Raw genomic sequence first — 144,179 nt, forward strand, 5'->3', positions numbered from 1 at the left:
ACAAAATTCGAGTCGAGACACAGCTCTTCCAATAGAAAAATATATATTTTTCGAATCGAGACATCACTTTTACAGCACATTTTCGAGTCGAGACAGTCTCAAATCTTGTCTCGTGCGCATCCCTACCATTCAATCCTGACCAAACTTGGCACGAAAGTAAACCTTAACTTGCTTAGTAAGCATTGAAATATGTTCCTGTGGCTATCTTTAGTTCGTGCGTTGGGGGGCACTAAATTTTAACAAGGGTGCAGAGTTATATCCTGTACCCTCTTGAATATGCGTTCTACATTTATCATCCAATCTATATTATAAAATTGAAATTGACTGTTTATGACTTCTAATCTCTTGAAACGCCCGACCGATCTCGATGAAATTTTTGATGTAGATGCGGTTCTAGCCTAGAAGTGTTTTTAGCTATTCACTTTGACGGTAGAACTTAGGGAAGGGGGAGGCAGAGAGAGATAGAAAACATAAATAAAACTTAACTCTTGAACCACAAAACCGATTTCGATCAAATTTTCAACATAGACGAGATTCGGAACTGGGATGGATTTTACCATTTCACTTTGACGGAACAATGTAGGGTTGAGGGAGGAGGGGAAGATATATAAAATCAATATAAATAAAAATAAAAGTGACTAGGTTTGTGACTTAATAACTCTTGAACCATTTAATCGATCTCAATTAAATTTTCAACATAGATGAGCCTTGGGATTGCAAAGGCTTTTATAGTTTCACCTTGACGGTAGAACCTAGGGGAGGGGAAGGGACGGGAGATATACATGAAAATAAATAAAACTTAATAACTCTTGAACTACACAATTGATCTCGATCAAATTTTCAATATAGATGGTGTTTGAACCTGGGACAATTTTGTCATTTTACTTTGATGGAACAACATAGGGAGGGGGAGAGGGATATACGTAACAAAATGAAAATAAAGTGACTGTTTTTGTGACTTCATCATTCTTGAAACACACCCGACTGATCTGAATGAAATTTACAACATGGATGAGGGTCACATCTGGAGTGGCTTTAATCATATCATTTTGACAGCAAAACTCAGGAGAGGGGGAGGGGAGGGGGAGATACATAAAAATAAATAAAATCTAATCACTCTTGAACCACCCGACTGATCTCGATCAAATTTTCAACATAGATGAGATACAGGACTGGAAAGTTTTTGTACTTTCCCTTTGACGGAGAACCTCGGGGAAAGGAAGGGAGATATATGTAAAAATAAGTACAACCTAATAACTCTTCAATAACCCGACTGAACTCGATCAAAGTTTCAGCATAGGTGAGCTTCGGGCTTGTAAAGATTTTTGTTATTTTACTTTGACGGTGCAATTTACGAAGGGGGAGCCCGGAGGTATATATAAAAAATAAAAATGAAAGTAACTGTCTTTCTGAGTTCATCACTCTTTAACCACCCGACCGATCTCGATGAAATTTTATTCGTAGATAAGGTTCAGATCTAAGATGATTTTGATACTTTGACAGTGCAATTTAGGGGAGGAAAGAGGGAGAGGAACATTTATAAATGATCGAAAAAGGACCGATATTAGTGTCGAATCTATAGTTTTCGGGGTCTCTGAGATGAACAGTGATCTTTGCGATGCAGCCACTAAAAACGAAAACAGCATATTTCACGGGTACCAAACAAATGGAATACGGAGTTGTGCATTTAAACTTTCATTTTAACCAAGCAAAGCGGGTAATCGATGCTGGTATTGCCTAGACTTCACATTAAGTCATATCATACCTTTACTTGTTTAGTACTTACGTGAAACAATACACTGTGTAGTTATTTGGTTCTCAAGTTTAGGGTAATCAAATTTGTGGCTTAGACATAGAATATAATAACTTGTGCTATCTACAGAAAGATCTTCACACACTTAATACATATATAAAATATTTTCCCATGCAGATTCGCGTATTAATGACAACGAAACATAAAATTTGAACTTTTTCAAATGGTTTAAAGAAACGTTCAGTGATTGCTACGAAAAAAAAAAAAAACTTTTGAAAATACATTCAATAAGCCTTTTAGATGTTAATTTGATACTAAATATTAACCTGTCAAACGTAATATAAACGGAGTGTTTAGTTATAAAAAGAGCTTTAACAAAGACAATAAAGAGAATCACACGAAACTTACATCTATGGGATATAGGTAATCCTTGTTAAAGTAACCGTTACACCTTAAATATTAATAAATTGACTCCATTAACGAACTTGGCCGACATAATCGCTCTACCATGTCTATTGGAAGAAAACAGAATTGAAACATTCGCCTTCATTTAAAACTTTCCATGCGGAGTAACAGACCGTTTAAATCACTGTTCTGAGTGGACTATATGGAAGCTAAAAGTGTGTCATTAGCAAGCCAGAAAAGTGGGTGTTATTTTGTCCGAGTTTACGGACATTGAATACCCAGCGTTGGTATAACCGAGCTCCCCACCACCAACCGCTGGAGCCACTGGGGCCGCTAGCTTCACACTGCCAGGCTTGTTGCTATCGTCCATTGCCGCTCTATGAGACTCCATCTCCTCAACTGCCTGTTGCCGCAGAAAAGTGTCAGTGCTTTCCTTTCACACAATAGAACACGGACGCCAAGCTGCGCACAGTAACACTTAAAAAAAAAGAAAAGAAATTCAGGTTACAAATTGAACGTCCCTCATATAAGTTAAACAATGGGAAATCCAGTGCACCCGAGTAGGATTTGACTGTCATAAAAGTTAGGAGATGAATATCTGTGACCAATTTAGCTGTTTTGTTTTTGTAAAAAAATAAAAAAAAAACTAAGGTTCTGGACTGCGTATTATTCTTTTCGTCTCTTCCTCTCTTTGGTATGCTTTCGGGGCGAGAAAACTAGTTATTTCCAATATCAATGATAGTGTGCGATTTGTCTATTTTGAGTAGTAACTCCAAATCAGCGTAACCTCGTAGTGTACAAATGAAAACATGAATGCAATTGATTGACTGAGTTCAATATGACTTCAATTCTTTATGTATGTTTTGTGTGTGTGTCTTCAAGTGCCTTAGCAGAATACACAATTTGTCGTGGAACAATACATCATATATGAGCAAGACTAATCTTTCTATTTGAACTAGTACTGGAACACCTTAGACTCCATCTTGGTCCCCGGAGTGATCGACTAGGTGACTCTTGTTGATTTGCAGTGATGAACCTAACGACGGTTGTGTTCTTTGTCCCTTCTTCTGGATGGTGGCTTGATTCAATTAAGTTTAGTCGTTGGTCTCTGATTACAATTGTGAACGTCGACTAATTAACATTTTGCCTCTGTCTCTGAATCAACTTTCAAGAGAATAAAAACTGAGTCTTGAACTGACTGAGTGGTAACCAACAGTCCCAAGACTAAGAATCAGAATGATCGCGATGAGACACTGGGAGAAAACCATTAGCAAAGACCAACATAAAAAGACCACGAATTCTCCCAGTCATAATATTTTTTTTCATCTTGTTCTTGAATTGGGTTCTTTCTTCATTGTTTTAACATCAGATATTTGTCGCCTCATGGCTTGCTCAATATATGTGCCTAATATGAAATTATAACAACTAGTGATTTTACTAAGCATTTCTCGAAAACACACCTGAAATTACAATTTCAGTGTTTTCTAGCAGTTCCGCGTTACAACATGTTTACGCCTTGGCATTTACATTCTCTTAGAGTATAATACCTTCGTGTGGTTTTTTCCTTTAAATTTTCTTCCTTGTTCCTGGTGCATTGTTCTAATTGACATTTGAACATTGAACTTTTACAATTTAGAATATTTTTACAAATACAGAAAAATCAAGGTGATGCTTCATTCCAATTTTCGGTTTCGTGACGGCATTAAGGATTCAGAGCTTAATAAAAAGTTACATATAGATACATTTAAAATCAGCTACCAGCATAAGCAATCTTTAGTATGACATATAAAGTATATTTTTCATGTATACTACTGGATAAAATGCAATTAATATGTACAATGTTCTTACTTTTTCTCTAGTTTCCTTTCTTTTATCATACTAGTGTGTGAAATACAAAAATTCTTCAGTACATTATTTCGTTTTCAGATAAATAATAAATAATAATTAATAAATTATTATTTCCATTCGTTTCTGAAAATGCTATACGAAATTTACAAATTACTATGCAAATTTACATTATATATAACATTTGTATAACTGGAACTGTGTGGTAGTCAAATATTTCAATCCAATGTCAAATATTTTCTACTATATTGTTGGTTTTACAAAATTAAATTTCTTCCTTCCTCTTTTTTTTTTTAAAAAATTTTTGAATGGTTATGACAGTTCAATTATCGGCTCATTTAGAGGTATGTTCACGTATACATACATGAGGCACTAGCTGGTTTAGAGGGGGAGGGAAGCTTAAGGGTAAAAGGGGAGGAACCAAAAATATTTGTGTATCTGAATGCATGTGTCACTTGCAAAACGAAAATAAGCGGACAGATTCAATTTTCCTGAGGCCAGAATATCCATGAGTAGATTTTATTAATTTGACAAACCTCAATCGTGGTTTGCAGTCATATTAACTTCTTTCCCCGCAAGTGACGCCCACACCCCACCTCTCACCGTCATATGCATATATATATTGAGTGAAATGTCTGAAATTGAACTAGTAGGGTTATCTCTGATTTGTTCATGTGAGTGTTCATTTAGGTACGTATGGAAATATTCCATAGTGTGCGTTTCCAGCACCGAGACTATACAAGACGTGGACTTACAGTTTAAGGTGGAATTCGAACCACTTATTTGTGTGTAAATATCAAGACACTCTTACTGAGAATCGAATCCAGAACCCGTGCACTGTACTTGAAATTAAGACAAACTATAATCAGGTTTAAAGAGATTATTTTTTGCTACAATGGTAATGTATACGAATAAGAGAAATAATAAGGTGTATGTAGTTCGGCCTACCCATTGGGAAATAGAGGATCGGCGTGGCTCAGTGCTAGAAGGTTCACCTCCGGTGCGTGAGATCCCTGGCAAAGGCGCCGAATTCTCTTTAACTTTTGGGGAGCCCATTCATAAAAAATACATTTTCATAAAAATACATGGAAGCCCACATGAGCGTTGGGGGTCCGGGCCTCCTAGAATCTGAGCCCTTGGTCCCTGGATTGAACCCAGCTCGGGCCAAGTAGACTTTGTAGTGGACAAACACCATGCGCGTGGTGTTTATCGGGGATCTCTCGTTTCTTCCCACTTTCTTCATTCCACCATTTCATTTATTTCTCATTATCACAATCTCCTTTAGAGTAGCTGGCATATACGTGGGACGTAAAACTGAAAGATTTCCTAGGATCTTTGTTTCCTAGTCGTCACAGAACAAGCGTGAATAATAAAATCGGATCGATTATGATAGAAATATGCGCTGGGTGCATAAAGTGCTGTTGAAACATGTTTAGGAAAAATACCCTTTAAGTTAACCAAAAAGAAGATTGGGGGAATATATAAGGTTGAAACTTTGCGAAGGTAGTAATAATAAACCAGATAAAAATATTTGTCGGTTAGTATAGGTTCACTAGCATACAGAATATTGATTTTCGGGAAAAAAATCCTCAGTACCTCGTAGAATTATTTGACTAAATATTACAGAAATCATTCATGAATACGAGACACTAAAAATTTATGTTATCACATAAACTATTACCCCCTACTTTTATCAGGCTGAGTAAGTCACTTGTTTTTTTCTGTTTTTTTTTTCATTCAGCCTAAAAAACGTCACTGAACGGCATTTCTAAGCACCTTGATAAGATTTTATGCAAGCTTGTGTAATGGTGCTACTCAAGTGACTTGATTCCATACGAGCGTATAAGCTTATCTCCTTTTGTAAAAAGCTATTTGACTATCTCTTCGCATTGTCTTCCAAAGGATCTCAACCGTTTATGTAGGCTATATAAACCTGGTAAGTGGAAAATCGTATTAAAACAGCACGTGAGTTTCTCTTTCTATATCCTACCCACCCTTATTTCATTGTAATACAGCGTTTATGGTCTGTTTCGTCAGATGCTGGCAATAGTCGTTTTAACTGGCCTACGTTGTGAAAAGACTAAACAGATGTAATAAGCGCGGGGTGAGGAGAACATGAATTCATTTACGGTGACTTAGCTTTTATTAGGGTGATTAAGGGAAATAAGTATCCTATGACAAAACATAGATTACAATAGGGAGTAAAAAAAATATCTTTGTGCGTACGTAGACAGTGTAGAAAGAAACGTTCTCTTTAATACTCATGTTGTGATGTGTTTCCAATGATTTTGAAACACACATTTCTCTCCTTTGTGCATAAAAAGTTTCATTTTGGATTGCATATGGATAATGAAGAGCCATTAGTATAGCTCTGCGGTCACAGGGAAAGTTTCGAAAAGATATCAAAGCACCCATTAAAAATGCATATGTTTTCATATCTACGAGTCAAATATCGTTGTATTATTTTGAGCATTTCCATATTTTTCAAGTCTATGAAATGTTTGTCAGACTAACAGACGAGTTAATATACCGAATGTTCAGAAAGTGACTATGCAGTGCCATGTTGTGGTGTGCTACGTGATGATTGATATGATTGCAACTAGTAACACAACACTTTCCATTGTTTAACATATTTGAACATATTTGACCAGGTGTTGGTACTTGTTCATAGGTACGGTTTGATTGAAGACCAACGTCTTGTGTGATATTGTGATCCAGGTCATCATGCTGATGATTAAACAAAGAGCGTTTCATGTGGAGCATATGTTCCGACAAGTTTACCTCAGCAGTAGAAGCTGCATTTGCAGCAAAGTTCCCAGGAGTGAAGATGCCTAACCGCAATGCTGTAAGGAACCTCATCACCAAGTTTCGAAATACCGGAAGCGTTCATAATGCTCCAAAATCAGGTAGGTCATCCACAGCCACATCCGCAGAGAAGGTGGCGGAAGTGCAAGACGTGATGCCGCAAAGTCCAAAGAAATCGGTTAGACGACTAGCTCAGCAGACCCACGTGTCCGTGGGTTCCGCTCACAAGATTCTCCGGAAGTCACTGTCCATGTATCCCTACAACATTTCGGTCGTGCATGAACTGAGAGACACCGATCGCCCAGCGCGTGTGAACTTTTGCAAGTGGTTCCTGTCCTTTCTGCAGGACAATGGTGAGGGGATTCTTGACAAAACGTTTTTCACGGATGAGGCATGGTTTCACCTCTCCGTTTACGTGAATAGCCAGAATAGTCGTGTGTGGAGTACGGAGAATCCGCATAAATTTCATGTGTCCCCACTGCATGATCAAAAGGATGGTGTTTGGTGCGCCGTGACTCGTAAATGCATCATTGGGCCCATAAATACAGAACGGTACATCATTTGCATTCTGGAGCCCTTCCTAGGTGAACTGAATTTGACGAAATTGGGAATGCCTGGTTCCAACAGGCACTGCACATATCGCCCACAAGGCGATGAACTTTTTACAGGACATCTTCGGTGACTGCATCATCTCTCGAGAACTCTGGCCTCCTCGTTCACCCGACTTGTGTCCACCGGATTACTCTCTATGAGGTAAGTTGAAGGGAAAGGCCTATGAAGGTAATCCGCACACCATAAAAGAACTACAAGTTGAACTGACACGTCACATTTGGGGCATCACTCCCGATGTTCTGCACAACGTCCTCAAGAACATGCAGAAACATGTGCAACTGTGGCTTCAAATGCAAGGGGATCACTTCCCACATCTCTTATAACTTCCATGACATTAAAGTTTAGCTTCGAGTAAATTTCAGTTGGTTAAAGTGGTTTATGGAAAACAAAATACGGCAAGTTATGAACTGCATAGTTACTTTCTGAACACTCTGCATATATACAGGGTGCTAATGAACTATACAAACAAACTTTAAGAAGTGATTCCTCACATAAAAATAAGAGAAAAAGTTCATACGGACTATGGCGAAAAGTGCATAGTTTCAGAGCTAGGGCTGTCCAAAATTGCAAAAAGTCAAATTTCAAGAGGCCCTATTGGAGAGACTGTGGATGGTGGTCCTTATCAGCGTATAGGAAGTCACGCATATACAATCCAAAAATGCATATTTCATTTATGTTCAATAGGTGTACAGATTATTCCCTGCAGGGTGAAATTCCCATACATGCTATCAACCGAATTTTGAGGTATGCTCTGACTTTATGATTGGTCCAAAGTAGGCAAACTATAAGCCTTGATAGCAGTGAACATGGAATCCTTTGGTGCGATGTCGGAAGTGTTAAGGATCGTCAGCAGCACTATCTCTCGTACTCGGGATAATGCATGGTACGATGTTTTCTTTCACGCCTATAAGTGAAGAAAACGTGAAACACACCGTGACGAAATACATATCATCACACGTTATTCCGAACACAAAAAACATGGAGTTGCCTGCTCGTAACATTTCCGCCTTCCCTCCGAAGCATTGGATGTTCATTGTTGTCAAGGTTTACCTCTTGCCTACTTTGGGCCCTTCTTGAAATCAGGGTATATCTGAAAACTCTATTGAAAAGATATCTGAGAATTACACCCTGTAAGGAATACCCTCTACATCTATTGATAATAGGTAAAATACTCACTTTTGGATTGTGTATGCGTTGCTCCCTTTACGCTGATAAGAACCACCATTCGAAACAGGGCCTTTTGAAAATTTTGGATAGCCCTAGCTCTTAAACTATGAACTTTTCGCCATAGGTCATAGGTCCATATGAACTTTTTCTCCTATTTTGATGTGAGGAATCACCTCTTACAGTTTGTTGGTATAGTTCATTAACACCCTATATATATATTAGTGTTGAATAGCTCCTATAAGCAAGGACTAAACGGTCAAAAACTGTATATGTCTTGCATACTTTACTAAATTTGGTGCGCATCTTTCATTCGAACGATATAAGTACGTATGCAATAAAGGGGAATTATTTCCCTATCGAAAATTGGTTATAGTGTATATCTTTAAGTTCTTAATCAGTTTAAAGCTTCAAAAAGTATTTTGTTCCTTATAAGGATAGAATTATTATGCATTGCTAAAGTTCCCATAAGAGTAATCATTATTCGTCAGTTTCCGTATTAGTTTCTAGATGGTTGCGACACACCCTTACAAATACTTTAGCGCTACGTTAGAGAGAACTTGGCTATTGCTTCTGTATTTCATCAAGAGTTTTTGGTGTTGTGCAGTAAACGAACTTCTCAACAGGAAACACGGATTGATCTGTTAACTATAAGTTTACTGAAAATATTGGACAAATCTTCGCACTAAGTAAGCATCACTTCCCCATACTCCAACATATGATTTTAGTCTATCACCAATAATCCCAGACAGAAGTATTGTTTCCATGGACGAAAATTCAACTCTTTTTCCAAAACGGTTCGGATTGTATATCAGGTTAATCCACTTTATCGAGATGCCTATATTCGCGATTTCTGATAACTTCACTTGAAAATCTCCTGAACTACTTGCACATTTCTTTCCTACCTGGACTTTCAGATGAGACCACGTCTGCCAATATCTGCTACAAAAGATTTGTCCATTAGCTTCAAAATACAGTTCCTTATGGTCTTTATACCCTATGGTCTTTATACATATGGTGAGTTAACTCTATGAAGTTCTTTCGCACATCACCACCATCTCAGTACTTGCACTACGGACTGCCATACTTAATACCAGCTAAGCACGATTAAGCAAGGTTAAACGTTAAAACCACGCTCTGCTACTGATACTTTGAATCACATAACTGAGTTATCAAGTAACAAATTCCATTGTTGTAAGAAACCAAATGGTTCTTATTTCATAAAATTTCATTTAGGATTTAAACAGTTATAAACAATTTTCAATTGGAAGTTAATTCACGCTCATTCTTACTATATAAGAATATATTTTGTTCTAAACTAAAACTAAGCACACACAATTATATCATTAAATTTTAAACAGAATCAACTCACAATTAAAGAAAATTGTCTTTTAAACTTGTTCTATAGTAGCATAAATATGAATGGAAAAGGAAGAAACGCTTAGTTCGAGTGTGGATGGTTTCTAATTTGATCTCAAATCATGGAAGTTTATGGTGGACAGCTTCGTGTCCATGGATTTTGTCGGGATTCTCCTGTTACAGTAGTTCTTCTCAACATTCATTAACTTTTCTTTAATTATTCAGTTGCTATTTTTATCCTTCACCTTCAACCTGCAACACATAACCGTGGGATCTTACAATAAAGAGCTCTTTTTCTATCCGTTTCTTTCGCTATATTATAGCGTGATTCAGACCGGAACCTCTCCAGTTATAACTTACGATTTGTTTGCATGTAGCAGAACTTCAATTGGTATTATTGACTTAGCAGAAATATTTGTGTGTTATTTCACTTCGCTTCATAGGTTCTTGCACTTACGCCAAAGACAGAACTCGGTGAACAATACACTCGTTGGCAGTAGTACATCTTACGCTCCTCGACATTGCATTAACGAATCACAATATAACTGACGCGCATTCTACTGTACAATAAAAGATCTCAAAGGAACTCGTATTTAGTCAACATGTCAATTGCTGATCTTAGATGAATAGTCATTCCGTCTGGCTGTGAAAATCTGAGATAGAAATGTCTGTAAACGCAAGTATCTTTGTGACATTGATTTGTCACTTTGCAAAAGATAAATGACAAAGGCTGGGGAAATTAGCATCACGAACATTACAGATATAGAGCAGTTTCAAACCAGAGAAATGTTGAAAGGTTCAATAGCAAAGGAATAAAACTGTAGTTTCATCTATTTAATAGAAAAGTCGTACTTTACCGTCGAATAATAAGTATTGCTATTTTGCAGAATAATTTGCTGTTAAATTCCTGACTTGTTTTATAAAACGAAACTGTTTTTACCAAGCTTAAATACGGTTCTTTAGTAGTCTACATTTCGACAAATACCACAAGAGGTGCCGCGGTGGCTCAGTGGTAGAGTGGGCAACTAGTTCGATTTCACCTCACTCCAAGCACCGTGTAGATGTCTTTTTTATGGGTTCTCCCATTTCCTCACATTCTCCCATTAAGCTTTTAATTTAAAATAATTAAAGATGTGTTTCCGAGTTATTAGACACTTCAATTAAAAGAGAAGAAAATAGTCTTTAAGAAAAATGGCGGGGTATTACTTCTTAAAATACGCTCTGAATATCTCAAATTCCTAAAAATTTGGGATATGAGAAGTGCTAGGCCGTAGGTCGAAGAAACGCGAGGGTCTGGAAACCAGCTAGCCAAAGGCTAGTTATTAATAAAATTCCATATGTTAAAGACTGGCGAACATATAATATAGGATTTGTGGTGTAAGCTCCCATAAGGAAGTTTTTTCTTTTCTTTTCTTTTCTTTTCTTTTTTCTGAAAATTCGACTTGGAACGGGGAAAGTGGGATAACAATTATTTTCCTAAAATGTCAATACCTTGGAATCTCTGAATGTTAAAGACAGAAAATTTGATATATTGATTTCTCATTTAAAATAATTAGACCGTATTTCAGTAATTTTTGATATTTGATCTAGGAGGAAAGGAAAGGAGATGAGAAGGAAAAAGGGTGAGAATTACGAGGTGTGATTGGAAAGTTTTAAGACAGTTGGCAACACTACTCAGGAGGAGTAAATATAATCGCCCGTTAGCATAGAAGCGGTGGCCTGGTGTTTCCTTGAAACATGTTGAAACATGCACCGCAACCAGTTGACTGCGGGCGTGTGTGTGTGTCTTGGCAGATTTTTAAGTGCGCAACATGGATGAAAAATTGGAACAACGCGTTTGTGTGAAATTTTGTTTTAAAACTGGGAAATCTGCTTCGGAGACTTACGAACAATTACAAACAGCTTTTGGAGACAAATGTCTGAGCCGGTCAAACGTGTTTATCTGGTTTGACAGATTCAAAGATGGCCGCAAGTCAGTAGAGAATGACACCCGGTCTGGCCGGCCTTCAACATCATTGCAAAAAGTCGAGATTTGGTGCGCTCGAACCGTAGACTTACAAATACGGAGATGACTGAAGACCTGAGTTTAAGTTTCTATGCGGTTCAATCAATTTTAACGGATAATTTGAACATGCGTCGAGTGTCCGCAAAATCCATTCCAAAAGTGTTGTCACACGAGCAGAAACAACACAGACTTGAAGTGTCCCAAGAACTGTTTAATCGAACCGAAATGGACTCAGATTTCTCGAATAGGGTAATAACAGGTAATGAATCATGGGTCTATGGGTATGACCCAGAAACAAAGGCCCAATCTTCTCAGTGCAATAGCCCAGATTCACCAAGACCAAAGAAAGCGCGACAAAGTCGGTCGAATGTGAAGAAAATGTAGTTTTTTTTCGTTTATAAGGGTATCGTGCATCATGAATTTGCTCCTAGGGGGAAGACAGTCAACCAGGAATACTACAAAAGTGTCCTACACCGTTTGCGCGAAAATGTGCGGCGGAAAAGGCCTGCCATCTGAAAAAAAAAACAATTGGGTTCTCCACCACGACAATGTACCAGCGTATTGTGCATTCTCTATCCAGGAATTTTTGGCCAAATCCAACATTCCTGTGCATCCGCAAACCCATGTATTCCACAGATTTGGCCCCGACCTGCTTCTACCTCCTTCCTAAATTAAAATTGCCATTGAAAGGGAAGAGATTTGATTCAATTGAAGATATTCAAGCACATACGGAGAGAGTGCTTCACACCATCATGGAAAATAATTTTCAGGAATGCTTCCAGAAGTGGAAACACCGTTGAAATCGGTGTGTTCATTCAGCAGGGGACTACTTTAAAGGAGATCCATCACAAAAGCCTGTAAGCACTGCCATTTTTAAATTACAAGCCCAATCTTAAAACTTTCTAATCACACCTCGTACAACTATTATAATAAGATGTTTATATCTTGAAAACTTTTAAGGCTAGAGACATGAAATTCGGTATTTGAAATTCTCATTTAAAATAATTAGACGCGTGTTTCACAGTTTTTTATATTTGCCCTAGAAAAAAGAAAAAAGACAGGAAGAGGGAAAAGGTGAAGTTACAATATTGTTATAATTGGATGGCGATATCCCGAAGTTTGTCAAGGTAAAAGACATGCAATTTGGTAATTTTATTTTCCATTTAAAATAATTAAACACGAGTTTCAACGTTTTATATTTCCTCTCCAAGGGAAGAAGAAAGGCGGGAAATATGGTGAAGGCGGGGAATATGGTCTTCAAGGGAAAATGGGTTGACATTGCAATTGTTAAAATAACATGGTCATATCTCGAAATCCCTGAAGAGCAGACATATCTTAATTCAAAATGTTTCCGCACTTTTGGATGTTTCTCTTAGAAAGGAAAAACACGGCCAGTCTTGGAATTGTTAAATTAAGTTTCCCAAAGCTAGTGGATAATACTTTGTCTTCTTAAACCCCTTGTAGGCATGCAGCCTGCAGATCGGCTATACAAAATTGGTTGCATAACATTGTGTAAATAATTTGATGCCTCTTCTTCCCCGTTGGGATATAAATAAGGAAACTAAATACGTAGTTTAATCTTTTCTTTCAATTTACCTAGATAAGTATACAAAGCACAGGTTTTATGTTGATTTATGAAGGAACAAGCAAACATCCAGCATTATATATTTGGTCTAGGAATTAATTCGTGCGGTTGGTACGCACACATTGAAGCTGTAGTACAAACACAAAATACATAAATACCTTAAGAAAAATATTGTCCATCGCTAGCCACCACTTTCGCCCATCTGTCAGGCAATGTACGGATTCCGTGGCGAAAGAAGTCCTCATCCCTGGAAGCGATCCAGTCAGAGACCCATGTTTCGATATCTTCTGAAGAAGTAAACCGCTGTCCAATCAAATCGTTGCTCATGCAATCGAACAAGTAGTAGTCCGAAGGAGCAACGTCTGGTGAATACGGCGGGTGGGGTAAAACTTCCCATCCGACATTTTCTAAATAGGTTTTGACCGGTTTTGCGACATGTGGGCGAGCGTTATCATGTTGAACAATAAGTTTATCATGTCTGTTCTCCCATTCTGGTCGTGTTCTGGCCAGAGCTTGCTTCAAACGCATTAATTGTCGTCGATAACGTTCTCCATTCATAGTTTCACCCGGTTGCAGCAGCTCATAGTACACCACACCTTTCATATCCCACCATATGCACAGCATAACCTTTGCACAGTGAATATCTCGTTTTGGTTGTGATGGACCTGGTTCACCTGGTTTCACCCAGGCCTTTTTTCGTTTAGGGTTCTCGTAATGAATCCACTTCTCCTCACCCGTGATATCGATGCAGAAACCCCTTTCTGCGCTGTCGTTGAAGCAGCAATTCGCAAATGGTTTTTCGTCTTTCAACGTCTCTGTCTTTCAATTCATGTGGAACCCAATGTGACATCTTTTGAATCATTCCCATGGCTTTCAAGCGTTTGGAGACTGTTGTTTGATCAACGCCTAATGCTGCTGCAAGTTGTTCCTGCGTTTGACATGAATCCTGCTCGAGCAATGCTGTCAATTCTTCGTCTTGAAATTTTTTTGGCTGTCCAGCTCGCTCTTGGTCTGCCAAGCCGAAATCACCACTTCTAAACCGTGCAAACCACTTCTGACACGTTCGCTCAGCTAGAGCATGGTCACCATACACTTCCACCAAAATACGATGACTTTCAGTCGCATTTTTCTGCATGTTAAAGTAATGTAGCAGGACACCCCGCAAAAACACTTTATCAGGCACAAATTGCGCCATGTTCACTTAACTACAAACTGGTGTTGTTGACGCTTTAATCCACTGCCCTATACTACGAACGATACGCGATGACAGGGGTTTGCAACACATGTGTGGATACACGGAACTGTGGGACGCTCCGATCGTTGCGCCATCTCTTGTCCACCCGCACGAATTAATTCCTAGACCAAATACAAGATACTTTAATAGTTACGTAAATAGTGAAGCAAGAAGTAAGTATGTGCAAGGGGTAAATTATACATCGATTCTTAATACAGTATAAGTAATCTAATCTAGTCCTAATAAATCGTGTTAATATTGACTTCAGAAAAATCGAACTTTATTTGGTATAGATGAAAATTTCATGGTAGTTAATCTGTAGCGTACCAGACGATTTCTGTGACACAGATGTGCCGTAAAATATTTTTTGATATATATATATATATATAGCTTGTGTAATATGCCATTACAGTCTAATGAGATTATGTTCTTAATAGGAGGGTGCCCGAAATTTTTTGCACCGACTGTACTTGATGTTTAACAAAAAAGTTTCTGGCTGTTCATATAATTCGTAATTTTATTTGTTATTCTATTTCAAATTAACATGGAAAACTGTAAAAAATTCATTAGGAATTATAGTTTTGGGAATCAATACCTTTATTTATATTTTAGATTAGTTATAAGTCTTGTATATGGATGTGTAAATGGATTATTACAATTCTTACGGTGCCAGTGCTATCTGAAAATATAGATCCACTATTGGACGGAACTTTCAGACCAAATAACCAATCTAAAATTCGACAGAATTTTCAGGACCACCCTTCACCTCTCTTTTAGACACCTAGGTCCTTCTAAAATCTAGTTTAATCCAGATTTTACCAAATTTTATTCGTTTCAAAGCCCCACCGCCAAAATGCTTAGTTTTGATTGGCTGATAAACCCACGCTATGATATTAGGGCGCAATTATTCCATTCCCTGCAAGAATTTCACTGAAGACGCCGGACTAAGATCTTCCCAGCAAAAAACGTCAAAAAGGAGTTAGAAAAGCTACAAATAAAGGTAATATTGGGACTTTATTAATGTCTAAAAATCACTGGAAGTCTTGGGAGCCACAAACTATTAAATTTCAGAGTAAAAACTGGACTAAAAAGCAAAAATAGGAAGCATAAGTTAGCAACGCCATGTTGAGCAGATATAGTCAATAGTGGACAGGTTTGTGAAGTGCATCAGTTCGCGAGTTATTCTTAGGGATCCACAAATAGTTTCGGAAAGTGGTGTTTTCCCCTTAAAATACTTTATCCTTAAAATTATTCCTTTTCTAGTTACGTAAGACCTGTCCCTCTACCGTTTGTGTTCGTGTATATAGTGGATGTGATTTCTTTTGTATTTATTCATTCGTAACATGGCGGTATTTAATTTCTTTGTAGTTAAGATAGGTAGAATAATGCACGTGTAAATTTACAGTAAGGGCTCCTATCTGACTCCCAAATTGGGAGTACGGCTTCCAGCGGGATGAGTTGAATATTTAGTTTGTTTCCGGGTTCCTGCCCCTTCAGGGCAGGGGTCCTATTGTTAGTTAATACTTCGATATGTCCCCTCAGGGCATTGATTAAACAGGTTGAGTAAAGAATGTGATTTAGTAAATATAAGGGCCAGTTGGCCCTGTTCATTTCTTTCCTTTCGTTACCTTTCATAGAGCCGATTTAACATGGTAAAATATGAATGTTTTCTGTATATATTTATTAGTATAACATGTATTAATGTAGTGTGTAGTATGAATGTGGCATGTATGTGTTCGTGATGTAGAAACATGTTCTAGTAGTAGTAATTGTGGTAGTTAAGTGATGAAAGAGTGTGTGAGATAATTAAATATGGACAGTGTAGTATTTACTATGCGATAAATTCTTTATTATTCCGTCATTAAGTGAACGTAATATAGTATAATAATTCCGTGTACAAGGTCACATTCAGTTGTTCAAGGGTTGATTATATCGTCGCTAGCCCTAGTGTCAAAAGTCAGTACTAACCGCCATTCTTCTGTCGAGGTACTTAGTGATTTAGTTTTCATGAAATTGACCTTTCTTTCCGAAATAAAACCTAGAAGGTATAATTCACAGCCCATATGAATGTACAGTTAGGTCAAGTGACCCAAAATTAATATATTCTGAAAATTTCAACATTCTGCCTAGTCTAGAAATCGAAATATTTAAATAAATAAACAATACGTAAATTTTTAACAGAAGTCGGGCGATATGATGCTAGTTCTTCGCTTTGAAATTATATTAGATGTTCATTTTTCTTCGTGGCTGCAGAAGTTCATTGTTGCTGCAGAATTTTATAAACATTAAACATTATCGCAGATAATTCTATTTTCAGTGAATATACGTAGGATTTTTTTTCGTTCTTAATAAAGCTACCAGGTATTCCAGGTATTACATAGTATTGTGTGTGTGTGAAAGAGTCTTGAGTTCGAGTGAGGTTGTCGTGCGGTGATCGGAATGGGAAATGTTTGTAGTGACTATAGATTTTAAAGTGTTATGATGAAATGTGTATATAGGCTGGGCGTAGATAGAGGAAACAGGGTGTTTGTAATTTATAGCGTCGTAGTAAATGAAAAAGATGATATGAATATTATATGAATATTAATAAGTATATGAATATTGTAGTAAATGAATATAGAAGATAGGACACCCATATAGTTAAATATATATAGTAGCCCAGTGAATACTTCGCCGCGTGTTGATATATAGATATTGAATAGATACGTGTAACTACAAACATCTCAGGTTCTGACCCCTGCACCATAGCATCACGCGGACCGGAGGGCGAGATATAGTCGGACTATGGTAATACTTTGTAGTTTAATGGGTTATAGTAATAATCAACCATAGTAATACCATCTGATAGAATGGGTAGCATCATATAATCGTTGACTAGACATATTGAATAATAAATTATGAAAAGACAATAGTAGTTATACAACAGGGCTGTAGTGAATCATATCTTCTGGTCGGTTTTAAAAATAGAATGTACCACTCCGTGAGATTTTTTTTTCTTCACGTTACCTACTCAGGCTAGCTTACAATGTTCATGGAGGCGACGGTTCGGACAGGGGTACAGAAGCAAAACAATTAATTATTGAAATTTATTATCCCGTACCCGGGCATCGACCTCTCCCCCCTTGAATATTTTCGTTTTCTTTTCTTAGTTTCCAAACTAGATAGTGATGGAAATTAATCGATGCCTCAGAATTTAGCGCATTCTGCGAAGGGGAGCTATCGGTGAGGTTTGGCCATAGAAATCACCGATCCAAAATTCAGTTTATTTAATTTTTTTTTATTTTCGCAAATCATTAGTTAGGGATATCTTAGCTAATACTTCTATTCTAGTTTCATTACTGTCCTCGAACCTTCTTAGTTTTTCTAAGGGGTCGAATATTTTTTTTTACTTAGAGATTTCAAAATTGGGGACGCAGTTACCTGGTCCCTTTCCCCCCTCTCCTTTTATCCTGCTGGTTTGGGCCGGATACGGGGCTCGGATTTCAATCTTACAACCAAGCTCTTGTGGGATTGGGATCTGATGGACACAGAAATTGCATCCTTGGCAGCAGGGCGCCCCCTTGAGTCTACGTATTTGAGTAGACCACCCTTTTGGCATGTTAAGAATATTTTGGCTATGGATTTGTTGAGAGCGAAATTCGACTTCTATCTTTGTAGCGTTAGTTATTTCTCACTTAAGTCTTTGGCGCCCCTATTCTTCGTCTTCCTTCTTCTCTATCTCTCTCTCTGTCTTCATTTCTTCAAGTTTTTTTTTAATTTCAACCTTCCCCCCCCAAGATTTTGAACTTGTTACTTACGATTTATTTAACGTACAATTCTGATCTGAAATTACCAGCTGAGACGTTGCAAGACACGATTCATGGATAAAGTAGATAGTGATTGGGTCCTCCATCACATTTTGACCTATCGCTGAAATGAACAAAGACTTAGTATTTGACGACACTTCGATTACGTTCTTTCACCGTCGTTCCTCTTAAGTTTGTTTTTGTAATCCGTTGGTCACTTTCTTTTCTGTTTTGGTTTTCGATTACTTTGTAGTTAACCTGGGCCCAGAAATTGTACTTTGGTTTATCTAGTTATATCTTTAGAAATGCTCTGTGTTACGTGCCTGCCTTCCAAAGTTTTTTTTTCCTTCATGATTTAAACACGAATTGATTATATAAAGTGAAAAATTTATAGATGCGCGGTATCAAATAAAAATCAATTTTCTTTTTCATATGTAATGTCGGAAGTCATTTGTTTTTGGACAATGTTTGCAACCTTGTAAAAATTTTATTGTTGGGGGTGATTAATTTAAATGTGTGCGCATTTATAATAAATATATATATATATAGAGAGAGAAATGAATACGTCGAGATGTATATGTACTTAGTATACGAATATGATTTTATAGTAAAAGTATGATATTAAATGTATTATGAATATATGTAAGAGCGCTCGTGTCTGTCCCCCTAAACGTGTGTTGGTTGCTATAGTTTACCAGTAAGTTCTCCGACGAATGTAAGAATGTAGATTTTGTTAAGAATACCTTAAGTAATGCACTTAAGTAATTTTCCTTTTCTTTTGAATAAATGTAAATGGTACCTTATGTAATTATGTAATGGCATGTATTGGAAAGTAACGGCAGGTCTAAACGTAACTCACATCATAACGCATATTATCCCTGAACTACCAACATAAAAACCACTGTGGAAAGTGTACCTTGAATCCTTCTCACCTGCATATGTATCCTGTGACTTGACCAGTTTTTTTTTATCCTCAATTTGAACCTTTATACTCCGTACACCTGCGGGAGATCGTTTTTAAAAAATCCGAATTATATACACATATATACGAAAGTGATCCTGAAGAAAGGTCTCATGACATGTCCCTGTGTTAAATAAATAACTTAAAACTATTCAAATAATAAGTTTGGAAATGGATCGTCTAAGAGGAGAAACATCCTCTAGTGAAAGTTATTTTCTCAAAATCCCTAGATGGATAAAGCGTCGTAATGTGCGATTGCAGACATAAACTGTTACGAGTTATAAACCAAATATAGTCGATAAATGGTTTTTGTAAACCGATAGTTAGATATATATATATAGATATATAAATGACCACAAACTAAGTCAAATGGAGCGAAATGTTTTGGACACTATGAGTAGTGCGTGATCTGTGATTTGAACGCTCAAAATCATTAATATTTTATTACCCGATGTGAGGTAGAGACTCATATGAGTTCTGATACACCAAAAAGTTTTTTTTCTTTTCTTTCCTCTTTGTCAATTTTTTTTTCAAGTGAAATAAGTGTCTTTTTTGCGTATGTCGCAAATCATAATTTGTTTTAGCATGCCTAAGATATGATACATGTAAATAATTTTTTTTCCTCTTTCTATTTGTCAAGATGATTGGATATATAAAAAATTTACTAAAATATAACACTATGTACTCTATTAATATATAACCAAGAACTTGTGCTTTTAAGATTTTCGTTGTAATTAATTTTTTCTTCTTTCCACTATGAATGTAATAAACTATTTGTATCTTTGTAGTTAGTTGGTTTCCTTTAAACATATACACACTGTCCTGAGTGAGTGAGCGTGTGAATGCCTGATAGATTTAATTTAAGTAATTTGTGTGATATCATTTGTCATATTAACATCTGTAATATATGTGTCATGTTTTGACATATGTGTTAAGGTAAATAACCTAGGTCATGAAGGACCGTCAACAACGGTTTAAATCGGCTCGAGGAGTGAAGCAAAAATAGCAGGATGAGCCTAAATACGACATCTTTCTTCCAGGAAGTTGAGACTCTTATTGATACGATACATAAATTTATATTGAGTTTATAAGTTTGATTTTTTTTTCTTGGCTAATTCATATGTGTGGTCGATCCTAGAGAACAAAGTTCAGATGCTGGATGGTTATCAATCACAGGTTGAAATAATATTACAAAGAATTAAATTTCACTTTTCTCATTTCCAGGTCTAGGTCTGGGCAACCTCATGATCGTGGTGCCTGGAGCTAGGTCTGGGTGGTATGAGGGAACATGTGTCTATTCCGAAGCATTCCGAAATTGATTAGTCGTTAATAACATTTAGAATGATTCATCTTTCGAGGACTTTCTCGACTTCTTACTATATTTCCGGAATTATCCAGTAATCTGTTTCTCATTAAAATACCCTATTTCTTTTCTTTCTTCTTTTCCTACCTCCTTCTTTTACCCTTCTACTTTCTTCTCTTTCTTTTCTATTTCTAAATGAAAGAAAACGGAGTCATGATTGAGAGTAGTCGCTATTGGCACGGTCAATAAGTTGTTTAGATGAGTTTTCTTCGGGAGTCCGATATGGAATAATCAACAATAACAAGAAAGTTTATTGGAATTTACTTTATTGGAAAATAATCAAGATTTCAATTAGTAGGTGTTGTTTGGTAATCGTCCTCGTTAAAGAGAATTAATTTTAGCGACTCTTTCTACATCCACTGCTTCTTCTTCGTTTACTTGGTTTTCTTTCACTTGTAAAATGATTGTTCTAGTGTAACTAATTTGGCTCATGTTATATATGTACGGCCCCCGATTGTATTCCTGCTGGCTTACAGAATGTTCGGTGTTGACGTAGCATCGCGAGTCAATTAAAGACTTTTTTTTTTTGAAACGGAAAGTTACTAACTCCGGTCTAGACGAACATGGACCGAACACCACACAACTGAGAATCGTTTGTCTTTCTGGAGTGCAAAATCTGTCAGTATAGTTTACTTACTCAATGTGATTTCTCAACAAGTTACACCGTAGAAATATTATTAGTGGTGCCTAAAATTAAATATAGGAACCGATTCCATAGATAAGTGTAATTTGATTACCCATACTCTTTTATAAACTGTAATGTCAGCGAAATTACCTTCTTAAGATTGAGTTTATTGGTGTTGCCAAAGATTATGGAATAGTTTATCTTAAAGCAATGTTTTCAATACCTTTTACAACTAAAAATATTAATTTGGAAAATATTACTTATACTTGGAAAGTATGTTGTTTTTGGTAGTACGTGAGGGAGAGTAGTAATGTTTATGCTCTAGGTCAGAAAGTAATCAAATGGGAAGGTTGACCATAATTTACCTTCTGTGATTTTCAAAGAAGTCAAAGTGTGTGTGTGTGTGTGTGCAGTTAGTTTTGACGATCACACAGTGTTAGATGTATAAGGAGCCAGTGTCACGCAGTGAGGAAATTCGAGGTATTAATTCCCCTTCTCTTGTGCTAAATATGCTAAAATAAACATGTGCCATAGTAATATACATATACAAACAGCTGAAATTATGTGAACTTGTGAGCTTGAAACCTGCTGGGCTAGAATGAGGTAAGTTAAAGTATATTTAGAAATGTTAAATACATACACTTGCTATTGCTTCAGTATTTACATTAGCATTAAATTATATATATATATAATGTAGAATGTTTGCTTGCCCCTTTGACAAACTTTGTACTTCCACTGGCTGGTGTTACGTGTATCCAAAGAAATTACGACTTACACAATTCGTGGCAAGGAATCACCAGCAAACAGGAATAGTGGACGGAAATATAGCTTGGGTAAGGGCGAATCCCGCATAAAACGCAGGCAAAAATGGGTACATTGGAAACAACTACTGAAGCCTTGTTGCCTAGCAGACTTTGCAAAAATTGCATAGCATTACGCATGTCAAAACTTGCGAAAATTAATCATAATTGCTATGCCTATTAACGCAAACTAATTCGAAGATTTTGCGTTGCGTTGACGTTAACTGTTATGTAATGGGACACAGTTTATTATTTATAATATCCCTTTCTTTTTTTTTTAAATTGAAATTCTACTTTGTGAAATTATCTCAATTTCCAGCAGATAGTTCCATACTTCTTAGCCTTCTGCTTCCTAAGACTAAACTCATATTTTAACAAAGAAAAAGATATCTTTCATTTTGTAGTGAGATAATCCATTCTACAGACCATTTGTTCAAAAGGCGTTTACATGTTAAACTTGAGTCCTCATGAGAGCATGCTTGAGCAAGACGTGTAGTTTGGAGCTACCAAGTTTAGACGTATATTAACAACGTTTCATTTGTCTTTTTTTTTTGGGGGGGGGGAGGGATAAGGGTTTAAAAGAAACGTATTACGCATCTAATTAGACCACCTTCAAAGTGATATTACGTTTAAAATAAGCAAACATGAATTAATGACTTGAAATAACCTGTCCAAAATGAAATGAAATCTTTCCGTTCAACGTCGCACTATTATGCGCTTGAGGCTAAGGGAGACGAGGGTTAAAGCAATTGACTGATGAGGGGAGAATTAACGAAATGAGAATGTAGGAGGAAACAGAAGTATCCCGAAAAAACCCACAGACACCAGACGCAACCAGATTCCCCTAGAGCCCAAACTCTGTGTTTTAGTTTGCGATATAATTGGCATAAGAGTTATAATTACATTTTGCATGATTTGCATCACTTTACGCTTCGTAAATTTTGCGAAGGCTCATATGGAAGGAGAACCAAGGTTTAGTTCTAAACTTACAATCATGTAAAGGAGCTGATACGTGTGCATCGTAATGAACACACACTGGTTAATTACGACACTAGAATACACAAATAGTCTAAACGCTAACATAGAACTATTGGCAGTAATGCGCGAAATATTAAAACACAATTTATTAGACATTTTAGTAAGTGATAATACTATACTTAGAGAACGTCCAAAATTCTCGAGTTTACATAGGATAAATTAGCATTATAATAACAGTTTCCTGCAGTAGCGTACGCAGAAATTTATTTCGGGAGGGGTCCAAACTCAATATGAGGGTATTTTATATTAAAAATTCTAAAATTACCCTTAAATTTAGGCTAAATTTACACAAAAGTCGAAATTTCAGGGGGGTCCCGACCACCAGGACCCACCCCTGCGTACGTCCTTGGTTTTCTGGACATCTCAAAATTTTATTTTCTAATTTACTGACGATTTGGAACTTGACAGAAAAAAATTAAGTATCATTCATTCATTTCTTAGAAACACGAGAAAGAAAACACCTTAGATCAATTAGTTCTGGAACTAAAAACTGATCGCAGTATTTCTTTTACAATTTTGTGTTAGTATTAACAATGGAAGCGTTTCATTAGTCATTGAAATTGTTAAGTTATACCTGTATATTGGGTTGGGAGATACTAATTGTAGTGGATTTTGGGGATCACTCCGTAACAATTTTAGCAAAATTTTGTTTACAGTAACGCAACACAAAGCAAAAATGCAAAACCTCGTAACTACTATACCGACTATAGCAAATTCAACCGCAGATTTTGCGTTATATTGATGCAAACCGTTGAGGAATATGCACATTTGTCTGAAACAGCCACACGTTTTATTTACTCAATAATTACGGAAACAAGTACAAGTAAACTAATAAATTAATGAAAATAATACTCTACACTATGTTCTTTTCGTCCGCATTAACAATGTAATGCAGTTTTTCCTTAGAACTGACTGATAAGAATATGCGTGCACTATTCTATTAAACATATAATGTCATACAGGTTTAGGTATATCTGACTACAGGGCTACTCGAACGTATGGCAAGATAGCCCCCCCCACTTTAGAAAATTGAAACAATGACTAGGTCATTCGTTTGTACTACGTTTGTACCGTTTGTACCGAAAATATTTTCGTTTGTACCATTTTCCTTATAGGGGTACCTGGGAGGCCAACTGGGGAGGCTAACTTGGCGCCAAGATAGCCCCCCCGTATCACAGCACAAAAAATTGGAATACACCAGTCGAAAGCAAATCGTTTGTACCGTTTGTACCGAAAAGAGTTTTGTTTGTACCCTGATAGTTTTCGAGAAACAGGGGATGACATTTGGGGGGGGCTATCTTGGCGCCAAGATAGCCCCCCGTATCACAGCACAAAAAATTGGAATACACCATTCGAAAGCAAATCGTTTGTACCGTTTGTACCGAAAAAAGTTTTGTTTGTACCCTGATAGTTTTCGAGAAAGAGGGGATGATATTTGGGGCGGGGGGCTATCTTGGCGCCAAGATAGCCCCCCCCGTATCACAGCACAAAAAATTGGAATACACCATTCAAAAGCAAATCGTTTGTACCGTTTGTACCGAAAAAAGTTTTGTTTGTACCCTGATAGTTTTCGAGAAAGAGGGGATGATATTTTGGGCGGTTGGCTATCTTGGCGCCAAGATAGCCCCCCCGTATCACAGCACAAAAATTTGGAATACACCATTCGAAAGCAAATCGTTTGTATCGTTTGTACCGAAAAAAGTTTTGTTTGTACCCTGATAGTTTTCGAGAAACAGGGGATGATATTTTGGGCGGGGGGCTATCTTGGCGCCAAGATAGCCCCCCCCCCGTATCACAGCACAAATATTTGGAATACGCCATTCGAAAGCAAATCGTTTGTACCGAAAAAAGTTTTGTTTGTACCCTGATAGTTTTCGAGAAGCAGGGGATGATATTTGTTGCGGGGGGCTATCTTGGCGCCAAGATAGCTAGTCTGGAGGAAATCCATCGAAACTAAAAATTTCAGTATGTCTAATGTTTCTCGGTGGCTTTTACCTAATTTGAGTGTGCTGAATCTGAATCTGCCGGGTGTACAAATGTACACCTTGAGCGTTTCGAGTAATTCAAGATGGCGGCCAATATGGCGGCTGTAAAATTAATAGGAATATTTTTGTATATTTTATCAAGATGGGTATCAAATTATATATTTTTTGGGTTGTAGATTCCAATAATAATGTCAAAAATGTTATGAAATTGAAACAAATCGGGGTATTCAATATGGCACCCAATATGGCGGTCGTAAAATTGACAATATTTTTGGAGTATTGTATCGACATGGATAGCGAATTATATGTTTTTTGGGTTGCAGATTTCAATAGTTACTTCAAAAATCTTATGAATCAATATATTCAACATGGAATATTCAGATTCGCGACCCTCGAGCTAGCTACATACTTAGAACAATATCTGATACACTGAAATTTTGGATTGGGTGTTGATGCTTTCTACGTCACCGCAACTCACCTTGTTTGCGCTCCAGAACTTTTTTTCCCACATTTTGGGCTTCTTTATATTTACTTACAAAACCATTCCTTTTTGTGTGCAAAAGAAAACAAACAACACAAGCTTAGGTTTAAAGATTTTCTTATATTTTTTTTCCTGGACGTTTTCTTAATCAAGAATTATGTTGCTGGCCACATTAATGCGAAATATGTACATTTACAATACAAAATGTCGATGTTTCTATGTTACATCGCAACAAAATAATAAATATCACAGATCAGTCACTTGTCAGTGTTCGTCAGAAGATGTATCCAGTGTTTTCGTCTTCTAGATTCCTAGTATTTAGACGTGTGAAGAAGATATTCTGGCATCGTTTAGAGGCTTCACAATTGCAGAAGTCAGTGCAGCTATTATGATTTGCCACACAGCCATAACGCCCTTTACACATGTTTTCAGGAGAACAGCCGCAACTCACCATCTTCAAGATGTCTTTCGGTGCCATCACAGTTCCCGGTGGCACAGTAACTGGTTCCAATGTTTTGTTCAACTCATCACGATACCACCCAAAATGTGTCGAATCCATGTCTGGTGGGTCTGGTTTATCTGCTTGTTTCCAAATACAAGCCTGAAAATGAGCTCTTTTTACATTTTCAGAGAATGCCTCCGTAGTTGGTGGCAAGCTCTTCAATTTCGAGATATGTACGGCAGACTTCTTTGACAATTTCTTCAGCCAGACATCTCTTCTGACATCAGACATTGTAGGACTAGTTATCCTACTACCATAGCAAGAAGCTATAAACTCAGTTGCCTCCTGAATCACATCTTCAAGTAGTGATGTCTTATTTCCAAGCTTTTGAAGCTCCTTCCCACTTTGTAGTACTTTCATTGTCTTCTGCTTTCCAATGCCATAAAGAGTAGGAACTGTATCGTAGCCAGAAAGAGAATGAAGTGCTAGTAAGTTTGAAAGAATACCACGGTGTTTGGACACAGACAATCCAAGGTCAATAACTCCTCTGTGACTTTGAGTTGCCTCCATAAAAATGTTACAAGTAAGTTTTTGTGTGTGGTTGTGGTGTATCAGGAGGAGAAGAACATCCGTGTCATCACTATTTACATTTATTGTACAATTTCTGTCCAGCTGATTGGCTACCATCACTACTTGTGTGATAATTATTACATCAGCCTCTTCGTGAGTGTTTTTCATATCTGGACGTTCCTTGATACAATCAGCAGTTATTTCTGTTGTAACATCTTCTGGTCCAGTGATGAATAGGCTTTTGGTGGAATCTGATGGCAACCGTTCTGTCATTAGATACTTGCAGATCAGCTGTACTAGTTGTACCTTATTCTTCGTAACATTCAGCACAACTTGTTGGGAGGGCAAGGACGTGTTGAAAGACAATTTATGATACCTGCTACATGTTGATACTGTTCTGACGCTTCTTATTCCTCCTTTGGTGCTGTACTCCTTATACTAGTCAAATATCAGGTACACGTTGCATTTGTCCAATTTTTCAAGCACATATGACCGATACAATTTTATGAAGTCAAGAACAGTTCCGTTAGATGGCCAGTTGATCACCCACAAAACAGCACAACCAAGTATGATAGCATCTTCGTGCTTGTACGATCTCATAGACTTCTCTACCTGTAATATTTGTTTCAGTTTTGACTTACTTTTGCAGAACTTGGGAGTCCCATATTCATCAAACAAAGATGTGAAGACAGCGGCAAGCTCATATGAAATCACTCCTTTAGCATCAATATCTCTTGTAGATGTGAGTCACATTGCACGCATGTACAAGAGTTCTGTGTCAATGACACCAATACTAGCTGTCATCGCAGGAAACATTACGAACCGTTGTTTAGATTGGATCGTGAAAACCAGTTGGTAGTTTTTCTTCGTAAGAACACAACGCCTTCTCACCTATCTCAACAGCATTATAACATTCACTTTCTGGGTACAAATATTCCCTGTCGCAATATTCACAATAGTTTTTGGGTGATCATCGGTCTTCAGAGGATCTATACAATGAGACAGCTTTTCCTTTAACCTAATTCGGTCTGCAGCATCTCCTTTTACTCGAGATGGCATTCCTTCCTTTTGCTTAGTTATTTCCATATCTCGTCCAGCATATCTCATGACATAAATTTCATTTACTAAACGACTGCAGGTGTGAAGGCTGAAAGCCCATCGCTTCACTGCTGATGGATTTAGTGTAAGTCCGAGTATTCCTTCTGGTCTATGGCCATAAATGTATTCTCAGTGAACATGTCTGACCAAATAGCATTCCAGATACCTGGTTTGTGACGCAGAACATGTTCGCCTTTCATAAATCGTTCTAGTATTTCACTTGGAAGTATCCCTTATTTTGTTTCTGAGATATTTTTCCTAAATTCTATGAAAATGCTACCATCTGTGGGCACAAAATTAAGATTTTACGATTTATTATTACTCATGTCAGTATTTTTTTTTCAAAAATAGGTTTCAGAAATGATAACATAAACTTCTTTTGCAGCCGCCATATTGAGCGCCATATTGAATATCTCGATTTGTATCAATTTCATAACATTTTTGACATTATTATTGGAATCTGTAACCCAAAAAACATATAGTTTGATACCCATCTTGATAAAATATACAAAAATATTCCTATCACTTTTACAGCCGCCATATTGGCCACCATCTTGAATTACTCAAAATGCTCAAGGTGTACATTTGTACACCCGGCAGATTCAGATTCAGCACCCTCAAATGAGCTAAAAACCGCTGAAAAACATTAGACATACTGAAATTTTTGGTTTGGTCCAAAAGTAGGGTTTTTCCTCCAGACTAAGCCCCCCGTATCACAGCACAAAAAATTGGAATACACCATTCGAAAGCAAATCGTTTGTACCGTTTGTACCGAAAAAAGTTTTGTTTGTACCCTGATAGTTTTCGAGAAAGAGGGGATGATATTTTGGGCGGTTGGCTATCTTGGCGCCAAGATAGCCCCTCCCCCCCGTATCACAGCACAAAAATTTGGAATACACCATTCGAAAGCAAATCGTTTGTACCGTTTGTACCGAAAAAAGTTTTGTTTGTACCCTGATAGTTTTCGAGAAAGAGGGGATGATATTTGGGGCGGGGGGCTATCTTGGCGCCAAGATAGCCCCCCGTATCACAGCACAAAAATTTGAAATACACCATTCGAAAGCAAATCGTTTGTACCGTTTGTACCGAAAAAAGTTTTGTTTGTACCCCGATAGTTTTCGAAAAACAGGGGATGACATTTGGGGGGGCTATCTTGGCCCCAAGATATCCCCCCCCCCGTATCACAGCACAAAAAATTGGAATATACCATTCGAAAGCATATCGTTTGTACCGTTTGTACCGAAAAAAGTTTTGTTCGTACCCTGATAATTTTCAAGAAAGTGTGGATGGCGTTTGGGAGGCTATCTTGTACGCAAGATTGGCCCCCTAATATGTACTTTTTCCATGCCCATTAATAAGTATTATGTGTCTATTCATGTGAATTTATGTGAATTTAGATCTCTTGATGTGCATATCCAAATGAAAAGAAGGACTTGTTGGGAATAACGCAACGTTAAAACTGAATCGGCGAGTGGGAAAACAGTGTGAGTTCAAAATAAGCCATTTTCAGTTAAAGGCGAAAATAACACTAAAGATGTAGAACTACAAGTTGTAATGAAGAGCAGTACAATTTGGAAGACCTCGCACGTTATAACAGAATGCTATAATGTCGACTGTACATTTGTGGCATTAACAAACGAAAGTTCTTTCTTCAAACATCTCAAAATGCGTTTTGTGCACTAGTAGTGTTTTTCCGCTCAACGATTCAATTAAATTTAATCTATTTGTGCCCTTTTCCGTAAATAAATACCGTAAAAAGCATAACGAAGTGTGTACAAATTCAGAAAGAAACTGGATTTACAGAAATAATCTTAAACAAAGAAAACTAAAAGATGAAATGTTTGCTCACCTAAACTGCGTCCTTCCACGTTTCAGCTTTACACCAACTGAAAAAATTAGCTGTTTATATCTGTCACATTAAGGCCTCGAGAAGTTTGCCGCTTTCATAGACAATAGACGAAAGCAAATAGGCCATTGCTGAATAATTCGTATTTACTTAAGGAAAAGGGCAGAAATAGAGAAAATTTAATTGAATCGGTGAGTGGAAAACTACTATAGTCCACAAAACGCATTTTGAGATATTTGAAAAAATAACTTTCGTTAGTTAATGCCACAAATGTACAGTCGACATTATACCATTCTGTTATAACGTGCAAGGTCTTGCAAATTGCACTGCTCTTCATTACAACTTGTAGTACTACATCTTTAGTGTTATTTATGCCTTTACTTCAAAATGGTTTATTTTGGACTCACACTGTTTTCTCACTCGCCGATTCAATTCTAACGTTGAGTTATTACTGAAAAATTGATTTTTTTATTTTGATATGCAGAACCAGAATTCTAAATACACATCAATTCACATGGATAAACATATGATACTTATTAATGGACATGGAAAAAGTACACATTAGGGGGCCTATCTTGCGTACAAGATAGCCCCCAAATTTCATCCCCTGTTTCTCGAGGACTATCAAGGTACAAACAAAACTTTTTTCCGTACAAACGGTACAAACGATTTGCTTTCGAATGGTGTATTCCAATTTTTTGTGCTGTGATATGGGGGCTATCTTGGCGCCAAGATAGCCCCCCGCAACAAATATCATCCACTCTTTCTCAAAAACTATCAGGGTACAAACAAAAATTTTTTCGGTACAAACGGTACAAACGATTTGCATTCAAATTGTGTATTCCAATTTTTTGTGCTGTGATACGGGGGGGCTATCTTGGCGCCAAGATAGCCCCCCCAAATGTCATTCCCTGTTTTTCGAAAACTATCAGGGTACAAACAAAAATTTTTTCGGTACAAACGGTACAAACGATTTGCATTCAAATTGTGTATTCCAATTTTTTGTGCTGTGATACGGGGGGCTATCTTGGCGCCAAGATAGCCCCCCCAAATGTCATTCCCTGTTTTTCGGAAACTATCAGGGTACAAACAAAACTCTTTTCGGTAAAAACGGTACAAACGATTTGCTTTCGAATGGTGTATTCCAATTTTTTGTGCTGTGATACGGGGGGGGCTATCTTGGCGCCAAGATAGCCCCCCAGTCGACCTCTCAAATAACCCTATAAGGAAAATGGTACAAACGAAAATATTTTCGGTACAAACGGTACAAACGTAGTACAAACGAATGACCTAGTCATTGTTTCAATTTTCTAAAGTGGGGGGGCTATCTTGGCATACGTGCTACTCGAAGTGCATTCTCTATATCCAACAACTGTCCAATACTGATTAACAAGTTGAAGTATGCACAATTAACAAAGATGTCAAGTAGAATCTACACAGGGGTTTCGAGGCATCAGCAAGTTGTAATAAGTCCTAAAACTGGGTATCACTTTTTCAGGTAATATGGTACTCGAGATTCCTACTTTGGTCTCACCACGAGAACTGTTTGAGGCTATAAGTTTCGCTTGATACCAGTTAACCTGTGCAAATACAGGGTTTTCATAAAGTCTGGACGGATTTAATTTGCTTATAATTTTCATAAAAATGCTCATAATGAAATCAAATAAAGTGCAAACGGTAGCGGAAGGATTAAATTTTTAGTTGGCAACACTGTTAGATAAGCGGCAACTCTGAACACGTTGAGAGAGGGAGAGGGAGGGCAAGGCCAATTCTGGTGTGTCGAAAGTTCACCAAAGAGTTCAAAAAGCCTGCACCGACTGAGAGTGCAATCCGAAAGTGGCATGCTAAGTTCTTGGAGACAGGAAGCGTTCTGGACCGTCCTCGAAGTGGGAGGCCGCCAACATCGCCTGCAACAGTGAGCAGGGTAAGGGAAAGCATCATCAACAGCCCACAGAAGTCGACTCCTAGACGGTCCTACGCGAATGTATGGACGTAAATGGCGCCCAGTTGGAGGTGTGGCGGTGAATGAACTGAGCTGGTGCAGATTAGGTAAAAATTTAATCCTTCCGCTACCGTTTGCACTTTATTTGATTTCAATATGAGCATTTTTATGTAAATTATAAGCGAATTAAATCCATCCATACTTTATGAAAACCCTGTATGTTGTTTAGGCTTCTGAATGTTGCTCTGTATTCGTAACCTAGGCATGTAGATCAATAGTTTCGCAGAGCAGCATTATTTCAGATTTTCCTTGAGGAAACAGGGGGCCAAGACCCCAACACAAGTGAGTTTTCACGTTTATCACAGTTATGTCATTATTATTATTATTATTATTATTATTATTATTATTATTATTATTATTATTATTATTATTATTATTATTATTATTATTATTATTATAAGTATTCTTCTTTTGGCAAACTTGGGACTATGAGGTTTTTTCTTATTTCTTTCTAGATTTTAGATCTGAGCCTGGAAATTTTCTTCTACATTTCTCGATTTTCAGCTTCCTTTTTGAACTCCCAATATTTTCTTCTATTTTTCAAATCATCGATCACTCGTGTTCTTCTTCTTCCTATCCCTAGCTTTCCGTCCATCTTTTCTTCTATGGTGATATGAAGAAGACAATTTCTTCGCAAGATGTGTTCAATCCAAATGGCCTTTCTACGAAGGATGGTGGCTAGAAGCATCCTCTTCTTTTCTATCCGTTTCAAAATATCTTCGTTTGTTATTCTTTCCGTCCATTTTATCTTCTCCATCTTCCTCCAACACTATATTTCAAAGCTCTTAAATATTTCTTCTTTAACTTCCATAATGTCAAAGCCTCTGAACCATAAAGTCCAATATACCATATATAGCACTTGATCAATTTCTACATTAGTCCAATATTAAGGCAGCTAGTTAAGAGGACAATGCCTATTACTCCTTTTAGTTAAAATATATATAAATCTCAACTCAGGAGATGCAGGAGAGGAGAGCTTCAAACGACGCCCATGCTTGTTTAGAACGTCGTCGGGATAATGTTGTAGAAATTAATTTACTTCTTCATTTTGTACACATTATTTGTAATTTTGTTGTCGTGTTACTGTAAAACAAATGTTTTACTGAATTCTTTAAGTAGAATTATTTGCCTGTCTATCTCAGAGAAGAAGGAATTCAAAAACAGAATTGACACTATGAAGTTTGGGAATGTTCATTTCTTAATAATGTGATACCAGCAATAGTTACAACTTAATGTAAACTCCAGCTCTTACATCAAGCGACTGAGGTTCTTTTCCTTGTGTAAAAAAAATATTGAGTTCATACATGTATATATTTTTCCGTTTTATAGAGTCCATGATATTCTCCAGAGGAAAGTTAGCTATGGAGATGTTTGTTTCCTCTAAACTTTGTATTGTGTTCAGCCGGCGGAAAAGTAATGAAAGATACCAACTACAATATATATATATATATATATATATATATATATATATATATATATATATATATACATATATTCCTGCTTTCTTTCTTTGTTAGACGTTCGTTTCTGTTTGTCTGGCTTTTTGCTTTCTGCTTCTGAGTTCATCCATTGTATAACAATTTAATTGTGCCCCGGAGAATTCTAGATACTTCAATGTTTTATTTTTTTCCTCCAGGAAAGCTGGAAAAAGAAATAATAATAACAATAATAATAATTTTTCACATGTTAGAGAAAAAAAATGAAATACGCTTCTTCCTGTATGACTGAATACGTTAAGGTCAAGATATAAGTTCTTAGGTGCTTATCCACATACATACATTCATAAATATGAGTGTATACAGGGTGTCTATAAAGTCCTTTACCAACCCTGAAACTTGGAAACGGTGAAATATATGTCAAAACGAGAAAACACGTATTTCATCATTTCAAAAGTACCACGTATTAAGGTAAATGAAATTGCCCAAGGGTCCCTCGGCAGGTCCCAGATGAGGTCCAACTCAAAATTTTCAAATGGCAAGAGGGGTCAAGTAGTATATCGTTTGAAAGCTACTGTTAAAGGAAGGAAGATGGAACAGAAATATTAGTACTTGAAATAGGAATAATAATAATAGGTCAGAAATATTAGTAGGCACACTTCTACTTGAAATAGTATTGTCCCAATTAGTAATGCAGACATGGCATCCAGTTAATGAAACTTTTCAATAGATGTGACTTTACATATCTCTCAGTTCATACAATTCCTGTTCTTTCGGACATGGTTTATATAGCTGTTCCGAACTCGTCGTCATCATTCTTTTACGAAGATTATGGTACTTGACGCTTTTCCTATTCGCAAATTTTAAGTTGGACCCCACTTAGGAACCTGCAGGGATTCTGTGACAAATATTTGCACATGGAAAACTACAAATAAGGAAACACCCCTTTTATCGTTTTGACTTCTTATGTTCGGATCATTGGAAGTGACATGTACTTTTCGATGAAGGTCGTGTTAACATTTTAATCCCCCAACCATTTCACGCAGGGTTGGTATTGAAACATGAGACCTGTTCCATCTTCCTTCTTTTAACGATAGCTTTCAAACGATATACTACTTGGCCCTCCTTCCTCTTTGAAACTTTTGAGTTGGACACAGTCTGGGACCCTCCGCGGGATCCTGGAACAACTTTGCTACCCTCTATAAGTGGTGCTTTTGAAATGATGAAATACGTGTTTTTTAGTTTTGATATCTGTTGAGCCATTTCAGATTTCTAGGGGTGGCCAAAGACTTTTCATTGCAAACTGTATTAATATTTTGACCTGCCGCCATTTTGTACAGGTTTACTATAGAGCATCGAAATTTATTCCATCGTCTTTCTTTCAAAAATAGCTTTCAAACGATATACCACTTGAAACCCCTTGCTATTTGAAAATTTTGAGTTTGACCTCGTCTGGAATCCTCCGAGAAACCCTGGGACAACTTTTTCCCCTCAATACGTGGTACTTCTGAAATGATGAAATATGTGTTTTCTCGTTTTGACATATATTTCACCGTTTCCGAGTTTTAGGGGTGGGAAAGGACTTTATGGACAGCTTGTATATACATTTTTTTTATCAATTTTATACAGTATGACATTTCAGCCGAATTTATAGTTTTAGGGGTGGGAAAGGACTTTATGGACAGCTTGTATATACATTTTTTTTTTATCAATTTTATACAGTATGACATTTCAGCCGAATTTATACTATAGCATATGTTATTTTGGTTTTATGCTTTTATGGTTTTATGCTTTTTTGTTTTAAACGAAAGATAAAAATATTAAATGCTGAACTACCATTTATTATTTTGTTTAACTCCTATTGGCAAATGAACATTTACAATACATGAACCACTGTTTGTTTTAATATGCTTTTCATTAAGAGACAATGGTTGAACAATGTTTTGAAATATTGCGCCATTAATTTAAGTCATTTTCCGATGTCTCACGAGGGAACATATCCAAGTGTAACTCTGACTTCGAGTCGAGACTATGGCCGTTGGATACCTTGCCCCAAAAGAACATAACACGAAAAGGGATACATTCTCGATCGCAACCGTTGCGGACAGACAAGCGTGAAAAGTTCGAAATTGCGCTTCATACTATACATTACAAAGTCAAATTCCGGGTCAGATTTTTCGGAAACGGTGGGGTAAGGAAACTCAGCGAATACATATCAAATTTGTGTGGGAAGCCCAGCATGAATGAAAAATTTCTCCCCGGGGCACTCGCAGGGTTCCAGGCGGGGTGCAACTCAAAATTTGCAAATGGAACCGGGGTTCAAGTAGCATTTTGTATGAAAGCTATTGTTAAATAAAAGAAGATAGCACAAATCTCAATTCTCTACGATAACCCTCTGCAAACGGGCAACTGATCAAAATGTCAATACAACCTACATCAGAAAATCTATAGCCCACTTCTAAATCCGTTAAGTTGCGACAATAACAAAACAGAAAAACACGTTTAAAAGTGCAAGGTATTGAAGTAAAGCAAATTGCTGCAGAATCTCTCACAGAGTCGCACAACGGACCTTATCCAAGTATAAGTGTGATTTCGAATGACCAATGGACCATAGAGTGACCACGACCATTGGATTTCGTGTCCTAGAAGAGAAAGGATATATTGTCAATCGCCTACCATCGTGGAGAGTGAGAAGGTCAAAAGGCAACGGTATATGCTTCGCGCATCGGGGCCCCAAATTCACAGATTGCAATGTGAAAATCTATCAGAGGACTTGCTGAACAAGAAACATGATGGTAAAGACGAAAAGGAGTGACCTTGAAACCGTAAGGCAACTTCGATAGGAGTGGGGTTGGAGAAACCTGGAATAATGGTGCAGAAATAAAATATATCGGAGGTGCTTTTGGGAGAGAAACTCTGCAGCAATTTGCTTTACTTCAATACCTTGCACTTTTAAACGTCTTTTTATGTTTGTTATTGTCGCAACTTAACCGATTTAGAAGCGTGGCCATAGATTTTCTGATTGACATTTTGGGGGCTGCGGTGGCTCGATGGAAGAGCGTTCACCTTTGGTGCTTGGGGCGCGGGGTTCAATCCCAGTCGCCGCCAAGTGAACTTTGTGGTGGACAAATAACGCGTGCGTGGGTTTCCTCGGGTTCTCCCGTTTCCTCCCACTTTCTTCATTCCACCATTTCATTCATTACTCATCATCACCGTCTTCTTTAGCCTAATCGGCATAGGATGTAAAACTCAAAGATTTCATTTCATTTCATTTTTTGTATTGACATTATGACCAGTTGTCCGTTTGCACAGGGTTATCGTCGATCATTGAGATTTGTACTATCTTCTTTTATTTAACTATAGATTTCATACAAAATGCTACTTGACCCCCGGTTCCATTTGCAAATTTTAAGTTGGACCCCACCTGGGATCCTGCGAAAGCCCCGGAGACACATTTTTTTCATTCAAAATGTGCTGGGCTCCCCACACAAATTTGATATGTATTCGCTGAGTTTCCTTACCCCACCGTTTCCGAAAAATCTGACCCGGAATTTGACTTTGTAATGTATAGTATTAAGCTCAATTTCGAACTTTTCACGCTTGTCTGTCCGCAACGGTTGCGATCGAGGTTGTATCCCTTTTCGTGTTATGTTCTTTTGGGACAAGGTATCCAACGGCCATAGTCTCGACTCAAAGTCAGAGTTACACTTGGATAGGTTCCCTCGTTAGAATGATGAAATTTTTACACAGTGACGTAGGTCGGACGACAATACAATATTCCATTATCACTTTCATGTATTTTTGTGTATTATTTACGAGTAATTTTAGTCGGAGCGTATAGTGATGGATTATATGAGAAACAAAATGTAAATAACCAATGTATGACACAAAATAAACTGTAAAGTGAAAAAAAGCATTTAACTATGACAAAGAAGTGAAAAATAAAATAAAAATAAAAGTGATATTAAAAAAAAACTTTTTACAAAAATAAAATTAATCGTGCTATTTTTTAAAAAATAATTCTGTTTCCAAGAAAATTATCTTTATCCAAAAAAATTTATTTATGCAGGACTAAAAGGTGTAGTATGATGAGTACTCTTTTATACTTATAAAGGGATTGCATACAAGAGTGCTCTTCATATTTTTCTTGTTACTTATGTATAAATATTACGTTTCGAAAGTAATTTTCTTGAAAACAGAAATAGTATCTTTTTACTTTTTTTAAGTCTGTTCTGTTTTGCATCTTTCCTAAAAGAAAGCATATTTTAAAATATATTTGTATGTCATTTTATTCGTAACGCTAATACGCTTGGTGTACTTGAATAAGTTTGAGTTTGTTATCAACTGTGAGGAGAAGAAGTATGTCCATCTATGCCACCCATCATTAATATTGTTTTGCTATTTTCATAGATCACGCATTATGCCCAAGGCAAAGCAAAATATTTAAATTTCCTATCCAGCCAATTTAAATCAAATTTCTATTGAACATTTTATTTGAAATATTTGAGAACAAATCGTCCAGGATGAAGTTCTATGTTTAATCAACCTTGACTACGGGAAAGTAGGCATAGACATGGATATATGAATATGACATAAACGATTATTACACTGTCCAACATGATTTTTACCTCCGGGAAAATAATAGGTGATTCTGAATGATTTTGGTGCGTAGAAAACGAAAATGATAACAATTTTTTGCACATCACGTCACAGTTCTGAGATATTGAATGATATATGTCTCGCTCCAACATGTAATTTATTGAAATGAAGAACGTAAAGGAAGCCCAGTTAACCGTCAATAATCGAAAAGTGGAAGTTTAAAACATTTTGGCATAACGACATTGTGCCCCTCAAAGTATTCTCCTCTTTTTCAAGTAGATTACAATTATAAGCAGTGTTGCCAACAACGTTAACAACAATAATATCGCTAAACGTACTGCGAAAAGTAGCTGGAAACCTGAATTATAATGGAAGTAATGCTAGTTTATTCGCTGTACATCTTAAAAGTTGCTAAATCCCTAGTTTAACACCGGTAAGCGGAACAAATATCGTCTCTAAAATATGTTATCAAATTACTAGATTTAGCGACAAAATCTCTAATTAGCAACACTAATCTTAAGTCCTTTAGGTTATAAACATTTCATTCATTCGGTCACTCGCGCCACACATTATGTATTTTTTTCGTTTCTAAAGCCCATCGATGATTCAAAGTGAGATACCCTATGCATCATCGTCTTATCGCGTTCAGATTATCTTGCAAAAAAATCCCTGTGTGAGGTGTCAGAATTCAAAGTTGTTGACAAGATTTCTTCGCTCGTGTATGGTTCCTTATCATAAAATTTTTCTTAGACCCTTGCATATAAAACTTGGGTTGATAAAGAACTTTGTGAAGGAACTCAACAAAGATGCTGACGGCTTTATGTACTTGAAAAATATGTTTCCTGAGATTACTTACACTAAATTGAAGGAGGGAATTTTTATTGGGTTCCAAATTTTTTTTAAAAAAAAGTCCTTTTGGACGAAACAATTGAAAATCTTCTACAAGGAGCTGAGTTAGCAGCTTGGGAGTTCTTTAAAAGCGAGTTTCTTGGAAACAGAAAAGAAGAAAATTACTAAACATTGGTGAGAAATGTTTTAGAATGCTACAAAAACATGGGCTGCAATATATCCTAGAAAATTCACTTCCTTCATTCACATCTAGACTTTTTCTCTGACAATCTAGGAAATGTTAGTGATAAACAAGGGGAAATGTTTCACCAAGACATTTCAAAGATGGAGAATAGATACCAAGATCGTAAGAATCCTGCAATGATGGGAGACTATTGTTGGTTCCTTCTATGTGAGATTAAGCAGGATTACAAGAGGCAGCACAAACGCAAGCGTTTGTAAGGAAGGTAAGAGGCATATCTCGTTACAGTATAAGGTATCAATGATGTAGATATAGCGTGACAAACGGGGTCATTTAATAATGAAATCATCATCAAAAGTTTGAATAAATATTTCCAAAACCTTTTATAAACACCTTATCTCCGTGAACCCCAAAGTTTTTCAGTTCTTCTGTACGTCATGGTTACGAATGATTCAGTAAGCTGATTTAAAAATGGAATTGCACGATTTTATAAGTATGTTAAAACCTTACAGGCGTGATCATGTAACAACCTGTAACGAAACGTTTTAATGTACGTATAATACAGCAGGATATCGATTATCCGATACAGTTTCCGTTCTATTTCTCAGCCCCTATTGTTCGATCTGTTTCAAATTTTGAGGAATATAACTACATATCCTTAGAAGCATACCTTTCAAATTTGCTGTAAATTGGTTGAATAAGGGCTGAGAAATATCCTGAAAACTGTGTCGGATAATCGTGGTTGTACTGTCTATAATCTGAATAATGAATCTGTTCATATCTTTTGAACCTGACGTGACAGGGCATTTTTATGGTGATTTTCGAAATCACCGTAACCTTTTCCTTAAAAATCACCTATTTTGATCGCGGAGGTATAAAAAATGATTTTATTTGTTGGGCAATATTATTGTTGGTTGAGAAACCTGCACCAGAAATCTTAAAGCTAAACCTTGCAATCAAATTATTCTTTTTTTTTTTTTCATCTTACACGCATTAATTCGTTTGTTTCTACTTTGAAAAGCAAGTAAAAGTAGCTACTAAGAACTTGATTTGCTAAACATTTCTTTAACATATAAGTACATTCTCATTTTACTAATAATCACATGTGGTGTGCATTCAAAACAACTACGAGTATAAATAGATTTAAAAGAAATGTGGTATGAAATGGAATTTGTAGTCGAGTAACAAGCAGATGTACATGTTAAGGCAAGTTTCAATTCCTTAAAACATGGCAACAGTGAGTTGGCAGCTGCAATTGTTAAGTACCCATTAGTTCATAGCAAGAGAGGGCACTCGTAGAGAAGACGTGAGTTTGATGACAGGTGACACAGATATAGCATTCACAATGATTCATTCTGTGGTTATAGTCTAAAAATAATAATTTATTTTGGAAAGAAAATCATTGCTCTTATATTTTCTGAAAAGGGTACTTATAACATCCGAAATTATTACTGTTTTCAAGATTAATAGTGTGTGAAAAGTACACAGTTTTTTGTTTTCGTTTTGGAAGTAAACATTATATGTAGAGAACATGGAATTAAGGAAAGTTTGGTGCAAAAAAAAAGTTGTTAAGTGAATTGAGGAACAAACAACTGAACGACACAAGACAAATATTTGAAGCTAGGATAGAAAACTAAAGAATAACGCTGCGAGAAGGGAAAATATGAAGTAAGTAATTAAAAATAAAACAGAATAATTGATAGTATTTACTTCGTTGTTATAGTTTGTAATACTCCAATTTCCTGTATCCGAAAGTACAATAACGGACGACACGTAAGAAATAACAGTAAGACTTAGACTAATGATACTAACGCATAGTCATAAAAAGTGTCCGTAATTTGACTTATTTTACGCGTATCTTGGGAAGCAAAGATCTACATATCATTTAACAAGTTTATACAGTATGTTTCAAAATGATTTGAACCGTTTCAATTTCTCATGTATACTTCCGTGAATTTGAGAGAAACAAGAAAACTGCAACACGCTTGCATACAACCATTGTTCTGCTCACAGTTTGCAGCATATTATCGTCTTATCTTGGACAATAGAGTATGGAGGTTCATCTTGAGCAATGCACTGTATGTCAGAGTCATGTTCTTGCAGCGTTATTCAACTGATAACATAATAAATTCCAAAATATGCAATACAAAGTTATTCCCAAATGTTTAATGTAAGCTCACTTTGTTATCTTACATATTATATCAATTCAGAAATCTAATTTCTCTCAGACCAGGGGCGTCCTTTAGGGAGAACAGATGAAGCAATTACTTACCTGGGTTCGAAAATTACATTTTTGTTAATAAGGAGTATAGTAATAAACTAAGAAAAAAATGTAAAACTCGTATATACATGTTAGTCTAGCAGAAATTGGCAAAATTTGGGCCATACCTTGCGTGGAGGTATGCCCAAAGCTTTTTGCTGTTTCTGATAGCTCAAAGTCCATAAAATCGAAATTCGGAAGGTGCCGGCTCGACATTGTTGGGCATTTTGATTTACGTCAACTTTTGCAATATGGTGACCTGCGCATCATTTTTGTTATGAAAAATTCATACTTGTTATCATAATTCACTTACTACCCAGGCAATTGGTGACATTTTGCAAGTAAGTTAAGATTGACTAAATAAAGTTTTATATCACATTATTATCATCCTGATACAAGAAGTAAACAGTGTCTGCAACCTGAAATTTTGTAAAAGAAATCGAAATTTTGTAAAGTTGAAGCATAATCAAAGGTACATGATAAATTGGATATTGTCAAAATTTTCTAGTACATTTGGTTTATTTCTGGCACAAAAATCAAAATATGTAGAGTATCACTCACTCCAGTTAAGTTTTGCGCCTGATCTGCCCTTTTAAAGTAACATTCGCATGCCAATTATTACCTACAAACTGAACTCAATATTAATTTTGAGTGTAAAGTAAGAGCTACTTTACCAATAAGAAAGCGCTATGCTTTTCATAAAATAGGTTGTTTTTTCCTCAGTTAAGTTTATTTAGTCTATAGAGTAGTTTTCGTCAGTTAGAGTAACAGTTAGCAACACTGCTACTTCCTAATCTTATCTTAAATAGGAAGGAAGCTGAAGAAAAGTTAACCTAATCTATTATATAAAAGAGAACGCACAAATCCTTTGTTAGCTCATCACGCTAATACGGCTGAACCAATTTCTTTCATTTTTGGGGGGTTATTAGGATTTGGACCCTAGATGGTTTTTATCATATCACTTTAATTTTTAATTACCAGTGTCTTGAGATAATTGACCATTCAAGTGTCCATAACGTACAAATCCTTTGTTAGTTCATCATAGGTATAAAAATAAACGTATTTATATGCAACCCGCATGACCGTGTCACTCGGCGGGTTAACATAAATGACAGGCGCTATAATGTTAACATTTACTGCAATTTGAAAGCGAAAAAGTAAAAATTATCTAAGTAACAAAGTTTATTGCGTTCCGGGGTGACCGCAGCGAAGCGGGGTGAACGCTGCTAGTCTTATATATAAAAGAGAACGCACAAATCCTTTGTTACCTCATCACGCTAATACGGCTGAACCAATTTCTTTCATTTTTGGGGGGTTATTAGGATTTGGACCCTAGATGGTTTTTATCATATCACTTTAATTTTTAATTACCAGTGTCTTGAGATAATTGACCATTCAAGTGTCCATAACGTACAAATCCTTTGTTAGTTCATCATAGGTAAAAATAAACGTATTTATATGCAACCCGCATGACCGTGTCACTCGGCGGGTTAACATAAATGACAGGCGATATAATGTTAACATTTACTGCAATCTACTATGGTTTTTATCATATCACTTGAAAGCGAAAACTTCCGGGGTGACCGCAGCGAAGCGGGGCGGGTTAACATAAATGACAGGCGATATAATGTTAACATTTACTGCAATCTTCTATGGTTTTTATCATATCACTTGAAAGCGAAAAAGTAAAAATTATCTAAGTAACAAAGTTTATTTCGTTCCGGGGTGACCGCAGCGAAGCGGGGTGAACGCTGCTAGTTTATAATAAAAAGACAATACATTCTCATTGATAATATAGTCCTTAAGTTACATTCAATATTAATATCAATATAAAACTTATTTGTAGAATTACTGGAATTTAGTCCTGTTTTGTTAATACTTACCTTACATCATAATGGAAAACAGTGCTTTCATTGTTAACTTGTGTTTGAAGAAATACAGAAAATTCTGCATACACTAATACTCCACTAAATTAGATTCTGAGTAAAACAAACACAAGAAAATTAATCTGTATAAAATGCTATTTATAAAATTGGGTTTTTTCAAGTCAACTCTGCTCCAGGCGTGTTGAAATATCGCAAAATGATAAGCTGATTGCTTTCGTATTGGGTATTTAGTCAGTCATCGTCAGGGTGTTCGTCTTCAGAATTCAAATTTAATAATTTTGTTTTGATTCCTCGCGGCACATCAGCGGCCCATTCACGGCACACCAGTTGGGAAACGCTGGTGTAATGTATAACACGATATAAAGATGACATTCACGTTCCTGCGTACATGGTTCTTTTCTGATGTGTAGTTTCGGATTTTACTGTGATCTAAGCATTTGAATGTGTATTCAGAGATATTTTACGTATGTGACGAATTTCCGTTCTTTTCGTAATAGTAAGACGCTTCGTTTTCATTGGCGGTTCTAGCTCGGGGCTAGGAGACCTAGCACCCCCGCAGGTTTTTAGTACCTAAAATTATTTAAAGCATTATTTATATATCTGTGAAAGTTTATAGTAAACTTTTGATTAATGTCCGGATTTGTATGTAATTACATATATTTTCCTTCATATGTAGGTTCGTCAAATCTTTAAATGTTTGTGATTCACACTTGTAAGGTGCTTCAACTCAAATTTCATATTGCATATTTTGACCAATATTACATATTTCTATGATTTCTACATATTTTATTTTTTTTTTACATAAAACTGTCTTAAAACTTTGCGTTTACTGAAATTTTAATTTAAAATTAAAAAAAATCTCTACAACTGTGCAAGGCTTGCATCTAGATTCAATTTTGTCATGTCTATCTTTTCGTTTCTTTACTGAAGGAGAAATCTCTCTTTCTCTTTTTTTATTTGTTAAACCATGTTTTGCAGAATTTTCGCCGATATTTCATTATTATCAGAGGTCGGACAGGAAAAAAAGATGAAAGCAAATCTTGCAATTCAAGTTAAAACTATATGTTAGTGTGCTTCCAGGAATTTACTGTAAAAGTTCGTTCCAAGAAGCTGGCGACAATGGCAATATCATAGCAGGTAACCTATCTTTCAAAGAACTTCGCTTGTTCAAGTGAATGACAGGAGGACAGTACTCTAGTATTGCAGTTGCCAAAATACCGTGCTTTTCTGCAGAAATATTGTGGACGTCGAATTCCTGACGAATCCACTCTTCGAAAGTGTTATCTCGAAGTTTGGTATAGGGAAGCTATAAATACCATTAGTTCAGAAATAGGTAGTTCATATATTTGGATTCCTGACGAAACAACAGACGTTTTGGGACGTTATGTAGCAAATTTAGTGACTGAAAAGTTAAATGAAGATGCTCGATCTAAATCCAATCTTATTGTGAGTAAAGTGCTGGAACGAACGAATCATTCCACGATTGCTCGCTTTGTAAACGATGGTCTTAAAGTGTTGTGGCCGGGGGGAGTTTAGGAAGAAAAAGTCCTTGTTCTCTATACAGACACTGCAGCGTACATGTTAAAAGCGGCTAGAGCACTTACAGTTTTTTACTCTTACTTAATTCATTTCACCTGTATGGCCCATGCTCTTCAGCGTGTTGCTGAAGAGGTAAGAGACAACTTTTGCAAAGTAAATCAACTAGTTTCTTCCACAAAAAAAAAAAAAAAAAAAAAAAAAAATGTTTGTTAAGGCGCCACAACATGTTCAAGTTTACAGAGATCAACTGCCAGACATGCCACTTCCTCCGGAGCCTGTGCTAACGCGATGGGGCACTTGGATACAGGCAGTACATTTCTACAATGAACATTTTCAAAAAATTAAGCCTGTTGTTCATTCATTTCCATTAGAGTCTGCTGTGTCAGTTGGCATTGCTCAGAAACTGTTTAATGACTCAAAAGTAGCGTGTGATATCGCATACATAGACAGCAATTTTGGTTGGCTACCTACAAGCATTAAAAAGCTAGAGACTGTAGGGCGACCTCTTCCGAATCCATGGGAATCATAGAGGATGCAAAGAGACTGCTGCAAGGTGTATTTGGAGATGTAGGAGAAAAAGTTCGAAAGAAACTAAATGCAGTGCTGGAAAGAATCCCGGGTAACGACAACCTATTGGTAGTGTGTGAGATTCTCAGTGGGGAAACAAGAACACCCCTGAAGATATTTCCCCCAACTACATTCCCTTGTTGAAATACGCTCCTGTTACCTCATGTGATGTGGAGAGATCATTTTCTGCATACAAGAATATTTTATCCGATCGCCGACAAAGTTTTACTTCTGATCATTTAGAAATATACCTTGTAACCCATTGTGCAACAACACACAGTTGAACTGCAGGCACACCTTTTGTAAGTACTTTATTTCAAGTTAAAAATGTTCATTAGTGGAAATATTCTTCAATTTTAGTTCAATATATATATAAAACAGTACATTTCGTCTTAATTTGCTTCTAGTAAATTTGTATATTCCGTATAATTCATTTCAAGATTGGGCCGTGATGACGGATGCGCATTTAGTGTAAAAGGTTCTAAATTTGAAACGGGACCGCACACCACATGAGATTTTTGACGTACAAATGCCATATGCATTGCTTTTTTCGGGGCTTTCCTGTTTCTCTCTAGCTGATTCACACCTACCTTCATTCGCGTCTGATTTTTATTATCCTGCAATCAGTCACGTCAGTTCAAGCATTTCACTCATTGGGGGACTTGCATTAAGCAGGATAAAGTGTAGTAGATTTTCCTTTTTATTTTCATAATTCGTTTAAATATTGCATACTCATACGCGTGTTAATATTACGTTTTCATAAATATGTAACATATGTAATATTACATATTCTTATATAATATTACATATTTCTTACATTTTTAAGCGCTTTTTTCTTATATATTTATGTACACTCATGTCCAAAATGATTGTCGCATATCTATAACTGTGCTCTTGTAAGAATATAATTTGATAATGATTTTGCAGGGTACTTTTAATACTGATACTATGTGTATAATCGGGAAATGTATATTTGTGGTAAATTTCATAGGAAAAGAATTATAAATACGAAAATTAGAATGAGTAAAACAACATGTTGCTAAATGGACAAGAAAGTTTTATTTTCGTTTTATTGTTCTTATTTACTGCTCTTTTGACATGAAATTTGCCACATACATGTCTTTGCCGATTATACAAATACTAACATTGTAAGAAATACCGAGCAAATCCGTTATCAAATTATATTCCTACAACAACACATTTATAGACATGCGGCAATAATTTTGGACATGAGTGTACATATTTAGGGGGTTGATATTACATAAAAATCCGGACTCTACTTATGATATAAATATCATACTCTGGGTTCTGGTTTTACCTTCAAGAACCGCTACTGTTTGTTTAGCAAAAAATAATATAAGTACTCATACATATAAATACTAATGTTACTTGATTGAGTATTAGTATACGTATAATCTTCATCTTCTAAGGATCAAGTACATCTTTAATACACTGTGCAGAAATATAACGTCGGTGAAAATTAATATCTTATACACTGCTCTTTCAGGTCTTTTAGTTTAACGCCCTATGAATATGCTACTCAGAGACTAAGTGAGTCTGTGATGACGATAGTGATAGAAATGATAAAAGAAGAAAGAAAACCAACGCATATGGTTTTCTTTTTCACTGAAAATCTCATTTAGTGGCGAGCTAGTATCGAACTAGGAACCCTAGAATCAGAGTTGCCCCACTGGTCCACAGCGGCCACACTCCTGTTTCACACACACATTCATTTTTTTTAATTGTCATTTTTTTTTTTAAAAAAAAGGACTTCTCATATAACTGCACCTGTATACATAGTATGTAACTAATTTACTAAATATTTTATACCTTCTTTCTTGTCTTCAACATTTATTCACTAAAATTCGAGAACGTGATAGGAAGTGTAATGAAAGCTCTTAAATTTCAACTCCAAACAATAAGAACAAAAAGTTTTGCACGTAAACAAGAAAACTTTCAAGTACTATAAATATTGTTAAAATTATACGTTGAAAGGAAGCACTTAACGATAGGAACTTCCATATCAGCAAATTAGTCCAGCATCTTCTATAAAACTAAATTATTTTACTGTTTGTGAAAATCGTTCGATTCCAAGACCTTCTATTGCTTTCTGCCTAATGAATTAATTAAATCACTTGAAAACAAATCACCGTCTTATTAAATTAGGCCGTCTGAAGAAACAACAAACACATTCTTTCCAATTTCCATTCAAAGCGCTACGTCTTCAACTAATGCAAGACAGCTACATAAATATTTCTTAGGGAAACTAACCTTACTTCCGTTCACTGTTTTTCTTCTTTCTATCTTTACGACCAAGGCCAATGTTGCCACTCACAGGAATCTGGAACTTAAAATATTCTACTTCCAAGAATTGAAGTAGTTGAATTGAGTTACATAAAAAAAGGGGAAGCACGAGCGGATGTATTTACCAGCGCACTTATAATAAAACACACTACAGAATTTCTCTTGTTTAAAGAAGCATGATTGAATAATTACGTGACTGGTTTTTGAGAAAGTATGTGGTTCTGGTGCCATTATATATGTGTTTGCCTGCCTAAGATACAAGGTGACAGTATTGGCAGTTTTAGTAATGTAAAAGGCAAGGGGAAAGTTATCCCACGCATCTGATTATTTATACTTCATATCGTGAATATTTAAAATCAGATATACAAAACTGTCTGTTTTAAGGTAATACAGAAAATTTACTCCCTTTGCGCCTTTTGCTCTAAGTCTGGTGGCATTGCTACCGATATCGCTCTCATTGGTTCGGGTTGTATTGTATGTCTACTCCATAGTGTCAAGCTGCCCTACATGGCAACACTGTACTAATCCAGCGTGATCTTCAGCCACACAATTTCCTGTTACCGACTTTAGTACATGTTAAAAACAAAGTGTTTGAACGGGACTATGGTTTCTCAATAATCACGCCCTTATGAAAGAAAAAAGAACGTCTTTTAGTTTTACTGTATGTCCTACGTTTAGCCTTTTAGGCTAAAGGAGACAGATCATTAATGAAAGACAGTAGTTATTTTTAAAAAAAATTGTGGAACGAAATGTAAAAGGAAATAAGAAAAGCCACGGACACAGCATTTTGTCCACCACAAAGTCATACGGTCCTGGATTGAACCAAATACCACTTGCATCAAACGTGAGCATTCTATCACTTCTTTATTTCCTTTTAAAAAATCTTCCTAATTCTTACTTTCTTTTTTTCACACATTTCAAGACTTCCAGTCTTGACAGAGACACAGAACATCGAGAACGTCAAAAATTTAACCATACTCTACAGAGGGACTCGAACCTCAATGCGTATCGCCTCATGATCATCAGCCCATCGCTTCACTAAACTACTGTGCCCTTACACGCTCATACGTGTTAAAATACATAGGAAGGGATTTAAATTAAATTGAGATGCCAACACTGCTGATAGAGACAAAGGAAGTGACGTCAACATTAAGAAAACATTCTCCAGTAAATTGAATTTCCAGTTCTTCGTTACAACAACCAGTCTGATAATGAGTTCCTAAATTCTTAAAACAAAAAATCGCACATGCACAAACTAGTGACACACAAACACTTTCACTTTCTCTCTCTCTCTCTCTCTCTCTCCAGAAAGGACGAAAATGGGGACAGAGCAGAAGAAAAGTTAGAGCTATAGTTTATCTTTATGGCTTGCCTTTCCTTCTTCTAGTAGCCATGTTTGTATAAAATTTTAGTAGAAACCACAACAAAAACCTACTCGTGAAATACGTTATGTGGCGTCCTCTACTCTCCCACTGAGCCTAACTACCAAAACGATAAGTGTAAAGAATGTAAGCTTATGACATAATTGTCGAGGCCAAAGCAGAGTTATATTATGGCTACTTTGTAATGTTTTGCTCTGTTATCCACAACATAACTTACAAGGCACTACTCTACTCTCTAAACTTCCGTTTTTAGCTTATGCAGTATTTTCTTGTATATCACGTGCACTTTTTTTACCCCCCGCAAGACTAATTATTTCTAGCAAAATTAATGTAAGTACTCTGTACGTCCGGAAACGTAGTCTGCACTTAAGTAAATTATTACAAATAAAACGTTATAAATGGGTTTGAAAAGAACAAAATTTATTTTTTTTAAAAGAAAATTATGAATGAGGATAATTTTCAGAACATACATAGGAAGAAATTATACTCTAGTTGAAGCGTACAATCAGCCCTTACGTTCACAACACAAATAGCATGCCTAAATTCGTATGTATCATTCCTAATAATAGTGATGATTTCATATTTTTTCCGAGTTTTCCAAGGAGAATTTTCAATATATTGGGGTTGAAAGTACGTAATACTGCAAAAATCACTATGCTGTTTTTGTAATTCGTGGAGTCTTTCCGTCACGATTTTGCCTTTAATGATTTTCTACTTGTGCCTATTCACCAAGGGCACCGATTTTGGGGACTGGGGAGGCCCAGGCCCCCAATTCTCATGTGGGCCTCCAGTATTTTGTATATGTACTTTTAAGTTTTTTTTAAAAATAGTATTTGGCATAATTTGAATTCAGTTTGTGTTAAAACCTTCATATATGTCTTCTTGGACCCTTGTCTACAACCAAACACACATCTAGATTCCTCCTTCCCCCCCCCCCCAAGTTACAGAGAAATTGGTGCCCTTACTATTTACCTAAATTCATGAATTAGAGTCTAAAGATGACAATAATATCTTAATTTTAATTAAAATCGAGATCAAATACAACAAAGTCATACAAGACAAAACTAAATCTCGAAAAGGGTTCTTTTAAATTGCATTTTCTTAATAATCAACAAAAACAAAGTGTTAGTACGTGATTTGAAAGATAGTGTATTATTATATTTTAAATATTTGAGATTAGCAAAACAAAAACAACTTTTGTTTCTTCTGTTATTATACGACGTGTTGTTTATGTGGGATACTTACCGGTTTTGTTAATTCCATTTAAAGATAAACAAGTTTTCAAGTATCTTAATACTGTCAAAGCATACGGCTGGTTGTCGTGTTAAAGGAAATATACTCCTATTCTTTTGGGAGTATGAATGAAAATATCATTCACGTTTTACATTTCTGTTCGTGTTTCGTTATTTCGTGGGGCTACGGCGGCTCCACGGCGGCTCAGTGATAGACCGTTCACCTCTGGTGCATAGGGTACCTGCTTCGATCCCAGGGTCCCTGCTAAGTGAACTTTATAGTGGACAAACACCGTGTACGTGGGTTTCCTCGCGGTTGTCGCAGCTCCTTCGTGGCTAAGCGGTTAGCATGCGCACCTATGGCGCGGGAGACCCGGGTTCGATTCCCGGCGGTAGCTCATGTGGTTCGGATTCCACGTTAAACAGTAGTTCCACGTCTCATATAGCCTCGCTGCTGAACGGGACGTAAAACTCAAAAAAATCAATCAATCCTGGGGGTTGTCCCGTTTCCTCCCACTTTCTTCATTCCTCCATTTCATTCATTTTCCATCATCAGCGTTTTCTTTATCCTAACCGACATAACCGTGGGATGTAAAATTCAAAGAATTCATTTCATTTTTTCTTTCGTTCCATCGCAGCTGCAGCTTTTATATTGTGATTTCCATTACTCTTTCAGAGAATTTCAGTTCAGTAGCTATTATTGTTAGGGACACAGTTTCTCAGTAGTCTAACGCTTACCTTCTGATATGTGGGATTCATGGTTCGATGCCTGCACAAGTAACTTTGTAGTAAACAACATCGTGTGTATTGGTTTCGTAGGGGTAATCCCGTTTCCTTCAACATTAGCATTCCACCGATTCTTCTATAATCATCAGTCTCTTTAGCCTAAAGGATACAATCGTAGCATGTTAAAATAAAATATTTATTTTTTTCCATTTGAGACTAGCGTTCGCTCAATAAGTAAATAAAAATAATTTCGTCTTAGCTAGAATGTTGATTAAATAAAGTGCACGTTGATTGTTTGGCAAAATTATATTACTCTGTGAGTAGTTCAAAAGTTAGAAAAAGTAAAGCAAAATAATAAATTGAAATATTTTCTCCAATTTAATTGAGACTCTCGAATATATTGTATTCCATTTTGTAATCTTCTCGTTCTGACGTCTCATCGATTGTGCTGTGTCACAAGAGAAATACACGCTTTGTAGATTTATGATTGTGTCATTTGCTGTTACCTTCAGTAAATTGGAATCAAGACTAGTGTGTGATTAATTCTTTGTTTTTTTTTTCATGATAAAATAAAATAAAAAAAGAACCTTTATTAAACTCGATAATTCCGAACATATCTATCTTTCTTTCTTGTTTCATTCTCTCTTTACCGTCCAGTGCCAATACTTTTTGTTTTGTTTTGTTTTGTTTCGCCGCTGCTCCCTTTTGGTAACTTGGTAGACCTAATTTCCTTTCTGATGGAGGAAAATTCTATATATAAACATTCTTTTTTTAAATGAAGCTCAGCGTCATTTCAAATGTTTCTTTTTTTTCAATAATATTGTGGTCACCCAATTCCTTTCTAACCAACTAGTAACTTTTGTGACAATTTTCTCTTTATTCGCTTCTCCACTACGTTTTTCTCTTTTTTACCTCTTCCTACTTCCATCCCTCAATTTATTATTTTTGAAATCCATATTACATGATATTGATGAGACTTCAGAGAAATCTGACTAGGTTTTCACCACGTCAATCAATAACAAAGAGAGGAGAATGTGTGGGTACATATTCATTTTATACATGTCCATACACGCACTACAAGAGGATGTTATTAAATTCTTCAAATTGTATGTGGTTCGTTAACAAAGATATTAGATTACTTTTTTTTTATTAAATCCAGAAATTAAACTTTTAGCACATTGAATACTCTAGAAGTTTATTATTTTTTTTTCCGTATTGTGTCCTTCAATGTATAGGCTACAACAAAAAAGTACAATTTTAAATCAAATATTCAAAATTAACTTTCTCGTTGCGACGTGCATACAAAGTAGAAACACACTTCAAAAAAGTAAATAAACAGATTGTTATCTTTGCGGATCAATGTGAAAACTGAACGATGAAAAGAAATGTTTATTATAAGTAACATAAGTTTTTTTCTTCATTCAAACCACAGTGGACAGTGACACCTATTTGGACAGTGATTTGCAGGTTCCATATATTTGTTATAATTGTCGAATAGGTATCACATAAATAAAGTTAAGTATATGTTAATGACATTATACCTGTCATTTTGGAAATGAGACAAGAAAAATCTCCTCATATATTTTTTCCCCGTTCGAACAATTATCCTTCATGTAAATTCACCCTGAAAAATCAAAGACATTATATATTTTACAAGTAGAACTGAACTCATTTAATCTGGATGAAACTTGGGATTGTGGTAGATGTGTTACACGGTGTGTTTAAAATTCCTTTGAATTATAAGAAATCGCTGGATAAGCGTTAAAAATCTATGAATCATTAAAATTGTGTTGAGATGCTTTCGACCACATCCTCGAGTTCTGTGTAGCATGGTTGCAGTTGTTCGAAATTATTGCGCCAGATGGTACAATGATAAGTTGCAAGATGGCTCCCTGTAGTGTAAATAAAGCATTTTGAGTCCTACAATTTCAATTCGACGTGCTGTCCGCTATACAACCTGTGTTTCGTACAAAATTTCGTAAATAACCACCATCGAAGAACTTAATTTGTAAGTGGTATACACAATTCAAGATAGCAGAATGCATTTACAAGGAAAAATAATCTCGTAGGGGTTCTGCATCTGAGGCAGATTTCGAAACCCATCAAGATCACAAGAATTGACTGCCTACATTTCTTATCTGTGGAGACATCTGAAGGACAACTATAGACACTATTTTTATCCCAATAAGCCCGTGAATTGAAAAGCTGTTGGGAAATGAAAGAAGACGAAACAAGTCTCGACTCTCTAAAAACACCCTGTGCAAAAAGGCTGCCGGTCAAAATTTCTGCAAAAACGTCATTGTAAAGTCTATGGCCACCCAAAAACAAAAACAAAAACAAAGAAAACCTGAAACATTGAGACAGATGTTAAAACAGGAGAACACCTGTGTCATCATTTCAACAGTACAATGATTGAAAGTAAAAATATTTGTCCAAGGTCCTCCACAGGGTCCTAGACTGGGTCCTCCTCAAAATTTTCAAATGGAAAGGGGAATCATGTAGCATATCGTTTGAAAGCTGTTATTATATGAAAGCAGATGGGACAAGCCCGGACGCACTACGATAACACTATGAAAACATCTTGCTTTTTAGTTCTTCTGTTTGTAGTCAGGTTTTAGTTTGTTTTCACTTTAATTATTGTACTCAACTGAAAGAAAGGAAATGCCCCTAATGTGAGATTCTGCTCTTTGGGCTCAGTAATGTCTAAATAAATAAAAAAATATAATAAAATAAAAGAAATTAAGAAATAAAGAAAAGAAAAGAAATAACTTTGATATCTTTAAGTATGGAACTGACTAGTTAATATATAATGTATTATAGTGTTACTTGTGCTCGTTGTCTGGATTATCAAGTATAATATGATTCAAAAAAATTTTTCTTGCGCCAGGAACACCGAATACGTGCAAGTTCTCACAGTGAAAAGTGCCTATTGCAAAATGGAAAGGGTTATTTTTAGAGAGTCGAGACTTGTTCTGTCTTCTTTCATTTCCCAATAGCTTTCCAACGATATGCTACTTGATCCCCCTTGCTTTTTGAAAATTTTGAGGATGACCCCGTCTGGGACCCTAGGGAGGACCCTGGAACAAATATTTTTACTTTAAATCATTGTACTTTTGAAATGATGACAAACGTAATTTGCTGTTTTGACATCTGTCTCACCGTTTCAGGCATTTTGGAGGGGACATAGACTTTACTATGATGTTTTTGCTGACATTTTGACGGCCGCCATTTTGCACAGCGTAATTTTAGAGAGTTTAGACTTGTACCTTCTTCTTTCATTTTCCAACAGCTTTCCAACGATATGCTACTTGATCCCCTTATCATTTGTAATTTTTGAGTAGGACCCCACCTGGGACCCTGTGAGTGACCCTGGGAGAGCACTTTTTACTTTGATGCGTTGTACTTTTGAAATGATGACGAACGTGTTTTCCTGTTTTGGCATTTGTCTCGCAGTTTGCGATTTCTAGGGGTGGCAACGGACTTTCTGGACACCCTGTATGTTCATATAACTCGTACTGTATATGCATTTGGAAAATTTTTATTACAGTTTCATAATAGGTATCATTAGTGCTTTCGATTGGTATATGAGCCAACCCCCCGGGATCCGCCCCTGACTCTTTAAGCCTGTCTAAATCATTTTCCCGTATTTGTCTGATTTATTCGTCTGTTGTTACGAAACTACCCACAGTCGTTGTAGTGTACTGTAGGTACTATCATGATGGACGAAGCTCAGTCACGTAGGTAATTTTATTTTTTAGCGAAAAAAACTACTTGCAATAAGTCATCCTTCTGCTTTATGATGTGCTTCGAGTCTCTTAACTACGTAGATTACAATTAAACTTTTGAATTATTGCCATTTTGTATTTCACATACATGTTTCAACCCTAGTGTACACAAATATGTATGTCAGATAATTCTCTAAGTATGGCACCTGCAAACACAACGATGATTGTATTTCATTAGTTAAGTCAAAGGGAATAATAATGCAAGAATAAAAATAAAATTGGCGAGTAAACAAAAAATCAGGACAGAAAGGCTTAAAAGTTGTATTCGCACGCAGTATAAAGTTTCTGCTAAAGTAGACTAGTTTGTGTTTTTTTTAAATTATTATCATTTAGCTTTTATTGTGTATCCTAAGGAGAAGAAGTAGTTTGAAAGATTTCCCATAAGCCTATTCTCCCCGACCCCGTGCAAAGTATTATGGGCATTTCAGGTAGTTATTTTTATAAATATATATATAAAACAAAAACGAATCGTCTGCACTTATTAGTTGAAACTTTTCTTAATTTTATCTAAGTATCTTCTATATAAATAATGAAAGTTACTTTGTTTGTGATTTAATAACTCTTGAACCACCCGACCGACCTCGATCAAAGTTTCAACATAGATGAGATTCGAAATTGGGATGGCTTTTATTATTTCACTTTGATGGTACAACATAGAGGAGGAGATTAGGGAATATATGAAAATGATCGAAAATGACCGATATTAGTGCCAAATCCATAGTTTTCGGGATCGCTGAGATGATCAGTGACATTTCCGATACTATTTAAATTCAAATTCAATCCCGCAACTTGGGGGAGGGGAAGGTTGAGATACATAAAAATGATCGAATATGACCAATATCAGAGAGCGCTTCAATAATAGTAGGAAGTGACTGACTAACGGAACATATTACTATTGTTTCTTAATTGAACCCGGTGAAGCGAGTGATTGACGCTATAATAAAACACTAAGTAATAAAGCACCAAACTCTTATAATATTTACATTAAAAAACAGTTTACGATCCAGCACTTATAAATTAAACCTACAGTATATAAATCATTATCTCGGAATCGAGCTCAGAGAATGCTTTTTTTTTTTTTTTTTTAAAGATGAGTATGTTAAGGATCTTGCAATGTTTGTACAAAACCTGTTGAAATATATTGTGGCCAAATTTCGTGTTCGAGTTTTTCTTTTCCCGCACAAAACTTTTTTTCTATAATTTTTATGGCCTTTAATTGAACAGTCGTATTTGAATTTTATACGCAAAGATTATATATAGAAAGATAATCAAAAAGGAATTTCGTATGAAAATTTCAACTTGTCCTAAAAGAAAGCTAAAAACTGAAGGAGAGTAAAGAACATGTTTGCTAAGTAGATAACTTCCTTTTCAAACATATAAAAGCATGAAAATATATTTTATTCAATCTGTGACATCATATTTACATAGGGTCTAGATGAATAATATACAACTGTTTGTTGTATACTATTAACTTCTTGTTGGTTTCAATTTTGTACTCTGCTTCTTGTACGTAAAGTTGCTTACAGCAGCCAAATCCACGTGTTTAAGCATATAACGTAATCTCTTTGGAGAAATTATTTTTAACACGTCTTCTGATGTTTCATGTATGAGAAAACCTCAGGGTCAGAGAGTTGTGTAAATTCACTCTTGCCGCTACATTTACGTAGCCACAGCTTCTTCATATATATTCTTGGTCTCCTCTGTTTACCGACGTTTTCAGGAGTTATCCATACAGCTTCTGACCCCATAAGTTTTCCAAGTCACTTGTAATGCAAACTTCGTCTTTTCTCTTTTGTAATGAATGTTCTCAAAAGAAAAATACAAATTCTGGTTTAGAAGAGTGACTTCTATTTTTCTCTTGTGTAAACTATATTCTTTTTCATGGCTTTTCAATGATAAAAGTTTGTTGAAAAATTCTAATCTAAGAAAAGAAAAAGTAGATTCCAAGAGCATATTTAATTTTTTCGATAAACGTTTTATTGGTAATCTTTTAGGCTTGTTCATTTTATTTGGTTCAACGTTCTCCTTTAGAACCTTGTGTTTACCCACTTTCTTTTTAATATCATATTATTATCACTAAGGTAGTGATGATAATGTTTTATGTTATTTACCATCAACCGCCACATCTACATTACCATGTGGGATGAATTTGTGTTAGGAAATCCTTTCGTAAACCTATGTCGCACACATTGCTTCTACCTATTTTAAATTGTTCTCCATATATAGTCCGTATTCAACAAACATCAACAAAGAGAAGTTTCTTTCGTGCCTGATATAAATGCAAGTCAAGGTTTTGCTCGGTATGTATTGTTAAAAGTAAACAAGAAATGAAAACAAAGATGGAACACTAAAAAAAAAAGCAATTAGAAAGTAGAGAAAATTAATTTGCCATCTCTGAACAAAAAATTAAAAAGAAAAAATATTGAAATCTATGTTGTTACGATTTGTGGTATGAAGTAGAATTATGGCCTTGATGAAAAATCGACATCGAAAGAAATGTTTGTATAAAAGAAAAATGCTAAAATAACTTTGTTGAAATGTAAAAGCAATGACAAAATATTAGCAAGAGTGAGAAGAAGATAATGATTTTGCAGACAATTTAAAAGAAGAAAAAGAAAGTAGTGACAGTTGTTGCTATTGGTTTCAAGATTAATATTGCCTTTCAGTATCGAAGCTATACTAGGATCGTGGAACACGTGACCGCGGCGTACTCCGTCGACTGAGATTCAATTGAAATTTTATGACACAACTCCATGCTCGTACGTTTATAATTCCTACATTTAATTGTACGTTTGTGAGTATAATTATAAGGAAGTTGGAAAACAAACGTGAGATAACCGGAAAAACAAACTTATGAAGAATTATTAATCAAAATCAAAATTTACGATGTTTATTATAGATTTCCAACAAGTTATATGAAAAGTTATCTTTCATTTAAGAGTATTTAAGTGATAAAAGGAATGCTACTAAATGCAAATGTATCCCTTAAGCTGAGAAATTGGAAAATTGAAGACTTTGGGGCAAAAACTCGTCAAGTCCAAAAAGTTATAGTGTAAAGGAGATAGCTTCACAAGATGTTCTTGCCATCCGATTTTCTTCAAACTTGGCACATACCGGTATATAATAGACAGAAAATACATCGGCATGCATTTTTATTACTTTCGGAAAATAGGCTAAGGGAGTAAAGGACCCCTTTCCATAAAAAGGTATCCTTGATTAAAAGGGTCACATTTTAGAAATGAAACTCTGCCGATGCAAAGTTGACTTCACAATAGGAAATACATGTCTTGTCGTTTTTGCGAGAAAAGGGTTGCAGGGGCAATGCCCCATTCGAAATGATAAAGGACCCCGCACAATCCTTACTGGAGTTGGATTTCGGTGGAATTGCTTGAAACTGTGTGGATATTGTGTTCCTGAGGAGAAGTCTCAATGAGCACAACCACAAATCGCTGACCGTTTGGCCACTACAGAGTCAGCTTTTTTTTTTTTTTTTTTTTTTTTTTTAAACATTTGAATGTAACGGTACTCTGGATTTCGGTGGAATTGCTTGAAATCATGATATGTTGTAGATATTATGAAAAAGTCTCAATGGGTCTCAATAATAATAATAATAATAATAATAATAATAATAATAATAATAATAATAATAATAATAATAATAATAATAATAATAATAAAATGTGTGTATGTGTAATCAGATCTTAGCATAGAAAATAGTCACCTCAAGCCATCAGATTTTGTATACAGCTAGATCTTTTACCAGTGCTAAACGTGTGAGCAGCTGTATTTTGGATTTACGGCTTCGGGGGATTAGGAGAGGGAGGTTGTGCAAGAACTTCTTTCCTGTATGCAACCAGCTTTACTTAGTTATTGTGTGGGCTTGCATAACAGCAGAGGATAAATACTCTGGCAATTGAATGGTTGTGGGATACATTCTTTGAAAGGACTTTCTTCTTCCTCTTTTTTTTTATTCTGGTTCTGAATTAAAACCCTGCAATGACGGTGTTTACAGCTAGTTTTCAATAAGATCAGGGATGTAATTGAGTGTATACACTGATATACAGCGTACAATGGGACAAAAACGCAAGAAAAAAGGGTTAAAAAGGGAAATTAAATTCGTAGCTTCTGGAAAAACAAATTCTGGAAACTTGAATATTGGCACACTTGCTGGTCTCACCCAGAAGGTCAATGGTTTAGTCAGAAAATCGAATCTGATGATAGTAAAAGGTTGAAACAAAGGTTGTGGGAAGTAATGAAAATCGACTTTAATTTCAAAATGAAAATTTTCGATAATATAATCGCCTCCAATGTATATTAAGATTAAAAAATTGCCTACAAGGCAATTTTTTTTCTAAAATAAATTTTCGTGTGACAAAATATACATTAATTAATACAATTATATGAAAAAGGAAAATAATACACTTCTCTTTGAAAGAAAATATAAATACCAACTCACTGATGTTTAACAATATTTTATATAAAAATGAAATGACATTTATGATTTGAAATTTTGTAGTTTAACATTTTACGATTATAAGGCTAAGGGTCCCACGATTATAAGGCTAAGGGACATGGATGATTAAGACAAGTTAATGAAGATAAAATAATTGGTGGAATGAGAATGTGGAAGAAAACGGGAGTATCGGGGGGGGGGGGAAATTTATGGATACGATGTTGTTCATCACAAACTTACTTGCCTGGGAATCGAACGAGACGTGAGTACTCTATTACAGAGCTACTATGCCCCAAAATCATATATCCATGTAAATAATAAGGCATACGGACCTACTTCTTGGTGCTAGATACTTATGTCTCATTATGTGATGATTAAATGTTGAAACAATCATTTCTAAATTTATAAAAAGAATATTTAATAAACAAAACAAGGTGAGGAAATATAGTATGATACGCAAGCGATGTTACCGAACGTATTAATTTAAAGCTATGAACACATTTACTGAAATACTTAGTGCTAATTAATGTCCATGGGAAAATGCATATTTCTACTTGCTTCTTCGACATAATATGTCAAATTGTCTGAGTAATTATCGTCATTTTCAATTGATCCGTTGTTATCCTCTATTTGTTTTTAGGCCTATACACCATTCTTCGCATTTGCAGGAAGAATGATGCATCGGAATGCATCCTCAACTATTTGATTATTTACATAACGAGAATACGAAGAGCCTATCTCGCGTTTGCAGGATATTTCAGCCTCTGGTTTCAAAACATGCAAATTTGTGCACCTAATCACAGTACAGATTCTTTATGCACACAACTATGGAATATTTATCCTTGTATTCAATGAGACGCAAATAATTCCCCTTCTAAGAAAAGAAAAACTTATAGAATAAGTGGAAATCCTGTAACTCATTAACTCGGCATTTTTTAAAGTTCTTAGCTTTTTATTTTAAATGTTAAAAAAAAAACTCTTTTACTTGTAATATTATCCGTTGACCAGACAAACTCATTTCGTCTCATGCTCCACTCACGAAAATAATTATTATAATAGAAAATAACTTTTGTAAGATAAAACTTTGCTATATTGTAATGTACCCAAAATCATAACCTGTATTTTGTAAATTTATTTTGTTTATTGTAAAACAAGGAAGTGATAATCAAACTGTTCGTTTAAGAAAAAAACAGATAGCGTAGGCATCATACCATAGTTATAGGAAGTTTTCCTATAAGAAAATAACAAAGCAAGACATTTCATAAGGAGACCTGAGCTAAGCTCTACGCTACAACCGGGAAGCGTCCGAATCCCGAAAAAGAGTTGTGCTGGGTGAGTACGGAGAGTTGACTGAGGAGTAAGAATTAAAATCGATAGTGAAAAGACATCGATTGGAGATCATCAAAGCTAAACCACCAGTGAGTATTACATCTATTTACGATGTTGGATAGTCATAATGGTTATGTTTCTATGACATTACGATTTAGTAGATTTTTATAATTAAAACCATTTGGAGTCTTGATAGCTTCTGGTGTGATGTCAAAAATATAAAAATTAAATTGATTATTTTATTTCTTATCCTAAGAAGATTAGATCCTTATCCTAAGAAATTCGTCCTTGAGTTTTCTTAATACATGGTGTTTCAAATTTCAGATAAGCTACGCTGTGCCCCCAAACATAAAAATTTCTAAGAAACTTTGAAATTTGGAGCGCACGTTTATATTTTAAAGAATTTTCCTATACTGTTTCATCATCTAATGACTCCCCATGGTCTTGCTATCAATATGGCTTTCTGAAACTCGAGTTCTTAAGACCCGAGGTAATAACTAACACATATTGACAGCTAATTAGGCCGAGAAAAAATTCAAGAAATGAATTTTAATTTCGTTTTTAGAGTTCTTGCCCCACTGAGCGACATATATAATCTAATATGTTTTTATAATACTGCGTTTACTCACTTAAAAGTAGGGGACTAGTGGAAGATATAAGGATACGTATATATTACATTTTTGAAAACGTTTGAGCATATACGTATCAAAAATTCTAATAATACACCACTCAATAAGGTATTTCATAGAATCCAATGTATTTGCGCATTTGCTCTCTCTCTCCTTCCATCTGTCAGATGGTGCATATTGACGACTAAAACAGATAACTAAAGCAAGAGTCTACCCTGGCAGTTTTCTTACTTCTTTATACACAGCCGTCATTCATTGATTTTCTCGTGAAAATACAAGAACATTACGCATAATATGATTAGGATAGATTTAGATTTCTGGACTTTCGGCGTCTATGGCCATTTAACCCTGTACGTTTTAGGGATGACATCCCTCGGCGAGCATACAATCCGGGGAAAGTGAAGGAAGAAAGGATGGGGTGGAAGGAAGCGGCCTGGACCTATAAGTTAGGTACCGCCCCGGCATTTGCCTGGTGTGAGGAAAATCCCGGGAAACCTCATTCAGGATGGCTGGCCTGAAAAAGCGTTTTACACTTTTCCGACCGAATGCCCCCACTGGGAATCAAACCCGGGACCACTCGCACCGAAAGCGAGAGCGTTAGCGACTATACTACGCGGGGCCACCTACGCATCATATGAGTTCAACCGAACTTACCCGATCTAGATAAAACTTGAGCAGAGCCCTGCACGGGCTGGGTGCGCCCGTTTCGCCCGGCGGATCACCCGGCCCTGCCCGTTTCAAGTATATAAAACTGGACTGAGCCCTAATCGGGCTGGGCACATTCCTCATTTTCCATTGAATAGTGAAGGAATGACTTGACTTATCAGACTTAGTTATTCTCAGGCCTTTTACGCGCCCAGCCCGTTTGTGTCCGGCCCGGTTAGAGCCCGGCCCATTCTCCACTCGGCTCGAGGTTCGGGCAGGATCGGGTCAAGCAGGACACAGAATACAGATGAAGTCTTCTGGCCTGGGTTGGATTTGCAGGACTCTGGTTAGTAGACCTTGACTTGGTGTAGAAGCGTGTGAAATATGGTGGCTTTCAATTCCTGAGTTATGGGCCAAATAATTTGGGGCAAATTTTCGGAAGCAATGAAAAGCACCATCAATGGAAATAGTCCGATCTGAATAAAACTTATCATGGTGGTAGACTTTGACCTTCTACTCTTTTATGAAATATTATGGTGTGCAGGCTTTCATTCCTGATTTATGGAAAATTAAATTTGGGACTTGGATTTATAGCTCGTCCAGAGTTATGTCTCTACAGTGGTTGCTTATGGGTTTTTACTTCTGCGTACTTACCCGCTTAAACAGAACAGATTTCACTACTGTAGTTTATCTTCAAGAATGTTAAATATTTACCTACGATACAATAATAATTTTCGTAACTTCTCTTTTCCTTATAAAGTATCTAATTAGCTTTTAATGGCTAGTTTTTGTTTTTTAAACTCTAAGGAGTAAGACACGTTAAGCGCAACGCCTGCAAAAACGTTGCCGGTGCATTTTCATGTGACTAAAACTGTCTGCTCAAAGATACCGTTGCCAACTGACAAGATATTTCACCTACCTCGTCAACCTATCCTCGAATAGTGTCAACCTACATTCGTGCGCTCATTAGTATTGTCACTTCCACTGATTTCAAGTACGAAAAAAGTTAGTTAAAAAGGAATAAAAGTACGGCCAGAAAGAATTGAATGACATTTTTTTGATTTTAAGGAAAAAGTAAAATTTTACTTCCATCTCCTTTTCTTTCTTTTTTTTCTATCTCAACCAAAGAAAAATATTTTAATCAAAAAGGAAAGAGAGCGGAAATGTTGTTGCAGCTTATCGCGAGGTTCGAACAACTTGTGTCCCCACCGGGAATCGAACCCAGGAAACTTGGATTAGAAGGCGGCGAGCGTAACTTTTTTTAAAAATCTTTATTGAGAAACAAGAAACAAAATACATGAACATATTAAGAATTTTTTTGAATATATCTATCTATCTATCTATCTATCTATCTATCTATATATATATATATATATATATATATATATATATATATATATATATATATATATATATAATCAATACATTTTTTTAAAAAAGTATATAGTAAAATTAAACAAAACAAAAAAATGACATAATGAACAAAAACGATGTATAGGTACAGAGATGTCTGCACGGGGCAGGCAAGTTACATTATCATTAGTAGTTTTACCAGGAATTATTCCTACATTATCAGGAGCTGATGTGACAAAGGTATATTATAGAGTTTTCATCTTTTTTTTTGTTAATATTACGTTTTCTTTGTTTTAGTTTTGCTTTATCTGTGTTTTATTTTATGCGTGGACAAAGACTCTGTAAGAACAGTTAAATAGTTAGCAAAAAGTTTCCTTTTTCGTGCAGGAGAGAGAAGGCTGGCTTGATATTTCAAATATTGGTTGTATAATTATATATGATACGGCCTATTAGTATGCACAAGAAACATAATTGTCTGTATAGTAATCCAGATAATAGCATTATTTTTAAATGTCGGAAAATAATTAAAATCAGGCCACAAGATAAGTTTTCTTACAGTAAAGCTATGAGGTGAAAGACGACAAATTTTACTAACTAAAATACAAAAATACGTCCAGATGATTGGTACGTTGCAACAGGCATGAAACTTATGTTCTAGTGTATCGAGATTGTTGCAGTATGGGCATATATTACTATTTACAACACCTATATTGTGAAGTTTTTCCAATGTTTCGTATACATTATTAACTATGAAATACCAGGTTGTACGTTGGTTGTGGGTGAGAAATGAAGCGTTGATGTTTTTCCATATAGCATTCCAATTTTTGTGTGGGTGCTTTAACACGACAGTAGGTATACTAGGAACCCACAAGCGAACATAGTGCCAGTAAAGGTTGTTGACCGAACCAGTTTCAATGGGATCTTTTGCTAGCAAGGCGTATATCATATCAAGTATGACATCACGTAAATGAGGAAATTTGTAGCTCCAAGGAAACACGTGTACTGGCGCCTGAAGGTCTAAACAGTGGAAGCAGACATTGATAATAGCAGCCGTAAGCGAAGTCTCGTGTTCACAGACAAGCTTAGAACTTCTGTGCATAAGAAGGGCACGTGCCTGTGCTTCTATGTGCAAAAATCCTAGGCCTCCTTCACGTGAGGGGAGGTAGAGTTGATTCTTAGCCACGCGTAAGATTTTGGAATGCCATAACAAAAACAAAGCCTGACTGGTTAACTGGTTAGATATTTTAACTGGCATTGGTAAAATCTGTGCAATGTGGCTGAAAATACTAAAAACAGATGTTTTGAGAAATAAGTTTCTACTAAAAATGTTCATGTTTCGCTGTCTATGAATAATAATAAGACTTCGGATTTTATTTGCTGTAAGATGATATGACTGTTCTACGGTTTGGTTGATATTATTGTATCACCATACATCAAGTATTTTGACACTTTGCACCGTATCATAGTAGTTGCTATATGAAGCATTGTATTCTGGATGAATACATAATATTTTTGTTTTTCTATGATTGAGTTGCGCTCCAGAAGCCTGTTGATACAAGGTTAATAAACGTTGTAGGCAATTCATGTCGGCCGGATTTTGTAAACAATAGTGGGAATCATCTATATAACTTTGTACAGTTAGTTTGGTATTGTAGACAGAGACACCAGGGAGTAAACGTTCAGTCGCGTACGTAATTGGTGCAAGGGACAAACTGAATAACAAACTTGACATTGGGTCACCTTGCAAAATACCATTATTAATGTTTATTGGGTTACTTAAGCCACCATTAACCTTGATTTTTGTCAATCTATGCGTATAAATTCCTCGTACAAGAGAAATAAAGGAGGATCCAAAACTATATTTCTCAAGGACTGTAAATAAGTATTCATGGTTAATCCTATCAAAAACTTGAGAATAATCCGTGGCTAAAACAGCAACGGGTGAAGGAGCAGTGGATTCGTGGTAGAAAATGAAATCTCTAAGATTTGATAATGCCTTATAGATCGGGTTCTTTTGGCCTATTCCATATTGATGTGAAGTTAGCAGTTTGTCACTAAACACTTTTATTCGTGCAGTAAGACAGCGTGTTAAAATTTTTAAATCCGTACACAGAAGGGAAATAGGTCTTAAATCATTAACACTGTAAGTGCGAGAATGTTTAGGTACTAAAACTGTAACACCTGTGCGGAGAGATTCACCTAGAACAAGAGTCTGCCTATATTCATTGAAAAGGTTTGTAAGAAAGGGTGCTAATATATCGATAAAGGTTATATAGAATTCTAAAGGTAGGGAATCAATCCCCGTAGATTTTCCTCGACGGCCGGAAGCAATGGCTGATTTAACCTCGTCGACTGTAAATGGACTAGATAAATATTCTTGATCCTGTTCCTGTAAGACTGTAGGAAGATAGTTGAGAATTTCAGGACTGTCACAGAAGGAAGTAGGCTTGGCATACAGCTGTTTATAATGATTTGTGACACAATGTATTACTTCCTCACCGACATACACGTGACCTGTGGCATCTTTAAGCTGAGATATAAATTTCTGCTTTCCGCGCATGAGTTATTTGCTGATTTGTACAATTCCGGGAGTTTCTAAGTCGTCATATTGATGTATTTTACTGCGAGTCATGAAACCTTGGATGCGTCGTTTGTGCATGGCTCTTAAGTGGGCTTTGATTTCTTGAATTTGAGGTCGAAAATTGCTACCTTGAAGTTGTTCTTTCATGTAGTCTCTTAAGAGATTGGTGTAATATTGATACTGAGTACAATACGAAGCATTCCGATCCCGACAATATTGTTGGGTAACCACACGAAACTTCGGTTTGACTCTTTGCTCCCAGAAATGCATAAGGGATCCTTTGTAATATTGATGACAGTGTAAAAGGGCTGCCCATTCTTCGTGAATAAGATGGATGTAGTCAGGCTCCTGGAGGATGGATGTATTAAAATACCACAAACCACTTCGTTTTAAAAATTTTGAGACGGGTAGATCGATGGTCATTGTAACTGCCAGGTGGTCACTAAAGCAGGTGGGTGTAATTTGTTCATCTCGAACCCCTTGAAGAAGAGACTTACTGATATAGAATCTGTCCAATCGAGAGGAAGACGATCCAGACGTGAAGAATGTATGTCCTGGTTCATTAGGATGAAAATGTCGCCACACATCCACTAAGTCATAGGTTGTTATTAGTTGACGTAATGCAGACGAATCACTGAAATGAGGATAAGCATCGAGGGGAGAAAGGGTGCAATTATAATCCCCGGCAAGAATGCATGGGGAGCGACAATTATACAAAGCCGGTGGGAGTTCAGTAGCAAAGAAATTATTTCGTTCTCGTTTATACGAAGATCCAGATTTAGCATAGACACTGCACAAACGAATATGTTGTAAATCTCCGGTGGTAATACGTTCACTGGGATGTTGTAAAGGTGTCAAGAAATTGAGATCGCTGCGATAAATAATGGCGGTTCCTGAAGCTGTTTCACTAACACTGGTAACATGAGAATGATTGGGTAGGTAATGGAATTCCGTGACTGCGACTTCCTGAGCGAACAAAACATCGATTTCTTCTTGATGAATAAAATCACTCAGGGCATGTTGTTTAACTAGAGAAGTGAACTTATTTAACAGTCGCTAAACGGAACGTAAACATAAAAACGAGGAGAGACCAGAAATATATGCAAGCGCAACACCACATGAGAAATAGGATGTAATATTACTGCAAAAAGAATAAAGAAAAATAAAACAATACAGTATTAGGATGCCACTACAATTTTAGGGACCACCTCCTTCGAAATTAACCACTGATTTTAACTTTTTTGTTAAAGCTCGCGTTTGGCGTGCATGATTGAGAGGAAGATCGTGTATGGGACGCAAGTCCTTACCACACACACTACTGAGTACTTTTTGTTTACTAAGTTTGCGTTTATCACTATGAATCATTTCTGTATCTGAGTCACTTGTGCAGTCACTACCGCGAAAGCGTGATTGTAAGTTGAGAGTTAATTGTGGTGGAACAGCTAAAGGTACAGTCTGCGAGACGGGACAAGTTTCTTTGACTAAACCAGAATCACTTACCGTAGAAACTGATGTTACGACTGTTGAAACAGCTGGTGCGGTACTGGATGTGATGGGTGCTGGAATAATCTTAGTATCCTGAGTTTCTTCCACTTCCACGGTATTAGAAGGTGCAGCTTCTGCAGGAGCCGATTCGGAGTGAATGTCGGGATCTGTTAGCTGGTTGTCTGCTTTATTCGGTGGATTTGAAGAAGTTGATCCCAGAACATTCTTATGAAGCACGGGAAAAACACTGGGCAAATTTTTACTTTGACTCCAACTGTGACTTCAACCGATTCATGTGATCCGGTTCCCGGAGCAGTTTAGGAATCATTCCTAAACTGCTTCCGGAACCGGATCACATGAATCGATTACAATTACTAACACAGTGAAAGTAATGTACGATGTTAAGAATTATACTATAAGTACAAGGGCCACAATGTTACTATACGAAGTTAAGAATTATACTATAAGTACAAGGGCCACAATGTTACTAAACATCAATTCAGGTGAAGCGGTGACTATGAATTTTGAGATCTAAATGGGGGGCTACCGCCCCCCAACCCCCCCGCTCAAGTACCATAAAAACATCCAAAATAATAATAAATAATCACACCACTACTATAAAGCTAAGATAAGAAGGGAAAAATTAAAAAAAAAAACACTCGTCTCTAATCATAAATCAGTGCATGACAAAGAAAAAAAAAATTACATCTCAACAAGACAATAGGACAAGCAGCAGCAAACCAAATACTTTGCCTAATACTCAAATGCAAAACAAATCAAGAATAAAAATAATATGAATTAAAAAAAGAAAACACTCACCATTTCGCCATAGGAGAAATCTCATGAATAATGAACTCATAACTGCTGATTCCACACACGAAAAAATAAGATACCAAGAACACATGCACAATACTCAACATTACTGAAAAATGTTCCTTTCCGCACACACGTCGTTTTATTAAACCGAGCACACTTGCTATTATTACAAACAAGAAACCAATAAACGTCCACTTTTAGAATACGTCAAAAATATCTTCAGTTTAGACCACAACTATGATAGGTTTTCTCTAACTCAATTCAACCAATTCAATTACGCGCCACAAACAGCAGCACACACATACATGCACACAGAACATGTGACTACTAACCAACTACCATATGACTACACAGACACCTAGTGGGAAAAATATGAACTAAGACGTCACACCAAAGACACGAACAGTTCTAACAAGTGACTCACGCACAAACAGTTCCAGGAAGTAACTGAACCTATAAGAACTGATTAAAGTCACAGTTGGAGTCAAAGTAAAGACTTACCAAACACTGTAACTACCGGTGTCAGGAGCTGATGGATCCACTGGTAAATTATGAGGTACTCGTACAATGGGAGAAATGGAATTGGTTAATGTAGAAGGCACAGTAAGACGTGAATTTCTCTTCTTGGAACACCCCTGAACAAAATGGTCGGGGGAGCTGCAGATGGCGCAAGTTTGAATTTGACCAGGAAAGCTGATAAACAAACGTAAACCACAGACCGTGATAAACGAAGGAATGTTTCGTTTAATAGTCATTTTAACAAGCTTACGACCCGTTCTGGTAGCATAGACATGTTCCTTTGAATATTGTTCGTCGACAATACTAGTGACATCGCCATATTGGGAGAGCACACGGGATAATTGCATGTCACTAAGTTCCATGGGGCATAAGGACACCTTGACAATCACCACAGAATTATCCGCCAAATCAATAGGCAACACATGGTCCCCATTATTATCTGAGTAGGTCACTACTCCATTAGTATTAGCTAGGATTTGTTCACATAACACTTTGTTAATTAATTTCAGATATAAGTTCTTACGTATAAAGTCCATTTCAATGGACAACACCTGATCAACAGTTAACTTAAATACCTTACGTATCCATTCATGAACGGCAATAGACGTGGGCTTTTGACTCACCGTGACAAAGTTGATGCGCAATGTATTAGCTCGTATACAACTCATGGCACTAATTCGACGATAAACGTCACCAACTATGAACAATAATAAATATGCACTGAAAATGTTTATAAAGTTATAACTTTAAACTGAAAGTAAGTCACACTGAAACTTTAACTTCACACAAGAAAGTAGCGATGTAAAGAAACACGCGCAATTGGAGCGACGGTAGAGACGATGTTACTCGCCTCGTTGCGAGCGCTGTTCCACTCATCCACGGGGGCACTCTGAATAAAAAGGTAGTAATAATTTCAGGGGATGGTCTGAGGAATGTTTTTTCAAGTACTTCAGTTTTATTAGGTTTATTATTATTATTATTATTATTATTATTATTATTATTATTATTATTATTATTATTATTATTATTATTATTATTATTATTATTTAACCAAACTACAGCCGTAATCCATATCTTTCCATAACTATTAACTTATTTGTAATAAGGGCGTTGGCACTCTACTCAGAATTACTAAAGAACGCAATTTAACGAAATGATTTGAGTATTTAACATTACAGCAATATATTTAATAGCAGTATTGATAAATTTTATGTTGATATAATCAATATGCGCTTATATCATTAATTAATAATTAATTAAAATTTGTTCTAATATAGTGAAATAATTAATAAAAATTTCGTTCCGAAACTTGAATATGTTATTCCCTGATTATTATTGATTAGAATGAAATGGTATTAAATTTTTCTTGAAGCTTGATTTGTTTTCAATTATCTTAAGAACTAGATATTGGAATGCTAAATTCCACTAAACTGCACACCACAGCGTAAATCCGTTTTTTTTGATTACTTATATTTGTCGAAAGAGGCCAGCGATCTTCAACATTTATATATCGTTCTCAGCACTGAAATGTCTTCTTCCTCTGGATATTATACTTCATCATGTATTACCAACGTGCTTTAAGTATTTCGAGAATAACTGTGCAAAGTGTTAACATTTTAAAAGGAACATCTGTACGCTAGCGCCACTCGCATTTTCGACGGGATGTTCTACAACTACAAGGTCCTACTATCACCTATTTCGCAGTGTAGCTAACGAGTTGAAGGTGTTACCAATCAGGCATGAGCTGGTATACTGCAAATACATAATGGCTCGTAAACGACCTTTATCAAAAACCAGAAAACGAAATAAGCGCTCAAAATCTGCTCGAGGTGCCGCTAAACGTCGCAAAACTGAAATTGTTGTTTTTGTTGATGATTCTTCTCTATGTTAACAAGAACAAGGAACCGCTGAAGATTCAAGACAGCATGATGAAAGGTAAGATTATATATATATATATATATATATTAGCTTCGTGTTTACATTATTTTTGTCTCTCTTGTTTTTTAATTATGTTTTGTTTTCGTTGTTTAGCATCTGTTCTCAGTACCTACCAATTTCTATATACAATCTGTAATATATTGACTCACTATTTAGACTGGGACGGAATATTGTACTACATTTAATACTCTCTCACTTCGAACCAAACAAGGGTACCAGTGTATTGTAAGTTATTTCAATAAATTAGAGTGCTAAGAACAGTGGCTCGCAAGGATACCCGTGAACCGTAAGTCATGCCAGGGGGGTCTATGGTCTATTTTGGAAATTTTGGTTTACGTAGGTACAATATTTGTCAATTGGGATCGGACAGTAAGCAAGATATAAATAATGTTGACGATTAAATAATATAATAATATTCACATGTGAGAATCATTTTTGTTCTGAAATATTCCATGGTACGTATAAAATTTGTGCGTGTCATTTTGTTCGATCTTTAGCACAATATAATAATAATTTAATGTTAATGGACTAGAGACTACGTGGAATTAATTATGATGATGATACATATGACAAAGAGCGATGTAAGTAGAGAGGGGACACTTGCGGGTGTTTTTTTTCCTACTGCGCATGCGCAAACCCTTGACGCTGATTGGCTGGCGCAGGTCACGTGACCCCGCCCACTTGGCCACGCCCCTTGACACTGATTGGCTGGCGCCGGCGACGCCCCCAGCCACGCCCCTTGACGCTGATTGGCTGGCACCGGCCACGCCCCTTGACGCTGAATGGTCGGCGCCGGCCACGTTCTTTTATGACCTCCATTTTAGGAGTATCTACTGCGCTGACTGGCTGGCGCGGGACCCCCGCCGATTGGCTGGCGCAGGACCACACCCCCTTGACGCTGATTGGCTGGCCACGCGCACAGAATTTTAGGAGTGCCGCGCTGATTGGCTGGCGCAGGACCCCGCGTACATGGCACATACATCATAAGATTCGTTCCCTTTTATGAGCACTTTACGAACACATAGCAGATCGATAACACAAGACTATATAACATAGCAGAGGTGTACTCGTTCCCTTTTATGAGTACTTTACGAACACATAGCAGAGCACATATAACATTAGACTATCTAATATAGCAGGGGTGTACTCGTTTCCTTTTATGATCACTTTACAACCTCATAGCAGAGCAGATATCACATAGCGCATAGCAGAGCTAATAAAAGATTATGGCTTATTTTCTTTTACGGGGGTAGCAACCCCCAACCCTCCTCCTTCCTCATCCAGAGCTTGGGACCGGCAATGGCGGAGTTTAAAAAATAACACCATCATACTCTCATAAATGAATAAAGCATAATATCATTAGCATCAATAGTGGTGAGTGAGAATTTGTTTAAGAAATCGTGCAGTGAATAACCAGATGCACGACATGCTAGATATAGAAAACAGTAACGTCCACAAAATTGAGATAAATCACCTTGAATACGTCTATTATTCCATGTATAATACAGACAGTTTCGTTTTAAAAAACTTATATGATGTTGTATATAGGGTGGTATACCATAGCTATCGAAATACTCTCCCACACACATATTAGATATATAAACAGCAACCCAATGTTCAGCAGGCTTATCACTAGAATCAGTGTTTATAATTATGGCGGCTGGAAATGTATGAATAAACAGAGGTAACTCATCTGCGGCATACACACTGATAAAATGATTTTTAGGTAAATTTTGTTGTAGTGCCTCATAAAGTTCAATTGTATTTAACATTTTTTTAAAAGTTAATTAATGTATATTTTTCTCTGGAAATCAATTTCTAATTCTGAAGAGAATTCACCATAAATAATTGTTGTTACAGGAGATGGCAGTGCTTCTTTAAAATGAACCTCTAGGCGTACACTTCCTTGCCGTTGTGGACTAGTATGAAATGCAGCACTTGCGCTTGAATCAGGAGTTAAATCAAACACCAGTAGAGTATAACCATTAGGATATTCGGCGAGTGAAATATTATTACCTTGATTAGAATAATAAATACCTGAACCTGTAAATAACGTGGAATATGCTTGTATATATAGATTATTATCCATATCCGGTTGTAATAGTTTGGATGGCACAGGCGTTCCATCAATATACAATGTAAAAAAAGACATATAAAATGCTGAAAATTGAATGGATTTCTCTGATAAGTACCATTAAAAGCAGTATTACTAACAAATCCGATAATAGTACGTTTAGGCACTATGCCTGAAAACAGATCTGGAAGTGTACTATCCATAACTCCTTGTGGTAGAGTTTCTGTCTTCACCTGCACTTTTGTTATAGGATATTTTATTCTAAATTTAGGATTTTGTAATACTTTATTTTGTGCTATTTTAACTGCTGGTGATACATCAACCTTTTTCACAAGCAATGTTGCATCTGTAATTACAACTTTTTCATCAGCATCTGCGTCACCCATTAGACAAAATGTAGGTTTAGCTGGAATTAGCTTAATACGCAGTTGTACACCATTCAATAAAAAAATTTCCTGATTGAAAATATCAGCATGAATATAAGCCAATAATTCAAACGACTGACTTAAAGTAGTGAGAAGAAAACGTTGTTTAAATCCTACATTACTATCGGCCACACTGTCCATATGCCCTGCAGTATCTTTAAACCACATTGATGTTTGGAGATGCGTTGATTTAGCTTCAGCATTATAATTTAGTAGTTTTTCAATATACGATCGATATGGATATGTATGTGAAGAGTAGGAAATAAGTTGATTATTTAAATATAATTGCAATTCACTGAACATTGCGTTGAGAAAATCATTTACAGGGCCGATTTTCTTATCGGCAGAAGTTAAATTAGAACCATCTGATTTAGTAATTTTACCTTTAATATAAAACATTGTGTGCGGTAAGTCAATATAGTCATCCCCATGACCGGGGACAACAAATTCTATTGGTGCATTATCAGCTATCGAAGCCACAGGTTTATATGGAACTATTTTATTACCTATAATACTGGTTTGAGTGGGTAAACCAGCATATAAATCTAATTCTGATTTCATACACTCACACTGCATTTTTGTTTCTTACTATTAATATTCACACATGGTAAAATTTATAATACCGTATTATGTTTGCGAAAATGTAATTTTACACATACACTGCCACGTTGGAAAGGAAGTGGATTATCTGTACTATCTCTTAAATCAATAATAATTTGATCAAATTGTTTACGTTGCACGGGGACATAGTGAGGATTGTCAAAAATATGTACATTACACTGGCATACAAATTTTGATCAAGGTCGTGCTTATGTTGGTTTTTCGTCGGATTCTTAATGATTTGCATCCGCTGAACACGAGTATGGCAGTTATTTCCCCGTAATGTCAAAATTTGTGATAATATAAGCATATCAAATTTTATTCAAACAGTAACATATTATACAATTGTATCTTATGAGAACACTGAACTACAAGCATAACACATAGTTGTGCTTCTGCTTATTTTTCATTGGTTTGTTAATGATTTCCACCCGCTGGACACGAATATGGCAGTTATTTTCCCGTAATGTCAAAATTTGTTATGATATAAGCATATTAGATTTTACTGGAACAGTAACATATTATACAATTGTATTGTATAGGAACATTGAACTACAAACATAACACACACATTTTGGACATCAACTTTCTGGGTAACAAAATTCTACATAACAATACATAAATACCAAAATACATGAATAATACATTTCTTATAAAAATATAGAAAAGTACTTGAGATTGGAGAAAGGTGTTCATCAAGTACTGGAATTCCGTGATCAAAAGTGAAGTTTACTGATTCTTTTTCTTTTGTAGGAAACGTTTACTTCGCCACGGACTAACCCCCAAATATAATCAACCATTATTGCACAGTCCCACCTTTCTTGGTATATGCTTTCCATTACCTGAATGTCCTTATGGAAACGTTCCCGCTAACATCTCCTAAATTTTCCCTAAAGCAATCCAAGCGTGAATGAAGCATTTGTAATTTTCAAGACATTCTACATCCCAATGCTCGATATTAATCAATAAGTGTCTTAACTTAGTGTAATATGCTATTACAGTCTAATGATATTATGTTCTTAACAGGAGGGTGCCCGAAATTTTTTGCACCGACTGTACTTGATGTTTAACAAAAAAATTCTGGCTGTTCATATAATTCGTAATTTTATTTGTTATTCTATTTCAATTAACATGGAAAACTGTAAAAAAAATCATTACGGATTATAGTTTTGGGAATCAATATCTTTATTTATATTTTAAATTAGTTATAAGTCTTGTATATGGATGTGTAAATGGATTATTACAATTCTTACGGTGTCAGTGCTATCTGAAAATATAGATCCACTATTCGACGGAACTCTTCAGATCAAATAACCAATCTAAAATTCGACAGAATTTTTAGGACCACCCTTCACCTCTCTTTTAGATACCTAGGTCCTTCTAAAATCTAGTTTAATCCAGATTTTACCAAATTTTATTCGTTTCAAAGCCCCACCGCCAAAATGCTTAGTTTTGATTGGATGATAAACCCACGCTATGATATTAGGGCGCAATTATTCCATTCCTTGCAAGAATTCCGCTGAAGACGCCGGACTAAGATCTCCCCAGCTCAAAAAGTCAAAAGGGAGCTAGAAAAACTGCAGTAAAAGGTAAAATAATATAATAGTTGAATAACTACCAAGCAGGAAGCTCAGGAGCCATAAATTTGCTAGCTTTTCATAGTAAAAACCGGACTAAAAAGAAGAAATAGGAAGTGCAATTTAGGAACGCCATGATATCATATACCGATCGCTATGGACAGGATTCCGAAGTAGTGTGATTTCCGTTTCCTTTTCCTAAAACCGGTTCTGAAGATCAGTGTTTCCCCTGATATTTTCACCTTCCAAATTTCCTGCTAATTGAGGGTTACAAGACCTGTCCATTATAGATTTGTTTATGTAGGTAGCGAGTGATTTCTTTTTTTTTAACATACATGGCGGCATTTAATTCTGTTGTAGTTAGAATAGTAATCACAATGTACGTGTAAATTAAGCAAAGGGCTCCTATCTGACTCCCAAATTGGGAGTACGGCTTCCAGCGGGATGAGTTGAACATTTAGTTTGTTTCCGGGTTCCTGCCCCTTCAGGGCAGGGGTCCTATTGTTAGCTAATACTTCGATATGTCCCCTCAGGGCATTGATTAAACAGGTTGAGTAAAGAATGTGATTCAGTGAAAACAAGAGCCAGTTGGCCCTGTCCCTTTCTTTCCTTCTCCTTTCGAGCCGATTTAAAATGGTAAAATATGAATGTTTTCTGTGTATATTTATTAGTATAACATGTATTAATGGTAGTGACGATTGGTGTGTATTGGCATGATGTGTCTTGTAGTTTAAGTAGTATGTGTATATTTGTAATGTAGTAGTAGTAATTGTGGTAGTCAAGTGATGAAAGAGTGTGTGAGATAATTAAATACGGACAGTGTAGTATTTACTATGCGATAAATCCTTTATTATTCCGTTATTAAGTGAACTCATATACAATATTCAAAAGTGAACGTAATATAGTATAATAATTCCGTGTACAAGGTCACATTCAGTTGTTCAAGGGTTGATTATATCGTCGCTAGCCCTAGTGTCAAAAGTCAGTACTAACCGCCATTCTTCTGTCGAGGTACTTAGTGATTTAGTTTTCATGAAATTGACCTTTCTTTCCGAAATAAAACCTAGAAGGTATAATTCACAGCCCATATGAATGTACAGTTAGGTCAAGTGACCCAAAATTAATATATTCTGAAAATTTCAACGTTCTGCCTAGTCTAGAAATCGAAATATTTAAATAAATAAACAATACGTAATTTTTTAACAGAAGTCGGGCGATATGATGCTAGTTCTTCGCTTTGGAATTATATTAGATGTTCATTTTTCTTCGTGGCTGCAGAAGTTCATTGTTACTGCAGAATTTTATAAACATTAAACATTATCGCAGATAATTCTATTTTCAGTGAACATACGTAGAATTTTTTTTCTTTCTTCTTAATAAAGCTACCAGGTATTACATAGTATTGTGTGTGTGTGAAAGAGTCTTGAGTTCGAGTGAGATTGTCGTGCGGTGATCGGAATGGGAAATGTTTGTAGTGACTATAGATTTTAAAGTGTTATGATGAAATGTGTAAATAGGCTGGGCGTAGATAGAGGAAACAGGGTGTTTGTAGAATATAGCGTCGTGGCAAATGAATATTATATGAATATTAATATGAATATGAATATGAAGTATATGAATATTGTAGTAAATGAATATAGAAGATAGGACACCCATATAGTTAAATGTATAGTAGCCTAGTGAATACTTCGCCGTGTGTTGATATATATATATATTGAATAGATACGTGTAACTACAAACATCTCGGGTTCTGACCCCTGCACCATGATATCACGCGGACCGGAGGGCAATATATAGTCGGACTATGGTAATACTTTGTAGGTTTATGTGTTATAATAATAATCAACCATAGTAATACCATCTGATAGAAGGGGTAGCATCATACAATCGCTGACTAGACATATTGAATAATAAATTGTGAAGACAATAGTAGTTATACAACAGGGCTGTAGTGAATTATATTTTCTGGTCAGTTTTAAAATAGAATATCCTGCTCCGTGAGATTTTTTTTCCTTCACGTTACCTACTCGGGCTAGCTCACAATGTTCATGGAGGCGACAGCTCTGACAGGGTTACAGAATCAAAACAATTAATTATTGAAATTTATTATCGCGTACCCGGATGTCGACCCCTAGTCCCTTTAAGTATTTTCATTTCTTTTCTTAGTTTAATTAGACGAGGGAAATTAACGACATCCCAGACTGTGGCGTGTCTGCGCAGGGTAGCTATCGGTGATGTTTTGGTAATTGAAATCACCGATCCGAAATTCAGTTTATTTAATTTTTTTTATTTTGGCAAATCATTAGTTAGGGATATCTTAGCTAATACTTTTACTCTAGTTTCATTACTGTCCTAGAACCTCCTTAGTTCTTCTGAGGGGTCGAATGTTTTTTTTTCTTACTTAGAGATTTCAAAACTGGGGACGCAGTTACCCGGTCCCTTTCCCCCTCTCCTTTTATCCTGCTGGTCTGGGCCGGATACGGGGATCGGATTTCAATCTTACAAGCAAATTCTTGTGGGATTGGGATCTGATGGACACAGAACTTGCATCCTTGGCAGCAGGGACTCCCTCTTAGTTTACGTATTTAAGTAAACCACCCTCTTTCGGCATATGTGAATATTTTTGGCTATGAGTTGTTATATATTTAAATTCGATCACTCTTCTGTGTAGTGAGTAGTACTTTAATCTTTCTCCTTTCGTTGGCGCCGCTTTCTCTCCCATGTCTCTTCCTTCTTACTTCGAGATTTTTTTTAAATTTTTTCAACCTTCCCCGAAACAACAGATTTTGAACTTGTTACTTACGATTTATTTAACGTACAACTCTGATCTGAAATTACCAGCTGAGACGTTGCAAGACACGATTCATGAATGGAGTAGATAATGATTGGGTCCTCCATCACATGTTGACCTATCGCTGAAATGAACAAAGACTTAGTATTTGACGACACTTCGATTACGTTCTTTCACCGTCGTTCCTCTTAAGTTTTTTTTTTCGTAATCCATTGGTCACTTTATTTTCTGTGTTGGTTTTCGATTACTTTGTAGTTAACCTGGGCCCAGAAATTGTACTTTGGTTTATCTAGTTATATCTTTAGAAATGCTCTGTGTTACGTGCCTGCCGCACAAAGTTTTTTTTTCCCATGATTTAAACACGAATTGATTATATAAAAGTGAAAAATTTATAGATGCGCGGTATCAAGTAAAAATCAATTTTCTTTTTCATATGTAATGTCGGAAGTCATTTGTTTTCTTGGACAATGTTTGCAACCTTTTAAAAAATTATTGTTGGGGTGATTAATTTAAATGTGTGCGCATTTATAATAAATATATATATAGAGAGAAATGAATACGTCGAAATGTATATGTACTTAATATGTGAATATGATTTTAAAGTAAAAGTATGATATTAAATGTATTATGAATATATGTAAGAGCGCTCGTGTCTGTCCCCCTAAACGTGTATTGGTTGCTATAGTTTACCAGTAAGTTTTCCGACGAATGTAAGAATGTAGATTTTGTCAAGAATACCGCCGTGCACTCAAGTAATTTTCCTTTTCTGTTGAATAAATGTAAATGATACCTTATGTAATTATGTAATGGCATGTATTGGAAAGTAACGGCAGGTCTAAACGTAACTCACTTCATAACGCATATTATCCTTGAACTACCAACCCAAAAACCATTGTGGAAAGTGTACCTTGAATCCTTCTCACCTTCATATGTATCCTGTGACTTGACCAGTTTTTTTTTATCCTCAATTTAAACCTTCATACTCCGTATACCTGCGGGAGATCGTTTTTAAAATCCGAATCATATACAAATATATACGAAAGTGATCCTAAGGAAAGGCCTCATAACGTGTCCCAGTGTTGCATAAATAACTTAAAACTATTCAATTAATAAGTTTGGAAATGGACCGTCTAAGAGGAGAAACGTCCTCTAGCGATAGTGATTTTTTGAAATCCCTAGATGGGTATAAACATCGCAGTGTGCGAGTGCAGATATAAACTGCTAGGAGTTGCAAACTAAATATAGACGATAAATGGTTTTCGTAAACCGATAGTTAGATATATATATATATATATAGATATATAAATGACCACAAACTAAGTTAAATGGAGCGAAATGTTTTGGACACTACGACTAGTGCGTGATTTGTGATTTGAACGCTCAAAATTATTAATATTTTATTACCCAATGTGAGGTAGAGACTCATATAAGTTCTGATACACCAAAAAGTTTTTTTTCTTTTCTTTCCTTTCTGTCAAATTTTTTTTTCAAGTGAAATAAGTGTCTTTTTGCGTATGTCGCAAATCATAATTTGCTTTAGCATGCCTAAGATATGATACATGTAAATAATTTTTTTCTTTCCATTTGTCAATATGATTGAATATACAAAAATTTACTAAAATATAACACTATGTACTCTATTAATATGTAACCAAGAACTTGTGCTTTTAAGATTTTCGTTGTAATTATTTTTTTTCTTTTTTCCACTATGAATGTAATAAACTATTTGTATCTTTGTAGTTAGTTGGTTTCCTTTAAACATATATACACTGTCCTGAGTGAGTGAGCGTGTGAATGCATGATAGATTTAATTTAGGTAATTTTAGTGATATCCTTTGTCATATTAACATCTGTAATATATGTGACATGTTTTAATAGATGTGTTAAGGTAAATAACCTAGGTCATGAAGGACCGCTACTAATGGTTTAAATCGGCTCTAGGAGTGAAACAAAAATAGCAGGATGAGCCTAAATACGACATCTTTCTTCCAGGAAGTTGAAATTCTTATTGATACGATACATAAATTTATATTGAGTTTATAAGTCTGGTTTTTTTTTCCTCCTCTTGGCTAATTCATATGTGTGGTCGATCCTAGAGAACAGAGTTCAGATGCTGGATGGTTATCAATCACCGGTTGGAATAACAGTACAAAGAATGATTTCACCTTTCTCGTTTCCAGGTCTAGGTCTGGGCAATCCCACGGTCGTGGTGCCTGGAGCTAGGTCTGGGTGGTATGAGGGAACATGTGTCTATTCCGAAGCATTCCAAAATTGATTAGTCGTTAATAACATTTAGAATGATACATCTTTCAAGGACTTTCTCGATTTTTTTACTATATTTCCGGAATTATCCAGTAATCTGTTTCTTATTAAAATACCCTATTTCTTTTCTTTCTTCTTTTCCTACCTCCTTCTTTTACCCTTCTACTTTCTTCTCTTTCTTTCCTATTTCTGAATGAAAGAAAACGGAGTCCTGACAGAGTAGTCGCTATTCGCAAATTCAATAAGTTGTTTAGATTAGTTTTCTTCGGGAGTCCGATATGGAATAATCAACAATAACAAGAAAGTTTATTGGAATTTACTTTATTGGAAAATAATCCGGATTTCAATCAGTAGATGCTGTTTCGTAAATCGTCCTCGTTAAAGAGAATTAATTTTAGCGACTTCTCTCCAGTACATTGCACGTTATTATTTTTTTTCGTTTTTTTTATTTTTAACGTTTTCTTTCAATATTGGCTAACCGTGACAGGATCTGTTGCCCTGGAAACGGCGGTTTCTATGGCAACGGACAAACGTTTTCTTTCAAAATTGGCGACCGTTGACATCGGACAGTTACCAGGGAAACAATTGTTTTCCCTGGTAACGGATCTGAAATTATTTATTAAACACTGTTTAGGATCGAGCACATATTGACTTGGCCACAAAAAGTGCATAATTAAAAAGTTACAGTGAGATTAAATAATTATAGTCATTGGCTGTTCTGCTATCTTTGTCTCTCTCTGTAGAAAGGGGGAAATGAAGGAATTTGCTAAAGTGACTTCTAAAATTTGAAAATGCTGGAAGTTGACCCAAGGAGGGAATTAGATAGGAGTCCTTAATTTATGAATAGTACCTGAATAATAAGTATTGTTAGTCTATAAGTATATAATTGCATGTGTTTATATTGTGTCTTTTTATATGGAGACTATGGCAACCAATAGGGAAGTCGTATCACACGAGAACGCGGAAGTCTCATGTACACAATGTACTATAGAAAGTAGTGAGAAAAGAGCTCGCGTCTCTCGTAGGCTAGTGAGGTGTCACGAATGTGGGTTGAAACGGATTCATTTCAGTTGTATTAATTTAGAGGATACTGCTGAAAATGCAGAAAAGGTCCGGGCTGGTGAAATTGTTAAATACTGCAAAGAATGTGAGGGGAAGCTCCACCCGTCGCGTGAACCCATGAGTTTATCCTCTGAAAAAGAAAATGAACATCCCGATTCGGACGGTGAGCGAGGGTATAGTACCCCGAAGAACCGAGGCCAAATATCTCCAGTGGAGATATCTGACCTCGATGATGATGAAAAAGATGGGAATCCAATTGGTGATAAACCCAAAGAAAAGCAAAGGAAGACTGTGTCATCTAATAATGACGCTCTCCTCCTTTCATTGCAACAAATGCTACAAGAAATGAATAAAAATAGCCTGGAAATGAGACGCGAAATAAATGAAAAATAGATAAAAATAGCCTGGAAATGAGACGCGAAATAAATGAAAATAGCCGAGAGATGAGACGTGAAATAAATGAAAAATTTGATGCCTCGAAACGAGAAACCGAATCTCGATTCGAGGTATTAACTCAGAAAATCGACAACATATGTTCGGACTTTGCTTCCTCAATAACTGCGTTGAGAGAGCAAACGTCTACTGAAATTGATTTGGTCAGATGCGAGGCTCAGCAATCTCTAAAGCAACTTCAGCAGGAGACTGAGGATAAATTAGATCATGTAAATAGTGAAATTGAACAAATGGATACCAAATTGCATAAAATCAACAATAAATTAGAAACACAGCAGGCCGAAATTGATAGTTTAAAGTCAACCTTGTCAGACTTATCATTGGAAACCAAACGGGAAGTAACTGACCAGAAAATTTCGAAAATTCAAAACGAGATAGTAAATATTCAAAAAGAAATGACGAAATCTAGTCGCGAAAAATCAGAGGTAACCTATCCTTTCCCCGGTAGCGATAACTCAGAAATATTACCCGCTATAACAACTACCTGTAGCGCAGGAAAAGAAAATTTAATGTCAGTTGATGCACGGGATATTGCGACGCACTACCCCATGCATCGGTCAGAACCAAAGTCATGGTTTAATTCCAATAGTGTGCCGAATCAGTCGAGTGTTGTGACGACTACGGTCACTAGCGTGAGTGCTCCCTCCTTACATGGAGGTATACAATCACATAGCGTGTTGCCGGGAAGAGGAGATGGGTGCCATTCTGAGTAGTTGTTCATGGGTGCGATTGGTCCGGGGATGGAGCCCAACATATTCAATACGACCAACAGAATCCCTTTCACTTACATGGGTAATTATAACACCGCTACGACGTCGTCGGTGGTAAATCCGGTGACTACTCCGATTGTGCAGGATATGTTAATTCCCACTAACTATTCCCCTGCTTATGTTAGCATGGGTTCCAAGGTTTCGCTGAGGGACATCGAACGTTTTCCCACTTTTGACGGGAATATTACCAATGGACAGCCTCGTGTTTTTCTGCGTAGATTGCAGCAGTGTTTAGAAATGTATCGGCTGACCGATAGAGAACGTTTACAAATAGTTGAAAAACTTTTAATTGCAGCATCAGGCGCATGGTTTGCTTCTATTAAATATAGAATTCATACGTTTGATGATTTTCTGATCCTTTTTAAGGAAGAATACTGCAACGAGCATATAGAGAGGCTTCAGAAACGCAACCTCCAATCTTTAAGATATGATCGAGCCAAGTATGGGTCCCTTTTGGACTATGCTTGGAAGATCATCGAACTGTACTACCAGATCGCAGAAAATCCATCGCAAGCCGAACTAGTAGACATCATAGTGAACGCTCTTCCACCAGATGAGTCGCGGGCTATTGCTTCTCACTTGTGCCAAACGGTGCGAGAAGTTACGTCACGCCTAGCTGCCCTGTGTGGGAAAGAAACTGGAGGCCCACCAAAGAGGTATTTCGCCCGACAAGCAGAAGTTGTGAAACCCGTGAAAAGCAAGGCAACGGCTAGTTGCCAAACGGACTTTCTGAGTTACACCCAAGCTGGATCTCGCTATCCGAGTGGGAGTGGCTCAGAAAGCAATCAATACAATGGTCGACGTCTGTTCCGTAACCGACCGATGTTTAACAATCGCCGGGGTTATCGCCCCTATGACCGCACAATGGGGGAATCGAACCCGAATAGGGACGATAATAGGAGGAACTTTAATGGGGCGTACCGGAGAAGAGAAAACGGTAATGGTCAAGGCGGTAATGTTAACAATAACTGTGCAGGTAGATCTCAGAATTCTGCCCCTTCGCAAATACCAACTAATGGCGGAAATGGAATTCTAGCCACTCGAGGGATTGATAGTCGCGAGACCGCTGTCAAATCGACAAACTAATTCCGCAACTACCTGGTGAAATGAGGAAGGATAATTATATGAGTTGTCTCTTTCAATATCTCAGCTGGAACTCCTGTCAGTTTTGTTCCTTTGTGAACATTTTTAGCAGTTAAATTATTGAAAAATTGCGCCGTATTACACAATCTAAAAGGTGAAAGTATCGGAACTCACAATTTCCAAAATCTTAAGCTTTTCAACTGTACCGAGGACAAAAAACGGGAACTTCTATCTCAATACCCAAAGTGAATGTTACACTGTCTCATTTGAGTGTATGAGAGTATGAGTGAGTAGTTAGTTTATTAGTATTAATACATGTTAACTCTATTCAACAAAATTTTGTTATTCAAACAAAATTTTTTTTAACGACGCCGGGGAACTGTAATATGCCATTACAGTCTAATGATATTATGTTCTTAACAGGAGGGTGTCCGAAATTTTTTGCACCGACTGTACTTGATGTTTAACAAAAAAATTCTGGCTGTTCATATAATTCGTAATTTTATTTGTTATTCTATTTCAATTAACATGGAAAACTGTAAAAAAAAATCATTACGGATTATAGTTTTGGGAATCAATATCTTTATTTATATTTTAAATTAGTTATAAGTCTTGTATATGGATGTGTAAATGGATTATTACAATTCTTACGGTGTCAGTGCTATCTGAAAATATAGATCCACTATTGGACGGAACTCTTCAGATCAAATAACCAATCTAAAATTCGACAGAATTTTTAGGACCACCCTTCACCTCTCTTTTAGATACCTAGGTCCTTCTAAAATCTAGTTTAATCCAGATTTTACCAAATTTTATTCGTTTCAAAGCCCCACCGCCAAAATGCTTAGTTTTGATTGGATGATAAACCCACGCTATGATATTAGGGCGCAATTATTCCATTCCTTGCAAGAATTCCGCTGAAGACGCCGGACTAAGATCTCCCCAGCTCAAAAAGTCAAAAGGGAGCTAGAAAAACTGCAGTAAAAGGTAAAATAATATAATAGTTGAATAACTACCAAGCAGGAAGCTCAGGAGCCATAAATTTGCTAGCTTTTCATAGTAAAAACCGGACTAAAAAGAAGAAATAGGAAGTGCAATTTAGGAACGCCATGATATCATATACCGATCGCTATGGACAGGATTCCGAAGTAGTGTGATTTCCGTTTCCTTTTCCTAAAACCGGTTCTGAAGATCAGTGTTTCCCCTGATATTTTCACCTTCCAAATTTCCTGCTAATTGAGGGTTACAAGACCTGTCCATTATAGATTTGTTTATGTAGGTAGCGAGTGATTTCTTTTTTTTTAACATACATGGCGGCATTTAATTCTGTTGTAGTTAGAATAGTAATCACAATGTACGTGTAAATTAAGCAAAGGGCTCCTATCTGACTCCCAAATTGGGAGTACGGCTTCCAGCGGGATGAGTTGAACATTTAGTTTGTTTCCGGGTTCCTGCCCCTTCAGGGCAGGGGTCCTATTGTTAGCTAATACTTCGATATGTCCCCTCAGGGCATTGATTAAACAGGTTGAGTAAAGAATGTGATTCAGTGAAAACAAGAGCCAATTGGCCCTGTCCCTTTCTTTCCTTCTCCTTTCGAGCCGATTTAAAATGGTAAAATATGAATGTTTTCTGTGTATATTTATTAGTATAACATGTATTAATGGTAGTGACGATTGGTGTGTATTGGCATGATGTGTCTTGTAGTTTAAGTAGTATGTGTATATTTGTAATGTAGTAGTAGTAATTGTGGTAGTCAAGTGATGAAAGAGTGTGTGAGATAATTAAATACGGACAGTGTAGTATTTACTATGCGATAAATCCTTTATTATTCCGTCATTAAGTGAACTCATACACAATATTCAAAAGTGAACGTAATATAGTATAATAATTCCGTGTACAAGGTCACATTCAGTTGTTCAAGGGTTGATTATATCGTCGCTAGCCCTAGTGTCAAAAATCAGTACTAACCGCCATTCTTCTGTCGAGGTACTTAGTGATTTAGTTTTCATGAAATTGACCTTTCTTTCCGAAATAAAACCTAGAAGGTATAATTCACAGCCCATATGAATGTACAGTTAGGTCAAGTGACCCAAAATTAATATATTCTGAAAATTTCAACGTTCTGCCTAGTCTAGAAATCGAAATATTTAAATAAATAAACAATACGTAATTTTTTAACAGAAGTCGGGCGATATGATGCTAGTTCTTCGCTTTGGAATTATATTAGATGTTCATTTTTCTTCGTGGCTGCAGAAGTTCATTGTTACTGCAGAATTTTATAAACATTAAACATTATCGCAGATAATTCTATTTTCAGTGAACATACGTAGAATTTTTTTTTCTTTCTTCTTAATAAAGCTACCAGGTATTACATAGTATTGTGTGTGTGTGAAAGAGTCTTGAGTTCGAGTGAGATTGTCGTGCGGTGATCGGAATGGGAAATGTTTGTAGTGACTATAGATTTTAAAGTGTTATGATGAAATGTGTAAATAGGCTGGGCGTAGATAGAGGAAACAGGGTGTTTGTAGAATATAGCGTCGTGGCAAATGAATATTATATGAATATTAATATGAATATGAATATGAAGTATATGAATATTGTAGTAAATGAATATAGAAGATAGGACACCCATATAGTTAAATGTATAGTAGCCTAGTGAATACTTCGCCGTGTGTTGATATATATATATATTGAATAGATACGTGTAACTACAAACATCTCGGGTTCTGACCCCTGCACCATGATATCACGCGGACCGGAGGGCAATATATAGTCGGACTATGGTAATACTTTGTAGGTTTATGTGTTATAATAATAATCAACCATAGTAATACCATCTGATAGAAGGGGTAGCATCATACAATCGCTGACTAGACATATTGAATAATAAATTGTGAAGACAATAGTAGTTATACAACAGGGCTGTAGTGAATTATATTTTCTGGTCAGTTTTAAAATAGAATATCCTGCTCCGTGAGATTTTTTTTCCTTCACGTTACCTACTCGGGCTAGCTCACAATGTTCATGGAGGCGACAGCTCTGACAGGGTTACAGAATCAAAACAATTAATTATTGAAATTTATTATCGCGTACCCGGATGTCGACCCCTAGTCCCTTTAAGTATTTTCATTTCTTTTCTTAGTTTAATTAGACGAGGGAAATTAACGACATCCCAGACTGTGGCGTGTCTGCGCAGGGTAGCTATCGGTGATGTTTTGGTAATTGAAATCACCGATCCGAAATTCAGTTTATTTAATTTTTTTTTATTTTGGCAAATCATTAGTTAGGGATATCTTAGCTAATACTTTTACTCTAGTTTCATTACTGTCCTAGAACCTCCTTAGTTCTTCTGAGGGGTCGAATGTTTTTTTTTTCTTACTTAGAGATTTCAAAACTGGGGACGCAGTTACCCGGTCCCTTTCCCCCTCTCCTTTTATCCTGCTGGTCTGGGCCGGATACGGGGATCGGATTTCAATCTTACAAGCAAATTCTTGTGGGATTGGGATCTGATGGACACAGAACTTGCATCCTTGGCAGCAGGGACTCCCTCTTAGTTTACGTATTTAAGTAAACTACCCTCTTTCGGCATATGTGAATATTTTTGGCTATGAGTTGTTATATATTTAAATTCGATCACTCTTCTGTGTAGTGAGTAGTACTTTAATCTTTCTCCTTTCGTTGGCGCCGCTTTCTCTCCCATGTCTCTTCCTTCTTACTTCGAGATTTTTTTTTAAATTTTTTCAACCTTCCCCGAAACAACAGATTTTGAACTTGTTACTTACGATTTATTTAACGTACAACTCTGATCTGAAATTACCAGCTGAGACGTTGCAAGACACGATTCATGAATGGAGTAGATAATGATTGGGTCCTCCATCACATGTTGACCTATCGCTGAAATGAACAAAGACTTAGTATTTGACGACACTTCGATTACGTTCTTTCACCGTCGTTCCTCTTAAGTTTTTTTTTCGTAATCCATTGGTCACTTTATTTTCTGTGTTGGTTTTCGATTACTTTGTAGTTAACCTGGGCCCAGAAATTGTACTTTGGTTTATCTAGTTATATCTTTAGAAATGCTCTGTGTTACGTGCCTGCCGCACAAAGTTTTTTTTCCCCATGATTTAAACACGAATTGATTATATAAAAGTGAAAAATTTATAGATGCGCGGTATCAAGTAAAAATCAATTTTCTTTTTCATATGTAATGTCGGAAGTCATTTGTTTTCTTGGACAATGTTTGCAACCTTTTAAAATATTATTGTTGGGGTGATTAATTTAAATGTGTGCGCATTTATAATAAATATATATATAGAGAGAAATGAATACGTCGAAATGTATATGTACTTAATATGTGAATATGATTTTAAAGTAAAAGTATGATATTAAATGTATTATGAATATATGTAAGAGCGCTCGTGTCTGTCCCCCTAAACGTGTATTGGTTGCTATAGTTTACCAGTAAGTTTTCCGACGAATGTAAGAATGTAGATTTTGTCAAGAATACCGCCGTGCACTCAAGTAATTTTCCTTTTCTGTTGAATAAATGTAAATGATACCTTATGTAATTATGTAATGGCATGTATTGGAAAGTAACGGCAGGTCTAAACGTAACTCACTTCATAACGCATATTATCCTTGAACTACCAACCCAAAAACCATTGTGGAAAGTGTACCTTGAATCCTTCTCACCTTCATATGTATCCTGTGACTTGACCAGTTTTTTTATCCTCAATTTAAACCTTCATACTCCGTATACCTGCGGGAGATCGTTTTTAAAATCCGAATCATATACAAATATATACGAAAGTGATCCTAAGGAAAGGCCTCATAACGTGTCCCAGTGTTGCATAAATAACTTAAAACTATTCAATTAATAAGTTTGGAAATGGACCGTCTAAGAGGAGAAACGTCCTCTAGCGATAGTGATTTTTTGAAATCCCTAGATGGGTATAAACATCGCAGTGTGCGAGTGCAGATATAAACTGCTAGGAGTTGCAAACTAAATATAGACGATAAATGGTTTTCGTAAACCGATAGTTAGATATATATATATATAGATATATAAATGACCACAAACTAAGTTAAATGGAGCGAAATGTTTTGGACACTACGACTAGTGCGTGATTTGTGATTTGAACGCTCAAAATTATTAATATTTTATTACCCAATGTGAGGTAGAGACTCATATAAGTTCTGATACACCAAAAAGTTTTTTTTCTTTTCTTTCCTTTTTGTCAAATTTTTTTTTCAAGTGAAATAAGTGTCTTTTTGCGTATGTCGCAAATCATAATTTGCTTTAGCATGCCTAAGATATGATACATGTAAATAATTTTTTTCTTTCCATTTGTCAATACGATTGAATATACAAAAATTTACTAAAATATAACACTATGTACTCTATTAATATGTAACCAAGAACTTGTGCTTTTAAGATTTTCGTTGTAATTATTTTTTTTCTTTTTTCCACTATGAATGTAATAAACTATTTGTATCTTTGTAGTTAGTTGGTTTCCTTTAAACATATATACACTGTCCTGAGTGAGTGAGCGTGTGAATGCATGATAGATTTAATTTAGGTAATTTTAGTGATATCCTTTGTCATATTAACATCTGTAATATATGTGACATGTTTTAATAGATGTGTTAAGGTAAATAACCTAGGTCATGAAGGACCGCTACTAATGGTTTAAATCGGCTCTAGGAGTGAAACAAAAATAGCAGGATGAGCCTAAATACGACATCTTTCTTCCAGGAAGTTGAAATTCTTATTGATACGATACATAAATTTATATTGAGTTTATAAGTCTGGTTTTTTTTTCCTCCTCTTGGCTAATTCATATGTGTGGTCGATCCTAGAGAACAGAGTTCAGATGCTGGATGGTTATCAATCAACGGTTGGAATAACAGTACAAAGAATGTTTTCACCTTTCTCGTTTCCAGGTCTAGGTCTGGGCAATCCCACGGTCGTGGTGCCTGGAGCTAGGTCTGGGTGGTATGAGGGAACATGTGTCTATTCCGAAGCATTCCAAAATTGATTAGTCGTTAATAACATTTAGAATGATTCATCTTTCAAGGACTTTCTCGATTTTTTTACTATATTTCCGGAATTATCCAGTAATCTGTTTCTTATTAAAATACCCTATTTCTTTTCTTTCTTCTTTTCCTACCTCCTTCTTTTACCCTTCTACTTTCTTCTCTTTCTTTCCTATTTCTGAATGAAAGAAAACGGAGTCCTGACAGAGTAGTCGCTATTTGCACGGTCAATAAGTTGTTTAGATGAGTTTTCTTCGGGAGTCCGATATGGAATAATCAACAATAACAAGAAAGTTTATTGGAATTTACTTTATTGGAAAATAATCCGGATTTCAATCAGTAGATGATGTTTCGTAAATCGTCCTCGTTAAAGAGAATTAATTTTAGCGACTTCTCTCCAGTACATTGCACGTTATTATTTTTTTTTCGTTTTTTTATTTTTAACGTTTTCTTTCAATATTGGCTAACCGTGACAGGATCTGTTGCCCTGGAAACGGCGGTTTCTATGGCAACGGACAAACGTTTTCTTTCATTAGTGATCAAATGCTTCACTTCGGTTATGCACAAGAAATCCCGTCACTAACTTATGAAAGGCCTCTCAAGCGTTCCTTTCCAACTCCGTCATTTTTTAAGTGCTGCACTATTAAGCATGACATGAATCTGAGGCCATGTGAAAATGCCAGCCAGAACTTTTGCCTCTGATAATTCTGGAAACATTTATTTGGTACATTGTAGGGCAGGTGAATTGCGATCCAGAACTTTCACAAATTGTTTTGCCAGTCCCAGCTTAATATGTAATGTTGGCATGAAAATCTTCTCCCTAGACACTAATACTTCATTTATCACATTATGTGTTCCTGGAATAAGCTCCGTTCTTTCAGGCCACACGGTCTGATCATAATGCTGGTTAGTTGCCCGACTGTCCCACAGACATAGAAAGCAGGAATATTTAGTATAACCACTTTGCAACCCAAGAAGAAAAATAATAATTTTGAAATCCACACACACGTCGCATTGATGTTCCTCATATTTAATTTTCTCCAACATCAGCTTCGCACTTGAATAACTTTCCTTCATGTGGATGGAATATGCAACAGGGATTGAAGGATACTGGTTTTCGTTGTGTAAAATAACAGCCTTCAGACTAGTACTCGAATTGTCCATGAACAGTCGCCATTCCTTTGGTTCGTATTGAAAGCCAATTGCCCTAAAAAGATCAGAGATATCTGTACAATAGCACAATGAATCCTCAACAGCAAAATAAACGAAAAAACGTTGGTGTCTGCTTTTGTACTTAGATGTTTTGCAGGAAGGAAGTAGAAAGTTCCACTCTGTGAGTCGTGATGCTAACAATTCGAACTTATTTTTCGGTAATTGTAGATCTCTAATCAGATCATCTCGTACTTTTTGGTTCAGTAAATGAGGTTTCTCACTATCTTTTTAAACGAACGAACTATCTGAACTGTCGGAATGAGCTGATTCTTCACTGAAAACCGTTTGTGGCGGAGGTGAGGGAATAGGGAGTTCTTCACTATGCGGAACAGGTGCTCGGGAGAATAGTATGTTTGGGTATTGTAGCTGACGTCTGTTCTTGCCTTTCTTGTAGTGTGTCAAGTCGATCATGCAGAAATAACAATCATCATGATGGTTGGTGGACTCTCTACACACTCGCGGAATGGCAAACGGCATGCTTTTCCTATTCCTATGCAACCAATGTTCCAATGTGGAGCAGCAATTACCACTAAACACATGTGGGGCTCATGGCTTGTCAAGATCCCCAACCGCCATTTCGAAGTAAGCTTTATAGGCTGCGTAAAGTTTGTTCCAGGCACAATCCTATGCTTCACCTGCTTCGGACCAATATAGTATCCAAACACATAACAAAAGGAATCCGCACGTAACTTGCACTTCCGACCCGACGACATGTTGCTCAAATACATTAACCACACACTGACATTTAACTTCACGCACGTACGCTCAGATAGACTTATACGATAATATAAAATAAATGTGGAAAATGTGGAAGAAGCACTTTGCGACCATTACATCACTACCAGAATTAGCTACAGCTTAATTATTTTTTAGACTCTATTTAATCAATTTATAATTCTGCTATGAATCTTTAGAATCTATATTCTCTATTTGCTGCTCCGAACAATTATATTTAATAACAAATGCGCTACCACCTAGCGAGTATCGAAATAAATGCATGCAAATTGCTCTGCATAAACCAGTATAGGTAGAATAATAAAATATGCTTATATCACTGAAATATTGACACTACATAAAAATAAGTGCCGGATTCGTGTTCAGGGGGTCAAAATACATAAAAATTCATCAAGAAATAATAATAAACAAAATTTTGTATACCAGTGTTATTAATACCATACTCTGTAATATTTGTATTTATAATACGCTATGGTGTCACCCACCATTTGTGGTTCTACAATATCACTGTAAATATACATAAGTGTAGGTAGCGATTTTTGTAAATCAGGTGGATAACGAGCATGATGCACAACTGCAATATCTTCTTGTTGTATGTGATCAAAGCCTAGTATTCTGGCTAGTTCAGGAGATAGATGTACTTCTATATGCTTCTCTTGATCTTTTATTACTCTGCTGACTTCAATTCATTTTACTGATGCTTTAACTTTTAATTGTAAATATAATATATCACTTTTATGATTAATTTGAGATAGAATATCGTCAACATTATAATAGTGTCCTGGTAAGATTTTAGTTATGTTATTAGTATATTTGGAAACATTCTGAAATGAATTTGTATAATGTACTTCAACAACTGCCGTCTCCCACTCACCTTTCTCTAGCACCAATGGATGATATAATTTGGTAGTATAACATGACAAAGTATTTTGTGGGAAATACTCCATAGAACTGTTACTCGGTAAAGTAAGATAAAAGCTAGTAGTACTCTGTTCCATATTAATCAAAAATATCACTCTATTTCTTCCTTTTCTTTTTACCACCAGCCTTTGCAAAATGAACTTTTTTTCTTTTTCTTCCGGATCCTTCCAACACTTGATTTATTTTATTTTGAGCTTTAGTTTTTAAATTATTTTTAGCTTCTTGCCAACGTGATGTTAAAGCTTCGTCAATAGGTCTATTATCACCTAATAAATCTCCAGCTACATTAATTCCTGTACGTAACAATTCTTTACCAACAGTTTTTGCTCCTTGTTTAATTCACGGAAATACACTTCGAAATAAACCACCTAAAAAACTTCCAATACCATAACCTTCTTGATATGGTGCACCTCTATACACGTTATAACCACCTCCTGCTTATACTATAGTATTTAAAGTATGGATCATTCATTATTATTTTTTCCTATATACACAAATATAACAGTCGTTTATAATATTGTATTGTAGCTAAATGTTTTTTAAATGTGACACAGGAATCCATGAATTAAAGGAAGGGGGTATCCCCTCCAACGAACAAGTACACGTTTATCTTTAACTTCTAAAATTTCGTCTATTTCATAAAGTTTCGGCAGAGGCACTCCTTGTAATTCCTCTTCGTAAAATGCACCATCAATTACTTCACCATTTAAGTCCTCCAACACATAAACTACTTTATTTTCCTTATGTATCACCTGTTTTATTTTAAATATTTCTACAGTCCACTTTTCTTTGTACCCTTTTTCAAGAGACGTTTTGCTTTAGTAATGCGCACAGTATCAGCTTTTTATATTTTGCAATGTTAGTATGTGGCAGCGGTTTTATTAATTTATTCCAAACTTGTTGAAAAGTGTCCTGGTTCACACTGGCGGTGGTAATTGATGAGCTCTATGTGGTCTAGAATTATATGCTTAAACAAGTTTCGATAGCACATCTATGTATCGGTAAGTCTTCTTTGCTGTAAAATATTTCCACATTCGTTCTTTAAGAGTTCAGTTAAAACGTTCCACTACACTTGCCTTAATATCGGAATTTTGTGTTGTGAAGAATTTAATATTTTGGTTTTTTAAGTATAACTGAAATCGTTTATTAACAAACTCTGTACTTTTATCTGTTTGTAGACGTAAGGGTCTACGACGGGTAGATGCAAATATTTGTTTCAATGCTTTTATAATGTTTTCACCAGTTTTTGTACGTACAGGCACAGCCCATGCATAACGACTAAACAAATCAATCACTGTTAAAATATACCCATTGCCATCATTATACTTTTGCAGACTTTGCATATCGTTTAAATCAGCCTGCCACTGATCGTCAATATTGAACACTAAATAGGGATTACGTGGAAACTTTTTACGTACTGGCTTATGCAGAGTATAAGTCGGCTGTTCTTTCACCCACTGTTGCACCTTGTGTAAAGGAATTGATTTCTTCACAGCTCTCCATAATGACGTAGCGTTGAGTCAGGGTGTGAAGGGTTATAATAAATATCGGCCAGCTTCTTCATATTTTATAATCACGCCATCTGTTGACAACTTTAAGTTTACGTGGTGGCTCCTCTTTTTCCTCCTCTTCTTCTTCGTGTTTTGGATCAGCAGCAGCGGTAGATGATGAAGATGTCAGCTTACGAATATATTCTATACGCTGTGGATTACCTATTGGATTTTGCTAACAGTACAGCAAAGGGTTCCCAACCTGTAGGGGGAATATTTTTCTTGCGACACCTGACAAAATCTGCTATTAGATCTACTATATTAGCTCCATGAATTAATTTATTATAAATATTAACATTACCATTGTCATCTCAATGAATGTTGGAATTTTGTTTTAATTTAAGTAATAAAGGTCTTGCTTTACGCAGACAATTTTCGGGAAGAGTAGATAGTATTTCATCCTCATCGTCCTCCTTCTCCTCCTCCTTCTTAGTACCAACACTAGTTGATGTTGTTGCAGTAGGTTTTTGCACAATGTGTAAATATTTTTGTAACACCTCTTTATAGCGTATCCATTTTTCTTCAACACTCATATTTTTATTATTTAAAATATTTTTCATCTCATCATCTAAATTAGATATGGTTTGATATTGGTGCAAATTTTCTGGTGCAATTAAAACAAGCTTTTGTGCATGCTGCATAATTATTTAATTAAACTAGATAGTATACCTCCAATAATACGTGCAAGCAAAGCAGTAAGAAACCCACCTTTTTGTACAATTATTCGTTTTTTCTTTTGTTATAATGATGGACCTTTTTTTCGCTAAATACCTCAATTCCTTTCTATATCTTTTTAATCTATTTTTCTCTTTTTTATTTAACGGAACATTTCCTTGTAATACGTTATAGGAACATTTACAAATAGAGCGAATTAATTCGGGATCAGCATTTTGTAAAATTGCTTGGCGTACTTTGGGTTTTGCCTTTGCTAAATGTTTTAGTAAATGTGCACTCTCTTTGCTAATCATTTTTTGTAGCTATTATACTAAAATTGAGTATTAAAATATAACCGTTATTGAGATTATTTTTTACTGGTACATAAACATAATTGTAAGAATCTGAGGGGAAAATTTTTGTTCGAACACGATGTTCATCGGGAGTGCCCTGTTTTAAATCAAAAACCAAATAAATATGAGGATCTCGTGTTGCATCCTGATAGGCCTCCTGTACAAATTTTGTGTTACCAGGATATAATTGGCGTGCTAGATAATTAATTTGAGCCTGATCTGTGGGGGTTTTAAAACATATTATATAATGGCAATTTAATGATATGTCTCGCATACCTTTAGCTTGGTGAAAAATTTCGGTGGTGGCTACCTTTAGTAAAAAAGTCAACAATTCGTGTATCACATTCTCGCATTAAATCATCAATAACTACAAGATGTGGGCCCGCTTGTGCTGAAAAATCATCTATTTTGGTGAGCCCTTCTTTAAATGTACAACCTGAGGATAGAGTTTCATACAGAGGTTGCCACTCACCATAACACCATACTATATTTTTCCATTTTTCGGCATAATGTTTTAAAAACTCTTTTACAAAATATAATTTACCACACCCAGTGGGGCCAGCTATAATACAAGTAAATGGATGTTGAAACTCCATATTCTGATACACCACAAAATAATTATGAATATAATAACATATTATTATTATTACGATTCAAAATGTGAAGACTTTCAGACGGTAGACATGTTTACATCTTTACATAATTGAGAACAAGTAATTATGGTCCGCTGAATGCACGGCAAATGAAGCTGGAGTTTTCGCCATGTACAAACACAGAAATTTACCTGACCATTACTATCGTCATCTGACGAGTGAATAAAACACTGACGAATACCTTTAAGAGTATCTGACAATGATATTTTATAATTTTCACTAATGGAAAATTGTGTAGGCAATGAAGAATTTGTAACAGCATTAAAGTAGTTTTCAATATATGAATAATATGATAGAAAAGTATACCATTCATAAGGTGAAAGACGAATACGATCATAGTAATTATGTAAAAATCTCCCTCATCATTGTATGCTAGACCAACACATACCTTTATTTCATTGAAATGATAATAATAATGATTTAAAATTTGATTATCCATTTTTTACTCTCTCTATTTACCCTATTCGTTTTCTTTTATACCCGTAGGGAAGTGTATCAAAATTTTCTATTCGTTTCATTTTACTAGCAGTAACCTGATAGGTTTTATGCGCCTCCGGCTTAGTAATCAATTTATAATCTTTAGTACGTACAATTTGTCGACCGAGAGGAACGCTAATAGAAGGTGAATTATTTAAAATCACATCTTTCATCTGTTCAAAGTTAACATATTTTAATGTTTTATTATTCAGTGTGATTCCCTTGATTTTACATATTGTCTTTGTTTTACCATTAAGAGTGTTAACAACGGAATAGCCGTAACATTTGGGATCACCAGCACAAAATTCTTCGATATATGCATCCGGACCATATTCCGCCAACTCATTCTTCCATTCCCCTAAATGCACTCCTATTTTTAACTGTAGCTCCCAAGGCGATTGAGTGTAAATAATACTATCGGTATCATAATATAACACACGCTCGCCAAGTAAATCCAAATAACGAAATAACTCGAGGCGAGCATGTGTCGTGGTGTATGCGGCGATTATCACGTTAATATTTTTAGCAGGAGCAATAACGCTCTCATTAACACTCCAGTTTAGCACACGGAATTTGTCGCCGATTGGAATACACGATTTAACATCAATATTCGGATTTGTTAATTTATCGAAATACTCCTCGGGAGTTTTAATGATAGCGATTTGCTCCATGTTTTCTCTTTGTGCGAACTTACCCCACAGGCTGTTTACTCCTAGCTTTGAAATTCGTTTCTTAGGTTTGTTGCGTATAATCTTTTCCCGGTCTAATTGAATACCCTCTTTCTCATAATACTCCTGTATGAACTGATCTTTTTGTTGTTCAGTGACGCATCCTGCAGGCCAACCGTTACACTCAGTCTTGATCTTCATAAACAGGCTAATATATTCCGTGAAAAGACCGCCCTCTTTCTTTTCAGCGTCATATATTACAACCTCATAGCTCCATACCTCGTGTTTTTCTAGCACTCTATATCCTTTCTCGACAGCTACCCGCACTTCGTCTACAACCCATACTCCAGTCAAAGCTCTCTCCTCTTCCGAATGCGTGAATTCTTCTTCATTCAGAGTGTCCGCGCATGTTCGGCATAAGGGGAATAATAACTTTTCACCACTCCGATAGGGCAGCTCCGGGTGGTAGAGATCGGCCGGGGGTAATACCGTGCACTTTATTATTCTCTCAAATCCCGAAATATCAGGACACTCGTCATCACCCACATAAACTTTCGGATGACCCACAGGATATTTTTTCACCTTACAACAATAAGGATAAAGGGAGGTTATATCGGTATACATGATACGTTCTCCCTCTTTCACCTTTTTGTAGAGCTTCATGGCGTCGACTCTACCGCCATACAAGGCATCCCGCGGATGAATTGGGGATTTCTCAGCCATGATGTGGTTTTTTACAAATATATTAACCGGCGGGTGTTCTTTCAAAAACTCGCGCTACCGGCATTCCCACATTTCATGCACTATATACCCCAGCTCTTTTAATCGATTAATTTTGTTTACACTACTCTCATAACGCATATTAAAAGTAGTGTACGCGTCGTTATATATGGGGTTATCACGGCCTGTGGGGTAACACTCCCGGCATCCGTGGAATAGACAACCCTGGTACTCCCAAACATGTTCTGCACCATTATAGTGCGCATAACCATCCACTTTATACCCACCTCTCACCACAACCTCTCGTCCGTTACCAGAATGCTGGATTCGTGTTTTTAATCTGTCGGCCTCGTACACGAGCCACTGAACGGCGCCGACAGATTTGTTATCACGCCACCTGTATCCACTATGTGGGATAATGCCAATGGTGTCTGTTCGCAAGAACTTTTTTCTGTATATTAAGTTGCACGCGCTGGCAATGATTATACTTTCTAGGAAGGGGTTGACGCCAGATATAACCTCAAACTCGTTCATAAATTTTATGCACGCATTGCGCTGCACGTTCACATCGTTTACACAGTATTTGATAAGCTGTTCTTTTAAAATGAAACCCGTCTCTCCAAGTATTTCCTTTTCCTCATTATACCAACGCAAAAACTTCTCTTTCTGTTTCTTTTTTAAGCCCCCCACATCGTAATACTCGATGCCTGGTAAAGCACCCCTATACTCCTGATTAGCTTTTGTGTTGAATAAATGAGGGAAATGATCCTTCGAGACGGACAAATCGAACGCGTCGCCTAATTTGGACAAAGGCATTGGTAAAAAATTTAGACTATCAATAAATTTTAAATATAAATATTCCATCGATAAAATTTTGCACCCCCGCATAATTATTCGCGGCGTCCACTCTTTATGAAGCATCATCGCGCGTAAAATAAAATGGCCGTCGTAACCCTTTGCGTTATGAGCTACAACGACTATTTTATTTATTTCAGAACGCCTTTGTGCTAAATAATCTAAAAATTCGACAATGCATTTGTCCCCATAAAATACATGTACTCTATCGCCGTATACACCACACCGTTCACTCGCAGTGTTTTTACAACTGTAGCACACCTGTTGGTTAACTAACAGGTTGGGCTCATGCTCAAAAATACCACCGGTTACTTCTTTATCTTGGCGGCACTCAATGTCGTAAAACACTAATAGCCATTTCTGTGGAGTACGCGTTCGGCACGGTTGTATATAACATAAATGCCCTGACGGCATCATATTATTACACCCTGTGCAGAATACTTCCCCACAGACATGGGGATTCCGCCCTTTTTTCACCACGTATGCTTTACGACATTGAGGACACACTTTCAGAATATCGCACAATGAAGCCTTATGGTTTTTGAGGCACTGAGCCCCATAAAAGCATCTATTGCATTCCCGGCAGTATATTACACTTTTCGTAATTGTGCATGGTGGTCTGTTCTGGCATTTATTGCATAAAGCTTTACACTTCCCCACATACCTGTCTTTATTCTGAAATTTTTTGTGGCATTCTTCGCAATAGTATCCGCATGAAAAGGCTGCTGTTAGGCTAGTGATCACGTTATAATGATTGTTAATATATAACAAATTAATCTGTTTGCCATGACCGTGACCCTCAAAAAATATTTTCCCCCCGATAACCCATCATACACTGTGATTTTATAATCCACTAAATATGCCTGAAATTTTTTAAATTCCGGTATCCCCCCGCCATTCTCTAGGCTAACACCAGCCTTTTCACTTAGTTCGGATACCTTTTGAAACATATGTTTTGCGTATTGATTGCGATATCTATCTCTTTCTTTTGTATCATTTTTATGTTCAATAAGCCCTATAGCTACCACCAGAGCTTGACCCAAACAATAGTATTCAGGGTTTTTAATGACTATAATACCTCTGTTATGTTTTATGTATTCGTTTATGTCAGAAAAATTCTGTTTCACCCGTCCCATACCAATAGGTAATTTGACGTGGTGAAAATAGAGAATAAAGCGATCTTGATATAAGAATGATGTATTGGATTGAATTACTTTTTCTAACGCACCCCACACATTTTCAGCAGTCATATTATTAGCAGTTCGAAAAGAATAGAATTGTTTATCTGGGTGATTTTGGTTTATAAAAGTCAACCCTAGACGATGATGAGGGAGCACACCTCTCATTACATACCGTACCAAATCATTAATGCCGTTTTCTACCCATTCAAGGGGGTTTTCTCCCTCTGGGGGAGGAGTTAATTCAATTGTCAGTAAATTCCCGTTATCTTTAAACTGTCTATAATATTGCTGAGATTCGGATATTATATTAAATCGCTCCATTTTTTTGCTGTTTATCTAACTTTTAGAATATTGTAAAATCGTTAATGCTTGCTGTTTTATCTTAATTGTGGTCTTTCAACTATAGAACGCCAATTAGTGTTTTTTCTTAACGATCAACAATTATTCACTGTAACGCTATATTGAAAGCAATGCTTATAGAATTCTTTTCCTAATAATTAATTATTGTAATTTTTTTGCAAAACTCTTCTCGGAAAAATCAGGTGTATGCAAGAAAAAAGTAACTGGGGCTGTTCCCACTATAGAACGCCAATTAGTGTTTTTTCTAATAACCTATTATTCTTAACGATCAACAATTATTCACTGTAACGCTATATTGAAAGCAATGCTTATAGAATTCTTTTCCTAATAATTAATTATTGTAATTTTTTTGCAAAACTCTTCTCGGAAAAATCAGGTGTTTGCAAGGAAAAAGTAATTGGGGCTGTTCCCACTATAGATCACCAAAAGTGTTTTTCCCAATAACGTATTCTTTCTAAACCTGTAAATAGAAAAAAGGAATCTTACATTGCAAAATCATCTAAAAAACCAACACCGAAAATTTATACAAAGTTCAAAAGTACTTAATTTCTTTAAAAATCGATATTTTGCTTATTTTTGGTCGCTGTGACCTCGGGTTTTCACGAGCATATTCAACACAACGTATATTTCAAAAAATAATCGGTCTTGGATGCGGTTATGAGGAACACTTAAAAATCACCACCGAAAATTTTGACAAAGTTCAAAAAATACTTACCCTTAATTCACACTTAAAATTCACTTCAATGTTCTCACACACCGCACACGATGTTGTATTTTTACAATCCAACGAATAACTGACTGAGAATTGATTCGAACCTCAGCCCTTATATAGTTGTTCTGCTTTCCTCTGATTGGTTAAAATAAAACTCTTTTTCATTGGAGAAAATCTGCAAGTCAAGTACCCCATTGGCTAAAATAAAACTATTTACTATTGGCTCCAAACAAAAACGACTAAGATATGTGCTAAATATTTTCTAAGTCTATTTGAGCGTCCAAAATTCATAAAATGGCCCATATCTCGAAAACGGTCAAAAATATCAAAAAAATAATCGAAAAAATCTCCCCATACCTCAACTCTTGCCGTTTTTACACATGAAGAACCCATGAAACCATGTTTCAATCTTGTACGACAAGCGTGGGCCAAGGTGCCCCCCCCAAAAAACTTCGGATCGTCATATCTTGAAAACTGTAAGAGATAGAGCAAACAGAACATATTGAAGCACTGTTTCTCGACTTTCCGGGCATCATTGCGAGAATTACTCCAAACAAATCGTCTAAGATATGTGCTAGATATTTTCTAAGTCCCTTTGAATGTCCAAAATTCATAAAATGGCCCATATCTCGAAAACGGTCAAAAATATCAAAAAAATAATCGAAAAAATCTCCCCTTTATAATACCCGTTGCCGTTTTTACACATGAAGAACCCATGGAACCATGTTTCAACCTTGTACGACAAGGGTGGGCCAAGTTGCCAAAAAAACTTAGGATCGTCATATCTCGAAAACGGTGAGAGATAGAAATAAAATTTTAACGGCATTCGATTTAGGATCATCAAATGATCATTAGGATCATTAGGATCAAATGACGATTAGGATCATCAATAATCTACCCACGTTTGGTAAACATCGCCCAACTTTCAACTTTTTTCGAAAATCGCAATTTTTGACTGCTTTGTTCATACAAAAGAACAAGTTTTTAATGTGTTACACTGTCCACCACTTTCTGTCTTATCTGAGCCCTGCTATGTTATATTAAAATAGTGGTTGAATGAATACACTCCCTTATTATAGGGGTGGAAAATAAGCCAGTCTTTTATTAATTCTGCTATGTTTAAATAGGGGTTGGAAAATATGCCATACTCTTTTATTAGCTCTGCTATGTACTATGTCAAATAGGTGGATGGACAATGTGATATCTGCTCTGCTATGTGGTTGTAAAGTGCTCATAAAAGGGAACGAGTACACCCATTATTCTTTGCTATGTTTAAAAGAGCGCTCATAGAGAATGTGTTCTCATAGAAAGAGTGCTCATAGAGTGGAGAATGTGTTATCGGCTCTGCTATGTATTCGTAAAGTGCTCATAAAAGGGAATGAGTACACCCCTGCTATGTTATATAGTCTTGTGTGTTATCGATCTGCTATGTGTTCGTAAAGTGCTCATAAAAGGGAACGAAACTTATGTGGCATGTGCGCTGGCGGGGTCCGGTGCCAGCCAATCGGCGTGAACGGGGCGGGAGGGTCCTGCGCCAGCCAATCGGCGGGGGTTCCGCGCCAGCCAGTCAGCGCAGTAGATATTCCTAAAATGGAGGTCATAAAAGAGCGTGGCCGGCGCCGACCAATCAGCGTCAAGGGGCGTGGCCGGTGCCAGCCAATCAGCGTCAAGGGGCGTGGCCAGCATATCAGCGTCAAGGGGCGTGGCCAACTGGGCGGGGTCACGTGACCTGCGCCAGCCAATCAGCGTCAAGGGTTTGCGCATGCGCAGTAGGAAAAAACAAACGCAAGTGTCCCCTCTCTACTGATGTATACGAATATGATGTTAATTAAAGAGAAGAAGTACGATTATAATTACAAGCCACTTGGTCCTCAAACAAATTTGTCAAATAAAATATTTACTTTTGCAAAACAGATAGGCAGCTTTAGAACTGCGTAAACTGACGAGCAACTAGTTATATAATGCAGTATAACTATATGGATATTGTTCATGGGAGGACAACTTGACACTATCCCTCCTCTCCCTAATTTATTTCTAGTATAAAAGAACGCTTTCGAAAATAATAATTTTAGCAACTAACCTAAACTAACGATTTGAGGTGAAAAATCTTAAAATCGGACGGGTATGTGTGAAGTTGTCCCGCCCCTTATTCCATTAGTTTGCATAATAATAATAATAATAATAATAATAATAATAATAATAATAATAATAATAATAATAATAATAATAATAATAATAATAATAATAATAAGTCTTACCTATCAGTTATGAGTACATCCTATCTCGCAAAACGGTGGGGCAAGCAGATGAACCAAGAATTTCTCTGCTTTGCACATCATTTGACTGACTAGCTTCGGGTTAGAATTCCAAGAATTGAGAAGAAGCAAGCAAATGAGGGACTCTGCTAAGACTTTTTTTTTCATTTGTGCTGCACAGAGGGTTTTCACATTGGAATTGGCATGTCATTTGTACTCCCCCTCCTGCCGGATTGGTTTTTCTCATTCTTGTTCCGCCAAAATGTTTCTAAGAATTGACTTAGCCGCGGGCATTTCAGATGCCATAGTAGGGTATCTGTTTCGCTTTCTTTCTTTCTTTCAAGGCATGCTAAAAACGCCAGAGTCACTACGAAAAGTAGTGGATTTCATATATTGTAGCTACAGATGAGTGTATTCTCCATGTTAGCATGCGTCTCTATCCTATCTGGTTTATAGTTTTAGTCGTCTTGATCCACCATTTTTTTTTCAACGTCGACCAAGTGTTCACAGCGGGAATCATATTCGCAAGCCCCCGCATCGTAGGCTATGATTTGAATGATTTTTTTTTCATAAAATTTATTTACATGTACTATAGCAAGCAATTTATGCAGCTATTTAATTCACTTGGGTACTTTCTAGCGGAAAAAAGTTGTGTAGAAACCAAGGATGTTGCTAGGGGGAGCACGGGGTCCAAATCTTGACTTGCCTTCCAAATATTTAAACTAGTATATAAATACTAGTTTGCTATTTATACTACTATTTTAGTATATATGCCCCCCCACCCAAATCAGAACTCTGGCTTCGTTCCTAGTAGAAACTAAAAAAATGTAATTGCTGAGCATTTTGAACGTCAGAAAACGTGATTTGCAAAAAAAAAAAAACTTTTGACGCGCAATTACCAGCTCTAATGATAATTGTATCCATTTTATATCGTAGTGGGTTCCTGTCACCACGGCATGGCGCGTCCTCAGGTTGCGGATCGAGGAGAAGGCCTCTAGATATAGAGGTTAGCTGCGAATATACTGAATAAGCAGTCGCGGACAGACGACTAGGAGTGGTCCTCCAGCTTGGGGGTTTGGGTAAGGCTAACACCCTCATCCTGTAAAAAAAGGTACTTGTTCAGAAACATTCACAAAAAGCCTCGGACAAGGACTGATAACTTGGCACGACATCAGCAAAAGAAAATGGACATGAGATTTGGAACATGGAATATTAGAAGTCTTTATAGGGCAGGCGCGTTAAAATCTGTAACGAGTGAGTTAGAGAAATACAGGATGGATCTGAGAATGCCGGAAGGAAATGGATCTGAGAATGCCGGAAATTTTACGTTCTTTTACGGGGAAGGAAATAAAAATCACCAGTTAGGAACAGGGTTTTTCGTTCACAAACGAATATTACCAGCAATTAAACGGGTTGAATTTGTTACTGACAGACTTTCTTTTATTACTCTTAAGGGACGGTGGTGTGATATTATTGTTTTAAATGTACATGCTCCAACTGAAGATAAGGGTGACAATATAAAAGATAGTTTTTACGAAGAAGTGGAACGGATATTTGACCAACTCCCGCGATACCATATGAAGATTCCGATACCATATGAAGATATTAGGGGATTTCAATGCGAAGGTAGGACGAGAGGATATTTTCAAACCGATTATAGGGAACGAAAGTATGCATAAGGAAAGTAATGACAACGGTGTTAGACTCGTGAACTTTGCAACATCCAAAAACCTAATCGTGAAGAGTACAGAATTCCCACATCGCGACGTTCATAAATACACTTGGACATCACCAGACGGAAAAACACATAATCAAATTGATCACGTTTTAGTAGATAGAAGAAGACAATCTAGCGTAATTGACGTCCGGTCGTTTAGAGGGGCTGATTGTGACACTGATCACTACCTGGTAGCAGCGATAATACGGGAGAGATTATCGTTCAATAAAGGTAATACGCAATGTCCGAAAACGGAGAGATTTAATTTAAAGAAATTAGAAGAGAGCCAGGTAAGAGAGGAATACCAGATTGAAGTTTCGAATAGATTCTCAGTTTTAGAAGACTCGGAGTGCACTAGTGTTGAGGATACTTGGATTGAAATTAGAGATAGCATTAAAAGTTCAGCAACAGAAAAATGTTGGGACACGCGGAAATATGTAGGAACAAACCATGGTTCGACCAAGAATGCATTAAACTAGGAGAGAAGAGAAAACAGGCAAAATTACGGTGGCTACAAAATCCGAATGAAATAATTACACAAAATTTCGCAGATATCAGGCGGGAAACTTCCAAAACTTTTAGAACAAAGAAACGGGATTTTTTGAAAGCTAAAATTAAGGAACTTGAAGATAATAGTAAAAATAAAAATATTCGGGACATGTATAAGGGGACCTGCGAATTTAAGAAAGGCTATCAACCTCGTGCTTATATATTAAAGAAATCTGACGGGTCAGTTCTCACTGATACGGATAGCCTCTTAAATAGATGGAAAGATTTCTTTGACGATTTGCTGAACACGCAGCCAAAAACTAATGTGCGTGGAGAAAAGGAGATACACACCGCAGAACTGTATATTGCAGAACCCAATCGAATAGAAGTGGAAGCCGCTATAAAGAAATTAAAGAAACACAAATCTCCGGGGTAGATGAAATTCCGGCTGAATTAATTTTAGCTGGAGGCGAAAAATTGTGGAACAAGATACACAAACTCATTCTCCTTATCTGGAACAAGGAAGAATTGCCACAAGAGTGGAAAGAGTCAATCATTGTTCCAATTCACAAGAAAGGCGACAAAACTGATTGTAATAATTATGGAGGCATTTCTCTTCTGTCAACATCCTATAAAATCCTTTCAAATATTCTGTTAGCTAGATTGACCCCATCCGCAGATAAAATATTTGGAGATTATCAGTGCGGATTTAGACGAAATCGATCAACTATCGACCAAATATTTACCATTCGCCAAATACTCGAAAAGAAGTGGTAATACAATACCCCGGTACATCAACTATTTATTGATTTTAGAAAGGCTTACGACTCGGTTAGAAGAGAAACATTATACAACGTTCTTACAGAGCTTGGAATACCGAGAAAGCTAATTAGATTAATTAAGACATGTTTAAATGAATCCCAAAGTAAAGTCCGGGTAGGAAAATTTTTGTCCAGGAGCTTCCACGTCGAAAATGGCCTGAAACAAGGAGATACGTTGTCGGCATTATTATTTAACTTTGTGCTGGAATACGCCATAAGGAAAATCAAAGATAGCAACCAGGGCCTACAGTTGAACGGTATTCACCAGGTAATGGCATATGCTGGTGATGTAAATTTAATAGGGGATGATAGGAGAACAGTAGAAATAAATGCAGAGATATTATTAAACGCTTGCAGGGACATGGGTTTAAAAGTAAATGCAGAGAAAACTAAATACATGGAAGTGCGTCGGGACCGTAATACGGCAAATTGTGGAGGCGTTAAAATATTAAATAATACTTTTGATAAAGTGGATACTTTCAAATATTTACGATCAATATTAACAGAGGAAAATCATATCCACGAAGAAATTAAATGTCGACTAAAAGCAGGGAATTCGTGTTACTATTCGGTTCAAAATCTCTTGTCGTCGCGAATTCTGTCGAGGAATTTGAAGCTTAAAATATATAAAACGATAATCATGCCTGTTGTTCTTTATGGTTGCGAAACATGGTCGCTTACTCTGAGGGAAGAACATAGACTGAAAGTATTTGAGAACAGGATCCTGAGAAGAATATTCGGACCCAAGAGGAACGAGAATGGGGAATGGCGAAAGCTTCATAACGAGGAACTACATAGTTTATACGGTTTACCCAACATCGTTAGGGTCGTCAAGTCTTGGAGGCTTTGGTGGGCAGGTCATGTAGCTAGAATGGAAGAAAGTAGAAACGCTTTCAAAGTCTTGACTGGTAGACCCATAGGAAAATGACCATTAGGAAGACCTAGGCGCAGATGGGAGGATAATATTAAGATGGATCTCGCAGAGATAGGAATACAAAGTAGAAACTGGATCCAATTAGCTAAGGATAGAAGTCAGTGGAGAGCTTTTGTGAACGCGGCATTGAACCTCCGGGTTCCATAGGCCATAGAGTTAGTTAGTTAGTTAGTTAACGATAATTGTATCACAAAAGTGGTATGATAGAAGAAAAAAATCATTTCTCAGTGGGATCCGACTTTCCCAACTTCTAAAACGTGCAATTTGCTATTTATTTTTCTATAGGAGTATTTTTTTCATTTGCTGAGAATTTTCTGGGATGGGTTGGGTATGAACCCATAGACCCCCGTCCATCTGCACGTCTCTATTTATATCACGTAGCTATCATTGTATCACAATGTATCATTGTATCACAGTGATGTCTCTGAGACTTCTGGATTAATTTTAGACTTCCAAACTATGCTATGCATAAGAAATTGAAGTCCTTTAGAACGGCTGTGTCCGTCCGTCTGTCTATCTGTCTGCCTGTCAACAGGTATCACAGCAAAAACGGTAAGAGCTATTTTCATACAATTTAAGCTGTAAAATCTATCGATAAGTGGTTTTCGGGAATCGATTCAGCATCCCATGAACAGATTCCATCTCCTTCAACAACCTCCTACTTAAACCAGAAGTGGTCGATTTTTACCACTTCCTGTTTCAACAGTAATACTCATAACCCTGAAACGATAAGAGCTAGCGTCAAACGGTTCTCAGAAATCGATTCAAGGTGTCAAGGAAACAAAACACTTTGACTTCTGTATCTCCACTAAAATCGGAAGTGGTAGAAATTCACTACTACTTCCGGTTTCAATATTGATTTTCATTGACATAAAACTGTGAGTTATCGACAAGCAGTTTTCAGAAATCGATTCAGCATCCTAAGAATATGTCCTATCTCCTTCAGCAAACTTCAAGTTAAACCGGAAGCTATACAAATCGGCCACTTCCGGTTTCAATAGTATTTGTCATAACTCAAAAACGGTTAGAGGTGTCGACAAGAGGTTTCTGAGAATCGATTCATCGTTCCAAGAATAGGTACAATCTCCTTCGACAATCTTCGATTTAAACCGGAAGTGGTAGAAATCAACTACTTCCGGTCTTTACTGTTTCCAGTTTTACTATGTAATTTGTATAGTTTGGAAGTCTACCGTAGTTTCACACTGTGGAACGATACTCACTTGTTTCTTCTTTTTCAGAGACAATCATGAATCGCAGAATTGATATGTCATGCTCCACTAACTGAAATCAATCGAAATTCTTTTAAAATTCTTATAATTTATGTGTGGATGGATACACATTGAGTAAGTAGAGAAAATTACGAGAATTTCTGGGAGGTTATCAGTTCTGTGGATTCACGTAATTATAAAATATGTTTCAACTCTACGATTCCAGGTTGTCTCGAAACTTCGTTTTTACATATTTCGCAAACATATATCTCGACAAAGATAATTTTGAAGGATATGTTTAATGAACATTCCTTTTAATGTTTGTAGGAAAAGTAGCTATTTGTGCTTACAAATTTCAGTTCACCCTGTCCTGTTTCAAGAATGCTTTACATTATTTTTCATATTAGGTCAGTTCAGATGAAAGAACTTTAATTGAAGTATCCTACCGCGGACAGTATGGGAATTCGATTTATGAAGAACATCGCCGCAACCGTCTAACGTCATCCATCTTCGATAAAGTTGTGAAATGTAAAGATCACACTTCGTGCCATGTGTTGATGAAAGACATTTTACACAAGAGAAATCTATCGACACCATCAATAGAATGTCACTGATACGGATAGCCTCTTAAATAGATGGAAAGATTTCTTTGACGATTTGCTGAACACGCAGCCAAAAACTAATGTGCGTGGAGAAAAGGAGATACACACCGCAGAACTGTATATTGCAGAACCCAATCGAATAGAAGTGGAAGCCGCTATAAAGAAATTAAAGAAACACAAATCTCCGGGGTAGATGAAATTCCGGCTGAATTAATTTTAGCTGGAGGCGAAAAATTGTGGAACAAGATACACAAACTCATTCTCCTTATCTGGAACAAGGAAGAATTGCCACAAGAGTGGAAAGAGTCAATCATTGTTCCAATTCACAAGAAAGGCGACAAAACTGATTGTAATAATTATGGAGGCATTTCTCTTCTGTCAACATCCTATAAAATCCTTTCAAATATTCTGTTAGCTAGATTGACCCCATCCGCAGATAAAATATTTGGAGATTATCAGTGCGGATTTAGACGAAATCGATCAACTATCGACCAAATATTTACCATTCGCCAAATACTCGAAAAGAAGTGGTAATACAATACCCCGGTACATCAACTATTTATTGATTTTAGAAAGGCTTACGACTCGGTTAGAAGAGAAACATTATACAACGTTCTTACAGAGCTTGGAATACCGAGAAAGCTAATTAGATTAATTAAGACATGTTTAAATGAATCCCAAAGTAAAGTCCGGGTAGGAAAATTTTTGTCCAGGAGCTTCCACGTCGAAAATGGCCTGAAACAAGGAGATACGTTGTCGGCATTATTATTTAACTTTGTGCTGGAATACGCCATAAGGAAAATCAAAGATAGCAACCAGGGCCTACAGTTGAACGGTATTCACCAGGTAATGGCATATGCTGGTGATGTAAATTTAATAGGGGATGATAGGAGAACAGTAGAAATAAATGCAGAGATATTATTAAACGCTTGCAGGGACATGGGTTTAAAAGTAAATGCAGAGAAAACTAAATACATGGAAGTGCGTCGGGACCGTAATACGGCAAATTGTGGAGGCGTTAAAATATTAAATAATACTTTTGATAAAGTGGATACTTTCAAATATTTACGATCAATATTAACAGAGGAAAATCATATCCACGAAGAAATTAAATGTCGACTAAAAGCAGGGAATTCGTGTTACTATTCGGTTCAAAATCTCTTGTCGTCGCGAATTCTGTCGAGGAATTTGAAGCTTAAAATATATAAAACGATAATCATGCCTGTTGTTCTTTATGGTTGCGAAACATGGTCGCTTACTCTGAGGGAAGAACATAGACTGAAAGTATTTGAGAACAGGATCCTGAGAAGAATATTCGGACCCAAGAGGAACGAGAATGGGGAATGGCGAAAGCTTCATAACGAGGAACTACATAGTTTATACGGTTTACCCAACATCGTTAGGGTCGTCAAGTCTTGGAGGCTTTGGTGGGCAGGTCATGTAGCTAGAATGGAAGAAAGTAGAAACGCTTTCAAAGTCTTGACTGGTAGACCCATAGGAAAATGACCATTAGGAAGACCTAGGCGCAGATGGGAGGATAATATTAAGATGGATCTCGCAGAGATAGGAATACAAAGTAGAAACTGGATCCAATTAGCTAAGGATAGAAGTCAGTGGAGAGCTTTTGTGAACGCGGCATTGAACCTCCGGGTTCCATAGGCCATAGAGTTAGTTAGTTAGTTAGTTAACGATAATTGTATCACAAAAGTGGTATGATAGAAGAAAAAAATCATTTCTCAGTGGGATCCGACTTTCCCAACTTCTAAAACGTGCAATTTGCTATTTATTTTTCTATAGGAGTATTTTTTTCATTTGCTGAGAATTTTCTGGGATGGGTTGGGTATGAACCCATAGACCCCCGTCCATCTGCACGTCTCTATTTATATCACGTAGCTATCATTGTATCACAATGTATCATTGTATCACAGTGATGTCTCTGAGACTTCTGGATTAATTTTAGACTTCCAAACTATGCTATGCATAAGAAATTGAAGTCCTTTAGAACGGCTGTGTCCGTCCGTCTGTCTATCTGTCTGCCTGTCAACAGGTATCACAGCAAAAACGGTAAGAGCTATTTTCATACAATTTAAGCTGTAAAATCTATCGATAAGTGGTTTTCGGGAATCGATTCAGCATCCCATGAACAGATTCCATCTCCTTCAACAACCTCCTACTTAAACCAGAAGTGGTCGATTTTTACCACTTCCTGTTTCAACAGTAATACTCATAACCCTGAAACGATAAGAGCTAGCGTCAAACGGTTCTCAGAAATCGATTCAAGGTGTCAAGGAAACAAAACACTTTGACTTCTGTATCTCCACTAAAATCGGAAGTGGTAGAAATTCACTACTACTTCCGGTTTCAATATTGATTTTCATTGACATAAAACTGTGAGTTATCGACAAGCAGTTTTCAGAAATCGATTCAGCATCCTAAGAATATGTCCTATCTCCTTCAGCAAACTTCAAGTTAAACCGGAAGCTATACAAATCGGCCACTTCCGGTTTCAATAGTATTTGTCATAACTCAAAAACGGTTAGAGGTGTCGACAAGAGGTTTCTGAGAATCGATTCATCGTTCCAAGAATAGGTACAATCTCCTTCGACAATCTTCGATTTAAACCGGAAGTGGTAGAAATCAACTACTTCCGGTCTTTACTGTTTCCAGTTTTACTATGTAATTTGTATAGTTTGGAAGTCTACCGTAGTTTCACACTGTGGAACGATACTCACTTGTTTCTTCTTTTTCAGAGACAATCATGAATCGCAGAATTGATATGTCATGCTCCACTAACTGAAATCAATCGAAATTCTTTTAAAATTCTTATAATTTATGTGTGGATGGATACACATTGAGTAAGTAGAGAAAATTACGAGAATTTCTGGGAGGTTATCAGTTCTGTGGATTCACGTAATTATAAAATATGTTTCAACTCTACGATTCCAGGTTGTCTCGAAACTTCGTTTTTACATATTTCGCAAACATATATCTCGACAAAGATAATTTTGAAGGATATGTTTAATGAACATTCCTTTTAATGTTTGTAGGAAAAGTAGCTATTTGTGCTTACAAATTTCAGTTCACCCTGTCCTGTTTCAAGAATGCTTTACATTATTTTTCATATTAGGTCAGTTCAGATGAAAGAACTTTAATTGAAGTATCCTACCGCGGACAGTATGGGAATTCGATTTATGAAGAACATCGCCGCAACCGTCTAACGTCATCCATCTTCGATAAAGTTGTGAAATGTAAAGATCACACTTCGTGCCATGTGTTGATGAAAGACATTTTACACAAGAGAAATCTATCGACACCATCAATAGAATCAATAGAATACGGAAGAAATCATGAAGATGTTGCTCTACGAAAGTTTGCGGAGAAGAAGAATGTGACAGTAGAGAAATGAGGATTATATATTGATTCTAAGTATAGTTTCTTAGCTACTAGTCCAGATGGTAAGAAATATTTTGCAACTTCTTTGTTGATATAATATGATAAATGTTTGTCTAATAAGTGCTGTTTGTTAAGTGTGCTATAATTAGAGGTATAATTAGAGGACTGAATCTGAACGAAACCAAACCACTTCCTTTTTGTTTATGGAAAAGGGACAGACTGATTATTATATTACTTTAAAAAAATTATTTTCATTCTTGTCTATCAATTAATTCTCTTCTAATCATATTTCAGGATATGTAGTAGAAGATGATGCGTTAGTGGAAGTAAAAAGAATGAAAAATGAAATGAAATTTTGAGTTTTACGTCCCACGATTACGCCGGTTAGGCTAAAGGAGACGGTGATAATGAGTAATGAATGAAATTGTGGAATGAAGAAAGTAAGAAACGGGAGAACCCCGAGAAAACCCACGCACACGGTGTTTGTCCACCACAAAGTTCACTTGGCGGGAGCAGGGTTTGAACCGTTAGTGGAAGTAAAGTGTGTTCCTTTACTCAGAAATAAGGATGTCGCTGAAGAGATAAAGAAAAAGACAGGGGCATTTTTTCTTACCAAATTCAGGGCCAGTTGAATATTACCAAATTAGACAAATGCTTTTTAGTTGTATACATTGATGATAAATCACCTTTACACATTGTGGAAGTAAGAAGAGATGAAGAATTATGGGAAAATGTTATGCTCCTGAGATAGTAGATTCTATGGTACAACGTGGGATGCCCTGCAGAGACCCGGAATATCTTAAGTGCTCAAAGCAAGATCGCCAAGAAAAAAGACAATGATCGAGCTAAGATGAAATAGGTGTAATAATGTACGAGGGTCATTCGGAAAGTAAAGAACGTTTTTGTATAAACACTTTAATAACTGATATACAAGGCGAAATTTGTGTTACATAGTATGTGATACTTAAGTTACTTTTCGACATAGTCGCCGTGTAAATTTAAACACTTGTTATATTGTGGTACAAGTTTTTCTATGCCTTCGGCATACACAGTTGCCGCCAAACTGTGGAACCAATCACTAACAGCTTCCTTAAGTTCTTGAAATTTCAGGAAATAATTCGTGCAGCCCATCAATAGTGAATCGCCTATCCTCTTGAATTTTCCGCTCAATTCTTCCTTTGAGTTCGTCAGTCACAACAGAAGGCCGGCCCGAGCGTTCCTCATCGTGCACATTCGTCCGTCCGTCATTAAACATAATGCACCACTTACAAACTGATGCTTCATTCATTACATTTCCATACACCTCAGTGATTTGTCTATAAATTTCTATCCGACGCACTTTTCTTGCATTCAAAAATCTTATCACACTACGAACCTCACACTTGGCGGGATCAGTAATTGTATCGCACATTTTACAGTCGCACAGCGAAGCAATAACGGACCGTAGTGAATCGCAGTTGGTGCCAGACTGAGGCTAAAGCATGCCCAGGTCTTTAACCCAGCGGCAGCGGGGGTGGGGGAACACGCGCAGGCGCTAGCGCAAAACGTTCTTTACTTTCCGAATGACCCTCGTACATACTTACTGCAACGAATTTGTGTTCTAAATAATCGTGTTCAGCATGTGTATATGATTATTGTTACTATTATTGTATATTTGCAGTTCGTTAATTACTCTTGTAATGTTTTATAATACTGCTTCTATCGTGTTATTCGAAATGCCGGAAAATGCCATGATTTACTGGATCATGGTTAGGAAATATATAAACAATGTAAATATTTTCTTAATAATGTAAACTTGTATTGTGTTTATTTGTTGTTCTTTGTATTATAGTTGCGCTGTGTATGTATTTGAATTTGTTCATGTTGATGTACTTGTTAATATTGAATAAAGTAACTTAGGGTATTATTATATGATATAAAGACTCAAAATAGAGAACTAAGAATGATCTAAATAGTGTAAATAATTTATAAAATGAAAATTATCATTGCAATACTTTATTTTTACTCAAATATTATGTTACATATTTTTTATTCACATAGACTCTTATGTACTTATGTTACACTCAAATAACTACTTAACATTACTTAAATTTCCAAGTTCCAAGTTTTTAAATGTAGTTTATAATGTAGTAATAGTATTCTTGCGCTGAATAACCAAACAATCGTAACATTATTTGTATTTTAGCATAAATAAAGAAATCGCTAGTCTGACCAGCCCCAAGCAAGTCTGGGAAAGCACCCAAGAAGACATTATACCTGTGTTTCTCAAACTGTTTGGTAACAACTCCCAAAATCGGTAAAATATCAAGGAGTTTGTAAGTTTAAAAATATTCATTCGTAAATGACTTTGTGACATTAGTATTATACAAAGAGGAGATGCCGTAACTTTTACTGACTTCTAAAGAGGGTCTAGAGGTAAATTGTTTGAGAATCACTGTGTTACACATTCTTGACGGTCACAAGCCCGGTGAATGCTGAGTGACAGTTGCCGATTGCTTTTCCTGTCATTTGTATTTTGTATATATCTTTATGTAGCGAGGATAGAAGGGTAGTAGTGAGCGCGAGGTACGTACATCAAGGAAGAATGAACATTTCGGCTCTGGACGAGTTTTCTGGAGTGAGTGACAGCTTCTACACGGGGAGGGATACTGACCGTGCGTTGAACAGAAGGATGGGTAGATTACCATTGAAAGAACTCCCCCGCCACGGTTAGTGCTATAGATATAGACTGCTGCTGCTACCAAACATATTCTTCTAATTACTTGGTTCTCAAGACAAGTTTTTGGGCCATTCTTTTTCCTTGAAATCCCATCCTTTCAATTCGTATTTGATGCTTTTGTATTTCAAGGCGACAGAAGAGGTTTCTATGGCTTTTTTTTATATTGTCGTTTTAAAATTTTATTAAATTTGATAAATAATAACAAATGATATATATAAAACCAGGGTAACCAGACGACGGTGTATGGCCCTGCACCGGCCCCAACCATGGGTTTTCCCAGAATTTTGTCTGGGGTTCTGTATTTTTGCTGGGGGAGTTTGGATATTGATGCATGTAGGAACAACATAACGCAAACGAAATTACATGTGTGATAAAATAAGGCGCAAAAAAAAAAAAAAATTCTCTAACAAGTAAACCTTCTCCAAAAAATACTTTTCATGGCTTGATCGAGGGCTATTTCAGAATTGACTATCTCTACAGGGTACCCCTGTAGTTTTCAATTAAAGTTTCTAACATTTCTTCATACATTTACCCAGGGACGTACGCAGAGGGTGGGTCCTGGGGGTCCGGACCCCCCCACGAAATTCTGTCTTTTTTCTAAATTTAGTCTAACTTTAGGGGCAATTTTACACATTTTAATATAATTTAACCTCGGACCTCCCGAAATGGTTTGGACTCCTCCCAAAATAAATTCCTGCGTACGTCTCTGAGGCCAAAACATTAGCAAATACAGATATTTTATCTTTAGGGGTGATATAAAAGGCTATATATTTTTCTCTGTATCCATCGATGAATTATGGCAACAACCGTTCAAACTATTGAAACAGATCAACGTGAAGCTTCCACCACAGCAAGCATATATAGCAGGCACGTATCCAGGGGGGACCTGGGGGCTCATGTCCCCTCCGAAACTGAAGCACGTTTTTAATAAACATACTTTTACGCTTTTGAGATTCTGTTTCAAATTACTTCGAGTCTGTCAAAATTTTGGGCAATGTGTTTCGTCTTCTTTTAAGTCTAAGAACACCGTGATGCCATTGCTCCTTGGTGGAATAATAATAATAATAATAAAAAGAACACTTTCAAAGAGGATTAAAATTTCGTTTCTGTTCTGTTTACAACTTTAAATGTAATGGAACTATACACGCAGTGTTTTCTTGTTATTATTGTTATATGCTATAGCAGACATTTTCCTTAGTTACATATCTCTCGGAAATATTTGTTTGACTTTCTTTGTGCCACAATACAGTTCCTTCAAACTAAACTGGTTCTTCTAATGAAAAGTAAGGAAAAGTTTAAGCAAGAATAGAACTCTTGCATTATATTATTATTATTATTATTATTATTATTATTATTATTATTTTGAAAACAAATTGATATATTAAAACATTAGAATTACGTTCTTACGAGACTTCCCCTTGTCACCCCCCCGCGAAAAGAAAACCTGGATAAGTGCTTAATATATAGTGATTAAATTCCCATCAAATCAAGTAAGTTCTCATGTATCTGAACTTGATACATGGATACATGTATTCAAACTACAGACCAGGAGAGCATAACGTGTTCTACAAGATAAAATTTTGAGATGACTAATTTCACATCACATCACAAACTCAGGATTGTGAACACAAGGGACGTACGCAGGGAGTGGGTGCTGGGGGTTCGGACCCCCAATATCCCGACATTTTTGTAAATTTAGTCTAATTTTAGGGACAAATTTACAAAGTTTAATATAATTATTATCCGTTAACATAATTATACATACATCCGTACGGTAATCGGGTTTGGATGTACATCTGCGGACAGCCAAATTACTGTACAATTTCCATCTCTAAATCGAACAAAATCTGTTTTTAAATACTTTAGTATTTTATTTCGTAACAGAAGAAAAGACTTGATGGGTTGAAAATATATAAATATTGGAAACAGAAGGAAGAATTTAAAGGGTTACTTACAAAAATAAAAATAACGTATTGCGTTCATTGGTACGCGTTTTCGTGCACACAGAAATAATAATAATAATAATAATAATAATAATAATAATAATAATAATAATAATAATAATAATAATAATAATAATAAATCGTATCGGATACTCCATAGAAACACATTATATACCAAGCAATGCAGAACAAGTAATCATTTCATTTCTTCGTTTTCTCTGCAGGTGCTTATTAAATGTATTTAATTTACTGGTATTTCGTATTCTAAAAATGCACAAGAATGAAGATAAAACAAGAAATTCCCATTTATCGCAAACTTTCAATACTTTTTTCCTTTTTGTGAGATTTCAAGGGGTCCGAATCCTCCCCTTGGCTACGTGCCTATCAACAATATAGCCTATAAAGAGATCAATTATTCGGAATAATGATGAGAATCTTGAAAATATTTTCATTATTTAAGTCACTGGTTCTTAACAAAGGCTTAACGCTCCCACAGGCGTTTTCTTTTCTAAACGAGGCTTGGAACAAAAAGAGGCGATTGGAGGGCGTTTGAGATTTCATGACATGTTATAGACTGTTTTCTTATTATTGGACGAAAACCATGACTTATTTTACCAATACACGCACAAACACACACGTATAAATATACAAAAGAATTGTATATATAAAACACAACTGATTGCACTGTATTTAACACTTCATTATCGAGATGGCAACATTGAATGAAACAACAAACTTTTTCACACATGCTTTTGCGAGCGAACTCAAGACCGACTGCGATGCTAACTCTATCTCTGGACGGAGAAATAAAACTCGTGCAAATCCTTGACTGTTAAATATAAACGCTAAGTGTAAAACTTCTTAGTCCAAACACTAATTCATGAAGTGTTTCTCGGAACATCTGAGTTCGATTATTAATTATATATAGGCCTATGTATTCCGCGTCGGGAAAGAAATTTCAGCGAGAATTGCTGCAGGACGCATTTCATATTTCTTTTATCTTTCGTGCATTGAAATTTCTTTGGGAGTTCATAACTGACTGTGATTTCTGTTGGGTTTCATAATAGCATTGGTTTCTGAAACTACACCAGGAAATAGGGAGGCCGTTTGGTGCGGTGGGTGGGGCAAGTAGCTTACCTACTGTATCGTCTATTGTCGCGCAAGATGACTCATGTTAGATTCCAGACGAAATTCTTCTCTGTTGTGTCTTTGCTATTGTGCAATGTGTGGCGGAGTGTGGTCTCTGAACATTCGGCATTTTCTAGATTGTGTTTATTTACTTACTGTGCTGTTCTGGGAACAAAACCGTGTCTGTGTGTGCATAGGTGCTTGAGTGAGTATAAGTATATCCAAATGGAAGAAATTACAGCCAGCACCTCTTTTAAGCTTAAGAGTGGTCAAGTGTTGAAGAGCAAAGAAAGGGCTATTGTTATGAACGTGTTTAATTATTTAAAGCAGAAAAACCCGGGTAAAAGTATAAGTTGGGTTGGGTTGGGATGATGATGATCATGATATGGAAGGAATTGATTCTTTGGAGTGCGATTGATTCAATGTGGTATGATGTTTATTATTATTATTATTATTATTATTATTATTATTAATAATAATAATAATAATAATAATAATAATAATAATAATAATAATAATAATAATAATAATAATAATAATAAATTAATCGTTGTGGTATGGATCTTTTTTACTACATGAGTTGGCAACATCAGTCGGCAATATAATAGAAGCGCGATCAGTTCTGCATTTGTTTTTAATGCTCAACTTGGCATCGCTGTTCCCATAAGATCAACAGTCCACTCTTAAGTCTGGATAAGCTATAGTTGAATTGGAGTAAAACTTGGAATAGATATAGACTTTAAACTGCTATACAAACTTGTGAAACATTATGGCATGCAGCAGGCATGTAGCCAAGGGGGGGGTATCCGGACCCCCCTTCGAGACCAGAAATGAAAAAAATAAGGAAGGATGAAACAAAATGAAACGAGGAAAAGAAGAATCAGAGTTAAAAATAAACTACTGGAAGCTTTTGGTTACTCTTTCTATGAGGAGATTTGTATTACTTGCAGTACATGGTGGCGAAGTGAGCAAGATATCCTGGAAGAGTCAGGAAATTTGAAATTTCTAGAAAAGTTATCGATTTTTCAGAATTTCTAGTCAGGGAGATTTCAAGCTTCGGAAAGCATAGTACTATTCTGTAACAGCGTGGACATTTTTTTATCATAGTTTTTCGTCATCGCATCCTTGCATTGTCAACTATGTTATTTGAAAATCCAATTTTCTACTGCTCCTTTAACGTGTCATTTGGAACAGACATTAGTTGACGGAATAATAATAATAATAAAAAAAATATGTGGAAAGTTCTATAAACATTCAACAGAGAAAGGAACGCATATATTGTAAAATACACTGTATTTTATATTATTAGGCTAACTATGTACTTTTTATAATAGTGAATGTGTACTTTTTATAATAGTTGAGGTCATAATGAAAGGAAAAGTGTTATATTTGAATAAACAGAGGAAAGACTAAATATTGTATAATCTTTTTTCAATACTTTTTAAAATTATTTTACTCGAGATTTCTTCATAGTTTGTGATTGAAATACATACCAACATATCCTCATTTTATTGTCCTAACAAAACAGTATATGTTGATAGTAAAGTAGTTTAGATTAATCGAGCTCCTGGGCCTTCAGAATTTCATGTCATCCCCCCCTCCTCCACTTCCCCGTTACGAAATCCTGGCTAAACGAACCAATATATATTCCAGTAAAATAGTTTAGAATGAGCCCCTGGTATGATGACCACAGTAGTGTCACGGACCCCCCGCCCCTTCATAAAATCCTGGCTACGTGCGTGCATGCAGGGTTTTGGTTTCTCGAATTGTGAATCATTATATATGGGGTGTGGACTTCGTGAAATTTTCTCGAAACACTTTTAATAAAAGACTAGTCTAAAAATCAATCTAGGACTACTTTTTTCTGCAATTGTGAAACTTATAACATCAATAATATGAACAATAACATACAGGTTGATTCTTTTAAGGGGGGGGGGATTAACTACTATCCAGTTTCTTTAATATTTTTCAGCCTTTTTACTTTGGTCTCTCAGTCTGTTGTTTTGTCTTCTTCAATGTTCAAGATCAAAGAAGACATCTGAGGACAAGTGGGCGTCCATATATTGTCTACATTCTCTCCTCTATCACTGGATTGCTTTTTGAACTAGAATCATTAGAAATATCTGGATGTACCGTACACTATAATAAATTTGTAACATGACAGAATCTCTTTGTCTTCCCGCAAACCTTTGTCTACGTTGCTACTGTGAAGTTATTATTGTTGTGGTTTGCGGCCTCCTTTATGATTGGCTTTCGTTTTTTTTTAAAAAAAAAGTTATGGAATGTGATTTTCTTTCCCTCCAGCATTTTTGAGGTTGTAACTATTTTTTTTTCTGTTAGCACAAAGGGCAAAAATCAAGAATTTCTTCTGTCAAATGCAGCAGTGGGGCCATTTTGTTGGAAGGTAAAAGTCAAAGTGACAATAATATATTTTTCTTTAACTACACATACATATACGTACAAAGGAAGAGAAATTGATTGAATTTTTGCAGTAGAGATTTAGGATATATTTGTTTGTTTAGTTACTTGTGCAAAAGATATTTCTAGTTTAGTTTTCTTTAAAATAAGGTATATTAGAAATAGAGTAGAAGGCCAAGTAAAATAAGTTATCCGATTGTGGAAGCATTTTTTTCATTGATTTTTAGCAAGTCTTTGTTACAAATCTACAGGAGGATAGCCAAACATGATAGATTGTTTTTACAGGATTGTAAATTTTAATTTTGTGAATTAAATCTATACATGATGATAAGAAAACATGATACAAGTATGTAACTTTTTGACCATTTTCAGATATTTCGCTTCGTTGTTGGTCATTATGCTGGAAAAAGTTGATAATGGCTTAATTATATTAGTGGCTCGCGCCTTTGGTGCACATGGTCCTAGTTGGAGAACATTGAAATTTGAATATACTATAGTGATTGGAATTTCACTTTAAAAGTCCAGATCTTCTGCTTCACTTTAAAGGTGTTGAAAATGGGTTCTAAAATCGAATAAACAAGCAAACAAAATGTTTTTGTTTAGTTTGCTGAAATTTTTTGATGATGTTTTCTCTGTTTATTTCCATGTCAATTGTACGAGGTCTACTGACTAGTAAACTTATTTTTGCATTGCATTGGATTGTAATATTTTTCTAATCCTTTATTTTACTCTTTTCGATAATTTCGTTTATATTTAGTTCGTTATATATTGGATGACAATATATTAATGGTGAATGTGATAATGAGTTTGTATATTTTAATATTTGTAGATAATTAGATGGTTTTATAATTCTTTTTTACTTTTATCGCGTCAAATTGACATACTCTTTTTTAACATCTATATTATAAAATTGAAAGTGACTATGTGACTCCTAATCTCTTGAACCAGCCATGCAATCGCGATCAATTTTTTAATATAGATGACGTTCGAACCTGGAATTAGTTTTATCATTTAACTTTGACGGTGCAAACTAGGTGAGAGGAGGGGTGGGGGAGATATATATGTAAAAAATAAAAATGAAAGTTACTATCTGGGACTTCATTACTCTCTTGAACCATCCCAAAGATCTCAATCAAAATTTCAATATACGCGAGGTTCGGGCCTGGGATGGAATTTATCTATTCACTCTGACGATAGAACTTCGAGGAAGGGAAGGGAGGAGTTAAAAATTAAATAACATTTAATAACTCTTGAACCATCCCAAAGATCTCAATCAAAATTTCAATATACGCGAGGTTCGGGCCTGGGATGGAATTTATCTATTCACTCTGACGATAGAACTTCGAGGAAGGGAAGGGAGGAGTTAAAAATTAAATAACATTTAATAACTCTTGAACCAAATGATCAATCTCGATCAAATTTTCAACATAGATGAGGTTCGGGTCTAAGATGTTTCTTATCATTTCACTTTGACGGTAGAACTTAGGAGAGAGGTATGAGAATGGGAGATATATAAAAACAAATAAAATTTAATAACTCTTTAACTACCGAACCGATCTCGATCAAATTTCCAATCTAGAGGTTCAAACCTGAGATGTTTTTTTCTCATATCAGTTTCACTGTGTAATTTAAGGGAGGAGGAAGGGGCAGAGACATTTAAAAATGATCGAAAATGACCGACATTACTGTCGAATCTATAGGTTTTGGAGTCACTGAGATGAACAGTGACACTTCTGACGCCATTTAAATACAAATTCAGCCGGACAAGTTGGGAGAGGTGGATATATATATATATATATATATATATATATATATATATATATATATATATATAATGATCGAAATGACCAATATCAGTATCTAATTCATAGTTTTCGGGGTCGCTGAGATGAACAATGACACTTCCGATGTTGTGCTCAGCAACCGGGGAGGGGAGAGGGATATATAAAAATCATCGAAAATGAACGATATCAATGAGCGCTTTAGTAATAGTGAAAAGCGACTGAATTACTATTTTCTCTTAATTTAACCCAGCGAAGCGGGCAATTTAAGCTAGTGTTAAATAAATTGGTTCGATATGTTATCGAGTGTAGTTTTCAAACATTTGGCTGGATTTTTTACTTTGTATTTATAGTAAGAATGTTGTATAACACTAGCCTACCAGCACTGTTTTCTTCTTTAGCGGTAAATTCATTTCAAACAACTATAACATATTCACAGTCAACAGGGAACATAGGTGTAACTAACGGGACAAGGGAAGGACAAACACCTTAGAACACCATTTGTCCTCCCTCCTTAAAAAGCTTATGTTGGATGACAATAATGTGTTAAGTTGATTATATTTTCCGGAAATCGGTTTTGTGTTGTATTTGCATTTTGCGTTTTGTGTTGCATTTGCATTATTTAATATTGACTACTTCACCGTTCATTCCTCCTTTTTGTTTCCTACAAACGGTTTGAAACCTGGATGTCATAGAATTACTATTATCCTGCGATATGGGTATTGATTCTCTAAGTTAACTTTCCAAACTCAAAGGTGAAACCTAAAACTGGTGAAGAAGCGAGGGCTATTACGCTGCCAGACATAGTGCAAGGGCAATTGAGATGAGATGGGGTTCAGAATTAGTGTTGCCAACGAGACGAAACAGACATTCATGACATGACACGAGGCAAAATAAATATTTTTCCATAAAAAACGTTACACTTTCCGAGACAGGATAGTAGCTTCACGACACCTTTTCACAACGAAACAGTCTAAGATCATGTTTCGTGGGAAATGCTATTCAGAATGTACCTAAACGTGACTAAATATAATTATAAAAAGATATTCTAAATGGTACTTTCAATGCTCAGAAGTGACCATGTTACTTTCTCCCTCCCGCAGCAAAAATCTAGTTACACCAATGACCCGAAAATAATCTAGAAAGTTTTAAATGAAAGTATCATATTATAGCTGGCAGTAAACATACTGGAGTCATGATAAGTTGCTGAAACAGTTGACACCATCGAAAGGGACTCAAAGATGCTTAGAAATATTAGGTTATAGATTAATGTGCTGTACAATAGTAGATATCCATATAAGACAATGAAATAATTCTCTCTGGGCATTTGCTTTCCATACAGATATAGTAAACTCTTATACAGGAGTATGAGTTGGCAAAATGTAAGGATTTTTGTAAACTTGCTCTGTATATATTGGTTTGGACTCATATAGGATTAAAACAGGATTGTTAATTGAGGTAATTGTACGACATAGTATATTATGTTTCTTTGAAAATGAAGATTGGAATAATCTCACCCCATCCCTTTAAATAATCATCTTGCAACCTCCCATTACAAAATGTTTGTCCCAACCCTAATGTGTGCCTTGTTAATTTACATTAATAATGTTGTTACGCGGTATTATCAGCTGCAGCATTATTCATGTTGGATAATTCCCAGTACGGCAGGTAATTTACCATTTCTAAGATTTTGAGGATAACAATGCTATTTTTTCAGTATACACGAAAGCGGGCTCGACTGTTGAGAGATAACAAGAGTAGTATTTCAATATGGGTCTATCAACTTTTAACAACCTAATTTTGTTGTACAACTCAGGTTGTTAACTCTATTTTTTATATACCTTTCTGTTGTCCCATTACTGCAAGTAATAGTTATCTACAAGAAGATTCAATAGCTCATATTACGATCCATTTGATCCTATCAGACATCTGGGATTTACGTTTTTTTCTTCTTTTTTTACTAACATGCTCATTAAAATGAGCCGTGGATTCAAAAAAACTTTCCTTACAAGTGAAAGAGTTGGTCGGCATATGCACGACATTTTTAGAACACAAAAAGCAAAGTTGGCTTTAATAAAAGATGCAGCTTGTTTTATGCGATTGTGTTATAACCAAACAAAGACCGACAAACTACAATACTGTCATCTTGAAATATAATATGCTACTTTTCTGTTTTCTTTTTCTGTACACGTGCCTAATTAGTTTCATTTCCTACTTAAATATACTCTTTTGTGTATATATAACTCAAACCGAAAAATACTACAAAGAAGATACCTAACTGCTCTCTCTCTCTCTTGTCATTGTCATCTGGCAGTAACATCTCATTAGTCGCGTAATTAGCATTAATAAGTCAACATTTGATGAGCTAGATTTTACTTTAGAGACTGCAGCAGCAATTTTTTTCAGTACTCCCTTGAGTTGGCTGTTGTGAGTGACAACTGTTTGCTAAGGAGTAGTCGAGATTCATTCTAACAGAAAATGTCTTTCAGGTGATAACATTGGAGTAGGTCGGGCCATATACCCCATCCCATAATATTTTAAAAACAATATACATACTTCAAGATGAGAGGTACAATCAATGAGAGAGTCATTGATTTTAATAGTTATTGCAAAGTTCTCTCGTTGCTATATCGTATCCGGGTTAAATTTGCGGCCGGAGCTCAAATGGTTCGGATCCTTCGTTAAGCTGTTCGCCTCATATAGCATCGCTGCTGAAAGAACGATAAACTCAAATCCAACCAACCAATAGCTAAGAAAATCCATAATTCTGATCTAAATATTACTCAGGTACATCTCTTGTATCAGAATGGGTTGTCTAATGCAGATGCTTCATGTCTACGTGGTCTTCGTGTGGTTTCAAGGTGGAGGTTTTGAATTCGGATATAATAGCTAAATATAGACATCTTTGGTATGGAATACCAGGGTTAGATTCCCAGTGGGAACACATGTAGTTCGGAAACAATATTAAGTTGTAGTTTCACAGGTCTTATGTAGATCTACGAGAGATGAGAAGGAAAATACCTGTTTAAATTCTAGACGAGACGAGAAACATTACACGGGAATTCGAGAAAAGCTTTGAAATTTCTCGAATCTTGTGGGTATCATTAATTGACTCAACTCTTAGATTTCAAACATTGTTTTAATGTTAATGTTACAATATTACATGTCATGTTTTAATGTTACAATATTAGCTATGAAAACCATAAATTGATAATAAAGAGCAGTGAAGAGCATTTATCAATATTTAAAGTCATTATACAAGTCAACGTAAGTCCTTATACAAGGTACTCTAATTGTAAATATGATTTAAATGTTGTTATATAACATCTCTCGTGGACTTTTGGTGATGCAGAACGATTCTGATGGCTTCTAGATGAAATTAAGAGAAAGATTACGGCATAAAGTTTGTACATATCTTTACGAAAAGAGACGAGGAAATCTTTTTAAGAATCACTACGAGACAAGGAAGAATAATTGGACAATCGAGACGAGACGAGAAAACTTTATTTCTTGTCTCATCTCATAGGCAACACCATTGCTAAGGTAGGAAGCCTCATATAGCTTGAGTGCTAAACGGGATGCTAAAATCGAACTCAAGAAAGCTAAACAGTGGTTCTGATAGACTACACTTTAAGCAGAAGATCCTGCTACAAATAGGATTGCTACAAATAGACATTAAATTCCAATTAATCAATTAGAAAGGAATACATTTGCGCTGAGGAAAATAATTGTTTAGAATTCTTAGCTGAAAATAATCTTCTAGTTTGTCTCTTGTCAGTGCAAGTGAGCCAGCATGAGAGTGCGAGAGGAGCTCAAAATGATATACCAACTACAGAAAATTAATTATATATCCTATGTATAACTCAAAGTGAAATATATAAATGATAAAATTTACACTTATTTTGTTGGAGAACTGCGTCTGAAAGAGATATATGATTGATCACTTTTGGAGTTCTGCCTACGAGAAATACGGAGGTAACAGGGTGCAACGTTGCATACATGGTTTGTTGTCAACTCAGCGAAACAGCCACTGAAGCACGTACAATGCTTCAAAAGAGCTAAAGAGAGATTGCTCAGACGTGCAGTACAGCTTGAAGATGATTTAAAATATTTTAAGATGAGAGGATAAACAACTTCAAAGGAAAGATGACATTTAGACATTAGTAACTGATCTTATAGAAGAAAACATCAGCATGGTTGTTGTAACGGTGAGACATGACATCGACTCATTTTAACAAAGTTAGAAGGCATGTTCAAGACATAATTAGCTGCCACTTATAAGTCAGAAACAGAAAAACTGAAAAAGAAACAGATTTGTGCTCAGTTTGTCCAGAATCAAGGGAACGTCGGCGTACAGGTTTGTTTGGAACAAATGAATGCTTCAGGAAGAAGGTTAGGTGGCTACATCTAGGGTTATTCATGGATGAGAAATAGATTTGTGTAACAATATACGAGACAAAGCTCTTCCGAGAATGGCAGATATACTTTCCGAGAAGGGACATCACTTTACGACACCTTTCCAAACGAGACATTCTTTTCTCATACGCCACCCTAACTACATGAGTTTGACCCTAAAAAACGAGAGCTCTAAAACTTGCCCACTTCCCCTCATCACTAGAAATAAAGAAAGCTAAAGTAGAGGCTTCTACAGGAAAGATCATAATTTACTTTGACCTGTAAAGAATGGTGTAGCAACATGTGGTACCTTCAAATACTAATCTAACTAGACAACACTATACTGAGATATTGAACATCTTGCCAGACCTTATTAAAGGAAAGGAACATCATATCCACACAGAACGAGGATGACTCACTACGATAACATTCTATGTCATGTGACAAATGCTATATACTTGTCAATCTCCTAATAGTCTAGATTTAACTCTGTGTCACTCTTTCTATATTCATCTTTGAAGAAATATCCTTAATTTAAAATGTTTTGTCGTCAGAGCAAGTGGACAAGTCTTTGGAGGCGATATTGAATGAAGAACGTATTGAAAAATTACCTCCAGCCTGCCTTTGATTGTTGTTGGAAGAAACGCTGAGACTAGTGCATCCCGTCAGGTACATAAGAAAACATATTGATCATTCGTTATTGAACAACCCTCGTATTAAATTATTAATGTGTTATGTCCTAGTGGTTTTATTTGTTTATGTGATCATGCTTTCTTGATATCTTTCATGATACCGTATTTCATCACTACTTGTACACATCTGCTTTTTCCTTCAACTTTCCTTCCAGCAGCATCTTGAATAATGAATTAAAGAAAGAAAAATAATTACTTCTATTTCTTCTTTTGTCTATGGTGACAAAAATGAACCAGTTTCTGCTTACCTATATCCTCAGATGGAATTGTAATAGAAGTGGGAAGCACAAGTAAAGAAGACATTCCATGGAAACATAGGGTTATTAACAGCGAGGAACGTATCGATAGCAATAACGAAAAGGTTCATAAAATTATTTGTGTGGAGAATAAATCTGTATGCAGAGAAGCAAAGTAGAAGTGTTTCGAAAATCAGAAAGAGAAACATTTCTGATTGAAGCAGTATGGATGTTTACACTGCTCTCATCATGGAAAGAAAGGAGAGAAGTAACAGAGATTCTAAAGGAGAGAGTCCTATATTGGCAAACAAGATTGAACAATTGGAACTACCAGTGCTGTACAAATCACTAGAAAACAAAAAGTCGATTTAAAAAAAATGAAATTTCAAAACTCGATTTTCGGTTTTCGATTTTTAAAACTAATTTTCGGTTTTCAAAATTGATTTTCAATTTTTGATTTTCAATACCGAAATTCAATTTTGGGATTGGATTTTCGGAACCAAAATTCGAGTTTTGTTTCCTTTCTTTACTCTGCAAACGTTATTTTAAAATGAATATGTAGGGGAGGAAACAAAGTGGGGCTGTAATGTGCAGAAACAGCAATAGTACACTCGCATGTCTGAGCGTGTTTAATCTGTGTTACTAAATGGTCATACGGTAGTAATGTTCTACAACACGCAAACGAGTTACATATATGTGAGGCCCGTAGTATCAAACGCCGCCAAATCCATTTTTTTTTACCGAAATTGAGTTATTTATCGCTTGTTGTATGCTTGATCTAAAGGAATTCTATGGAAACAGAATTTTGTTTAAAAGCTTAATGTTTCATACTAAAAAACTAGTTCAAATATGGAACTTTGTACGCGTGTATATGGAGTTTCACTGCGTGTTTTGCGAGATTGTTCGAAACTAAGAGAAATGGGTGTGGCGGAATTTGATACTAGGCGCCTCATATGTACGGTATGCGCGTTCCCTGTGTGAAAGGTAGCTAGAAGTCTCATCTCGAACGTGCGCGAGCCCTGGTTCGAGTTACGAGATTGGTACAGTAGAACATAGTGACTGCATATACCAAACAGTATGTACACCACCACGTGTGAGATTGCATTTGTGATAAGACACTGTCAGAATACGGCAAGAAAGAAAAAAAAAGTTTCCAAAAATCTGGTTTGAACACGGATCTCCTGGCTGATAATCAAATACGTACCTAAACAAGACTCCGGGAATTTAAATATAATATATTTTTGTCTTGTTTATACCACTAGCATCACCTATCGTCGAGTACGAGGTGTGTTTTAGAATATTCCGATGTAGATCTACTCTCACTTAATCACTTTATTTAAAAACCCTAATGGTAAGTCAATGATGTAGAAACTGAAACACTGCTGCTCAATACACAATTAGTGTGTGTGTGTGTGTGTGTGTTATTTTTCTTTACTTAGCAAAGCGCACTAAACACGAATGACCCATCAAAATTTTAATGGTTCTCTTAAAACAATCCTAGCTGCGGTACTGCTTGTAAGATTGATCTGTTCTATTATGTAAAATATAGGAAAAATAATTTTAAACAAAATGTCATTTGTGATTTAGTTAATGGTTCGATTGTCCCGTTTCATGTGTTTTTAGATACAAATATAGGAGGAATAAGTTAGACGCAAGTTTCTAGATAATATCTATGTAGTTATTGTGCACTCACTTGCACTGTATACGGTGTATTCCTGTTCTGCCCAATACCTCTCCCCAACATTTTGGAGCACATCTTTTATCTTACCTTTCCTGTTCTGGCTAATCTTCACACAAAGAAATATTTAGATTTCAGGGAAATTTAATAGTAATTATTCTCCCGACATTTGCAGTTGCTTTCAAGATCTGTTGTTTTTCGTCTATCATTTCAGGATCCCTGACATTAACTTAACAATCATGCACCACCATTAGTTTGCAACGAGTATATTTACGGGATTTCTACTGTTCCTCTTAAACTTCACCGATGTTTGTTTACCGTATACAAACCATCAGTGTTTCTGCTTAATGGAGTTTTTTTCTATGTAAAAAGTAGATAAGTCTATCAGATTTATGGAAAGAAATATAAATATAAATATAAGTAAGGTAATGTATATGAAGAAAGTGGCGTTATGTATAACAATACAATTTAATTATTTCTTATCCAATTTTAAAGCTGTTCATACTAGCTGTAATGTTTCCTCATCACGAATATTTTATCAGCCAACAGCATTATTTAATTGTACTTCTAATATTAGTTAAGAAACATCGAACTACAAGTGCTACGTCACTTAAACAGATGCAAATTGTTTTTTTTTTAAACGTTAATAATGTTTTCATTTCATCCAGTCCGTATGTAGTACACACTATGCATAGTATTTCTACCTAAGAATACAAACTCTGCTACCACACTGTACATTGAAACAGAAAGGAATTAGTTTGAAGGATATTAGAACGGAGAAAACGCCAGGTAAATGGATTGGTTTCCCGGAACCATGGTCAAATACTTTTCCAACAGGCCTCTTATCGTCAACACTGTGCCTGTGTTTCATTTCCAAAATTCTGACAGTAATTATGAAATAATCAGACAGTTAAATCAGATCAATATGCTCTGCACTCAATATTAATGTGAAGTTATCACAGTCACCTTCAAACCACGATAATAATAATAATAATAATAATAATAATAATAATAATAATAATAATAATAATAATAATAATAATAATAATAATAATAATAATAATAATAATAATAATATCCACACAATACTTCTCAGTTAATGTTAGTCATTATAACACAGTTACTTTTTTTTCTGGGAAGAGCAATTATTATGCGTGAATGAAAGAATTTCATGGACTGTGCCGAATACAAGGAAAGAAATAATAAATTTTGCATTCCCATGTAAACGGATTAGTGATTTCCACGCGCGTGAACACTATTTGGTAATACAGGTATATATATTGAATACGTATTTAATATCTATGACAGAATTCCATGATTAATATCCCAGGTGTAACTCACACAAAATGTCAAATTCTCTAATATTATTTTCGTTCTATTGACATGTGCAGTGACCTGTTAACAAAGAAGGCTTTTTGTAAATTCTGAATGATTTATTGTACACGGGATAGAATTATATAGCTGCTGCTGTGAAACAACAGACAGTACACATGGAAGTATATACGGTCATTGAATATATCCGTTAATGTAGATTAAAAATAGCCACATAAATGCAGATGGAAAAGCAGGAACAGTAATAAAAAAAACGTCCATCGATTTCACGTTCGTTTGGTTACATGTAATTAAAACTTGTTCTATTATGAAACGGTATATTACAGAAAAAAATTGTAATGCAAGTAAGTGTTGGAACATATCTCTTTTTTAGATTGATATGAATAGATTACTTCTAAAATAAAATACATTATTGTTTATTCGTTTGAGTTTCAATGTATATTATTTTCTAAATCTAAAATATAAATAAACAATATGTTTAAATCTACAATACATCATTTAATGAAAGAAAAGGGACAGACCAATTACTTTCTCGAATACAATGAAACTAAATCATGTTGTGGTGCAGTTATTCATGGCATATTTTATTCATGAATCATGAACTAAATTGCCTGAACAGTTGTTTTTTTTTTCAGAAAATCGCCCGAAAATTCCCCCTCAAGAATAAACTACCCCTTTTCGATTTTTCTACGAAGACAAATTACTTATGGCAATATGATGTTAAAAATAGATTGACTTATGAAATATAGGTTCTAAGCATCATTTTTTAAAAAGAAAATCGCAATGTTTTAGATTTTCACCTTTCAGTAAAGTACCCTTATTTTTTAGGGGTACAAAGAACATTCGAACGCACTCCTCGGGAGAATCACTAGAAACAAAATGGTTGAGATACGTTTGAATGGTACATGGCATCTAAGCAAGTGTAAATCAGCCCGAACTGACTGAGAAATGTCGAAAAATTACTTTTTCGATATTTGTTGGTCACGAAACGTGTAAATCCATTGAAATCTCGTTTTGGTTTTGTTTTTTCTTTATGATCAACATACACCCTCCTCTCCTTTTGTAGCTCGAAGGTAAAAAAATATATACCGGTCCAAATATGAGAAAATATATTAGTAAATAGATCCTTATTTTACTGAACAAAATGTAATACATGAGTGTAAAAGTTTATGTGTAGTTTACAAGATTTTTTTCTAAAAATGTACAAATTAAAATTGGTGCTGTACGAGAAACCTCTCATTTATTAAAGTGAAACTGATACGGCCTGAAATACAAAGATAAGTCAAAAATTATCCGCACTCTTCTTACGTTGTTGACCTCTGTCCTCGTTTATTTTATTGATATACTGTTGTGGTTATGCTGTGAAAGTTTCATCCTAATTCCTCCATTTGTCTTTCTTTTGTTGCAGATAAATCATGGCGGCTCCACTAGAAGTTTGTATCAAAGACGGACAACGAACAGTGATCCGGTTCCTGTAGTCGGAAAGTGCATCAGGGGCCAGGCGATGTACCACTTCATCAATACTCACTCGTCTATCTAACAGAATCATGCGTGTCACGTGCATGCTCAATGCTGACATCATCTGTGGCCGTAGATGGTCGTCCGGCTCCTTCCTCGTCCGAATGGATTTTTCAATCCATTCGTAGACGCTCCGTTCCGGCAAGACACTGTTCCGAAAGTCGAACCCCGCCATGGCCGGTCCCAAGCTCGTACTGAGAAAGGAGGAGGGACCCCTGTATTGCTTTGCCTTGCTCCGGTAGTTTTAAGGGGGAGATAGGGTGACCCTGAGTCGGGCTTGCTGCCGGTACCTTAACTGTCATATGACAGAGGGGTCAACAACCACCGGCGGAGGTGAGACCTTGGCTGTCCTCCGAAATGGGCGACTAACTCGTGCCATTGGATCCGGGAGAGTACGTGTGACCTCATCCCGTCCTCAGTGAGGTAGGTAGTTTTTGACTGACGCCCGTACCGGCGGGAGTGAGGCTTCAACTATCCCCCGAAATGGGCAAATAACCAGTGAACTTTGGTCCGGAAGATAAGGCTATGTGCTACCCCAAAACGTATGAAAGAGGGTGTGTCCAAAGTGTGGGCCTATCCAACGCCCTACCAGGAGGATGATGTAGGTCCTGCCCTCAAAGAGCGTGTAGTGTGTGTTCTTGGGTCCGAGATGGGATATCTAGTATCCTAACGAACACACGTACCCCAGGAGCGCTGAGGAAGTGGGGCTCCTTCGTCACAGCAGCTCCAATGGGTGCAGGAGCCATGACCCTACCAGGGGAGCTGCCGCTCCCAAATGGCCATTGTATTTAAAGGTAGACAGTCTTCGTCAGGCATTGGATCTGGTAATATAAGGTGTAATTAGAAGTAGTTCCGTATTGTTTGAACGACCCTACCGAGGAAGAGTGTGGATGTCCCTTCTAATGGTGGCTTACAAGTACCATTGGGGTTCGGACAAGTAGCATAGCTACAACGTGTAAGTGGTACCTAAACACGTCAAAGATAGGTAGCCCCTATATTGTTTGGGCGGGCTTACCAGGGGAGACATGGCTCCCAAATGACAATGTCTGCCATGAGCAAACAATCTATATCAGTCACTGGCTCTGGTAATGTACGGTAAACCTCTACCGTAATTAGAGGAAGTCCCGCATTGATTGAAAGATCCTACCGGAAGCGGAGTGTCGGATTCCTGCCTGCCGCGGGACTGAACGGAGGTGGGGGGGGGGTCTAATCGCATGAATCTGGGTAACGGCTCTGACCCCGAGAAAAGGAGGAAACTCTGTAGGATATGGGCCGGCACCAAACTCAAATTGTGACTAAACAGGTACAATTTTATCCGGGATGAGATACGGGAGTATATCGACGTGTGCGTGGTACCTCTACACGACAAGGCGATTGCCAATTGAACGATACAGGTAGGCAGGGCCGGGATTGAACAAGGCCCTTCGGGCATTGCCTGGGGCCCCGGATTGGGTTGGACTTTGTGGACTGTGGTCATACCGTGGGATTCGGTAGCTTATGGGAGATAATACCAGGAATCTGGGTAACGGTGAGCATGGGCGGGAAGTGAGCTTGCCTTGAATCGCTCGGGTGCCATGTCTGTAGAGCATGGTAGGACTGACTAGCTAGCAGTCTGCTTCCTACCAGTAGATTAACTGATAGATACTCAGGACTTCGGCCTGGCCGCGCAGTGAGCGTATCTCACTCTCACAGAGAATGGGGTTACATCGCTTAGGCGAATCAGGATTAGGGGACAAATCCTGGCAGTGCACTTCGTACACGAGGACTAAAGTCAAATTGAGTAATGTAGGCAGGGTGCACTGTAGGCGGTACCCGTCCATTAAAGAGACCGAACAGTCGTGAGCATGATCTCCAGGCATGCAATTAAGCGTGGAAATAGTAGACTACTAGCGTCAACGTGTTCCGAAAGTCTTTGATTAATTGCGGTCCCTGATACACCTTCTGACCACAAAAACCGGATCACCGCTCGCTATTCTTCTTTGGTTTAAACTTCTAATGGAGCAACCATGATCTATCTGGAACCAAAGGAAGGCAAATGTAGGAATTAGGATCAGACTTTCATAGCATGGTCACAACAGCATATCAATAAAATAAACGAGAACAGAGGTCAGTGTGAATAACGCAAGAAGAGTTATGCCAACATTGCGGATAATTTTTGACTTATCCTCGTATATTCTTATTAAGCGTTTCATTAAGATACTAGCAAAATGACAGTATATAACCTAAAAATCTTAAATTCTAATTTCTACTTAAATAAAATATTATCCCAAGATGAAACATATATTAGTTGATATATCACATCAAGCTGAAGCAACTAAGATTCTTGTGGGTAATTTCGTACGCGCAATTTTCGAGAAAATTGAAGAAAATAAAGGTTTGCGGCTCTAAAATGTATGTGATTCGTTACCAATATTGATTGGTAATATTTATTTTCCTAGAAGAAAAAGTTAGTTGTGTACAATATATGCAACAAAATACACTATTAACTAGCTGATTGCTATTCGCATTACTCGTTGTATTGCGTGCAACAAACTTGTTAACTAATTTCTTTGTTTTCAAGTGATGTCAGTCACATGGCAGGATTGCCAGAGGTACTGATTTTATTTGAGATTTTTTTCATGTCCAGTCCACGGGATCAAATATTAAAGCATATAGATGGTTGCAAACTTAACTTTCCCATATGAAAATAGAGCACAAATAATATTAAATACTCATAGTACCTTTATAAAAACTAATTTAATACGTCTGCAACAGTGGCGGAGCTAGAATAGTATCATAGGCTAATAAACTGCCGTGTCGAAATCTCTCTCTCTCTCTCTCTCTCTCTCTCTCTCTCTCTATATATATATATATATATATATATATATATATATATATATATACGTATAACAATGTATAAGTCGATGCACTGACCATGTCATCGGCCGAAATGTTTGCCGCATATCCAGGCATACTTTCATGTGCTTTTGAGACATTACTTTCAATATTTTATTTCAATACACATATATATGAGCGGAATTGTAATTGAGACAAAATAAACAAGCCTTATTCTCTTTAGTTTGTGTTATATAATCATACGGGTTTGAAATACTGATAAATTATAGTTAATAGATAGAAAGATATACTTAATTCAATGTTTCTACAGTCCTTCAAGGGCTATGGATGTAGCACGTTCAACTGAGTGATACATAGTGAGCGAATCAGTTCTCAGATCTCATTATTTCCGATTTTCTGGACCCAAGTTCGCTACATTTTAATTCACGCGTTTTCCAATTGTCCCACGACGATGAAAAAATTAAATAAAATCTTTCAGTTTTACAACCCTTAATTATGCCTTGAAGGCTGAAAGAGATTATGTTCATAATAAGCCAAATGGTGAAATGAAGAAAATGGGAGGAAGCGGGAGAACGTAAAAAAAAAAAAAAAAAAAAAAAAAAAAAAAAACACGCAATGATGGTTGTCCATCATATGGCCTACTTAATACGAGCAGACATCCAGATAAAACCGGATATCCGAAGCACCCGATATGAGCACTGGACTACAGACCCACTGTTCATGATGATGCATCAACACCAGAAAATGTTAGTGGTCTAGTTGGGAATGGAATTAAGGACCACACACAGCATAATAGCGTGCTCTAATAGTTCGGCTAAACAGATCAGTAATTTTTTTCTTAAAGAGCTTGAGTAACCTGTTTCTCTTTTTATGGTCTTGTTCACATGTGCAGACGGTAAATGTTGATCCTGGGGCCCGACGAGAAAGGGCCGATTCCACCAAAAGAAGAAAAATTCAGTTCATAACCAATTTGTTGAAATCTTATATAGGGTTGTTAAAGGAAGTTTTGGGGGGTATTTTTTTTTACATGACTAGAGTAGCTATTTGTGTACCTTTTGACAATCTTTCTTATCTCCGCTTTTAGATAAACATGTTTATTTAAAGACTGTTTATTTCTGTACCTTTAGTATTCGCCTGAACTCAAGATGTCACACGAAATTCAAACGTCTCTTATTAGCATTTTAGTGAACTATCCCCAACCCTTTTCTTCCACACTAGGTCAATCATGTAAAAGCGCTAACACACCAAAAATTCAATTAAAAGTCCAAATACTTATTTCATGTTTCTAACCTTAAGAGGTTCCTTGATATGAACATTATATTATAATCATTGAAACTCCCATCTCTTGTTTTTTGCCCTTCTAGGAGAAATATCATAAAACGTTTAAACATACGTATTTAATTAATTTAAATTAAAAGGCTACAGTTAGATAAACCCCATTAGTTTCCCGACTTTACTTCAATTCAATCTGTAACAAATGTACGATCATAGTCCCAACAAATCTACTGTGTATGTTTCACCAGTATTATCTTTTGTATATGAGGCGTTCTGGGTACGAGGAAGTCAAGTTCATTTGTCAAAACTGTGAGAATAAGACCAAAAGATTCTACGATAACATAAACTGCATCGAAAATTTATCACTGTTTCTTTCTCACATCATAAGAGCAATTTATAATATGTGGACTTGAATCTTTTAACCTCTGAAAGGAACTTCAGGCAGAAATTTTAAAGATGAAATATGTCTAAACTAACAAAATGTAGAGTTCATTTCTCTTGCGCACTGAACTCACCATATAATTATAAAGAATGAAAATATGCGTTATTTATTTATTGAACAAATTCCCAGATACAGCATAATTGTGCCATTTTACACAGGGAAATGTCAACAAGCGGGAAAAAAAATAAATAAACAACAACAATAACATCAATAGTATTAACAAAGAGTGCACAAGTAATATTATTTAGCCAGCACGCGTTTTATTGCTCTTTCAAACACCGGGTAGCTCGAAAAGATGTCTACGTCACTTGTTAGATTATTATAATACTTGGGTACTCGGTGAAAAAAAGACCTCTCTATAATTGTCAACCTAGAGCGTGCAAGATGGAATAGGTGGGTATTCCATAGATGGCCATTTTCCACTGGGCTCGCTCGGGCTCGCGCTCACTTCTCTCAACTGAGCTGGCACTCACTCGGGCTCGCGATCACTTCTCCCAACTGGGCTCGCGCTCACTCGAGCTCGCACTCAGTAATCTTATCTGGGCTCGCACTCACTCGGGCTCGCGCTCACTTCTGTCCACTGAGATTGCACTCACTCGGGCTCGCGCTCACTTGTCTCAACTGGACTCGCGATCACTTCTCCCAACTGGGCTCGCGCTCACTCGCGCTCGCATTCACTGATCTTATCTGGGCTCGCGCTCACTTCTGTCCACTGGGCTTGCACTCACACGGTCTCGCGCTCACTTGTCTCAACTGGGCTCATTTCTCTCAATTGGGCTCACGCTCGTTCGTGCTCGGGCTCAGTTCTCTCAATTGGGCTCGCGCTCACGTATTTCATTGGGGCTCGAGCTCAATTGCACTCGGGCTCACTTCTCTGAGTTGGGCTCGCACTAACTTGTTTCATTGAGGCTCGGGATCAATTATTGAGCCCGAGCCCAGTTGAGCGCAAGAGCCATGCTCGCGAGCTTGTACACCTTAATAGGCTGATTAATGGCGTATGTCCCCTCCAATTTCAACCCCTGATGGAGTTGTTACAATTAATCGGTGTTCTCTAACTTTTCGTATTTTAGTGGCAGCCCAAACTATTATCTAAATCGATTTTTGTTAAAATAATGTGAGTTACTTTTATATCGATTTTCATTGTTTCTGTTTGCAGAATCTATGTGGATAGGGCTTTAGTTACAAAATAATGTTTTTTCGTATCTCATAGAAATACCTGACACGTTAATACTAAACTTCGTTAAAACAGGTGCTTTAACAAAATGAACTAGTCCTGCAAGTCATAGGTTGTTTATGAAGGTGAAATTTGAAATACTGTTGATTGATTAATTGATTATCTTTCACCGTCCCCTTTCATCAGCGAGGCTATATGAGACATGGACTTATAGTTTTAACGTGGAATCTGAACCACTGTCGTTTAATACTTTCCCACAGGGAATCTATCACAGAAGTCGCGCGTGCCAGTGGAAGGGCTTGTAATACTGTTGTCCAATGTTTTTTATTAGGAATAAATTGTAGGTGATTTTTTAAATCGTTTAGTCAGCGTAACGAAGCTATCCAAACTGATTGTGAATGTGATAATGCAAGTAGTGAACCATTGTGTAGTCCACAATTCAGTACACACCTTCGGAAACCCTGTCACCAAGGCATTCAAAGTGAAAGTGTTAGTGCTCTGAAGAATGTTAACCCTCCCCCCGTCCCATCCCCATTGTTAAGAAACCAACTATCCAACCCCGAGTCAGTGAAGCGGAAATCGATCTTGGCCGATGATAATTTTGTGCTCAGGAACTGCATGAATTAGTAAGTATTTATACAACAAAATTAGTAAATCCCAGATATGTTAAAAGCAAACCTTCACCTTCAAGTTTTATTGTATTGCCAAGCCTCGAAGCTCACTCATTGTCGTGCTCTGTAGATAATAGCTATGTATCTGAGACCATGCTTCAATACCATACACTAAGAAAAAAGTGTACGTGGCGTATGTAAAATCGTATGTTACATTTGTAAATCCTGTAGTTTCTGGACTGCAAACGTATAGCTGAAAACGCATGTTTTATAATACTTTCTGTAAGTATTATATGTGTACCTACACCTCTGGTGCTTGGGGTCCCGGGTTCGATCCCAGTCCCAGCCAAGTGAACTTTGTGGTGGACAAACACTGTGTGCGTGGGTTTTCTCGGGGTTCTCCCGTTTCCTCCCACTTTCTTCATTCCACCATTTCATTCATTACTCATCATCACCGTCTCCTTTAGCCTAACCGGCATAACAGTGGGACGTAAAACTCAAAGATTTCATTCCATTTTTCCATGTGTACGTACTTTCCGTATAAAACAATATGGGCGGTCAGGATCTCATATACAAATGGACAAACAAGGGAACGTATAGCCTGTTGGCCTCTATCTGGAATTTGAGGGAGTGAATAGTTTGTATTAACAAACAAGCAATATTTTCTAAAGTTAATTCTGCAGTAGTTTCTTTATTTCTTTACGTTTCCAACTTCTGATGAAAAAAATAGGCCTATTAAGTGATATGACACCTCCATGAATACCGGGATGATATAGTCTTAATGCGATCTCTTTACATGTTTTTATGAAACCTGGAGCCCCACAATAGTGTTCCCATTCGGGCCTGCATCTTCTAAGTACATTAGCTTACTTTTTGCTCTTACTTTGAAGCAAGAAAACCTTAATTTTTTAACTTTGTGACTTCCCTCAGGAGCAACCTCTACTTTTAATTATGTAATTGAAAGCACATTGTCTTGCTAAAATACATTAAATATGAATATTTCTTAATTTAGGCTAAGTTTAAGAGTATTAAAACTGAAAATGTGAAAATATGCGTTGATTATAACATGTATTTTGTTAAAACACACCAAAGAAAATTAGAAGTTAATGAAAGCTCAATAAAGATGTTTATGAATGAAATTTACGTCATAACATCAGTTTGAGTCGAGAAGTTATGTGTAATACTTTCGAAAATGATAAGCATATTGTGGTTCTAGTTTTCAATTCATCTTTACATTTCCTTATGTATATTAAAAGCCGGTTCTTTAATGGCGTAACATAACGGAAAAATAGTACCTATATAAAATGAGGTAATATTAAGGACTACGTTAAAAGAGGAAATGTAATTATGTCAATTTACGAAGCTATCGTGAAATTTAGAATGTTTTGTGTTTGTTTGTTTAGAGCTTAATATTCTTTTTCATCAGTGAGGTTATATGAGATCTCGCTCGTCTGGAAGATGAGAATACTTACCACTTATTCACAGTGAATCAATATGAATAAGTGCCTGGCAACCCTTAGCTATTTCGTCAGGTATGTGCTAATCTTTACGGTAATAAGATTTGATAAATCCGCAATGAAAATATTGTGTCAACAACATCAAAATCGAATTGTAACCAAGGGTAAAAATTTATCTGAAAAGGTTGGGGAACGCATGACGTTATGCTGTCCCCTATGCGTATCTGTGCCCACTATATTTTTTTAGAAAGTGGAGGGACGCCATAGATATTTTTGGAAGTGGGGGATGACGTTCCTCGTGTTTTCCCTCACTTTTAACACAGGTTGTAACAAACGACTCACCATCGTTTCAGGGTAGCTTTCGAAAAAAGACTAATGAAAGGAGGTGTGTGTGTTTGTGTCTTATTTTTCTTGGATGTTCAATTGCTATCTTTCTTTTTTTAATAGCCCATTGACTTATATGAGGAAGTATTTTTCTTTTAAATAGACGAGATTTTAACCATTCAATTTTACTAATTTCTTTTTCTGGCCTATTTAAGAGTTCCTTGCTTTAAAAATATTCAATGTAATATTGTTTTAGTATTTATTTATATATATATTAAAATTGCATAATACCGTAGTTAAATTTCGCTTAGAATACATTTAAAGATCTCAAGAAGAAGTAGTCAGTAAAATTAGCAAGCTAAAATTCTTTTATTTCAAAAAATTAAAACAATGTTTCCTCATATAAATTAATGGGCTGAATAACCATTATGGTGCAAGTTATCAACATTCTTAAGAGCTACTCTTGTTTATTGGGATTTAAAGAAGCTACAATTAAATAATACATAATTATTTCACTCGACTTTTCTATGAACGCACAGCTTCATTAGTTGCTAGTAAATAAATTTCCTACTTCGTAAGGTCAAGTAGTTTTCTTACGCTATGATCTCACAAAAAAAAAAAAAAAAAAAAGCTTGGGTCATGGAAGTTGTTACTAAAACAACAAAAACAAATAAATGCCTCAAACAAATACCATGCTCTCATAACCATAAAAAAAAGTCGGTTCTCTATCGAAAGGTGTTTGAAGTCCTCTGGACAATAAAATGACAGCTCAGACCTGAAGAGTGTGCTTTTTCTTTTTGTAAAGTTTTTTCGTTCTCCCTTCACAATTCTGCACATGAAATGAATTTCCTATTTTTTTTTTTTTTTTTTTTACTCTAAAGCAAATGAGTCCACGTGAGTGTTAAGTGAGCACGGGCTCGCACTCAATTTAACTCGCGCTCATTCGCACTCGCTCTCATTTCTCTTAATTGGGCTCGCGATCACTTCCCTCAACTGGGCTCGCGCTCACTCGGGCTCGCGATCACTTCTCTGAACTGGACTCGCGCTCATTCGCACTCGCGCTCATTTCTCTTAACTGTTCTCGCGATCACTTCTGGTAACTGGGCTCGCGCTCACTCGGGCTCGCGCTCAATTATTTCATTGGGGCTCGGGCTCACTCGGGCTCGCGCTCAATTATTGAACCCGAGCCAGGTTAAGCGCGAGTACCAAGCTCACGAGCGTCGGGACACCTATGGGGTATTCCGGGTTTTGCGAGAAGGGACATATAAGGATAGTTGTTGAATTAGGGTTTCTGATCTTATGTTCCCATTTACAATCTTATGAAGAAACTTCAAATCAGAGTTATTTCTGCACTGAAGGAACAATTCTTTTCTTAAACATTCTTTTCCAGTGTACCTTAGTGTAGAAAATATTTAGATACGGATTTTCTTATTCAGACAGCTTGATCGAATTTATTGACAAAACTAAATAAACAATTTGTTTCCTGAAATGGATCTTCAATTTAAAGTTTTTTTCTTTTAGTTTCTCAGGTGAAAAAAAAGTGTCTTATTTTTTTCATTTATTCAGTGTCACATAACCTAGCGTGCAATATTCCGTCACGCTCGAGCCTCGAATTGCCGGCGTTCCAAGAGGCCATCATTAATCTTCCTCAGTCGGATGCCAGAGAACCCACACTGTGAAAGTATAGCATGCTTGTGTGAAGTGTGTCATGTGCCTTGAACCCATTTGCAACCAGTTGCTTTCTAAAAACCTGGAAGAAGGAGACAACCGAGAAGAAAACATAAAGGTGTTGCAAGTTAATATTTTCTTTTTTGGTTTACACTTTTATTTAGCATCTTTAAATATATATATATATATATATATATATATATATATATATATATATATATATATATATATATATATATATATATATATAGAGAGAGAGAGAGAGAGAGAGAGAGAGAGAGAGTATATTTAAAACACGAAATTGAGTTACTTGGAGAAGATAAATGACTCTTCCAGTAGCAAACACAGCTCAATCCATTTTTTTGAAAAGTTTCAGATGTATTTCGTCAGCCGGTAGAATAGCTTGGATAAATGTCTGATCTTATGTAGGTGGCTCCAAAGTAACGATTTTAAAATCAAGTTTACGATAAGCGATAGTCCCAGTCTTATGTAGCTGAAAAGGAACATTAGACACTTAACGCAATTATCAATAAGTCCATGTATCATATAGTTTCGGAAACTTTAATAAAAAGGAAGAGGTTCTCAATTTGACTCGAGGGAGAGCCCCGAGAGGTCATACGAGTATGATATTGTTCACTACAAACTTGCGTGTTCGTTGAACCTACTAGGGAGACTTTGTACCAAAGGTGAAAGCTCTACCACTGTGTTACTATAATGGGCTCTTCTGGAGGCAAGATATTGTGTGACAAAATACCTGTTCTGTTCGTAGTGATTATTCACAATGACTTGTAGATTCACCAGTTGTGTTCGGCTCAAGTACAGAGCTTACCTAAACAGTATCTTCGGTCCTTCATATCCTTGTCCTTGTATAAGAATACAAAACTAAATAAAATAATATAAGTCTATCATTAATGCTAGTCATACACATTTTTTTTCAATTTTTAATTTCAGTTTCATTAAGTCTCAAAATATTATTTTAAAGTTAAATTTGGTTAAACTTAAAGTCGTTGTTTATTTGCAATTAGAACGTTTTATTTAAAATTACTTTAACGTTACGCGAAATTCCCTATGGTTGAACTGAATGTGAAGGACATTCAAAATTAACATTTCTAAAATTTTCCTGCGAGCTGAGAACATTTTTATTATACAAAGTGTCTTCTTTCGTATAATCTGACAGAACTAATGGCATCTAGCTAGGTTCTTTCTTGAACACTTCTTGAACTTTTCAAATTTAATTTCAATTTGTACAATGCACGCAAGTTCGTAATTTGTTGTATTCTGTATCTAGCCTATGATGACAATTTTAAAAGTAGCTAGATGTGTGTGTTATTGGTCAGAAAAAGTTGTTATAATTTTGTATTGGTATTTTCTTTAAAAAGAAGCAGTTTTCTTTAGTTAGTAGTTTAGTAATTTTAGAAGCATTACTAACTTTCAGTAGTAGTTTGGTAAGTCTCAGTAGTAGATCAGCAAATATAGTAACAGTTCTGTAATTATTAGTTTTACACTTTTAAAAGTTGTTTGGTAAACCTTAGTAGTAGTACTACTTTGAAATGAGGAGATTTAAGTGATGAAAAGGAGAGGACGTACTCGCGGACTGATCGCCTTGAAGCTGTGAGAAGTGGGCAAGGGCTACCCTTTAACAATGGACGGGAAGGCCTAAAGATGCGAGTCCAGAATGAATAGAGATTAGAATAGGAATATGGAACGTCGAGACCTTGACAGATAAGAGCTACAAGTTATCGAAATTGCTGACAAAAAGAAGATTAAGCATCGCATGCATCTGAGAGACTAAACGAAAAAATTCAAGATTAAAGGAAATACGAAATGGATATAAGCTTATATACAAGAGGAGCAACATAAAATATAGCATTAAGATTGTCTTGAATAAGAATATGAAGGAAAAATTGGTGGACGTGTAGAGGGTAAGCGACAAAATTATGACAGTGAAGCTCAAGCTAGGAGAAAGAGAAATCTTGAACATGATAAACGTCTTTTCTCCACAAGTTGGGTGTGTTTAGGAGACAGAGCAAGAATTTTGGATGGAAATAGATAGTACTCTGCAGAACTGTTAGTTACATGAAAAGATTATCTTAGTAGGAGATCTAAATGGCCATCTATGACAATGAAGATCAGGATATATGCACAGCGAGAAATACTCATCCTACTCATCATATTTGTACCTGAAAATTCTTTTTTTTTTTAAAAAAAAAGTTAATTAGTAAAATATTTTCAATAAATATTCAAAAATATCAGTAATTAAGTGTTACAATAGTATTTCTTCTACTATTGTTATTACTAATATTGTCACTAAGTGTTACAATAAATACTTTCTTAGCAATAGGTTGGAATAAGAATAAAAAGCGAGACCATTTTCTACTTTGTGTTTTTATATTTGTTACAAAAACAATGTGAAAATGCTAAGATATACGTTTAGCACTCTCACTTGAGCCCTAGCTTAAAATGGTGTGTGGCGACGCCTCTCTAAGTACAGTAAGTAAGCATTTACCATGCAGAAAGTTGCATATTTTAGTTAATACACTTTCCTTCAGAGGTACACAGTGTTACTAAGCAACCGTGAGACCTTGTGAGCTTGTCTTGGCGGTGGACGAGAATTAATTAATAAGAAGGGCTTACAGCAGAAGGGGTAATGGTAGCAGAACAGCAGTGATCTAAATATATGTTTGTGCGCATGT

The sequence above is a fragment of the Thermobia domestica genome, chromosome 7, assembly GCF_964235325.1.
Source record: "Thermobia domestica chromosome 7, izTheDome1.hap1.1, whole genome shotgun sequence".
In the NCBI taxonomy this organism is placed as follows: Eukaryota; Metazoa; Arthropoda; class Insecta; order Zygentoma; family Lepismatidae; genus Thermobia; species Thermobia domestica.